The sequence below is a fragment of the Lichenostomus cassidix genome, chromosome Z (assembly GCF_008360975.1).
Source record: "Lichenostomus cassidix isolate B80296 chromosome Z, HeHo_3.0, whole genome shotgun sequence".
In the NCBI taxonomy this organism is placed as follows: Eukaryota; Metazoa; Chordata; class Aves; order Passeriformes; family Meliphagidae; genus Lichenostomus; species Lichenostomus cassidix.
Genome location: NC_139511.1, coordinates 30,282,056 through 30,387,305, shown reverse-complemented (window position 1 = coordinate 30,387,305; position 105,250 = coordinate 30,282,056). Strand labels below are relative to the sequence as shown.

General features: G+C 39.0%; 4 protein-coding genes across 7 annotated transcripts; 2 read left to right on the top strand and 2 right to left on the bottom strand.

Moving 5' to 3' along the window:
* Nucleotides 1-1,293: 1,293 nt before the first annotated feature.
* On the bottom strand, nucleotides 1,294-3,676 carry ATP5ME (ATP synthase membrane subunit e). Its single transcript, XM_085043855.1, has 4 exons — nucleotides 3,516-3,676; nucleotides 3,310-3,364; nucleotides 2,937-3,035; nucleotides 1,294-1,433 (listed from the first exon to the last, which is right to left on the bottom strand). Exons 1-4 carry the CDS (start codon nucleotides 3,549-3,551, stop codon nucleotides 1,408-1,410), a joined length of 216 nt encoding a protein of 71 aa, XP_084899981.1. The 5' UTR covers nucleotides 3,552-3,676; the 3' UTR covers nucleotides 1,294-1,407.
* Nucleotides 3,677-5,023: 1,347 nt separating this feature from the next.
* On the bottom strand, nucleotides 5,024-16,981 carry TMEM175 (transmembrane protein 175). Of its 2 annotated transcripts, XM_085043853.1 has the most exons (10): nucleotides 16,788-16,981; nucleotides 16,440-16,478; nucleotides 15,262-15,359; nucleotides 14,155-14,206; nucleotides 13,261-13,296; nucleotides 11,768-11,851; nucleotides 10,941-11,105; nucleotides 9,583-9,661; nucleotides 7,790-7,931; nucleotides 5,024-7,161 (listed from the first exon to the last, which is right to left on the bottom strand). In XM_085043853.1, the coding sequence occupies exons 1-10, from the start codon at nucleotides 16,929-16,931 to the stop codon at nucleotides 6,498-6,500; spliced, it is 1,503 nt and encodes a 500-aa protein (XP_084899979.1). In that variant the 5' UTR covers nucleotides 16,932-16,981; the 3' UTR covers nucleotides 5,024-6,497. The 2 variants fall into 2 exon arrangements, with proteins under 2 accessions (XP_084899979.1, XP_084899980.1); XM_085043854.1 differs by lacking the exons at nucleotides 16,440-16,478; nucleotides 16,788-16,981 and adding an exon at nucleotides 16,216-16,417.
* A 5,278-nt stretch (nucleotides 16,982-22,259) lies between these two features.
* Nucleotides 22,260-37,646, top strand: LOC146424630 (S-adenosylmethionine synthase-like). 2 transcript variants are annotated; one of them, XM_085042708.1, is made up of 9 exons: nucleotides 22,260-22,430; nucleotides 25,519-25,596; nucleotides 27,151-27,273; nucleotides 28,333-28,445; nucleotides 29,053-29,196; nucleotides 30,345-30,563; nucleotides 31,977-32,159; nucleotides 34,751-34,884; nucleotides 36,097-37,646. In XM_085042708.1, the coding sequence occupies exons 1-9, from the start codon at nucleotides 22,373-22,375 to the stop codon at nucleotides 36,197-36,199; spliced, it is 1,155 nt and encodes a 384-aa protein (XP_084898834.1). In that variant the 5' UTR covers nucleotides 22,260-22,372; the 3' UTR covers nucleotides 36,200-37,646. The 2 variants fall into 2 exon arrangements, with proteins under 2 accessions (XP_084898834.1, XP_084898832.1); XM_085042706.1 differs by lacking the exon at nucleotides 22,260-22,430 and adding an exon at nucleotides 23,026-23,103.
* A 3,063-nt stretch (nucleotides 37,647-40,709) lies between these two features.
* GAK (cyclin G associated kinase) lies at nucleotides 40,710-103,522 on the top strand. 2 transcript variants are annotated; one of them, XM_085043313.1, is made up of 28 exons: nucleotides 40,710-41,432; nucleotides 47,628-47,689; nucleotides 48,901-48,960; nucleotides 50,897-51,011; nucleotides 51,437-51,579; nucleotides 53,572-53,697; nucleotides 54,826-54,915; nucleotides 56,459-56,594; nucleotides 57,174-57,286; nucleotides 57,846-57,957; nucleotides 60,160-60,283; nucleotides 67,970-68,019; nucleotides 68,106-68,254; nucleotides 71,922-72,044; nucleotides 73,607-73,740; nucleotides 74,707-74,901; nucleotides 75,475-75,592; nucleotides 77,968-78,047; nucleotides 78,392-78,585; nucleotides 80,421-80,579; nucleotides 81,337-81,804; nucleotides 83,778-83,948; nucleotides 90,362-90,493; nucleotides 90,815-90,934; nucleotides 93,516-93,728; nucleotides 95,115-95,263; nucleotides 96,402-96,578; nucleotides 98,045-103,522. In XM_085043313.1, exons 1-28 carry the CDS (start codon nucleotides 41,291-41,293, stop codon nucleotides 98,144-98,146), a joined length of 3,957 nt encoding a protein of 1,318 aa, XP_084899439.1. In that variant the 5' UTR covers nucleotides 40,710-41,290; the 3' UTR covers nucleotides 98,147-103,522. The 2 variants fall into 2 exon arrangements, with proteins under 2 accessions (XP_084899439.1, XP_084899438.1); XM_085043312.1 differs by having other exon boundaries at nucleotides 40,711-41,432; nucleotides 81,334-81,804.
* The last annotated feature ends 1,728 nt before the right edge of the window (nucleotides 103,523-105,250 follow it).

Below are 105,250 nucleotides of genomic sequence, written 5' to 3'. Positions count from 1 at the left end.
AATTACGGTCAACAGCTCATTGTTCATGCAGAGAGCAGTGACCAGTGGTCTCTCTCAGGGGTCAGTATTGGGGCTGTTGCTGTTCAACATCTTGCCAGTGACATGGACAGTGGGACTGAGGGCACTCTCAGCAAGTTTGCCACTGACACCAAGCTGTGTCGGGCAGTCAACATGCTAGAGGGAAGGGATGCCATCCAGAGGGACCTGGACAGGCTGGAGAGGTGGGACTGTGCAAACCCCATGAAGTTCAACAAGGCCAAGTGCAAAGTCCTGCACTTGGGTCAGGACAATCCCAGACACACCTACAGGTTGGGTGGAGAAGTGATTGAGAGCAGCCCTGCTGAGCACTTGGGGGTGATGGTTGGTGAAAAACCCAACATCACCCAGCAATGTGCACTCACAGCCCAGAAGGCCAATGGAATCCTAGGCTGCATCCCAAGCAGCATGGCCAGCAGGGCCAGGGAAGGGATTCTGGCCCTCTGCTCCAGCAGGACTCCACCCGGAGTGCTGGGAACAGTTCCAGTGCCCCCAACATAAGAAGGACATGGAACTGTTGGAGCAAGTCCAGAGGAGGCCATGACGTTGGTATGAGGACTGGAACACTTCCCCTGCAGACAGACTGAGGAAGTTGGGTCTGCTCATCCTGGAGAAGGCTGTGTGGAGACCTCATAGCAGCCTCCCAGTATCTGAAAGGTCCTACAGGGAAACTGGAGACAGACACTTTGTCAGGAACTGTAGTGAAAGGACAAGGAGTAATGGGTACAAACTCCATTTTTATGTTGTAAGATGGGAAATGTAGGTTAGACATTGGAAAGAAATTATTTTACTGTGAAGGTGGTGAAATACTAGAACAGGTTGCCCAGGGAGATTGTGGATGCCCCAACCCAGGCACTATTCAAAGCCAGGCTGGACAAGGTCTTGAGCAACCTGATCTAGTGCGAGGTGTCCCTGCCCATGGTAGGGGAATGTTGGGGCTAGATGATCTTGAAGGTCCCTTGCAACCCCTTAACATTCTGTGGTTTTATGAAACTCCCCAGTCAAGCCATTTAAATAACAGATTCAGACAGTCAGTGCCTCTCCAGTCTCCCCCACCTGCCTGTGTATATCAAATTGTACATATTTTCTGATCGTCATCATTACCTGTGGGTAATGAGTGTAGTGACTGGCTATTGCTGAGGGAATACAATGGGGTGTTTCAGTTGCAACAATAGCTAGATTGTGACAGATGCTTCCTGTCACATTCTCAAAGTATTTAGGCTGCTGTTCAGTGCAATTCACTCAAAAAATACCAACTGAAGTGTAGTAAGTACTTTATTGGTAGAACACCACACAGAATTCAAAAACCACTGGACAGCTCAAAGCCTAGCCATGTATTTCCATGTGTGAAATTCAGCCGAAATCTGTTGTTTATTTCAGTATGGAATCTTCACTTGCTAGAATGGAAGAAAACACAAACATAGTTAGGACTACTAGCCACTCCCATGCAGAACTAAAATACACAAAGCATTAGTGGAATCAAAGACTACCTTTACGTAGTTTCTTTCTAGCCAGTTTTTATGATCCCTATTTCTGTATATCCAATAGAATTGTAATTCATAGCTTGGAGGTAAAGGCAACCTTTTAAGTTTACTCAGTAGTAAAAGACAGTCTTCTGAACTGACAAGCCAAATAAGCCCCAAAAATTAACCACTACAGGTATGTACATCTTTAAGAAACAATCTTTAGCGACTGCACTGCACATTATGGAAGTTTAACAATTGCTTTTCTGAAAAAAACACACCAAGACTGTTGTTGGGAACAACAGACCTGTCACCTTTGTGCCACTTTTAAATATTGTAAAGGAATTCTAAAGGAGAAATTTCCTTACTAAGTGGACTGGAAATAGTACAGCACAACATCACCCTTCAAAAATACAGAAGGCTTCCTCTAACTAGACAACACCTAAAAGATTCATTTATTTAGTCCATGACCAATGGAGATAATGTATTTAAGATGGCAAAATAGCTTTATCTTTAGTATGTGATACAAATCATATTTGATTTTCTCTGTGTGTAGTTAATGTAATTTTAGTGTTTTTATTCAGCATTAGTTTTGTTTAGGGCAATACAATTGTAACTATTTCCCATGGAAAGAGTTACTGAGTGTGTATATGCACCAAGAACAGCTTGAGCTGTTAATCCATTTTCCTAAAATTCTTCTTAGTTTTAAATCTACCTAAAATACCTAAGTGAATCAAAGCTAAAGAGCACATTCCTCTGTCTGGTGGCGGGGAAGGAATCCTCTGTTAGAACAGTACAGGGGACACAAGAAATAATCCTAAGGGCAAGGGAAACAATGCTGCAGCAGGAATAGTATAGGTGGAAGGGAATGAGAAAAAAAGCAGTAGTATTAGTTGCATGTGATGCCCTCCAGCATACTCTCTTCATGCAAGAGATACAACAAATGAAGGTGACCTCTAACCCTACAAGATACAAAAAATCAAGCTGACCTCTAACAACACACCTGTGACACCACTTAAAAGTCTCAAGTTGCCTATGGCTTCTAGTTTAGATAGTCACATCTGTGAGGTTTTTACGCTGCATGGAGAAAAGGGACTGCACATTCAGACGAGTAAGGGACATCCGGCTACACTTAGTATATGGAATCAGTTATTCCTCACAGAATAACCAGTGGCTATTAGCAATTTGTTCTCTCAGTGGAAACCGAGCCATTTAACAAATCATGACTGTCTCAAAAGCATTAACTATTGCTCTGAGGAGCTTTTTAAAACGCAGGTATCATTACACAGCAGCACTATGTACTCTTCACATGGCCCTAACCACTGCCTCCAGGGATGAGCTGCAGGCCTCAATTTCTCCTAAGAGCACTGCGGTGAACAGCAGTCCTGCAGCCAAACACCTGCAAGACAGTATGTGATGAATAAACTTAAGAACTACCTTCCGCGAGCTCTTTTGCAATCCGCTCCAGTTCTTCACGTTTCTTTTTCTCCTCCGCCTCTATTCTTCTCTCTTCTTCAGCAATCGGCTTCAGGTAGTCTGCCATTAACACAACCCCTTTAAAACACAGCTTCCCGAACCCCTGTCGGAAAGCTCCGCGCCTGCGGGCTCGCTCAAAAAGGAGGAAAACCCAGTTCTGCTGGCACAAAAGCACATTTCGTACGGATCTGTGGCTTCACACCAGCAGGGCCGTCCTGGCAGCACGGTGGCGGCCGGAGGGGGGAAATGGCGGCCAGGCCATCTCAAGGTGCCCTTGCGGGGCGGCTGCGGGGAGCGGGGAGCGGGGAGCGGCCGCCCGGGACGCCGCACTCACCGTATCGCTTCTTGCCGTAGATCATCCCCACGAGCAGCGCCGAGTACCGCGTGAACTGCAGGAGGCAGAGACAAGGACGCGCCGTTCGCTCAGCGCACAGGCACAGCCGGCCCCACCGCCCCCCGCCCCGGCCCGCCGAGCCCGCCGGCCCGGCCGGCCCTCCAGGCACCACCGGCAGCCCCAGGCGATCGCCCCGCCGCGCTCACCTTGATCAGCGGGGACACCTGCACCGGCGGGATCATCCTGGCGGCAGCAGCGGCGGCGGCACTGAGCGCGGCGGCAGGAAGGGGCGGGGAGCAGCCCTGACACAGAAACCGATTTCCTGTGCTGTTGTGCTTGCCGAGGTTGGCGATCACGTCACTGCGGGAGCCGCGGCGGCGCAGGCCGTGCTGCGTGTGCCACGGGGAGGGGCTGAGGGCCGTGAGAGCATGCCGCCCGTCAGAACCAGCCAGGGGAATCGCATCGGTGTGCAGCAAGGCTTATGATCGGACACAGTCCCAATGCAGGAAATTAATTTTAAATTGAAGGAAAAAACTTTTTTTTTTTTTTTTAACTAATAAGGGTAATTGGACATTAAAACGGGTTACGTCGTTTGAAAACAGATACTATAAATATTTTTTCACTGTCAGGGGGGTCAGGTATTGGCATAGCTTGCCCAGAGAGGTGGTGGAGTCACCATCCCTGGAAGTGTTTGAGAGGCATGTGTATGTGGTGCTGTGTATGATGTGCTTTAGGGGTTACAGTGGCAGTGTCGGGTGGATGGCTGGACTGGATGGTTTAAAGGTCTCTTCCAACATTAATGATTTCATCATGCTGTAACCTACTGAGTGGTTATGGTGTACCTGTGCAGATGCTCAGGGTGACTGGACACAGACCTCGGTAACCATTCTACCCAACCCTACTTTAAACTGGAGGCTTGGTGTGGATGGTCTTCAGAAGCCCTTTTCAATGACATCCACTCTGTGATTCTGGGATTATAATAATTGTTGTATTTCACTTTAGTATTCATAGATACAAAAGCCTGTGGTCATTAGTAATTCTGTAAAGAACACCTAGTTGCAGTTACACTTGGGAATGAGCTTGAGAATGATACACTTCAAATTAATGCAGATTGTTTCTCAAGAACTTAAAATTATGCTAAACCAGCTCTGCTTATACAGTCTCACATCATGTTTGCCGTCAGGTTTAGTCTCTGAGATACTACCAAATTTAGGTTGAATACCTCTATCTTGACTACAAGCAAAAATAAAATTGTTTTGCTGCAGAACAAATTGCTTATTTTTAAGAGGAATAAAGAAATACATTTTAAAAGTGCATTATTGCGCCAATACAGTGCCTCACAGTATTTATACATTGCTTTATACAAAGTAACCTTGTACACACTGGAATGAAATTCCTTGGTGAGATTCAGTTTTTGGGTTTCATTTTCTTAAGGTACCAGCAGAAGTAGAATCAACATTTCTTTACATCACATTAAAAGCATTTTGGTGTTTTATAAGAAGTCACAAAATTGCTGAGGTTGGAAGGGGACCTTGATGATTTTGAAGGAAAAACCCAATTTAACATAATTTTAATTACAGACATAGAACTTAAGGTTCACCTGTAGAGAAGAAATAAATGGCTTGAAGCTTTGTTTTTTCACTGACTGAAATTTATTACAAATACACATATTCACTACTTACGACGTGCCTGCTACACATTAGAAACAAAACCATACAGAATGAAAAGTGTTTTTATTAAGTATCAGAAAAAACATATACACAACACAATGCAAGTAATTTAACCACAAATAGGTATAAATCCCCTTGAATAGCTGAACATACTCTCCACAAGAAGTATGTAATATTCACAATTACACATAGGTATCAAGGTGCTTCAAAACAAAAGCACAAGTGCTTTCAAGACTGATCTCAACAGAAACAAGATACTTCCATTTGTTTTCACCTATAATTTATACAGGCATACTTTGCCACAGTATTTTTTTTATGATGAACAACAAAATTCCCCAAATGCCTTTATTTATGGCATTAAAGTTGTCAGGCACTAAGACAATTCAAGATACAAATTAATTGCTCTGCCAAAAAGAAATGTATCGGCTTCCAGGGCAGCCAGAGATTAGATGACTTGAAAAGCATAAAGTTTATCCAAGTGCACACAAGAGTAAAAAAAAAAGGCAACATATGATGTACAGGAACTTACAGGAACAGGATTTGTTTCTTCTGCTGTCTTCCTGAGATGCAGCAATCTGTGGGACACCTTAGTTATCCAGTACACAGGAAAAAGCTCAACTCCCTTATCAGGTGTGGAACTCTCATACATGGCAGTCTCATACTCTCTTTGAAAATGGCATCATGCCTTCAGAGCAACAGAAGAATGTTCCATTCACACGCATGAAAACAGACACAAAAAGCCTGAGAAACCCAAACACTTCAGATGAGCAGCTGCTGCAGCACAGAAAAAAACCTTACCTCTAGTCCCACAGCTCTCTTCCCCAGAAAATATCAATGCTAGTTGAAACATGGATGCAAAGCCACATGAATCCTCATCTGTTACATATATTCTTTCTTTCAAAAGAACAGACATGCCAACTCGTGTTCAGGTGGCCTGGAAGATTGCTCTCACAATTGCAACTGCCATCTAAACTCACACACAGAAGCATTCACAGGTAGATTTCTGAATGCTATCCCCAGTTTCTGATTATACAGAACAGACAGTGTAACCATTGAAAAAAAAATTTTTAAGAAAAGGACACCAGAAACTTGTATGAACAAATGTTTTACTATGACACACCATCCAGAAATCCAGAGGTCTCCATATCATTCACGCCACACATTCTCTTACACAGAAGCACAACCAACTTCTATGTCTGGTTGGCTGCCATTTTTCTGGGCATCTGTGCACTTCTTAATCAATCATCGTTGCAGTTACACGTCAAGCAGCATTTTTTTCCTATAGGGCAACCCTAAAAAAAGGGGAACATGCTTTTCTTTGTATCCTCTATTTACCCAATATTTTCAATAGCAGATTTTGGAGAAAGGGTCTCGAGCATGACCAGGGTAAAACACAAATATGCCCCAGTTATGGTCGATACAGGCTTTGGTTTAGGTCGATATAATCCACACAAGAATATAATGTGAATCAGAGGAACTGAAGGTAATCTTGTAACTTCACATGCACTGTGCGGAAAATTAAGACAGTGCTTCATTTGGAGACAAACATGCCTCCTCTTCTTCTAACAATACAACCTTCCGCCTGGAGAGAGACATCACAGACTTTATGGCAGTTAAAGAAATTCTAACAAAAATGCGCAAGGCAAGGAAAGCAAATGGGATTACAATCTGCATAAGATGGAAAACTGCTGTGCTAAATTCACTTAACAAGCAAGTTACAAAGAAGGCCCCAAGGCTTACACAAGGGTAGAGAGCCAGCTTGGCAAACATGAAGGCATGCTCCTTGCCACCGTATCTAGCAAAGGGATGCAAAGTTTCCTCTTCATTGAGAAGGGCTGTAGTCCATATTGCAAACTGAAATATGCTGGCAAAGAAAGTGATAACACAGCTGACCTGAATGGCTTCTATTTCATTATGAGACTTTTCTGCAAATTCACTGGTCAGCTGGTAAGCCAGTGGAAGCCCACCAATGAAAGCCAAGGAAAGTATGTTAAGCAGTCCCATTAATCGGGTAGCTTTTGTTACATAAAGGAAAAGTGAGTGATGGACAAACCACAGGAGACCGATTGTAACAAACGAGCCAAAGTAAGCAAGGTAGTTTGGCCCATATTCACTTAAAGCTTCAAGAAGACTGCCATGGAACTTTTCCTCAACTTCTCTGGGATCGGGAACATTGTCTTCACTGTGGAGAAAAAAATTACTTTACTTTGCATATTACTATTATAAAAACACATCTGGAGCAACACTGAACTATGCTGCTTTACTTTGACCAAGTAGCGAACAATAGGCATCCACTCTGTACTTCCATAATTTATAACTTAGAAATAGTGTTTCAAATAACAGCTCTGCAAAGTAATTATATATAAAAGGAAATCTGAATGTAAACTGGCATTTCAATGGGTTAATAAAGTTGCCACAGTGACAAAACAGCTTTTACTGATAAAAACCTTTCATCTGAAAACATAATTAAGGAAAAAAAAGAAGCTTTTTCTTCAAGACTTCACATCCCAACATTACACACATTGATGTAACAATGTGTGTAACACACATGAATTACAACATTACACACACATTAACCATGTATTACACACATTGATGATCATTACTGCTATAACGTGCGTGTTAGAAGTATCTTTGGTTTGTGCTGTGTCTTTCCAGAAAATCATACCTTAAAGCAACCACTGCAGGTTTTAGAAGTCAAAGACAACATCTGGTTAATTTTATTTCCTCAAATATTACATATAAACTAAAGTTGTATTAATATAATACCGTCAATAAAATGAAGCATAAGAACCAGCACAATGCCTTACCATATATCCAAAATGAGCAGGGTTGCTACAATAGCATAGACTCCGTCACTGAATGCTTCTACCCGTTCCTTACTCAGAGGCTCACTGAGGTAAAAAGTGAAGGTTTCTAAGCTATGAGGTTCCTCCTCTTCACCTCTCTGACCTGGAAACAAATCCAGAGCCTTAATAATGAAAGAAGAAAGAAGCATAAAATAAGGTAGTTCAACAACCTATGGTGACCTCCCTTTCTCCCCATCAGCCAAAGTTTTTTGGTAGAAAGAAGGGTGCCAGTCGTCCATACAGGTCAGTCACTCTACTTTTTCTGGTGTATGTGCCTCTCCTTGAAGTTCCTATTTCTTTCAAGACAAGGGCTTCAGGAACAAAAAAAAAAAAAAAAAGCTGTGTCCTTTAAACCATATGGCAAACCATTTCCACCAAGTGAAAAGTGACTCAAAGCTGTAATTGAACAAAACAAATCAGATGCTGTGCCTCAAGAAGCCCTAATAGCTGTAGGGCATCTGTGACAGCACAGAGAACTTATACCACATGGCAGAAAACAAACCCTCTGGAGCATGGAGAGCGAACTGGGATATCAAATGACCTGATTTAAAATAATTCAAGCCTTTGGTCAAAAGGTGTAGCTTTTATAGGAAATGTCAAACACGTATCTCAAGACTGGACTCAGAATTGCCTAGCTAGCCAAAATACAGGAGTACAGACTGTGCAAGGTTAAGGTTCTGCAGGAATGCAAAACAAGTGTAATCACAAGAAATTCAATAAAGGAGTGATTTATGTCAGCCATCTGACAGGGTGAGACATACAGACATGACCTGACCACAAACCACAGTGGCCCCATCACAATAAGCATGGACAATATTTGTACGTGTTTATTCTCAGGCTTTGAGAGTCTGTCTTCATCCTTTCAAAGCACTTCTGCCTCCCTATTATTGCTACCACATGGGGGAGTCAGAAGTATGCTCCCATTTGCACTGTGAACAGACAGCCTGTCTGAACAGCAGCAATAGCAGCACAAAGGTGTTATTCTTCTCACCCAGCTCAGGAATGTCAGTTCCAAAGACATTATCTGTTCAGTGTTTTTGTGGTCCCTCTCAGAGGGACACTGCACCTTTCAGCTGAGTAGGTTCCATGATATCCCCTCCTCCTTTACTTTTGGCAATAGTGCAGCTCAGATTGTTGCTATGGTTGTGCCATTGTTAGTTGTGACACAAGGAGGGCAGAAAGTACATGAGGGAAGGAAGCATGAATTTAGGCCAACTTAAGACATACATGAAGGCACCTCTTTAGACCACAGCAGTTAGATTAATGAGATGTAATACCCCGAAGAGTTAACTACTGTGAGAAAGTTTGATTTACAGGTGGAGCACTTGCCGGTTTGAAAATGTGTGATTATTCAGCATTGCAGGGAAGAAAGTGATACAGGCATAGAGCTTGCTTTCTTCCTATGCTCTTCCAACCCAATGTTCCCTTCTGAGGAGGGAAAACGGATAGATGGCCTGTTGCCGTCATGCCTGTAGCTGTGTGCGTCTGCATGCTCGTGCATAATCAGGACAAACCAGAGAGGTTTTGCACTGGAAAATGATCTTTAAATGTGTTATGCCCTACACAAATCTCATCACAATTATGGGAAACTAGGGACAAGGCAGACACTGTTTAGAAGTACATCAATAAACTCTAAAAGCACTATGTTCCAAAACTGAAAATGAAAGCAGAACTAAAATTACTTCATTGCAGGCTGTTTGGATAACATGTTGACAACGTAATCTGAGCATATTCCTAAGAATTTTGTTACTCACCAACAACTTTGGTTTTACACCATGTGATTAATCGAGTGAGATGTGGAAAAACGATTACAAGTCCAAGAAGTACATAAGACTATAGGAGAAGAAGAAGAAGAAGAGTTTAAACATAGTTGTCAAAAAACAAATTAAATTTGAACTTTAATATGAAACTGTTAATCTCAGATCTAATCACATTGAGAAAAACAAATCTTGACTTTCAAAAAGAAAAAGGCTCATCTGAAATGCACATGCACCTCCTGAATACTGCATGTGGAACCAAATATTGCTTTTTTATAGCTAATTTAATACCACAAATGAAGCAAGCTAAAAAAGCAGGGAAATAATTCTGTTAACAAAAAATGCAGGAATAACTGCTTTGGAAGTTGACGGATTATCCCACATGATTCTTACAGGTCCTTCCAATTCATGATATTCTATGATTCTACTATTTGTGTCACAAAAATGCATTGGTGGGTCCAAAGCGGTTCACAGGCTTTGCACAGGAATAAGCACAGGGGCGACTTGAAGACTAGTTTCACTGTTGCTAATATTAAAAACAAACAAAAAACCTACAGTGAATGGAGTGAGGGAGAAGAGAAAAACATATTTTCAGATACAACTAGGCCTTTTCACCTTTGGACTCATAATTGCCCCTTTCATCAACAGTAACCTGATTTCTCACAAACTCGGGGATTATTTAAATACTGCTAATCCCTTTGGAATCTTTCTCAAAATTCAGTTAAATCCATATTTTCCTAATGAACAAGAGGAATTGAAGCTCAAGATACATTCAAAAACTAGATTTAAATTCTGAGCAGAGGTTCCATATAAAAGTTAAAGCTCTTAATAAGTAGGAAAAACTCACTGCCATTAAACAAAGATGGAAGAGAAAAAGGTAAGAGCAGGCCTTAGCCAAAACTATTTGTTTTGAGATGCAGGTTTGCCAACTAGTCTCCTTACTCTCTTTGCTCTTACACCATAAGTTAGTGCAGGAATGGCATTCACATCTCTTCAGTTTGTGCAATGTGGTGTTTATTTCACATAACCTCCCATATTATCTCAACTACTTCTGATGCGTACGATACTAAGGTAGAGTTTAGAAGAACTGCTTAAAATAAAAAGTTGGGCATAGCAAGTAATATTGTAGCAGAATATTCTTTTTAAAGTGTACAAACTCGTGGATCGAGTTACAGGTTGATATGTGTAATTGAATACAGTTAATGCAAAACAGCAGTCATGATTACAACACCACAGAACTGGCAACTGAGAAAATCTGCATATTTAACATGGACATCCTTATTTTCACACACAGTCCTAAAGGCAACTGATACAAACTGCTGCATCAAAGTTTTCAGTTAACTGGGAGAACTTACCAAAGGAATAAAGAAAAAAGAAAAGATAGCTGCAAAAAAGCATAACACTGGTCCTCTTAGGATAATCTTTAAGATATGACGTTTATAGAAATTCTGATTTTCAGACTCCTGTATCTGTTGATTCAGTAAGTGTGGGTGATAGAATCCATACGCTACTATCACAGCCTGCAAGGAGAAGAGCATTACTGTACTTATATAAGTATATGCACCATTTCAAATATAAGACATAGAATTATAAATCAATAATAGTTCCAAATAATTCCAAAAAAATAATTCCAAAACACTTTCAAACTTATTCTTCACTCCCATATGGAAGACTGGTCCTTGAAACTCTGAGATTTCACAATACCCTGCGTGCTAAGATTTTAAGTCTCCTCTGCAGGGCTTGTCATGACCATGGATCCTTGCTGAAGAGGAAGGAAGACCTCTGTAATAAGGAACATAAAGCAACCAAGCACTGCAACAGGTGGAAGAGTGATGCTGGACTGAGGGTCAAAGACTGTGTTCTCTCACCCACTGCTGCATGCCTTGGAAAGATCTCATGAAGAAATTCAATTGTTCTTTCCCCGAGGCATTTTTAGAAAGAGTGGGAAAAGAATTCTGTGAACTTTGAGATCAGCTGATTCAGTTGCATAAAACAGCTCTACAGGACAGAGAACTTTCACCTTACCTACAGGTATTACATTATCATTATGGGCACAACTTTGAAAAAGAATGCCTTACAAATAACACATTTAGCAATTTGTGCTCCTTACTAAAAATTTAACTTCAGTTCTACACAAGAAAGTTTATTTAAAAGTGAAAATGTAAATGGATAGCTCCAATACCTGTATAAGGCCAATGACAACAGCACAGACACTGAACAGGAAGATGCCAAAAGGTACCCCTGGAAAGGAGGCCATTAAGGAAAACTAGAAAAAAATGCAACAAGATCAAATATTGAATTAAGAGGCAATACAGGAATAACAGCAGAGAAATGGAAGCACTCTTCATTCAATATTGAAACTCATAAATCTAAATAATATTATTTTGCATTTCATAGTAATTCCATTACATGCAATTTCTACCATTTCATCATAATTCCATTACATGCAATTTCTAGCCACAAACACATGCAGGTGTCCCAACCAAAAAAACCTGAAGAGATGGTTTTCCTCTGATGTTGAAAGTCATAAATCTTAACCACTCTGACACTGTGCCTCCATAATAATTACAGACTGGCTTGTACCTAAGCGTAAAGTTTAACTGGTTTTGGTTGACATGATGTCATAGCTGTGAAAATTCTTGATATTAGGATACCTTTTTCAGTCCTTTATTTTGCCTAGCTCCACAGCTCCCTGTTATATTAATTTCTGAAGCTTCTTTAGGGGACAATAAAGAAAAAAAAGAAAAGCAGGGTGTAGTGTTAAGGTAACACTGACAGGTTTCAAAAAAATATTTCAGCTTCAAGGCAAAATAAAAAGAATGTTCTCTTGCTGATAAAGATGATTTTATTGACCACAGCCTTATTTTTTGCAGACTAAATATAAGACATATATATCCACAGAGAAACAGGTACCTGTCTTACACATAAAACAGTCAAGATGCACTTCAGGCAACTGTTTTGCTCTGTTAGTACTCAGTTGCAAATATTCTTTTAAGGTCATCTGGCCAAAAATTGTGCAGATTTTAAACATGAACCATCAGCTACCAGACTCAACCTTGCAGAGCAAGTCAGAAGTGATGCCACAAACTTGGTCTAAATCACAAAAGGCAAATGTCATGCCATAGAAGGAGGAGTTTGAAACACAGTTTTATTTATCTTACCAAAACTCTCATCAGACAACTTGGACCTTTTTTACTACCATTGCTTTCTTTAAAGGAAATCATGGGAAATTTCTTACCATGAGGGTGCTGAAACATTGGCACAAGTTGCCCTGTCCCTGGAGACATACAAGGTGAGGAGCATGGATAAAGCTTTGAGTAACTTCATCCAGTTGAAGATGTTCCTGATCTTTGCAGGGGCTTTGGCTCTATGACCTTTAACAACCCCTTCCAACCCAAAGTATTCTATGATTCTCAGATACTAAGATTTTCCATGACTGTAATTTTTGTTCTACAATACCCATTTTATGCCAGGTCTAAAACATGCAGTATTTGAAGGTTATAAAATAGCTTCATGAATTTTAAAGAAGCAACACATAACTATGTTAATGGATTCAGGGTTTATACTACTACAACACTTTACTGGGTTTTCAAATACTTTGGTAAAGTCTTTCCAAATAAATAAAGAATAAAACCCACTGTAATTTATACATACAGATTTTAGCAAATTACTTACTGTATATGGCAAGAAGGTTATGATCATCATACAAGCCTAAAATAGAAAAAAAGCATATTGAAACAATATGTATTTTCTGGACACATCTTCAATGAGGGCATTGCTTGCTTTGTATTTTACAAAGAGATAAATGCTTGTATTGCATCATGAAAAATAACTACATTTCTTAAGTTGCTGAGCTTTGACTACAACAAATGGCTAGTTTTGTAAACATCTTCCATGTTCTCTATCCAAATTGTATTGTCTTATTTTAGAAAACACTACAGTTTTGTTACCAATACCACAGATACAATTTTGCTACAGCTTCTGAGAGACTTCTTTCTAAAGTAGCAATGCTGAATGTACCACACCTTCTAAATAAGTGTTTCTGGTTTGCCAGAACATTAATATCTGATTGCAAATATGTCATATCTAAACAATAAAAAAAAAAAAACAACCGGACAAAGAAAAGCATAAAGAAATGTATTGCTTTGAAAGCTACATTAGGTAAGAATCACACGTCTTAGGCTATTTCTCTAAAAGAATTTTCTCTAGTGTTATCTCATGGAGTTCCAACAGTACTTTTATGAACAAAATTAAATTAATTGTGTGGTTGCATACTTTCAGAGAACAGAGTTTAAAACAACATATTAAAGTACTCAGTGTCCTCAAGTGAACTCCAGACTAACCTGCTGCAGAGCTCCTTCTGGCTTATAGTAAAACATTTGTAAGTTAAAAGCAAGTTACTTATCAATCAGCCACCTTGGAACTAAAGATCTTTGTATTTTCCTGACTTGGAAATACATCAGATTTATGCTACTTAAAGTAGGAACTTCTGTATTTTCACAGACACACTTAAAAAGAAGTGACCTGTATTTGCTGTATTAAACATCCTGGATGTCTGACAAGACTCACCAGATTTAGAAGAGCCAGGACATCATCTATATGCTCTATAACCTGAAACAACCTGGCAAGGCAAGGCAAGGTTATCACAAACAAGCCAACTCACAAAATATATTTTACAACACTATATATAAATTGCACATTCATGATAGTATAGGGAAACCCTATTTCCTTTGCTTCAGAATTAATGTAAGTATTCCAGGTGCTTCCAAAGCTCATGTAGCTCAAATATGGAAGTAATTTGTTAAAAAAATCTGAAAAGCGAGATATAATCAAGTTCAACCATGGAGCAGTTATTAAGAATCTAGTTTCTATTTGAATAGCAGAGTATTTTCAACATTTTAAGGATTGAAATATTTTCTCCTGAAGAGGCAGCACAAAAATAAAAGGCTTTCCTTGCAAATGTCCCCAGACTTTGCTAACAAAACTCTTCATCCACAAAACTGTCACTTAAAATCAATAGCACCAATCACCCTCCACAAAACCCTGAACTATTCAAGACTTTACCTCAGCATCTGCTATACAAGTGAAAAAAGGCACTGTGATAAAGGCACTGTGAGGTATCAGCTTCAAATATTGAACTACAGGTTGCACACCTTTATTGGAATGCAGTCAATCCACTTGCATAGTGACATCTGTAAATTTCAAAATTCAAACAAAAATGGCCCTGGTTCCAGTATAACAGCTGCATGCCAGTTTCTTTTTAACCACCAGGATATGGCAGGTGGAGGTACCCACAGCTCTATGAATACATAATCTGAAGACAGAGAGATGAGTCTTAGGCCAGCTGTACCATATAAGTTCCTTTGTTGTGGAACATGCAATGACAAAGTCATTTTTTTTCAGCATAACTAGAAGTCTAATTCCATCTAGACTTTGAAGTAAAATGAAAAGTAACTCTAAAAGATATATAATGCTTGTTTTTCTCTGTATCACTATAGCAGTGGTGTAAGAGTAGCTACTCACTACTATGGATAGCATTTCTTCACAATGATTTTTTAATATTATTCAACAAAAGACAATTCAGAAGTATGGCAGCGAGCCAGAAATGTATCAGACATATGGTCATCTCCTGCACTTTCTAAGTTTTAACTTCAGATTGGAACACCATGTTCCTACCTTACATGAGCTGCCCATGCCACTGTGACAATTAAAAAGGTCATCAAGTAGACTGCAATTTTTGCTAGTAGAAGTTGCTGAACACTTTCACCTAATTTCTGAAACAGGAAGTGACATCCAGAGAAACAAAAATTAAATGTTATGAAATTATTACCAGTATCTGCAAAAAAGAAAGGATGTACAGTAACATAATCTATTTTTTGAAAATGCCTCCCAAGAATGCAGTTCCCATCCAACAATCTTTCTCGTACATTGCAGAGGAACCAGCTAATTAGGAACTTAAAAAGGCTGAACTAAGGCATGTGACGTACCAACAGATCTCTTCAATCTGTTGAAGTGCTTCCCAATGCTCTGTTCACCTTGTGATACATTTATGTCTTATCCCATCACTGTTACGATAATAATGCATTTCAGAGCATGGACCACAATATGCCTCTTTTATTTTCACAGCACTGACATCTGCAGTAGAAGCATCACACAGGTTTTCACGTGATGATTGTTATCAAGGAGAAAATAGAGGGCTTAACCTCAGCAAATTTCACTACAATGGCTTAAATAGGCTCAGGTAGTATATTTGCTGTGTTACAGATCTTATCTGAGCTCCCTAAACTGAGATTTAGGTCTGTTTTTAAAAGTAGGAAAATAAATAATGATAAAATAAAAACTGTAAACAAAACCTGTAAACTTTCCCAGATTTGGTTCCTAAAATTCCTGTCTTTTTTCAGAATTAATTTGTTTTCTGCAGTCTTCTTTTTCAACATTTGCCTATTCAAACTATATTTATTATGAACCAGACTTTAAAACTAGCGTTCAGATTGCGCTATATAAGCGGCTTTTATAAGTGATGGTTTATTACCAAGAAAATCAGATGCTTTCTCAAAGATGTTTTGGTCAGCTGGGCAATTAATTTTTCATAGAGAAGTAACTAGATATAATCTATGGCCTACAACATACAGCTCATTCAGGCTTCATGTCACAACATCTGCAGATAACACAAATCTTCATCTTAAAGTTTTACTTAGAGTTCACCAGCTCCTTGCTCTATATGAAATTTCTGGTAGGTTTAATGTTAATGGTTTCAGCTTTTTAAAGCCTGTAACTCGAAATGACGGGCCTGATAAATGAGGATGTTACATCCACTTGAGAAGACGCAAGAAACAACAAAAGACACGTGATACCTGGTCAGGGTGTATTTTTGTGTGAGCCACCGGCAAAATCTGAAATGACAAAACGTTTATTAGCACATGGCGTTCTTTCCCTGGGGAGCAACCTGCAGGTGCCCGCGGCTGGCGTGGCCAGAGCAGCCCTGGAGCCACAGCTGCTGCCGGGCCGCAGCGCCCCGGCACCGCTCCGGGCCGGCCGCCCACATGTCGCGACAGCGGGGCGGCGCGGGAAGAGCCGCAGCGGCGGTGGCACCCCGCGGGAGCGCCGAGCGGGCCGGCCACGCACGGGGCCACCCCGAAACCCGGGACCGGCCGCGGCTGCCCCAGGCTCGTCCCTCCCTCCCGCCGCCGCCGGGCGCTCACCATCACGGTGGCGATGATGGAGAGCAGCGCGTCGCTGTAGGCCAGCAGCCGGTGCGATGTCTGCGTGCTGCCGCCGCTGCCCGGCTCCAGCCCCAGCCCCAGCCCCAGCCCCAGCGCCGGGCCGCGCTCCCGCGGAGCCGCCATGGCCCCGCTGCGCTCGGCGGGGGCGGTGCTTGCCTCGCCTCAGAGGGGCGGGAGCCGCCCGCTGCCCCTGGGAGGCGGAGGAACAGCGCTGCTCTCGGGAACAACGGGTCCCGTGGCCGTGAGGGGTGGGCATGCGGGGCGTCTGCCGGCTGAGGCAGCAATCCCACCTTTGGAAGGCCTTCCAGTCCACCTTTCCGTTTTCTATAACAGCATCCTGAATGTGGTGGCACTGACGGTGCTTTTTACACGTGGTCAGGAAACATCACCACAAGGGGCAAAGGAAAACGTGACTCTTACAGAAGCAATCGATACTCCTCAAAGAGATTTCCTTTCTAAAGAGGGCAGAGTATGTCAGCAGTTGAGGGAGGTGATCCTGTTCCTTTACTGAGCCGTGGTGCGTGCTGTGTCCACATCTGAGCTCAGTGCAATAGAGAGGTCCAGTGGAGGTTTACAAAGATGATTGTGGGACCTGGAGCATCTCCCTTATGAGGTGAGGCTGAGGGAGCGGGGCCTGTTCAGCCTTGAGAAGAGATGACTGAAAGGAGAACCTCAGGAATGTCTATAAATATCTAACGGGCTGGTGCCAAGAAGATGGATATAGGCACTTCTCTGTGGTGCCAAGCAGTAAGATAAGAGCCAGCAAACAGAAGCACCTGAGTATGAGGAAGAACCTCTTTACTGTATGGGTGCTCACAAACAAGAGCAGTTTGCCCTGAGAGGTTGTTGGGTCTCTCTCAGTGAAGCTGCTCGAGAACCACCTGGATGTTATCCTGTGCCATGTGCTCTAGAATAACTCTGCTAGAACAGGGAGGTTGGACCAGATCACCCACAGTGATTCATTCCAAGCTCAGCCATTTTGTGATTCTGTAACCTTGTGAAATAAAGAAGACTTTTGGAATTGTAGGCCAGTTAGTCTCACCTTCATGCCTGGTGAAATCCCCATGGAAACTATGTTAAGGCATATGGAAAATAAGGAGGTGGTTGGTGACAGCCAGTGTGGCTTCATTAAGGGCAAATCGTGCCTGACAAATGTGGTGGCCTTCTACAATGGGGTTATGGAGGTGATGGGTGAGGGAAGAGCTGACATCATCCAGCTGGACTTATGCAAAGAATTTGCACCCAATGGCTTGGGCTGGAAAGGACATTAAAGATTGACTGTTCCAACCCCTCTGCCATGGGCAGGGACACCTTTCACTAGACCAGATTGCTCAAAGCCCCATCCAACCTGGCCTTGAAAACTTCAGGGATGAGGCTTCTACAGCTTCTCTGGCCAGCCTGTGTCACTGCCTCACCTCCTTTATATGAAGAATTTCTTCCTAATAGCTAACCTGAATGTAGCCCCCTTCAGCTTAAGGCCATTTCCTCTTGACCTGTTATTGCATGCCCTTGCCAAAAGTCTCCATCTTTCTTGTAGCCTCCCTTCAGGTACTGGAAGGCTGCCTTCTCTTTTCCAGGCTGAGCCATCCCAATTTTCATAGCCTTTCCTCATAGGAGAGGTGCTCCATCTCTCTTACCATCTTGGTGGCCCTTCTCTGAACTTGCTCCAACAGTTTCATGTCCGTCCTGTGCTGGGACCCCAGAGGTGGATGCAGTGTTCCACTTGGGTCTCACTAGAGCAGAGCAGAGGAGAGGGGCAGAATTGACTCCCTCACCCTGCTGGCCACACTGCTTTAGATGCAGCCCAGGATACAACTGGCTTTCTGGGAGGTGAGTGCATGTGGCCTGGTCATGTCAAGCTTCTCATTCACCACAGTTGTCTCGATCCAGGTGCAGCACCTTGTTAAACCTGACAAGATTCCCATGGGCCCACTTCTCCAGCATGTCCACATCCCTCTGGATGACTTCCCATCCTTCAGATGTGTCAACCACATCACTAAGGTTGGTGTGATCTGAAAATTTGCTGAGAATGCACACAATGCCTTCATCTGTGTCACTAATGAAGATATTGAATAACAGTCGTCCCAGTATGGACCCCTGAGGGACGTCACTTGGTACTGGTGTCCACCAGGACTCTCAGCCATTGACCACTACCCTCTGGATGGTCAATGGCTCAGAGTCCTGGTGGACATCCACGACAACTTCTGATACTATATTTGTACATCTTGGGAAAGGATGTATTTGTGTGAGAACCCTTTGTGTTCATGTATTTGCAGATAACATCACTGGAGATACAAGTAATGACTCAAATATTTGTGCATGTATTTTTGTTAGAATTGTGTCTTTAATTATCCAGGTCCTGTCACATGTTACTGTTGTTATGACATGATGATTTACAACAACTGGTAAAACAGACCCATGAAAATGAGATTACTGTCCATTATAATACAGAAGAAATACATTGTGTCTTGCAAGGGGTGAAGAAGGGTGGAGAGCATCAGTGGTGGGACAGCCTTTTCAGATGGTCACTCGCTGCTATGGAAATTTTCAGTAAACTCTTTCACCCTTTTGCTCTTTTAGTATTGACTCTGTTTTACTTTAGTAATATCCAGGTATGTAAAAACATGGGTAATGATCCATCAGCTATAACTAAGGTCTGGGTGGATGAAAATGAAAGGTGTGCAGGAGAGGGATAAGGAATTGCCCTGTAGGGATTCCCCAAAAAGTTGCTTATGTGCAGGTGTGATGGAGGCACTGAGTTGAAAGTGTGACTGAAACCATGGGGCAAATAATGTAGGAATGAGGCCTAATGCCATGAGACATGCTGGGAGATATGCAGTGAAGGGATTATGTGGTGTGATGGCCATCTGATGGGAGTGATAAGTTACCAGGCAGAGGCTGGATGACCCTTATTGCTGGATAATATCAGTTATCACTGCAATTAGGGGTGGAAGAGGGAGTGATACTACTGATTCTGTTCCATCTTGCTCAAACCTCACAACCTGTCTTGTTGTAGCTCTTCATGTCCCTTATTTATGTGTAAAGTGGCCGCCCTCCCACACCTTTAAGACAGCTGTAACAGGATAGGTGACTACAGTCTTGCCTCCATTTCTCCCAAAAGTGGAAATGAGCATTTGAAATCCTCTACTTTGCAGACCAGTCTATGGCCTAGCTCTTCTCCCCAGAGCAAGGACACCTCTTTAGTAAGATTTGTGCCTCCAACTGTATTGAAGCATACCGTGGAACACTTGTACGTAGCACTATACATTACATTTTTTTGGTCTACGGCCTTTATCACTAACAATCTAACAGGAATCTACTGCCTGTTTGTTGTGGTTTAGAAATGGTACTTGCAACTCAGTTCCCCCACCTAGACTCTTACAAACCACACGCTGCTTGCTCAGCTTCCCCTCCCCTTTCCCCTCTGGGGATGGAATTGAGAATTGAAAGCACAAATGGTGAAAACTGGGTTGAGACAAGAGCAACTTGCTGGAAACCGCAATGAGATATGATAGTGAGCAGTAAAAGCAACAATATTAAAAACAAAAGTATATAAAAAAGAGGGTAATTTGCATGCAAAAATGCTTATCATGGTCTCGGGACAATGAACAATGTCTGACAGGTTCCCCACACACTTTTGGTTACACCAGAAACGGATGCCCTTCTTCCTGGAAGTGAGAGAGTCCCTTTTCCCCATTGCTGGCAGTGATGTAAGTTTCTTGGCCATGCCCCCTCCTGCTGATCTGGGTTGGAACCAGGAAACTTTTGTTTCTATGAACCATACTATTGGTTCATCTGTGTTCATGAAAGCTCAACTGGACTTACAGCACTGAGTTAATGAACAACACTCTTTGGGAATCTGGGATTGCTAATGTGCCTGGATTTCTGGTGTAATCCACAGTGTCTCTGCATCTGGGATGTCACTGAACATGAGCAGACTTACAGTGCATAATTGCTTATCTTCAGAAATGAAGCCAAACTGCACGCAGACCCCTGATCTCTCAGGACCAGCTGGAATGCCAGGGCCATATTTCTGTATTCTTAAGACAGTACTCAAAAAGATTGATTTTTCTTTGTATGTACTTCTTTTTCCTTTTATATTCAAGGTTGGAGTTGGAGTATACTCTACTGAGGAGTATATGTTGAATGAGAATGTCATATAAGATATAATCACAAAATACGTAAGGTTGTAAGGGACCACTTGAGGGTACCTAGTCCAACCTCTCTGCTCAAGCAGGTTCCCCTACAGTATGTTATTCAGAATTGTGTCCATATGGCTTATGAATATCTCCAGAGGAGACTCTACAATCTCCCTGGACAACCTGTTCCAGTGCTCAGTCACCTCCACAGTAAAGAAGTTCTTGCTCATGTTCAAGTGGAGCTTCCTGTGCATCAGTTTCTGCCCATTGCCTCTTGTCCTGTTGCTCAATAACCCTGAGAAGAGCCTGGCTGCATCCCCTTGACACCCTCCCTTCAGATGTTTCTATGCAGTGGTAAGATCCCCTCGCAGTCTTTACTTCTCCAGGCTGAACATTTTCAGAAATGACAAATGATTTAGAGAAGCTGAGCTCAACACAATGCATAGCAGCAGTGTAGAGCTCCTCAACAGGGCAAGGGTTTTTAAGACTAGACACATCTGGTCTTCAAATAACACATTGTTATTCCTAGGTCGCTTTTTGACACTGCTGTATTCAGGTGCTCTGGTGTGTTGTTGCTCTGTCTTCCGGAACAAGCCAAAGAGAAACAGTGCTTCCAAACAGGCAGCATGTCTTTGCTTAGTTTGGATACTTGAGTCTAGCTGCTTCCTGCTAGTGTCTCTCCATCGAGACAAAAAGTATGAGAAAAGGGGTTTTTTAATGGATTGTGAGAACCTAACCATTAACAAATTGAAAATTTATTGAAATAGGGTATAGCTTTCAGAATTCAAGGTAACTTGTATGAACCCACTTTCTTCACCCCTGTTTCTACAGAGTTTGCTGTTTTGTTGCTCTACAGTTCCTGACTTAGCCATAGTATTGTGGAAGAAGAACACAGTGTTCACCACCTGGAGCTGTTGCAAACATTTGTTCTCACATAAAGAGAGATACATTTCTGCACAGTCCACTACTGCAGCTGAGTACAAAGTTTGGATATTGTGCCTTGGTGAAAACATCATTTGCTCCTACAAATTGAAATAAAATCTGTGTTCTGAGTTACTATCTTGAAGTGCTCTTTAGTTTGCGCTTAGGACAATGATTAAGACTGGAGGCTTAGGGAAGTGTGCAAAAGCACTGAACTGGATTAGGTACATTCACATTTCACATAATGATACACCTCTGCACAGTTTAGGAGTTTACTCACACTAAAGTCTTAGGAACGAAGTCTCTGTGGCAGTAAATCATAAAGGCCATATGAATCCATCTTACCTATTGAAGGAACCTGGGGAACAAACAGGGAGGAGCAATGACATCAGCTGTTTGCATAAAGAAGTTAACCTTTCCACTTCCCCTTCTGCATGTGCTTCTTCTGTAGTCCAGTTGTATTGGTTCTTTCCCACTTTCAGGCCTGCTAAAGATAACCAAAACATGTCAAAAGAGAAACGATTTCTTTTTACCTCAGAATCTGTTGCTGAAGGACATTCTGGTAAGTAAAAATGCTGATTGTATACTTTCTTTTATTGATACTCACATGGAAAAGTACTATCTGATGAAAGTTCAGTCATATCTCCCCCAATGGAGAAATTATTTTGAATAATAATTAATTTGAATAATTATTTTGAATAGAGTTTGGATTAGTGTCTTTGTTTGCTTGGCTAGGACTTGCCTCACTTGTTTAGTTTGCAATATAATCTGGTTAGGTAGCTTTAAACTTTTGCTTGAGTAAAGCATGGATAGGTCTACAGGTAGATGTGGAGCTGCCATGTATACTAGAATTGTAATTTCATTTTTTATTCTGTAATGAAAAAGTAGGCTTTGTGCACATGTGTATTGTAGCTGATTTTTGAAGTTTGATTCTCTGAAATATTTTGAATATTAAACATTAATTTGCATCAGAGCTGCTACAATTGTGCATATGTCTATTTGTCACATTGTTTTGCTAACACAAGTTTCCAACAAGCATAGGATGTATAAAGCCATTGTATTTTCCAGATCTTGAACTGTAAGACAATGCTTCAGCTCTAACTGCTCACTAAATTCAGCTATTTTTTATACAGCTTTGTTTACACAATTATTTATCTAGAAGCTATGTTAATTGAGGCACTGAAGGAAGTTTGGACCTCCAAGACATGTGATAATGACTCAGATTTACAGTAAAGGTAGTACATTGAAATGGAGCATTTTATTGTTAAGAATAAAACTAATGTTACCTCTTACTTTTTCCATACTAAAAGAAAGGAAAAAAAAAGAATGAGAAACAAAAGGTGGTGTCAAGCACTAAAGATTTGCATTGAGATTTTCTTGGGTATCCACAGTCTTACTCATTAGATGGGAATGGTACAGTGTGAGACCAGTTATACTAGCAGGTCTGCCCTGCCCCTAATGAACAGCCCAACAGCTCTGAGCCCACTGCAGCATGTGGCACCATTTCTTAAACCACCTGGAGTTTGCTGTAAAACAGTGCACTGTGGGTTGTAACATTGCACACAGGCAATAAAACGTATCAGTTGTTAAGGTTATGCTACTCCTGCTTGAGCCTTGCACCTTTTGATGTGAATCAGTATCTTAATCTTCGGAACTCAGTGCAGCCTGGGATATCAAACTAGCCAGGTGACATGGCATTTCTTATTTTTTTCTTGCTTGCACAGATGACTTCTGGGTCTGAAAGTAAGTCCTCTTAGATCAGAGGTCAATTTTTATCAGTGAAGGTGAAACATAATTTGTGGAACAGACCAGGATTCTTAACCTTTGAGCAGCTGTGCTTGCAAGAAATTTCAGAAAGATAGTGCTTAAGCTGGGAAATAGTGCAGCACAAATAGCTGAAGACAGGCTTTACAGTTATTAAGATGGCAATCTTTTGTTTTGCTTTTTTCCAAGCCTCTAAATTGTTGGACTTATTTTGCAACTGATTAAGAAATGCAGTTAAATGCTTAGCTTTAGCTTGTTTAAGGAAAATGCAAGGAATAGAATGTAAAAAGTACAGAAACTGCTGATTCATGTTGTGAAAATTATGCCAGTGAAGTAGAAACCTGTGCACTTCCATAAGAAAATCTTATGAAGACATTGAGATCACTGTAGCCTATGTGAATAAAAGGGGCACATGTATATTTAGTACTCTTGCTTTGCTTTTGGTTATAGTTTGTATTTGAGTGTGGTAATGTTGATGGCACAATGGTTCATCTATTCAAAGCTACATGCTAGCATTTTTCAGTTTTCCTTGTTTTTAGATTGTAATGAAAGATAATTACAGTTCTCATACTAAAATTCAATTTGTACTTAAACCCTGCATTGAATTACAGATCTTTTGGGGTATAGAATAATTCTACTCTTGCCTTATTATTTCATTCTGATGTTTGTGTGCTTCTAGACCAGGTTACGTGTAAAAGTAAATAAGCAGCTTAAGGTAGACATTCAGTTATGCTTCTTCATTAATTTTCTTTGTGGGCCCTCAAGAGATGTTATTTTCAATTGGCAATTATGTGTATAATTACATAGACCATTATAAACTACTTGGGCACCTGGCTCACTAATATAGATGATTTTGTAGATCCAGCTGTGTATCTGTGTGACTGAACATATTTTGGATGGCTTTTTTTGGTAATGATGGTGGGTGAAAATTAATTCATGTTCTTTTTGTTGGTTCTGCAGATATACTACCTCTCACAGATATTGTTTTGAATTAATAACATGGATTGCTTTCACCTAGTTCAGTTATCCTGATGAGACAATCCAAATTTTTCCCCTAAATTGTTCATTAACTTTTAACAAACCAAATGCATTTGACATGCTCAGTTCTTATTTGGACAATAGGTCATAGGTGCTAAAGATGGTCTAGGTAAAACCTTTTTTCCGTTGCTTTTTTCCCAAAACAGAAAGACCAGCACTTCAGATATATAACTGTAAAAACTTGTGAGGGGCCAATGCATGACCCTGAGAAAATGTTTGCAGAAACTTTTCTGAACTTGAATGAGCTAGATAGCGGTGCATATTTGCAGGTACATCGTACTTCAATATGATGTACCCTTTTTTAAGGATAGCAATGCCTCCTGTCATCCAAAAAAATTGACTTATGAGATTTCAGAGGTTCACACTGCAGGTACTGAAGGGATAAACACTTCCAGAAGTGGAGACCTCTAACTGTTATAAGATGTGGATCAAAGCAGATAACCCACACAGAAAATGCAATACAAAGTTTAAAATAAAAGAGAAGAATGCAAAGCTGCTATAGAAAGGTCTTAGCTTTAATACTTCTTCCAAAATTACTACATGAGTATTCTATTATCCTGAAATTATCTTGATTATTTCAGATGCCTTTGCATGCATTTTTCATTGCCCCCTTTCCAGGGAGGTTGCTGGCCTGTGCAGGTGACAGTAAAATGTTAGTTAGAACTGACTTGAGGGGAGGAGTGAAAACAAGCTAAGACTTACCTTTTAGGTATGTGAGTTGATAAAATTGCTTCTTGGCAGATGCCCTAGATCCAGAAATTTCTTGCCCATAGGAAATTAAGTTTTATTAAGAAATCCAATTTTTTTAATCACAAAAAAGAAATGTCTGTCTTATTTTTATCTTCCAGATAAGCTGTGTGATCAGATAAGTGATGCTGTTTTAGATGCTCATCTCAGCATTGATCCAGATGCCAAGGTTGCCTGTGGTAAGTACCATACAGATGGAAAACCAGATGAATGAAGTATAACATGTAATCAATTTTGATATAATGTCTTTTGTTCTGAAATTCCTCCAATAGCTGGCTGCCAGTCAAGACAGTCAGTAAGAGGTCAGCTGTGGCACTCTGATTCAGAGGAAAAGGAAAAGCATGAAAAAAGCTGTAAAAAATGAACCGAAGAAAGGAAATACCTTGTACTCCAGTGCAAATTAAAAATTATGAAATGCAAGAAGTACACCAGGAGAAGCTAGTGGTATCAGGGAAAACTGGGGTTAGCAGAGTGGATGATAATCAGAAATCTAAGAAAATCAGGGGAAAAGAGAAGTGCAGAAAGATATATATCAAAGTTCATGTCTTCACAGAGTGATTAGGGCAATGCCCTTTGTTCACAGGAAGATAAGTTCATTTGAATGTGATTCTTATCAAAGTGGCTTGCTTTTGTGTGTGATTTTCCATTAGGACTATGCATGGATTTTGTCACTAGCAATATCACCAACAGAGGCTATGAACGTTATCAGATTGGAGTGAGTGGGTTGGCACAGAAAAATGGACACAGAAAAGGAATGTACCTAAAGAGATTTCCAAATGCAGTAATTTTGTTTCTAGAACATGCCACCAAAGCCATGGTTACAGCACAGAGGACTAGCTGCATCTCATAAACCCACTGATCTAATATTTTTCGTCTGAAAAATCTCATGTGATCCTTGATGCACAGATGTGAGCAGTGAGATATGAGGGGAGAGTTTAGCATATGTGTTAGGCTTGAGGAAGCATGTATTTCAATATTGCATGCAGTTATGCTTCCAAAACTACTGAAAAGTTGAAGATGGTAACAGAGGAATGCTGCAAAAATGTCAAGGAAAGATGTGTGATAAGAGATGTGAGAAACACCAACAATTTGTCCTACCAAGAAGGAATTTTGAGGTGTGACATGATTACAGACGTAATAGATCATATTGTTGTACCAATTTTTTTTTGTGATTGTCTGCTATATGTTTTATGCAAAACAGAAAGTTTAGAGACTAGATGGACTCTTGAAACAAACAAACAAAAATATTAAATTATTCTGCACAAAATTTTGAATGAAATTGCATAGCTTCTTGCTCCAGGATCTTGCAGAAGCTAAAAGTTTTTGTGGTTGCCAAGGACAACTGGGTGAATTACTGTAATAAAAATATATGAAAGGCTAGTGATACCATCTGTTAATAAATCATGTTCCTTTGGCTTCAGGAAAACCCTGAACTGAAATTCTTGTATTTGGAGAAACAATCCTACATACTTGATCTGCTCTTACAGACATTTGCTTCTAGCTGATGTGAAGTAGGATAATTGGCCATGATAGACCCCTAGCACATGCAGGCTTCTAAATGTTCGTATCAGCTCAAGAGTGGTTGCACGAAGACCCATATGTGTGCTAAGGCTTTACACTGAGTTTCCCCAGTGATCAGTCCTTTGGTCATAGCACCATCTTCAGCATCTCTCTGTTTAACTGTAAAATATTATAACTGAGATTCTGACATTTTACTGACATATTTTCTCCAGAGTGTGTGGCAAAAACTGGAATGATTTTGCTCTGTGGAGAGATCACATCCCAGGCCATAGTGGACTATCAACAAATTGTGAGAGAGACACTTAAGAGAATAGGATATGATGACTCTTCCAAAGGTGAGTGAGGTGAGTGGTGCTGATAATACTGATTATGGTTTCAAGCCCCGTATGGGCCATTCACTTAGGAATTGGACTTTATGATCCTTGTGGGTCCTTTCCAATTCAGAACGTTCTGCGATTCTCTCTGATTCTCTCATGAGATCCTACGTGTGTTCATTCACAGGTCTGTTCTGCATGTGGCCAGAGTCATGTTTTTATGGTCTTCTGAAGAATAAAAGGAAGTGTGTATCCAGGGCAGGGAGAAGACTCACAGCTGTTGTAGTTGATACGTATTTCTCATTGCCTAGTATTGAAGGAGCTATTTTGAGGTGGCATACTTGTAAAAGACTTATTCTTGAAAGTGTGAGGTACCTCTTGCTTCTGTGTTGCAGAAAAGCTAGTGTTTGGATAAATGTCAGAAGGTGGTTGCACCTGTAGGTTTGTACAATGAAAGCTTTAACACTGATGTTCCTTGTCCTTGGCGTACATAAGCCTGTGACACTGGAAGTTCACACGGAGAGAATTCCTTATGTATTCTTAACATATATCCTGAAGGAGCTTTCTTTCAGCAGTTGTACCACTTACATGACTTCAGTCTTCATACCTTCAGTCTTCCCTTTTCATGCATGATACATACTTTTATTTCTCTAATTCAATTGAATCTTTGAACATACTACAATAAAAACTGAATACAAGTTTCTGGTACCATTTTCTACACTCCTCTTGCAGGTTTAATAACCAAATGATTTGAACCCTAGCCAAAATAAGCAGTGTCATAATAAGCAATGTCATAATAAGCATAACTAGTGGGGGAGCTTGTAAGATTTCTGCTATCCTGTCAGTTTCAAGAATTCAGGTTTGACCTAGTAGCACTAGCCTATCCACATCCTGAAACTGTTAAATAAATGTGCTGATTGTCTGCTTCTGTTAGCAATAAAAAATATAGTATAGGAAGCTTACATGCTTAGAATTTTAAAACATTTAGCCAAGATAACTAGATAACCCTTAAAAACTTCTCTAGCAATTTGTGAACTCTCAGGAATGTATGAGCTAATTTTACAAAACTCCTTTCACTAGGACTGGACTATAAGACTTGCACAGTTTTAGTGGCCCTAGAACAACAATGTAAAGAAATCAAGCATGCTATCTCCCATGGCAAGACTGATGAGGACATTGGAGCAGGGGATCAGGTAATTCCAGACAATTACTCAGTTGTAGTTTAAGCACAAGCATCTATAATTACACTGGACCAGATATTTTCCTTAAAAGCTGTTGAGCAAATTGCAAGAATCATCAGCTGAGCACTGTGCACTCTGTTAATGACCATAACTGTGAAAACATCACAGCCTTTACCAGTTTCAGGGAAAGTGGCTTTCCCATATTCAGTGGCCTTAACAGGACAGAGCTACAATCAAGGTTTTTGTCAGTTGGTTAGTTTCTGATCTTTCAAGTCCTTTAGCCTGGCAACAATTTCTGTGTCATTTGTGGGGAGAAGACTGAGCAGTCTTGATGAGCTTTATGTTTATGAAGCCTTTGCAGTGGGTTCTTATGGATGTGTAAGGCAGAGACATATTTGGGAACCACCCCTGTTGTAGCTGTGACTCTTGCAAATAAATGTTATTTCAGACTGGTTATATGTCAAGAGTAAAAGTTCTGCATGTTACTGCTGTCCCTTGCTATGCTTGGGTGATTTCAAAGTACTGTGAGGCAAAGACAGGGGCAGAAATGGAAAGAGAACATGGAAATTAGTGTCTTATTTGCCCATTTTTCAATGCAATTCCCCTATTTTCAATGCAGGGTTTGATGTTTGGCTATGCCACTGATGAAACTGAGGAATGCATGCCCTTAACTGTCCTCCTAGCACACAAACTGACTGCAAGCATAAGGGCTCTGGAAAGGAATGGAACGTGGCCCTGGGTTAGACCAGATGGGAAAACACAGGTTTGTAACAGATGTGTCAGCTGTAAGGGTGAGAAACAATAGAAAGCATTTACCCTGTCTGCTACTACATTAGACTTTATGTTTGTCACAAATGGTGCTGTCATTCTCATGTTCCAAGGTGTTATGAGTTTCATAAGGTGCATGTGTATATAGCACATATGGTTTGTTTTAACTGCTCTATCAGTGTCTCAGCAGGTCTCTTGAAAACAGTAGTTGTATTTTCCTTGTTTTCCCCTGGAGATAAGGAGCATTAACAAATTGCCAACAATCAGATTTGGGTTTTTTTCTGAATAAATATCAGCTACTGAATGCTGTGTTGCAGAGCTCAGTGGATGAGTCACTGAGCCTACTGTTAGAGTGATGCACTTTGGCTGTCTCGAAGACAGTAAGTTCTCTGTTTTCTGGGCTATGAAACCTTCAGGATAGGAAAGGAAAAACATACATGTGGCATTTCCAGTACAGCAAAATGTTTTAATCTTAATTTCTGTTGTTTAGTGTGGATCAACTGCACTGAGTTATACTGCTGCTGTTGTTGCAGTACAACATGGATTATGTCCTTGCCTCTTGTCAGGAGTGTATAGAACATGTGAACAGGCTGATTTCTTTACCATGTATCTATTCAAGCCTATTTGAAGAGTAAGAAAGTAGAGAGACCTCTTTAGTCTGTAAGAAAACAGATACTAAGAATGGAGCAATGGCAGCTTATACATATGTATGTGCATAAAAGCTGTGTAGAAGGGAGCAAAGGATACAGCCTATTATATGATCTACAGTTGTTCATTTTTGCAGGGTTCTCCAAAATTTATTTTGGTTTTACTTTGCTAATCCACAATTTGAAGTTATGTTAATATAGCAAACCAGATTGATTTTAGCATCAACTGCTAAAATGATAGGATTTTGTAGCTGTCTTGTTATTTTGTTTCTCTGAGGCAATACATGTAGTTAAGCCTTTTGGTAGTGGTACTTCAGTATTTTCTTTTTTTCTTACAGTGAATTGAAGTATTGACAGCTCCATAATTTTTCTTCCCATTTCCCTTAATCTGTTTATTTTTAGCTGCAGAAAATGACTATAAGGTTCATTTCCAGCTTTCAGACCGGTGCTTTTGGCCCCGAGGGTTCATCGTCCTCTTATTTTTTTTCCTCACTAGGTCACAATGGAATATAAGGAGTGTAATGGTGCACTGGAGCCCATCCGAGTACACACACTTGTGATTTCAGTAAATCATGCGCCAGATGTGCCGCTACAAAAAATACGGAATGAGCTGATGGAGAAAGTTGTTAAGAAAGTCATTCCAGAGAGGTATCTTGATGAGCGCACCATTTATCATCTCCTTCCGAGTGAAAAGTTTGTAGAAGGTGGTCCTAAGGTATGGTACTTTGAAAAACTACAGCCTATGCAGACTTGGATTCCACTTTACCCCATGCTTGTAAATGTTCTCTTAAACAATAGTGCAATGGACTAGTATAATTTTAACCAAATAGTCTTTGCATCTTTGCTTCAGTCATTTCTACTGGAGCTTTCCTACTGGATAGCTGTCCTCTAAACTGAAGCTATACCTGCTTGGACAGTCACATATAAGGATTCTTGGATCTTTGTCTTGCTTCCAGAAAGTATTTTAAATTAGCAAAAGCCAATTCTTATTTTACGTGCTAAAATGGCTGGCTGGAAGTATCTCTTCACTTCCACAAGAAAAATCAAAACCAGAAATAACAATCAGTCTGATATTTACATTGAAACTATTCATAAAGTGAACAAATATAAAGGGAAACTTAACATATTAAGTATCAATAGTCATTATAATTTGACATGTGTTCTGTTTTCCAGGTGTGGGCACTAGATAAGAAAGCCATTGCTATGAAATTGTAAAAAGTTATGTTACACAAAACACTCTAGTTTGTGTAAAGAGCTCATAAGGATTAAAACTACAAGGTGTGCTTTTGATCACATTGGTATGATGTAGGGATACCACTTTCATTGAGAAATAAATGTTGGCTTTGCTCCCACATTACTTATTTGAAGATTTAAAAATAGTGGGTTAATGCCACTTATCCTCTTTCAGGATGGAATTTCTCAGCACTCTTCAGTTCTTTTATCAGCATGTGGTTGCCAGCTTTACTAATCTGACAGAAAGTCAGTAATTCTCTCCTGGCTGAGTAAGCTGGATCAGCTCATAAAGTTGCAGGAGGCAGACAAAAGTCTATGCAAGAGTTTGGGACCATTATCAGGGGCACAGGAAGGAAGGAAGAAGAAAGAAATGTAGTATCACTTGTGTCACTACCAAACTATTAATGTGAACTGAGCTAGAATTTCTCAGTGCTCTTGTGCTGACAACACTGAGCTGCAGTTCCATGCAGCCCCTGATTCCTATTTAATGTGTGCATCTAAGTGAAGCTTGTTAACCTTTTAGGTCATGTTTGATCTGTTTTTGTCTCTCTAAATTCTTGGCCTTCATCAAAGTGTTGCTGAGTGAAGACTTTGACCAGTAATGCATAGACAGCATTTCACAAATGCTGAGTTGAAGCGAGCATTCTTTTTGCCATGTTTACAGTTGTGATTAATTGTTAAAGGTTTTCAAAAGTGACTGCAGCACAGACGGCTTAGTACATTTCTGAAAAGTACTCCAGCCACGCAGAGAACTCTTTCATTAAACAGTTGCTTGGGAATGTGTACACTGTGAACAGAATCATATGTATGACAAATAAATAAGAAAGCTGTACTCAATAACATAATATGGGATTGGATTGTGTCTCGTGAGTATATTTAGTTATTTGTCCTTCAGACTGATGCTGGACTGACTGGCCGGAAGATCATTGTTGATACATATGGAGGCTGGGGAGCCCATGGTGGAGGTGCATTCTCTGGAAAAGATCCTTCCAAAGTTGATCGTTCTGCAGCATATGCAGCTCGCTGGGTTGCAAAATCTCTGGTGAAAGCTGGTCTCTGTAAAAGAGTATTAATCCAGGTAAGAGCAACCATAAATGTAATAGACCAAATTCTGCAACAGAAATTCTGTCTCGGGGCACACACTACCATCACAGCCTTGCTCCAGTTTCAGAAAATCACTTCTCATATTAGAATGGAGCTCCAGGAATTTTTAAGGAGCCTTATGAGGGAAGACAAAGACACGGGCCAGGATGGTACTGAAACAAGGAGTGTGAACTCAATAATGTTCTTTCTCCTACTCTCTTGTCATCCCAGGTCTAGGTACTTATTTGCATCATCCTTGTGTTTTAGGTGCTCTGCACACACCTGCATGGCCAGCACCCCAGCTTGGGCTGCACAGCACATTACAGTTATGGGAGCACTTTCTAGATGCAGTTGTGCAACTGGCAACTTGCAATATGGTCATATTGGTTATAACTAATTTCTTTTAAGCTGCATTTGAAACTACCTTAATTTGTTCCTAGTATTCTCCTATGGTGTAGAGTGTAACTAAAAGCAAAATTCAATTGTTTTAGAGTTTAAAACAAGAAAACTGTTCATTAGGCTTACATACTCAGAAAAAAAATGCACTTCCTTCCTTGTACATGAATTTTTTTGACTACTAAGACAAAGTAGTAGAAAGAGGTATTTTACTGACACCTTGCAAGTTTCACCATTAAATGTGAACCCAGTGTGACTGTTCAACAGTGAGGTTTGCCTAGGCAGTTTGCAATACTAGCTTGTATAAGTACTTGTTCTGAGTAGCTGCTACGTCCCAAGTAATTACATAATATTTACCAAGTAAGTAAAATGTAGCAGCAATCTGGCTGATGTTTTGCTGCAGAGGTGTGTTTGAAGCCTTTTCCTTTCTCTATGGAGCAGAGGAGAAGCCCACTGAATGTGGTTATGATCAATGACATAGTATCCAGACGTCCCAATTAGCAACAAGGCTGCTTGCTTCAGATGTTGTGCATGTGTTTGACAGCTGATAGTTTGCAGTTAGTCAAGAAAACGGGAGATTGCAAATAAACCAAGCACAAATAAGTTTTGGTTAGCAAATTGTTGATAATTTTTTTTTTCTGATGGGAAGAAGACATACTTCTGATTTCTTGGTTTGCATATTGCGAGTGTCGTTTTTGAAAGTTTAACTCATTTTTGTGTTAATTTTTGAGTTAGTTAGTTAGTTAGTTAGATGGGAATGTTGTTATTCCAGTAATTCTCAAAGATCCGCCTTAAATACCTGGACCTGTCTCTAGACAAGGCAAGGCTGATCTTTTTAACAGCAAATTATGGAGATCTCAGATACTAACAATGAAGATAAGACGGGAAGATAAGAGACCAGAAAAGCCAATATCCTTTGAAGTCTTTGAAGGCTGGATTAAAGATTAACAAAAGGAAAAATGTACCAAGTGAAAATGCAAAAGTGATTTCAGCCCATTAACGTTGGTGTGCTACACTGAGACCTTGCCGGCCTTCACTGAGGCTGACAATTGAGCTGGCTCTCCCATGGATATTGTTTCCATGCTAACCATCTCACAATGGAAGGAAAAAATGGATAATAGAGGTAACTGCAGTCTAGGTAGCTGTGTATTAACACAATATTATTTAGTGTTATATAGAATTGTCAGCTTCTTGGTTAATGGCAAACAGACATCATAATCTCATAATTAGGTAAGGGGAAGGTAGTCATAACAGTTTCTAAAAAAAACCCCAGTTCTTGGTCATTAAGATGCATATAGACAGAACTGAGCCACTGGACTATTCTTGAAATCTGTAGAAAGCAGACACAATGAGGAAGACCAGTGAAAGGCACAGAATGGTTTGCACTAGTTGGTGACATTCAGTCAAAACATATTTTCATCCAAATAAACCACAATGGAAGAAAATAAAATGTATATTAGTGTGCACTGCAGCAGGGCTGTATTTTGGAAAGTGGACTGAATGATAAAAGAAAATGCATTTCTGGGGAACCTGTCAGTGCTGTGCTATGCAGTATTGCAATTCTTGGCTGACAGAAAGGAGATGTAGGACTGTACTTCCAGACTTACTTTGTCTGCTTCCGCTAGTTGTGTTTGAAAAGTACATGGCAGTATTGCATGAAGTTCCAGGGAGTGCATTGAAATAACTCATTCTGGGTGAGAAAGTCTGTAGTGCTTTAGGAACATGGAGCTTTTCCTCATCTTGTCCTAGATGATATTTTCTTTACTTCAGAGAAGAAAAAGCCCAAAACCAAAACATAAATATTTGTAGAATTCAGTCTCCAGTCTCAAAGGCATGAAATCCTTGTGTCTGAAGGATGAAGAATACCAGTAGCGGAGGATGACAAAAAGTACGTTGTTTGCTTTAAAGGAATGTCACCTATATCTGATATTTGACCAGGCTGAACATTCTCTGAGGACAACATAATTTTCTGACATAAAAGACACATAGCAAAAAGATATCTCCTAACTTTTTTAATAGAAACAGGATGTTAATAAACTCTACCCTGATACATATGATATATGATATATATAATACATATGATATATATGATATATATGATATATATGATATATATGATATATATGATAAGCTTTTCTCTTAAGCAAGAAGCAGAAAGGACTGTATTAACTGTATGCTTGTGTTCTACAGCTATCATATGCTATTGGTCTCAGTCATCCTCTTGCCATCTCAGTGTTTCATTATGGAACATCAGACAGATCTGAAGAAGAACTGCTTGAAATTGTCCAGAAAAACTTTGATCTACGCCTTGGGGCTATTATAAGGTTTGTGTGATACTAGTATTTATTGCATGGAATTGTTTTTAATGTCCTCTTTAACAGTTTAATTATCTAGCTTATCACCTTAAGAAAGTCACCTTCATCGTAAATCTCTAATTGACATAATTTCTGCTCTTCCCTCATATGTGCACCGGTACAACATACAAGAGCCAATTGATAAATCTGATCACAAAATGCACTGAATAAGTAAGACCTGCCTAAATTACATCATGTATATCTACCAGTAACTCCGGTTAGTGAACTTCCTTGCAATTCATTAGCCAGGTGGTATTGTGCTTGGTGAAGCAGAATTAAAGTTTAACATTATACATGGCTAGGCTTTTCAGTCTGTTTACAGGGCGTGTAAGGCTACAAATCTCTGCCTTATCTGAAGGGCAACAGAAATACTGGCTCCTTCTGAAAGAATTATAGGGCTAAGTATGGTCTCTGTGGCTTTGATATTCATGTGGCAACAACTTATGACATAGCTCCCAGAAAACGGAAAGACATAGCTCCCAGAAGATGGGTGCTCTCGTGTTGTGTCATCTGCCTAAGCAGATGAAAATATTTCAGGTCTTCATTGAAATTAAGAGAAACTTCTATGTAGATACCTGTAGCTAACCATTTAGCACAGCTGCAATCCACTATATTACACAGGCTAAAGGCAATAAGCATGACTTGCACCTTCATTAATATTTATCCAGTCATCATCATGTCATGTTAAGCTCTATTCTAAATGGTGACTTTGTGCCTCTACATAAGCAGCTAAACTTCCACAGTTACTTAGGTTACTAGATCATCATCTTTGCCAGCTTCTTTTGAGATAAATGTCTTTCTGCCAGAAAAGCATTAGAAAATATTCTGTATAACACTTGAAATAACAGAAAACACACTGATGCTTGCCCAGGTATAGCCCACTATGTTAAAAAAGTTTTAAACATTTTTTCTGTTTAAAATGCTTCTGGACTGTAATGTTTATAAAGACTAACTGTATACTTACTGCATCTCTTAGGCCTTGGAGGAAACCCGACTATTTCTAGACACTTAAAAATTAAAATGATAAGCTCACTATTTTTTCTTCTGTAAATCTGTGTGGGGAAGGAAACAACACCTAGGTTTTATTGTCTTCTGGGGATGATACTTATTATCTCTCTGATGTGTCTAGATCATAATATACATTGGAGTAAGGTATAAGACTGTTCTTTTCTTTTTATTTAGGGAGCTGGATTTGAAGAGGCCAATCTATCAAAAAACAGCATGCTATGGGCATTTTGGAAGAGAAGAATTTACATGGGAGATACCCAAAAAGCTTGTGTTTTAAGCTTTCCAAATATTTCATTTTATTGATAAGTGGTTTAATAATCAGATAAAATTTCAAGCAGTTGAAGAACAGAGTAAATTGACTCTTTTTCAAACAACATTCTGCAGTTAATAGGTATTGTGAAAATTATTTGCATCTGATTTCTAACTTTCATGGTGTCCTTACACTTTTAATGCATGCAGCTCTATCTAAGATAGTATTCAGCTTTGTCTTTGGTAACATGAGAATAATTTAGGCCTTTGACTGTGATCAGACATTAAGATGGTTGTGGATATTGATGCCGTTCCTATTCTGCCATGGAAGTCCATTATTGCTTACCCAATTAACTTTGTACTGAAGTGGATGAAGTTGGTGGGGTAATTTCAAGAGCTACCTGTGAGAGGAGAGCAGAAACAGCACAAATTGCCATAATTATTTGGATCAGAACTTCCATGACTATAGCTTTAGTTAAGGTGCTTCAAATTACATTAAAAAAAAATAGTAAAAATACCCATTTCTGAATGTTGGTCATTGTAACCCTAAAAATACCGAGCTATGAGGTAGTGTTATTTGTTTGCTTTTAACTTTATAGTTTTGTAGACATATCTGTGGAATCTGATGAACTTCTATGTTGTAATTCTTGTATTAATTTACAGTTATTCTCTCAAACTTGAATTTTCCATGTCTGGAATTGGTTTTAATAAATTTATATAAATTTTCAATAAAGTTTAATTTGGCCACTTCTGAAATGTAAAACAATGTGAAAAACACTCAGAGGACATGACTTTCCTTTTACTTTTCTGTCTGAATGCATAAAATGGAGAGAGAGCATTCAAAATAATTTAGCTTCTCTTCAAGGACTAGAGAGGATGAAAATGCTTGAATATCGAAAAAAGCAATTCTGGCAAGCAAATTTATCATTAAATTGGTAACTGAGACAGAATGTTGGAATGCTAAAACTACTCTAATACCAGGGAATTTTAACAGACAACTAAACAATATGGCTACCTCACCCCTGTCAACAGAAAGATAAAGGCTCCAGTGGAAAGTCTAACCAAATACAAGTAGCTGATTATATTATTAGTCTCAAGCTAGTTTTAAAAGCTTTTTCCTTTCAAGCAAAGACTGATCAATCCACTGCACCTTTGATAGACCAGAGCTGAAGTGAGGTCACTGTATAGCTGTACAGTGTCATGGTACAGTTAACCAATCTAGCACAGTAGTGCTGCAGTCAGTCCTTATGACCTATATATGAGACACATTTTTCTTCCATAAAAAAACGAAACTAATTTCTGCAATTCTTTTGTGGCCATTTTCTTCAGATTTTAGAAAAGAAAATAACTGGAGAGAAGTGCCAGCTTGGCTCTAAAAGTGCCGTTGGTATATTTCCGATCTCAGAAGGCATGGAGGGTCTCTTCATGCAGCTTGAAGATATTAAATTAAGAACGGTCAAGCCTCTTCTGTCTGCTTTGTGACTCATTCTTTTGGATTACATCACAAGAGCAGTTGCACTAAAAAGTACACACATTGAAGTATTTAATCTTCCTTCTGAGATGTACTTCTGAAATAGACTTTCAGCTGTGCTGAACCTAATGAAACCTATCTAGGGCTCTGGACACATTATTATGTGTGCCATTTTTCTAGTTATATTTTGATTAAATGTTATGTAGAGAATGCAAAGTGGAATGCTAATTCATTACTATTTAATTAATTTAATCCCTAAGAAGCTGAAGGCAATTAATGGAATGAAAATGAAAGCGCTATCTTTACTACATGCTAATAGACAAAATAAACTTTTCATTTAATAATTCCCCAGTTTATGATTCTGCCCTGCCTTGACCTTATGGCAGAAGAGGAGATCCCTTCTTTACCACCTTCCCCCCCAAGGGTTTTGGCCAGAATGATTCATGGCATATTCTGAGCTAAGCTGTAGAAGAAAGAGGACTAGATGAGAGTTAAAATGAGAAGGCTGGAGCAGAACTTTTTAATCAGGAGCTCAAGTATCCCACTGCAGTCCAGTGTGGTCATCAGAACTGGGATGTAAACTAGTAACAGATGGCACAACCTTGTTTTCCTCTGCTTTTCAACAGGAACTGTGCCAGCATATAAATGGATAAGCCTTACTGCCTTTAGCAACTTTAAAAAAATCCATAGGCCTTTGAAGCTGCATAAATAAAAACAATACATTACTGTTTTTCTGACCAAGTTCTTATAAAAGCTAGAACATTTTACCATACTTTTGCCTCAGCAATAAATGAAAAGGTCAGCCCCCACCATTGCAGAACCTTCTAGACAGCTGTGCACATTTCAAACTGCATCTCCCAGTGATCTGCTTGACCTCTCCAATATCGTCCTGGATATTGAAACCTGTGACCAGCAAAGGTCTTTCTCGTGAGAACATTTTCCTGTGCTTTATAAACAAAGATAAAGTTTGGATGTTTTTGCAAACAGGGTCTCAAGATTTGGGCAGTTCAAGCCTGGCCAATTAGGCCTAGGGAGAGGTTTTTGACTGACCAATCTGGGTGACCTGTGAAAAGTCTATATATATGGAAATCAAAATAATAAAGTCTCTCTTTTCTTGCCTGAGAACCTGGGTTTCTACTTCTCTGCTAGCGGCTCAACAGCGACAGAAACCCACAGGTCAGTCAAATCTTACCCAGGTATTCTTTTAAAATTTTTTAGTCCAGAAAAGCTGCATTTATATCAAGGCTTTCCTGTCTTACCTGCAGCACTTGCAGTGCCAAATCCATCCCGAGTTTTTCAGATATACCGTTCCTGTTGCTTATCCTACATTTTTCCTCACACTTCCTTCATGTGTAACAGGTAGTTACTGCTCCTGTAATCTTTCTGAAGACAAGGTCCCACTGTAAACTATGACTGACCTATCTGAGCAATTTCAAGCAGCAATTAGTTGAGATTTTAGTATCAAACCTTCCACTTGGTGCCTACCTGCATATAATTTTTGGAGTGGAATTTTGATTAGTTGTTCCAAGAGCCATTCTCAACAGTCAAATCTCTTGCATAAGTAGTAAACCTGTAAAGTTTTAAATACAATCAGTTTTCATGGTTGGAATGTTATTTGCTTATTTTTATACATTAAAAATGTACACATTGATAGAGAATCAAGATTCTCAGACAAATAATTTAATGGCATTTCAATCAGGCATGCTGCTGCTGAAGGAAATAGTCTTACTGCCTTGTCATCCTCAGCTGTTTCTTCTGGCTTTGGGACATCTCTTCTGTGTTGAGATAAATGTGAGGCTTAACAGTGAAACAGTCAGGGAATTTCAGCATGGCATTAAAGCTGATTAGTAAAAAACCCCCAAAACCCCAAACATCCAAAAGAGGTAATTTCAGCCCAGGTCACTCAGTCTGCTACTGAAATTACATCAGAAACCTCAGTCTTCATTTAAGCAGAAGTAATATGTAGTGGTTGCCTCATATTCCATCTATGACAGTCTTCCACTTGGGAATAAGAAAGCTACTAAAATAAAACCTAGACCTTCAAAAACAGGAGGATTGCTTCTGTGGTTCCTTATAGAAGTCCCTGCCCTTTTCCCACTGGCCTTTTATGAATGAGTCTTTGAAGGGGAAGATGCAGGTGAATGATACAAGGAACCGTGAGTGGAACAGTATGGTGCAGCAAGCCTAACTAGCAGTGTTTGTTTGTAAAAAAATAATTCCATAATTCACCTGAACAAAAATAATCAGAAAAGTCAGAAACTAAAACAGGACTGAAGGTAAGGTCCTCCTGCTCCTGCAGGTAGGAATTCCCTGTAAAGAAGTAATGGTGGTATGATTTATTGTAACAAAAGAAGTTTTCTTACACGGAGAATTGAAAGAGAAAAATACCAGCTGACCTCTGCTACAGATACAAGCAAGTTCTCTATTATAATCTTTGATAACTTAATTTTTTAAACATTAAACATATAAAAACATGGGATCCCCATATAAATCTACTGGCCTTTAAGACCACACTTCTTGACTGACAAACCGTTACAGAACGATGAGGGAATTGCAAGAAGCCATGCCCCTGCAATTTGCACAGTGCATGAGGGACAGCAAGTTCTTAGTTTATGGAAGTTGAGAAATACAACTTGAAAAAAATTTAACCAGGCATCGGTGCAGGAGAAAGTAGCCATGGCCACCTGAAATCTTACAGAATTTAGGGATGTCTGGGATCATCTCAAAGTGATGCCTGCTGGCGGGGTGCAGACAGTAAAGACTGACCTTCGGAAAGAGAATCCTGACTATCGCTATTATTTCTGAAACAAAAGGTTTGGAGACAAGCCTTGCTTCGAGTGATGCGCTGTTCCAGGTCGTACGGCCTTATTCCGAAAATGGGCTGACCGGCACGGCATTTGCCAAACACACGGAAGAGTCAGCCTCACCCCTACAGACACAGGCTGACGCTCAGTGCGGGTACGGCTGTTCGCTGTGCGTGACACACGGAAAGGGCTCCACCACCACGCCCTGCCGAGCGTCCGGGCTGGCAGCGGGACGCCCGCCAGGACAGCGGCTGGCCCGTCTGGGTTGTGACAGGGGAAAAGCGACAGACGTGGAATAATATCCCGAGGGCAGACGGACAGGGAAAGAACAGCAGCAGCGCTCTGTGGGAAAAGCGCAGGTGCTGCCCAAGCGCCAGCTGTGCCGGCGGACAGGACAGCGTTTATCTCTTGCCGACTGCCAACCTGAGTGTTAACACGGGAAACGACCGCTACCCAGGGAATGGCGTCCCTTGCGGGGTGAAAACGCCGCGGGCAGGGAAGGCGAGCTCCGCCGGGGGAGCCGGTGAGGGAACGGAGCAGGAGCGAAGCCGGGGCGGCAAGCCACCGGTGAGGGAACGAGCCCGCAGCCGGAGCCGGAGCTCCTCCCGCGGGGCGGGGCCGCGCCCGGCCTGTGGCACCGGGAGCGCGTAAATGACGCAGCGTTCCCGGAAGCCGCCCGGAGCTGAGGGAAGGGCGGCTGAGGAGGCAGCCGGGCTCTCGCCGCGGCTGTCGGTAGCTCGGCGGAGCCCTCCGACTCCATCCCACCCTATTTCTACCTCTCTCCGTCCCATTCTATTCCATTCCTACGCGCCCGGCCGCCGCCGGGCAGTGCCTGCCGGGGGCAATGTCGCTCTTCCAGTCCGCCCTGGACTTCCTGGCGGGCCCCGGCTCCCTGGGAGCCGCCAGCCGCGACCAGAACGATTTCGTGGGGCAGACGGTGGAGATGGGCGACATGAAGCTGCGCATCAAGCGGGTCATCGCCGAGGGTGAGAGCGGGCGGCAGGGCCGGGCCGTGTGGGGCGGACCCCGGGGCTGGGATGGGCTTCCCCGCGGGCCTCCCGCTCGCCTGCTCCCGTCTGCTATTCCTAGACCGGGAGGGTTTCCTCCTTGGCAGGCCGCGCCCGGCTGGGGGCGGGCGGGCGGCGGCCGGGGCGGCTGCTCGGCCTCGGGAAGGGCTGGCGGTGTCCGGGCGCTGCTCCTCGGCCGGGGTCACAGGCACGGCGGGACGGTGCTCCCCAGGCCCGGGGCTCGGAGCAGTGCTTGGTCTTACTGTCCCGCCTGAGGAATAGCCACCGAGAGCCGCTGTGTAGAGTGGCCGCTTCTTCGCTTGCTTCGTGGTTTAAAATGCTTTGACCACATAACAGAACTCAAAGGAGTTTCTGATCTAAAAATTCTTTATATTCTACCAAGGACCTTTAGAATGGAAATTCTGGATTGCAATTTTTTTTGTTGTTTTGGCTTTTTTTAAAAAATGACAGTGTACAATATTATGTCAAGCATGCAAGATTGCCTCTGTTGTTTTGGGTTGTTTGGAAGACTAAGGAAGGCAGGAAATGTGTTTGCTTTAAACAACCGTGTGAGGAGGCTGATCTTACTGTGCACATAGACTTTGCTAGACTACAAGGAGTTCAGTATCTGTGCAGTTTTCAGTTTCAGTGAAGTTTTGGGTAGGTAGTCTGCCACACTACTTGTTTTAGACTGTTTTAGAATAGGCACCATGTTTGATGGACGCAAATTACTTAGATATTAGCAGAAATTTGGATTGTCTTGTGCTTGTGGTCAGAGAAAATACTTTGTTTCCTCAAACAGAAGAACCATTGAAGGCTAGTCTCAGAAGATTAAAATGTGAACTTTTCCATACTTCTGCAGTGAAAGATTTCATCACCTTCATGGAAATGGTTGATGGTTTTAGATTAAATACCTCAAAGCTCTATTTAGAACTCCTTTTCATTATTGGAGTTTCTTTCAGTAGTTTCTTCTTGTAATTTTCTGGTACTAAGTTTTCTGTTGAAATCCAGGTGATTGGCATAGAAGAAAAACCTGGTTCTTTAAGATTAACTACTTCAAACCACGTAACAAGCTACTTGCAAAATTTTTGTGCTATAAAACAACAGCAAAATAGTCTTCACTGCTTTATCTTCTTAGGGGCAAATAATTTGTCACTTGAATGCTTAAGTACTTTTGGCATATGATCTTAGAGGAAACCTGGCAGTTTCTCGTGTAGTAACTTACATTTAAAACAGTACTAAAAGTCAAGTCCTCCTATTCTGCCTTCAGCCTTTACTTACAGCTTCTTTACAGTCAGAGTGGTGACCAAAATCTAAGCACTCAGTATGATGGGAATGTTAAAAGAACTGTGTGCTGCTCTGATGCTGTAACAGTCTTGCCGGCAGTGACCACAGCAGTTTCCAAAGGACAAAGGAAAGTTAGAGCAGGCAGCACTTTTGAGGCGTATGTGCTATTTGGTTCTGGAACGGGTATTTTAATACTTTACTTTGACAGCAGGCTGCTGTTTCCCAGGATCTGACACAGGCATTGTAAAGTGTCAGGGGAAAGATTGCAGGTTTGATGGCCTAAAAGCAAACGGAGACATGCTATAACTATGTACAGTTAATGACAATTTCTGTCTAACCAGTTTGTGTTCCATGTTTGTTTCAGTGTTATGGTTTTATTTAATGTTTTTTTTTTTTTTCTGTATTTCCCTAACTGAAATACAGTTGGGCTAGCTGCTTGCTTTTTTCTGGAAAGTATAATTTTTTTCTGGAAAGTATAATTTTGTAGCCAGCATTGTTGCTCTAAAAGAACTCTTGCAGTATATTGAGTATAAAGGTAAAATGGACATGAAATGTAGAAGTCCCAGCCTCTCCTGCTATCTTCAGACTTGAATTTGTCTGTAGCATATTTTTCTGTTGCTCAAGTTGCATTTATCTTTCAGCTCTGGATGTGTTATGGTACCTTCTGATACATGGGTCCACAACTGTGGCTTACATGTATTCCCTTCCTCGTTTAAAAATACAGAATCTGTTCTTCTAGATCAGTTCTTTCATGCTGAATTCCCTACTGGAAAGTCAGGGGCTGCTTTCTGAATTTGGATTTCAAATCCTTGGTGAGCTGCTTGTCATCTGCCAATGCAGAGAGAAAGCCTTTTCTGTGGGTTTGTACGTTCAGCTTTATTTGTAGTTGGTGTGAACAGAGCCTGCGGTTTAGCATTGCATGGTATCGTGTGGCAGCACAGGTTCAGTTGTTCCCATAGCCCACAGCTCCTTCCAGCTCTGTAGTGTGCTGGACGCCAGTGCTGGTGCAAATCCGTGTTTGGCTGTGCTCTAAGCTGAGGCTTGTTGCAGAGGTCGCTTACATATGAGTGTTTCACACCCTGGGTGTTTCACAGAAGAGTCATGCTGGGGTAGGACTGGTCTGACTGAAAATATGGTGTTCTACTGCAGGGGGATGGCAGCAACCTGTGGGGGATGAGCTGGTGATGGTCTCTAGTGCTGATACTACCTCTAAATGCAAGAACAGAATAAGTGTGTCACAGGCTGGACTGAGCACTCCTAGAATATGGTATCCTGGGTTTTTCTGCTTGGACATTTCAGTAGCTCACTGCAGATAAGATTTTAGAGGACCTCGACTGGGGCCTTTATATATAATCCCTACTTGCCCTTGGTGTGGTGGTGGTGTCAGGTGTTGCAGCTCTCTTGGATCCTCCAGTTAAATGCACAAACAGACCCCCGCCAATTTTACTGAAGTAAAATAGTCACAGATTTCCTGCCTAATTAGTAAATATTGTTGCTTGGCTTGCATGCAAGGCTGAACAATTTAGAATAAACCAGGTGTTTGGTTGTGTGAAAAACGAGGAGCAAGCAAGTTCTGTAGCACGTTTAACAACCGTTCTTCATGTGTAATGATTTCTTATGCTTCCTTTGAGCAACAAAAACTGACAAAAGAGCACACAACAAGAAAACATGATGAGAAAAAGAATGCATTATTCAAACTGTTTGATCTGAGTCTAAAACTTTTATCGTCATGAAAAAATCATTCCTCAGTCAGAAAGATAGCAGTAGGCTACAGACTTTAATTTTTTTTTTTTGGAGTTTAAAGAAAGATGTCGTGACTTGAAGCCATATAGGTGACTTGTTACAAGCTGCTTTCTGACGAGGTGAAACTTCTGCAATTAAGACAGCTTTTTTTTTTTTAAAATACTTTAGGCTTCAGATCTTCCTCAGTATTTTGAGTATGAAGAGGCAGTATTACAGTTTGCCAAGCTTACAATTTTATGGTCTCTGCAACTACTGGATTCATAGGACAGTGATAACCCAATTAAGTACAGGTTTTGGGCTTGGTTTAATTTGTAAAACTCTAGCAGCAGAGACACAATGAGTGCTTAATACCAAGTTTCTGTGAATATTGTTAGTTTTATTTGCTGATGGGGGGGAAAAAAAAATGGTTTCTAAAGAACAACTAAAGCAATTGACCTAGTAGCTTTCCAGTTTGCATTCTCTTTACTGTAAATGTAGAAAACCTTTTCAACACAGAGCAGAACATTTCTATTTTTTAAAGCTGTTGTTTCTTGGCCAAAGCAGTTTGTGCTTACAGACGAGCTCTGAAAATTTCAAGATATTCTACCTCTCTACTTCTCAAGGGCATGGGAAAATGTACAGATCTTTAAGTTTGGGCCATCCTTCATTTTTGAAGCGGTTTCACCTTGTCACTAGGACTTTGCAACGGACGCAAATACATGACTGGACTTCAAAAAATATGCTTGTGAATCAATGCTTGGCAACAATAATGCAGCATCTTTTCTGTTTTGATGCTCCTGATAGAAAAGCTGTCAGGTAAGATGCACTGAAACTTACAGTCCAGGCAAGAATTAGGACATTTCAATCAAGTTATAGTTGAAACATAAACTACTGAAAGTTGATATGGAAATAAATTTGGTCAGTATTTGGGAGGGGAATAGACAAGTCATATCAGATAATTACAAACAGGAAGCTACTCACACCCTCACTTTCTCGTGACTAGTTAAGTGTATAGTGAAACAGTGAGTGAATTGCAGTAGCAAGCAGTGTTAGGTTGTGGTTGATGTCCCTATTTTGATGCTTCTCTAGCTGTCGTACTGTAGTGGCTTGTCTGAAAAAATAATCTGTGAAGATGCAAAAAACAGGGACAGGATAAGAAAGAACAATTTAAAATCCAACTTGATGTATAAGTGCAGTGAAGTTTTTCAGTATTATGTGGTGCCTAGGTTTGACTTGAGGGAGAATCCAAATTCCTTGGTTGGAAAAGCAAGGGTGTTCAAATCCTTGTATGAGAATGATGAAGTACTGACAGGAGCACTGCCTGAGGGCTGTGGTGGTGTGAGGATGAGTGCAGGGTGCTCAGTAGTAAACCAAATGAGACAGGGCTCGTTCCTGATTTTAATGTGGTGGTGTGGTACTCTGTAATGAGCTGTGATGTGTGAGAGCTTGTTTCTATAGAAAAGGAATAAACCCAGTTTTCTGCTACTGTAAGTTTCATGGCAGTAAATACTACCTGAGACAAATTTGGAGGGCTTGGGCTGTGTTCTGAGAATGGGGCTTCAAAGTGCCTCAGCTGGGCAAAACCTCTCTCTCTGGGCAATAGCTGGGATGGGTGTATGTATCTCTGCACTTGGTGATCTGTATGGGGGAATACTAAGGTCATTTTGCTGGTACAGAAAGCTTCAGGAAACTGTCTTAAAACCATCTACAAACATGTACATGAGTGGAAAAAATGAGTGAAAACGCCTCAAATCTCATTACATTCTTTAGACACCCCTAGGAGTTGTTCTACTCTTAATTGCCATTTTACCATTTGCCTCAGTTAGGTCTGATGTACAGGTGTTCGTTTGTATAGGATTGTTGAAAGTGCTTTTTTAAGTTATTTTTTCTGAATTTTTTCAAAATATATTGGTCAGAGGCTTGGAGTAAACTGTTACGGCAGAGGAGGAGTTTTGCCAGTAAACTTGTCTCTACTGAGGGTATATTAAAACTGCTACAATATGCTACTTCTTCAAGGGAGCCAGCATCAAACCGTAAATGAAACTGCTTTTAAGAGTGAAGCAATAGGACTAGTTTCGCCTTTTGTGTAAGAATTGTTTTCAGCAATAACAGATAGTTAAAAAAAGAGTTGATTAGAAGTACCTTCCCAATGTGCTCTAACTCCTTTGGTATCCCAGAAAATCTGTGAATTTAAACATGGTATCTTCTGTAGTGCTGCAGCTGTGAACCAAACACTATATGGAATGAGCCATGTTCTTGGAGCTGAGCTGTGTTCAGGCGAAAGAGTGAAATGACAGAATGGGAAACTGAAGCTGATGTATTGAGAAGGGTGTAGCTGTAAAGGGTCAGCCTGATTCTCTATAAAGCAGATGCAATGAAGTAGAAGTTAACTAGGCATAATACCACTGGCCTTTTCTCTGGAGATCTGCAAAGATTGATGAACTTTATTCTGTTTAGCATTTCAGTACTTGATAAGAAGGTGCAATCACTGAAGTAAAACTTCAGTATATTTTAAGCTAGTTATGTACTCTCCAACTTCTGCTGTCTCCATGAAGTTTGCAGAGTGTTCTTGAGCAAAGGGAAGTTTGAGAAAATAGATAGCTTGACAAAAGGACTAGGAAGGAAAATATTTAATGGAATAACACATTGCCATTTAGTAACAACATTACCTTTATTGGAATGTGTACTTAAGTGCTTGAAAATGCTTTCTGTTCTTAATATGAAGCCTGAAGGTTGACAATTACCTTAAAAATAGGAGGTGTATATTTAACACTTATCCTTCGTGGTTATTGCTGTTTTTTGTAGGAAGTGGTAACAGTGTAATAACAAAGTTTAATTGAAAAATAAAAAGTTTAATTGAAATTATCAGATAATATTGGCTGTACTGAATTTTGGTTTTATAACGACCTTTTTAAAAAATCTGCAGATACAGACTTGACAAAATGCAGTAACGTGACAAAGTCAATGTGCTCTTGGCATATGTGTAAGAAAGGAATAGAATATGTGGACTCTTGTATGTAGGTAACCAGCATTCTTGACAAGGTGCTGAAAAACACTTATGCTTGTTACATTCAGAAATGTATCTAAATTCTGATTCTGTTAGACTAAAACATGTGTATCTGAATATTGAAATTAAAACTGACTAAATGTTCCTTCTTCTTGTAGGGGGTTTTGCTTTTGTGTATGAAGCTCAAGATCTTGGAAGTGGCAAGGATTATGCTTTAAAGGTAATATTAATTTGCTTCACTGTAGGTTTATAAGGTCTGTCTTCTGGCATGATATTTTAGCATGACAGTAAATTCTTGATATATGCCACTGAACAAGTAGCTTGGAAAAATCGAGAACAATAGTGATGTTTGTAGCACACTATTTAGAATGGTATTCCACTTAGAACTCTGCACTTCATAATTAGATGACAAAGATGGGAATTGACTTTTTAGGTGCCACTGGTCTTTGTTTTTTTATTTGGTCTAGAAATTCATTAGCCAGTCCAAAACATTCTGTTGCATGGGGAAAAAAGAATATTTTGGAGTTACTTGAAGTGGAGTACAAGAATATTTTTCACTTGTCAGAAGCAGATTTATCCTACCTTCTTACTTTAAGAGTAAGCTTCCTTAGAGTTAAAAATAATGGTCTACACTTTGACTCCTCGTTTAAACATCCAGCTGGTACTTTTTAGAGACACTTCTCTAGATTCTTGTTTCCTAGAGGCTTCTGGCAGTCAGCTGTAAATGGGGTAGTTGTGTGAGGGTGGGAGAGGTAAGATGGCATTATACTGCCAGTAATAACTTTGTCTAGATTTTTCCATTTCATGCCACATCCTGCAGTACAAACCATGTGACCAAAGCCATATACTGTATATGTTGAAAAGGTCCTCAAGAAGTAGCCCCATTTACTATACTATCTTTGTTCTGGTACTTTTGTAGCAAATGCTCAGGATGATTGTAGTGAGATGTTGATTGCAAATCCAGGCAGTACTGGAAACCGTAATGCTTAATTTTGCTGCTGATTACACAAGTGCCATTGAAAAAGCTGGGCTACATAATTTGGTGGAGTTTTGTCTGGAGTGAGTTGAAGGTTGTTGCTGAATTTCAGGCAGAAGGTGAATCTTTCGTTGTTAGCCTACAATGCTGCAGCCAGGAGACTTTAGTGTTTTATGCTTCAGAACCATCAGAATAGTTAAATTTAAAAGTGCCAGAAGTTATAACTGCTCAATTATTACTAAACCTGAATTGTCCAGGTAACTGGAAAGCTGGGTGTTACTTATGGCAAAATGTCAAAATGTACAATAAGCCAGCTGTGTTTACTGCCCCATTACAGTTCCTTAGGTTTTTTTACTATAACTTATCCTTTATAGTCTGTGAAAAAAATCTGTGGACTGTTATTCTCTAAGTTTTAGTAACTCTACCTTCTCAATTATTTTGGGTTTTTTTGACAGCGATTGTTGTCTAATGAAGAGGAAAAGAACAAAGCCATCATTCAGGAAGTTTGTTTTATGGTATCCTTTTCTGTAACATATTTAACTGCCTGATATTTCTGGGAAACAAAGGACTGCTGTACAGATTTTGTTCTTTTCATGCCATACATTGCTTAAGAGGACTGATATTTTGAAGGTCTGGCTTCATGGTTTGTCATAAATCTGGTATCAACATCCAGAAAATTCAGTTCTTCAAAAATTGCTGTAATACAGTATATGCAGATAACTTTTGTAGCTAGTGTAGACTTTGCCATGTACTTCTAGAAAGAACTGAAATTCTTATTTGGGCTTTTTTGCAGTCCTGTGAATGTAGTCAAGAGACCTTTTGACTGTTTGGATGATACTTAGATCTTAAATAGAATTCCCTCACATACTCTGGATTTATTGGTCTTTGCTTTTACTCTTGATGTTTGTTAATTTCTGCTTTGAATGCATCTGGCTTTAAGAAGTAATGCTGAATATTAAGGAAGAAATTTCAGTAGACTACATGCATAAGAATCACGAAGCACATGTTTCTCAATGTCCTTGCTGTCCTTTTTGTCCTCAGGGTTGTCAGATAGTAGGGTATAATGTAATCTCAGAGTGTTTTCAATCCTTAATTTTAGTAAATTTGATATTTTTCTCCCCGGCCTGGCTCCTATTAAACCCTCAGTTTGTTTCAAGAGTCAGTGATTAAAAGTGGTATGCTGTTGTGCTGCACTCTGAGTACTCAGCTTCATTTTAAATTAGCAGGCAAACCTACTCAAGCTACTCAAACACATCCTTTTATGATTGCTGATAAGTTTGGCAAAATCTTAGCCTAAACACCATATACTAAAATACGCTTCCAAGAGCAGAATACCATAGCACTATACATTTTCTATCTAGTCTGACTTTATCTTTCCAAAAGTGAAGAGTTCAATACTCTTTGGATATTTTTCACAGCTTGGAGTCCTTAAAGCATGTGTACAACATGATCAATTGTTAATTGTTGCCAACTTTTTGAGATAAAACTGTGAAACGCTGTTAATTCCTGGAGCTCTGAATAAAAGGTTATGAGGAGATGTGTAGGATCAGATTCACATTGAGAGTAAGAGCAAAGAGCAATAAATCCAGTGTATGTGAGGGAATTCTATTTAAGATCTAAGTATCATCCATATAGTCAAAAGGTTTCTTGACTACATTCGTAGGACTGCAAAAAAGTCCAAATAAGAATTTGCATCCAACTTGCCCCTTTTAAATAGTTTCGTTCTATTTAAGATGCCTTTGCTTTTTCTCTTCAGACTTGGTGAATGCATCCTGTAAATAGTTTGTGTTTGTCTCATATGCATGAGTGTCAGTGTATGCACAGACAGGCATAATGCAACATTACTTCCACTGGCAGGAGCAGAGATCACTTACACTGTACTCCACTTCACATAGTTCAAAACTAATACCTTGAATTTTTGAACTGGAAGTGAAACATCATGAAGGTTTTAGCATGAAAAATTATTACTAATGATGGGAAAATAAATTCCTTGCCCTTTTAGACCTCCAGTTGTTTTGAACTTAATTTCAATTACTTAAAATTGAAGTATGGCATCCTTAATACTTAGGAAAGATAAGTGAGGAGACAAAAGCCCTTTTTTGATCAGCCATCTAGAGAAGCAGTTGATAATTAGATGTCTCTGCTACTCATGCTAGTCTCATGCAGTCATTGTTAAAAGGCAAAAAGAATTAGACATGTTACTGAGTCCAGTTTCCTTAGAGACTTAATCACAAGGATTTTTTAATATTTTATTTTGACTTTTTATTACTTTACCTTAGGTTGCTTTCTCAGATTTTTTACAGCTGAAGCATGGATTTCCCTGTGTTGCTTAGGGTATTGTTTGCAGCATTTATGCTTTCTGTGATTTTAAGCTAACATTTCAAATGAACTACTGGATGCAGTAGTATCAATGAATTTAGCAGTCATCTTCCTTCAACGTGTTATCTCCAGAAAAAACTTTCAGGTCATCCCAACATTGTCCAGTTTTGCTCTGCAGCATCTATAGGAAAAGAAGAATCAGACACAGGACAAGGAGAGTTTCTGCTGCTTACAGAGCTGTGTAAAGGTAAACTTTATTTCTTTTCCCAGAAGTGCACATTGCTTCTGGCAGCTGTTTTGCACAGGTTGCTTGTTAACTTATGAGCTTTGAATGACTGTAGAAGATAGCATGGTTCAGTGGAGCTAGAGTTCAACTTTGTCTTTTATAGGATAAAGATCATGGTTTTCTGACTACAGTTTAACCTTGTCTTAAATATGAGATAATCATTATGTATTTTTTGTTTGAGACTAGTCAGAGAAAGGAGGAGTAGGAGTAATTCCTTAGAGCGCTCTTTCTTTCGTCACTGCAGTCAGTGTAGATTTGCCATTTTGAGAATATCTATTTAATGCAACTCAAGACTAATCTTTCCTGACAATGGTCTATTTGTGTCAAGATTTCAGAATTTGCAGTGTTCTCTGTGTGCTTATGTGAATTTCTCTGATTTCCTGCAGGACAGCTGGTGGAGTTCTTAAAGAAAGTAGAATCCAAAGGACCCATCTCTTGTGACACAGTTTTGAAGATCTTTTATCAGACCTGCAGAGCAGTGCAGCATATGCATAAGCAAAAGCCTCCTATTATCCATAGAGACTTAAAGGTGTGTTACAATATTTAAAAAAAGGCTGAACTTGTAAACAGCAAAGGAGCCTGTTGGGCTGGATCAGTGTTAAAAATTACTCTTGAGCATAGTGCTTAGATCTAGCGCCTTGCAACAGCTGCTGAGTGTTGGGGAATGCCATCACTGAAATACTTCCATCTCTTCAAACAGCGTCTTTTGCTTGTGCTTGTGGTTAGAAAGTGCTTGGACTCTATCTGAAACAAGCTGACAGAAAAGTAGTATATCATGTTTTGCTGATTAAGTATTTTGGTTTTGATGAAATAGCCACTTACAACTTGTGAATTGCAGTTCTGGGGTAAGCAGGTGTCTAAATAGAAGAGGTAAAGCTTTGAAGAAGAAAGTTGAATTACCTGGATTACATTGCTGTTATGTAGTAAGATGCTTGTTTTAGATCTGATAACTTGCATTGCACTTCAGGGCTTATTTTTAATTTGAATTTTAAAATTTGGTAGGCATAATTCATGTTAGATTTTGTTTCTTAGGGCTTTTTTCTTTGTTTTATTAGCCTTTACATGAAGCCTATAAGGTTATGCTGTAGAAAGTGTTCCACCCTTAGGAGCTTTGGAGATTTGAAAGGACTTACTGGAGTCTGAACTTTGCATTTTGAAGACAGGGATTCACCTTTACATGTTCATTATACCTTAGATAAAGAAGTGCTAATCATCAGTGAAATTCTTCTGTACTACAAATATATTTGAATTTTCATAAGCAAAAAAAATTGAGACGATTCTTATTCCTGAAACAATGTCTGAATTTCACATATGTCTGTACACAGCTTGATGTGGTTTCATTTGAATATAAAAGTAGGAACATTTGTTCCTTCTTAAGTAAGCATGTACTCAATTACTTTGGGCAAGGAAAGTAAGACCACTCTTTAGAAGTAGATGTGTTAAGTGTTTTCAACACTCTTGATGAAGGATTTGATGTTAATTAGTGTAGCCCATAAATATAAACCTGGCCCCCAGCTGTTAGAAAGGTGCATCTCTTTTCTGAACAAAAAAAACCCTATTTACAAATAAATACACGATTTGTTTCATTGCCAGCTGCATAGTGTTGTGCTGTAGTACAATAACTGCTTTTTCTTCTCAAGGAATGTATGTTCCTGACAGAGATAAAACATGGGAAAAGATAGGAATTTGGTTTTGTTGGTCTCATGTTGCAGGGGCTGCAAAGCAAGATTAAATGATTGCTGTGCTGGAAGGGGCAGAGGCCTTACTACAGCCAAGAGCCAAATAGGGACCATTTAACTGTGCTACCCTTCTTAGCAGGCTAAGCTAAGGTCAGCAGCATAGAAAACTGTCAAAGTTTTGAGCCAATTATATTTTTCAGCCCTTTTGTGATTATGGCTCTAAGTACATCTGCCCAATACTTTTATTCTTTCCCTAAGTTTCTTCCACAATTAACAATACAGGAAGGCTGGAATTGATGAAGTAGAAGAAGGCAGGGATCATGAACTTTTCAGGCAGCACATGGTCCTCAAATAGCTGTGTTCTGTCTCTGCACAGGGTCACAGCTGCCTCTTTATGGGTGTCTCCTAGGAGCCTGTTTCTCTGGTAGTACCTTGCTGTTTTCTGTCTATAGCCGTCCTAACCTCCACTCCACAGCAGTTAAGCTAACAGTGTTCAGTTTTATACACGGAAAACATATGGATTCTAAGACGCTGCTTCTGCAAGTTCTGATCTGAAAAACTGGCTTTTCTTAGGCTCTAATGACATTTTTTATTCCCCTTGGGCTTAATTTCTTGCTCTCCTGAATGTTTCCTGCTCATGGTGTGTTTGGAGCTTCCTTTTAAAACTTAGCTATGTTGGTACCTTACAAAAGTACAGTACTTTGCTTTCCTGTAAACAATATTTTGGGCTAAAGTGATTAACGTATATATATATGCACAAGTAAGATGATGTATAAAAGCATGCATGTTAGTCTACAGGGCAAATAAAAAGCTTTAATTTATTATTCTACATCTTTTTGAAGGTGGAAAACTTGCTTATTAGTAACCAGGGGACGATAAAACTTTGTGACTTTGGTAGTGCTACAACAATAGCTCACTACCCTGACTACAACTGGTCTGCACAGAAGAGGGCACTGGTTGAAGAAGAGGTGAGATAGTTTTAATATGATAAAATTTAGTATCAACAGTGGATTCAGTTAACTGTTACTATTATTCTGGTATTAATTCATGAGACTTCTAAGACAACTGAAGATTGTTTCAGTTAGAGTGTTACTTACAAAGTTTGATTTGGCCAGAGGTCAAAAGCTAACAGCAGTTTCAATCATAGCTGGTGTTCTGTAGTTACATATAGAAACAGTGCTTCAGTATGGTCAGTGTCCATTCTGCAATCTGATGTGAAAGTAGAAGTGATTACTAGATCTTCTGATTGTGCTCTTGACAGGAAGTCAGAAATTACTCATGCCGGACTGATTTCCATGTTCTGATCTGTTTTTCTCAGTTGAATGATAGATAAAGGAGAGGCAAGTCTGCTCAGCAAAATTGGAATGGGCAGTACTGCAGTGCCTTGGACTACAGTGGCCACATCTAGCATGCAACGTGCTTTTGCAAAGTGCATTTGTATTCAGTTTGGAGTTGAGAGTAATGCTGGTAAATCTAATGCAGTATATCCACAGGAGAAATACATATTCTCCTGTTCATGTTAAGTTCACATGTGCAACTTCTTGATATCACAAGTCTCTTGTAAACTTCCCCTGTTTTGCAGTCTGGCATTCTTGGAAAGCACTCCACTGGTTTCTGGTGAAATAATAATGCGGTACCCCTGTCTTGTATAGTCTATGTAAAAAGATGTTAGAAAAGGTCACTTCAGAGATCCTTATGACCAGGATTTCTCTTTGGATGTATCTGCACTGTCATTAAGTGTGCTGAAAAAGTGAGAATGACACACTGGAGTGTGAATTATTGGCTTATTGTTGAATTTTGGTATTGGCGTTCTTATCCATTTTTACCTCATATAGAACAGTCACTTTGTGCTTTGCTGTTTGGGAGGACTCTTGACTATCACAATGTTATTTGACTGATACTGTCTTCATCTGACCTTATGTCAAAGCTGTTGACTATTGTAGGATTCAACTGATTGCTTTTTCCTTGACAAGTGTTTCTGAAATTAATTTTTAAAATGAGAGTACTATCCATTCTACGTGGAGAGCTGTTTCCTTTGTTGAATGTTATTAAATCTCATTGTTCAAGATTGTTTCAATAAATTCTGTCTTCTCCAGATCACACGGAATACAACACCAATGTACAGGACACCAGAAATGATAGACTTGTATTCAAATTTTCCGATTGGTGAAAAGCAGGACATTTGGGTAAGAAGTTTTTTTTTTTTTTCTTGCTGCATCATAGTTGCTCATGTCATAGTGAAACTGATTTTGCCGGCTTCATGATAGTTGGTTTATTAAGTAGCTAATGCACTGAAATAAATTTAGGATGCTGTATTGTATAAAAATAAACATTATGGATTCTGTATCTAAATGTTAAAAGAAAGAGAGCTACAGTTCAAGGTTCTCTCCCAGATCAAGCTTGACTTCCATTTGAGAGGTGATGCTGAACTTTGCTGACATTCAGTATGGAGCATGCAGTCATAAATCTAGAATACTTAGAGTCCTTAGATTCAAATTCTTGTGTTTCATGCTCTGCCACGCAGATAATCCTGGGACTGTTCCTGAGTTCAGAGTGGTTATGTCAAGGTATGGCATGTAGTTAAAATACTGACAGATAGCAAGGATGAGAACAATGCCGAGATCACTCATGCTTTATGTAGAAAGGGTGATATGCTGTTCACTAAAAAATCTGTAACGAGAATTAAAGGTAAAAATTAAATCCTCAGTTGTGCCTTTTCCAGTTGCATAATATTGCAGTACTCAGATACTCTCCAACAGTGTAGTACTCAGGGACTTAGTTTATGGGATGCTTTTTAGAGAGGCAGGTGTCAGGCTGTTTAGTTCTTACCTGTATGGGCAGTGTGTCAAAAGACAAATTTAGAAAATATAATGCAGTTGCTTTAAAAGTTTTTATATGGAATCTTGGAACTCTAAGTTTATGAAATTAGGTACAAGATATTGTGGAAACTCTTGTTCAGCTTCTACAGCTATTGGTGATGTTCTTGTGGCATTCAAAGAAACACCAAATAAAACACATTTTTCTGACCACTTGGTCACTTCATGTGCATGAAATACTGTCAGTCTGAGTCAGGATTACATCCAGTTAACCACAGAACTAGAAATGTGTTTACTAAAAGCCTCACTCAAAAGGGCAATTGCAGTTAATTTTTTTGTTTAAAATAACTCTGTATATTAGCATTAGCATGATGATTATCTCCTTTTGTGTCTTGAACATCTATTTCATTTACCATGCCTGATTTGGAACATGTTGTTCCATATTTTTTCCTTTATGCTTTGTGTTCAATAAAAATATGCAAAGTATTTGACAGTAGAATATGGCCCTGTCTCTGGAAGCATAAATGATTGTTAGTTTGTGGTTAGGATAAACAAAGCAATTTTCCAAAGAAAGCAGGTAGAGTGATTAACACCCATGAGTCTGTGTGCTTGTCACTGTGTGAGCTTACGAACAAAGGAAGTAATGTCTGTCTTAGAACAGCAGCACAGATGAAAGATTAGATATTAGAAAAGATTTCTTCACTGAAAGGGTTATTGGACATTGGAAGAGACTGTCCAGGGCAGTGGTTGAGTCACCATCCCTGGAGGTATTTAAAAGATATGATACTGAGGGATGTGGTTTAGTGGTGGGCTTGGCAGTGCTGAATTAACATTTGAGCTTGAGGATTGTTAATGTCTTTACCAGCTTCAATGACCCCATGATTCTATGCTGTGTTTCTGTTTATCTGTGTAGGCTCTGGGCTGTATCCTGTACTTGCTGTGCTTTAGGCAACACCCATTTGAAGATGGAGCTAAACTTCGCATAGTCAATGGGAAATATGTCATCCCACAAAATGACACCCGCTATTCTGTGTTTCATGATCTCATTCGTAAGTTTACATGCTATTTAATTTGCTATCTATATGGATACGTGTTGTTATTGATGGTTGTTTTACTGGTTGAATGTTGAATGTTACTGACGTGTGATGGTAAAAAAGGTAAACTGCAGCAACTTATTTTATTAATAATCTATTGTAAAAAAAAAAGTTGCTTTTTTATTTCTGTTACCTGTCTTGCTTAGTATGTGAATTAGTCCATAGGAACAACTAGTGTTTTGATTTGGTTTCTTTGAAATTGGTTAAATTCTATTTTCTTTAGGTTTCAATTAGATTACTGGAAATGTTAATTACTGTTCCAGAAATGTATCCAATTCCAACAGAATTAGACATAGTTACTGCTGATGTTCTTTATTAACTGATCATAAAGTATGTTCTTTGAAATATTGTTGACCCTAAATAGTGGTTTTTTTCTCATTGATACTATTATGAAAATTATATTTAGATACTGATTTAGCAGTTTCTCCATTCTGTTCATATGTTTGCTTATAGCATTGGAATGTATTGAAGAAATTATCAGCTGGGAGAAAAGCTTTGGAGGGTTTGTTACATTGCCTGAATCTCCTTTTCTAGGCTCTACTTTGAAGGTGAACCCAGAGGAGAGGCTATCAATCACTGAAGTTGTGAACCAACTGCAGGAGATTGCAGCAGCTAGGAATGTCAATCCTAAATCCCCCATCACAGAGGTAAAAAAGTCTCATAGGGAGTATTATTGATTAGGCTTCCTTTCTGTCCTCTGCAGTGTGTGTGCATTTAGTAACAGATTTCAGAGCAGGTCTCCTGTTCCTTAGTATTTTGAAAATTTTGCACTAATTTATTTTCAAGTTCAATTGAATTGATCAGTATCACTTGTAGGATCTTTGAAAATATGCTTTTTAAAGCCCAGAGACGTTAAAAGAAGTTCAGTATTTCATACTGCTTTTTGAAAATCTTTTCATCCTCTTCATTTATTCTTTAGTATGCTAGCAGTCTGTTTGACATGCTGTATTTTATTACAATTACCTTGCACAAAAGAATTTTGTACATGAAGGCTCTGCTTGCACTAACTGAAAACCCTGTTACGCATCTCCAGTTTAATGCTTAATTTGCACAACACTGCAGGTAAGTCAATTAGTGTATCTTGACTTCCTGGCTTTGTCCTGGGGTTCAGTTTGCTTGTTCTCTCCACGTAGCAGTAATTTGCCAAGCATAGCAAGATGGCTGAATTAGCAAGAAAATACTCATCATGAGTATTATTCTCCTCAGCTCCTGGAACAAAATGGAGGCTATGGAAACAATGCTCAGCCTCGGACATCTGTGACCTCTGTTTCACAGAGCTCCAAGCCTGCAGGGCAGCTCAACAATTTGTACAATGCAGGTATGTTCAAAAAGAGATGTCATTTTAGTGTAAAGACAATGGCATATCTTCTATGGGGAAAATAAGTCATTTGGGGGTTTTAGCTATTTTACACTAGTACTGGCTATTTGGCATTTACATCATTGCTTCTAACCTTGTATTTTTTTTTTGCAAGGTATGATTTTATGTTGGTACATGCAAATACGAATTTCTCAAGTTCATTGCTGTGCAAGATGAAAATTATGTTTCCTATGGAAAATTATTTAAAGTGCGCTATTGACCTGTAGAGGCAGGAGTGTTGGCATAAGTGAACTAAAACTTGATGAAAGTGTGGATATGAGAAGCAATAATGTTCTAAAAAATAAGAGCTGTAGAGGAAGAGTCTTCAGGTTATGAGAAACAGGTGAAAACAGCTTATTTTAAACCCCAAAATTTGATTCAATGAGGCAGCAATATTTGCAAGTGCATTGTCTAAAGAGCAGCATTTAAGTGGCCTCTGAATTTAAACTGTTAAAAATCTTGGGCTGCTGTATTTTAATTGAAACATTACCTTGTGGCAGAAGGTACTGAAGTCTGGACATATCCTGAGTTTTTGTTCAACACTGGGTCTCTGAGGTAAAAAAGTGAGAGTTGCCTTTGCTTTTTAAGAGGAACTATTTAACATCAGATGTGTTACAGCGTAAAAAGATAGCAGCCATTTCTGGCATGTTGGTATCACTGTGCTAAAATGGGCTTCATGAGTGACAGATAAGAGAGCTTAATAAAGAAATGCAGAAGTAATTGTATGGGTTTTGGCTGTGGACCATAAGTAATGTTGCATAATGGTTGGAAGCTGCTGACCTCACATGTGTTTATTTTAGACTGCAAAAAGCCTGTATGAGGAAGAAATATGTCCATAAACATCTGGGTCCACCTCTTTCTCCTTTTCTCTCCTGCCCAAAAGACTTTTGACCCTCCCCATGATCTTTTGAAGTGCCTCTGACAGTGGTCATAGTCAAAAGCTATTTAGTTTTTCACGTCCAAAAGTTCCTTGTCTGACAGCCTCAAAGGAAAAAGGCAGCACTCTAAAATCAGTCTAGTGACTATCCAGTCAGCACTTTCAGAAGCAGCTATAGCTGGTATTGCCTTGAGCCTAGCTAATTATGGGAGCGTTGCACAGGCCAGACTTCTGGAGATGGTTGCACCATAGGACATCAGTGGTGAGGAGGAGGAGTTGGGGTTCCATCTGGGAAAACTAAGAGGTTGGACTAGCAGAGTTAAATGGAATCAACCAAAATGTGTCTCCAAAATGACACAGTTAAAAGCTGACATACGTATACTGTAGAAATGGATATTCCAGAATACATTCAGTTGAGAAAACTTAATATAGTAAAGAAAATAGGAAGCTTGATAGGCTACTTGGATCTAGTTTTTTACTATTATTCCTGCACCCATGTTAACTATTATATGTGAATATCAAGTGCTTCAATTAATGTAGAAGATACCAAGGGACTATTTCATATTATGTTCAGTTTTCCTTCCAGCTTGGTATTTCTTGCTTGATATTAATTATGATGAACTGTCAATGAGACAAGGGGTATTTATTGTCATGGGGAAGTGTTAAAATTGGATAACATTTATTGCACTAATATTATGTGTGTACCAATTTCTGTGGAAAAATCCAGCTTCCTAATGCAATTATAATCAAGTCTGTCTGGTTATCTGTTTTGTGCAAGAATGCCTACTGTTTGTTGTATACAATCATGTTAATATTGATACTGCGCTGTGATGTTGTGCTTTCTGGGATGTTGTGCTTAAAACTTAACCTTAACTGTGCCAACGACTTTTGAAGCCCTGCATTAAAATCTGTCTACTGGAAATGATTAAGCAGATCTGCCAGTGATAAGCTGCACTTTAAGAAACTGATACTAAAGAAAGGCAATGTTTTGCTGTATTGACAATATGAAACATATGCCTTACTTTGAGATTTTTTTACTTTGTTTTCTCATAAACACAGACAGCAAATTAAACAATATGTTAAGTAAATCACGAGTACCTTGTGACTGCAGGAAGTACTATTTTTTCCATAGGTCGTAGTAAGGAGAACTTTAGAACTGTGAGCCTTACAGCAAGATGTAGCCTGTTATGTGCATTCACTTCCAGCTTTATAGGAAACACACTTTAAGTCATATCCTGGAATGGGCTCCATAATAAAGTACAATTATTTTTATTCAACTACTCTAGGCCTGACCGTTGCGGAATGTGACCAGACTTATGGAGGGTTCTTTGATATTCTGAGGGGTGGAACAGAGCGATTTTTCACTAATATTAAGGATACATCTTCTAAAGTTATCCAGTCTGTGGCCAAGTGAGTAAAAAAAAAAAAAAATTAAGAATTGTGCTGGTAAGAGTTCTAAATGAAGACTCAAGAGTTTACTCCAGAAATGGTAAATTCAGCATATTTTTTCCAAGTTTGAGCTGTAATAGCTGGTAGCTAATCCCTGAGATTTTATGAATGATATTAATACTAAAATTACTTCAGCAGCTGTATACTAGAACTGAAAATGTTGTGGCAAAAGCCTGTCCATAGCTACTACTTGCCCTGCTGTATTTAAATACTAAAAACTTATGAGAGATGAGCAGATAGGGGCTGGAACGGCATGGAGTTATTAGGTAGGACCTTCATGAATAAGGGAGGAATTAATAAGATGGAGTGGTGAAAAGTACAAATCAAGGGAATGGATGTGAGGGGAAGAGGAAACTGCAGAGAAATAAGCTCTTCAGTTTAGTTTTCAGGTGGAATCCTATGCCTTCGAGACAGTGTGAGAGCATCTGCACTGTTTGTCTGCATTACATGGATGAATACTCTCAAGTTTAGATGTGTATGTTTTCAGATTTGTGTCATTATTTTTTCTGATCAGGTTGTCAATCCCATTTGAAATGTTTCTAATACTTCTTATCAATATTAATCAGTCTGTACAATTTATACATTATTTGCTCCTGATAAAATTCTATGCAGAGTTAAAGGGTTTTCTTAGCTCTAATAAGAGCAGGTAAGTCACTCCTGACTACCATGTCTGAACTAGAGCCTCCAAAAGAATACTGAATGCTGTTTCTCACTGTAGGCTTTGTGTCCCTTTAATTGGAGTATTGTGTTACAGCTTGTGAAGTCTTATTTCTTCCTGCATAAGTTTTTTTCAGAATTTGTGTGTAACTTGGGCATAGTACTTCTCTAAAGTGTTTATAATATTCTGGTAAGTTAGAGTTGTAGATACTGCACCTCTGTAGCCACTTCAAGTGTGTGTTTAGCTGTTTGCTCTTACACTTGGTCTGTTTAAACTTCCTATATATGGTTTAGAAAGGCCAGATCCTCTATTTTTTTAAAGGTTGCAAAAGCTGCACAGCTTTGGTTTGTCCTTAAGCTTTCTGTAGAAAGTAACTGGGACAGCAGCATCAATTTTCTCCCTGGGGAAACCACATGGACAAAGGACAGGGAGGTGTACAAGGGGAACAAGCTATTGCATGATGCAAAGCAGTTTTGACCAAGTTACAAGTCCTACTTTCCCATGGCTGTGTATTAGATCTCACTGTATTTTTATTGTATGCTACATGCATCTGAAGTACTCCTACACTTCACTTTCTTCTTCTCCTGGATTCACATGATATTCTCGGTATATCTCCAGCACTTCGTTGTGTTTGAAGCAGTTTTCTCTTCCTGCTCTTGCAAGGGGTTTCTTCCTTAAAGGCTACTGGAAATTCAGTTGCATTTTTTTAATTCGATCTTGTGCCATTTCCCCCTTCCTAGCAGTCGATTAGGACTGTCTAAAACTGTCTTTTTAATATGGAAAGGCTTGTGCTGTGTCCACACCTTATTTTTATTTCTCTTACCTTACAGATGTGTGTTACTTTTTGCTTTGTGTGATTTCCTTTGCTTCCATAGTAAGTGTAGTGGGCAAGGAATAAAACAGTAACTGTACATCCAACCACATCTGCAGAGCTCATCTAGCAACTCCTGAAGTACTGGACAGTGAGTACTTGCTGTCTGAAAAGATTCTGTTCAGTTCTCATGCTCTTCTCTGCAATTGTTTGTTTAGATTAAAGTGACTGCCCAAAATAAGTCTTGCATCTGTCTTAATTGTTGAGACTTAGTATGCCTCTTCTCAATTGCTAGTTAGTGTTCTGTGGCTGACCACAACAGCTTAGTGCATGGCTTGTGGAACTTACTAAATATTAGTCAATGGAAAACCACTACTTTTACCTCTTGTTTGTTTGGAATGCAGAAAGTCACATGTGGATGTTTACTATGTTGAAAATGTAATTGTTTGACCTCATACTGGTTTGTAGCTTTTAATGGGTGGTTATATTGTCATATCCAAATAAGATCAATTAGCCAGATCTTTTCAGGCTAATGAGGGATACACATTTGCATGGACTGTGGTGGATTGACAGAGGATTGTATCCTCTGTCAGTGTATCCTATGTCCCAAGATTGAATCTTATGAAGAGATCAGTCCCTCTCAGATGTTTTGGAGTCGGTTGGTGGAATAAGGGTTTATGTTTAGGTGTCTCTTGAACACCACCTTTGACATAACATATGAACCTGTCAAACTTCTAAGTTCCACTCTGTCATAACCAAATCTTGTTTTTGTGGAGCGCCCTCTGTCTCCATACAATTGTGGTTTTGTTTTCTTGTGTTCTCAGTGAATTCAGTAATTTTGCTGAGGAATGGAGAAAAAAGGGAAACCAGTAATTCTGCCATTGAGAATCAGTTACTTCAACACTTATTTTCAAGTGACTGAAAGAGAAACTCTCTCCATTTGTAATTTGCCAATATTATTAAATAGCCCTGAGTTGTGTAGTTTTCATTCCTTGTATTGTCTTTTATTTTGAATCCTTACTGTATTTAACAGTTCAGTGAAATGGCGAAACATGAATGAACATGACCAATACTTACTGTTTTGTAGGACCTAGGTAGGCTCAGGTCCTTTAGTGTTTAACACTGTTAGCCTTTAACATTCGGTGTGCTGCTGAAAGTTCCACCACTGGGCTTGTGCATTCTTAAACTGTGTTTTGATCAAGCTGAATTGTTAATTCTTTGTTTGCATCTACTGTAGGGCATGTCTGTTTCTGTCATGTTTGTTTTCTGCCTTCACAAACTTGTGTTGTGGATACAGCTGATACGATCCGTGATATGAGAATACCTTTTCTACTGTTGCATCCTTGACTGCCTTTCCAAAACTCTTCAACCAACATGAGAAGCAGACATTGCGGAAAAATTGAAATGTCTCTTCTTTGTCATGCATTTTCCTCATCCCACTTAAACATTTTTCATGTTGGAGTCTATCATTTCATTTGGTAGGCGCTCTCCTTCCTACTTATTATTGCTTTTCTGAATTATGGAGTTACTTCCTTTATCTGTAGACAGAATTCTCTCTCACTGAATCCAAACTGCAGTGTAAGATGTAAGTTTTTTGTAGTTGTGACAAAAAAGGTAATTTTTTTTCTTTTCTGTCTTTAGCTTGATTCTGATTGTGGTCTCTTGTTAGTCCTAATAAATAAAATTTGAAAACTGAAACATGCATTACAGGCTGCTAGGAACAGGAGAGTGAAGAGGGCCATCTTCATTGTCTTCCAGGCCACCTCAGTTGCAGGTGTCATTACCTCTGTTGCAGATTCAGGTCATGCAGATACAGCAGCTTATAGTTATATGAGAGAGAGCATAGAGCAACAGAGGTTCAGCCCTCTTGTTACAAACTGGCTTAAAAGCAAGTACCACGGTGGAGATGGAGAAGATATGCACTGCTTTGTGAAGGGGCACCATCTGCACAGACAGAACTTGGATCCAGCAGATGTGCCCATGTGTGCCTGAAAGCTCAGCCTGCAGCTGTGCAGTCTCAGCATATCTCTTTTAAGCTCATCAGTTTCACACTTGTGGAGCTTCTTGGCCAGTTTTTGTTCTTATTGAGGCCTGCCTCCGTTCAAGTTACAAATGCCCTGCCAAAAAACATAGCTAAATGTGTTAAGTGTCTGATCTTCACTGATATTGAATGCAGCAGGCAAAACTTGTCAGTCCTCCTTTGGTTTTATAAGAACAATTTCTTTTGCTGAAGAGATTATAGTATAGTCATCTAGGAACAATTTGGTGCCTTTTAGACTTGCTTTCTGTGATTTTAAGGTAATTTTGTGTCTTGTTTAGTGCTGAATTAATATTTTATTTCATGGATCTTTGCGTTTTGCTAGGTAGTTGAATAATTAATTCAGTTTTATGAAGCAAAACCAAGTGGGAACATATTGATGTAAATTTTAGTGCTGTTTTTCTTCCTGTCTATTAAAAAATAAACAAAATCTAAAGAATAGATTTTTTTTCCTAATTTTGTAAACGTAGAGAAGTCTGGAGGAAGATTGCTAACTGTTAGGGCAGTATTTAACTTAAGGTAATGGTTTATATGCTCACATTGTAGCCGTGCTGGTTAGTCTTTCTGTGTTTTTTCTCGTCTTCAGTTGTTAGTAAACGCAAGGTAACTATGCACTGTTGTAGAATTTTGTTCTGTATGTTAACTAGTTTACTTTGTGAATTTAGTTGCTAATTTTAGTGTCATTGTTTTTTATTTTGCTGGAGTGATCTGTTGTTCAATATTACTTACGGTCTTTAGGTGCAGCTGCTCTCTGGCAAGAATGGTAATGCCAACCATTACATAGTGACAAGTTTTTAACATGTAGTTAAAACTTCTTATTTTTGTTTTGATATTTTTCTGCAAAATGAGAATTCATCTCATTTGCTACATTTCATGGAACCATACAGTGGTTTGGATTGGGAGCAGCTTCTGGTTCTAACCTCTGAGCGATGGGCAGGGACACCTTCAATTGAACCAGACTCATATAAATCTGCCCTCTTTCAGTTTAAAGCCATTCACACGTATCTTACCATTACATGCTCTTGTAAAAAGTTCCTCTTCAGCTTTCTTGTAGGCACCCATTAGATACTGCAAGGACATAACTCCATACTTCCATACAGAGACTAGACTAGTGTAGTCCAGTCTCACTATGAAGTAGTCCCAGCTTTGAAATAGCCTGGTATCATCGGTAAAGTGACTAAATGTTGGTGTCATGTCATACTTTTTCAGGCTTGAAGCCCTCTATTTGTGTCTATGTTTGCATGCTTTTCTTCTCTCATCACCTGCCAGCAAAACTGCTATGTAAATAAAATTTCTGCTGCTAAGGATATGAAAGAAAAGACCCTAGACCTTATTGGTGATTTTTAGTTAGTTTTATCTTGAAATGGATAGGAATGCTTACCAATGTGAAGAATACGTATTTTTTTCACCTTCTTATTTAAAGAAATCTCAGTTACCATTCTGATGTAAAACACTCTGCTGAAAACAGAGTACCTTCTGTTCAGGTCTTAGTACTAAAAGAGCTGTGAAATCTTCAGAATCAAGTTCAATGAATTCAAGGACATAGTGGCGTGTTTGGGAGACTTGTGTTGATTTTGCAGTTAAGAAGATTCATTTTAATTAAGACTGTGCAAACATTCTCAAGTTTTTTCAGTGTAACAGTCACGTACTTGAGATTTTTCCTGCAAAATAGAAAGCTTGAGTTGGCTGTGTTGTGCTCTGTTGACATACTAAACTGCACCCTTACATCAATGTGTGTATGGTGAGGTCCATGCTCCTAATGTTGCTTTTTAATTTAGACAAGTGTAAAAACCAAAGCTGAATTGAGTGGTGTTGCTAGAAGTCAGTATCTGAGTCTTCCCATGGGAATGGGTGTGGGTACTGTTGGTTTTTTGCTTTTGCTAGCTCTGTGCCAATGTTACAAGTTGCTGCTTAACCTCTATGTTACAGCATTGAAGGGGTAATTGTCCTGTGTTCCAAAGCTGTATATTAGGTGGTCCTCTATTTTGATACAAAAAAAAAATTGATATTAGAATGATTACACGTTTTCTTGCTTGAAGCTGTTGGATGTAAGCAACAAAAAACATTTGACGCTTCTCAATTTTGTAAAGGACTACAATCATCACAAATTTTAGTAAGCAATAATTATTAGTTATGAATGTAAATTTCTGCCTTAATTGGTTTGACTGCAACTGTAGTACCACCTGAGCTTACATGAAGTATGTCCTTCCAAAAGGGCAAAAAATTTAGAAATCGTGGCCATTTTTGTGTCTCCTTATGCAAGGTTTCTCAAGGCTAAGGGTTTTTTGTTTTTTGGTTTTTTTTTTTAATGCTTTGTCTAGTGAGATTCAAACTTCCTTGTGGTTTCAGTTTGAGACAGTAAATCACTATAATTGCTAGTACACTGATTATGCCATTCTGTATATATACTATTTAATGGCCTTGCATTCTGAAGATTTTTTTTCCCTAATCTAAAATCCTCCTCACTGTCCTTGTATATTCAATAATCTTTTAATCAATCTCTCTAACCTCCATGATTACTAGCAAGCAGTAAAGAATCAAAACTTAATGTTCTTCCTTGGTTTCAAAATTTGAGTGCAGTATCCTAGGTCTGTTTTTCTAAGTAGTGTCTTGAAACTTTTTTGGGATGTAAGAATTTTGTTAGTGCCTCTGAATTCATTAAAGATGCATCATAGTTTTTGATGACATTCTGATATTCTGGAGTTAATAGGCTACTGAGATACTTAAGTCAGGGATGTCTAAATCAAATTCTGTAGGTGTATTTGTTCTTACTTTATCAATCCAGGAGCGCATACCTATGTAGTTATATTCAAGGCTGTTAGCCTGCACTGTGTCTCTTCAGTTTTTTTCTCTTACTTTTTCATTCTGCTACAAGCAGATACCCTAGAAACAAAAAAATAATAGTGATCTTAAATTGGTGAATAATCGACATAATGTGGATGATTAGGTGCGGGGAATAGGCCTAAATGCATTTAAAAAATTATCACTGGGAGATTATTTCTTGAAAAGGCTGGTCTTTTAAACTATGCACAGTTGTATGAGAGAGAGATGAGTAATGATTAATGCCTTGCTCGCTATGTGAGTTTTGGAAGTGATATTTTGGAAGAATGATTTAAATGAGGAAGGATATTGAGGTACCCTCTGTGTTACGGGCAGGTAGCTTGGGGTGCAGCTGCAGTGGGAGCTGCTGGTTAAGCTCTGGGTGGGAGCCTGAGGCAAAAGGTCAGGAACTGCTAACTCTTGGCGTGACAGAGCACAGGGATGTGTGACCCTGCCAGGTGACTGCACACTGAAGAGACAGCAGGAGCTGAGGACTCAGCAGGAAGACTCCGGACTTGGGCGCCCAGAGACTGTGAGGGTATAAAAGCCTGTGGTTTCTTTTGTTCAGAGTCGCTCCTGGGAGGCAGCAGCTCCAGCTGTTAATCTGTTGCTGCACCAGGATTAAATCACTTAAAGCAACCAGAGATCTGAGACTCTGCTATGGGAAGAGTCTGGTATGGGGTCTGACTGGTAAGGAAACCTGGTCGGACTGTGTGAGTGCGGTGTGTGTAGAGAGTCAAGCAGGGCACCCATCAGCTCACCAGCTGCAAAGGGGCTTCAGTCCTGGCAGTGACAAGTCTGGTGATGGTCTGTCTGACTGCCACAGTCCTCCTGAATGGCCAGACAGGAAAGTGCTCTTAACACTCGGTCTGTATGGAATTTGGATGTTGGGCAGCATGGCCATCTGTGTCAGATAGTAACATGTCAGAGTTACATAATTTAAACTTTGATATTTAAACTAGTCTTTTTTTTTAAGCATTGAGATACTCTCCATTAAAAATGTTAATGTGTCCTCATTAGGCTTTCAAACTGACAGCCTATAGTGAATTTTTATCGGTAAGAGCAGGGGCTAGAGGAGTGAGTTAAATATTAAAGGCATCTGTACAAAATCCCACAGATGGTTTGGTGCAACTGATTTAAATGAGTAACTGCTTAAACACAGTGTCTGTTCTGAAACTTGAAGTGTGAGGTAACGAGCTTTAGGTGGAAGAAATGAAACATTATTCATGGTTGTGAGTGCAGCCTGAGAGGTCTGACTTTTAGACTTGCGGCTTGAGTGGATATATCTCCTAGTATTAACACCAATGTGTTCTGTTTCAGTTATGCAAAAGGAGACTTGGATATATCATACATCACTTCCAGAATTGCTGGTATGACAGCTGTATCTTTCTTAAACATAATTTCTCATTGTTCTCAGTAGATGAGAATTTTCACTTGCTGTTTGTTCTGTCTTCAGTGATGTCCTTTCCAGCTGAAGGTGTAGAATCTGCCATCAAAAATAACATAGAAGATGTGCGGTTGTGTCTGGACTCTAAACATCCTGGCCATTATGCTGTGTACAATCTCTCTCCAAGAACATACAGGCCTTCAAGATTCCATAACAGGGTGTGTATAGTTTTTGTGTATTTCTCTAAAAGGCCTTGCAGCACAACATTTTCATTATACCATCAGCTTTTTATTGTAAAATAGGTTAAAGTAGGTTAATCAAAAAGATGACAAGAAAATAAGTATAAACACAAGGTCAGAGTATCCTGTTTCTTGCTTGTCTTTGCTAAATTCAAACCTAACTGGTAACTGACTAATCCTCAATCTTGCTGATTAAAGCCTGTTTTTTTCTAGGATAGCAATATCTTTGAAAACATGCCCATGTACCTTATGTGTTCCAAATTTAAGTGGAGAATACTTAAAGTAATTCAGATGTTACAAAAATTTCAATCTCTGCTGTATTCTACCATTTTCCTCTCTCAAGGACATAGTGACTGATTTGTATAACCTGTCCACTGGAGTGTCTCCTTGTCCCAATGCATACCATTTGACTACCATATGACTCAGCCATAGCTGACACATTGTTGCCACTGTCTTCAGTATTGTTGTAGCTTAGCTGAGCCTCCATTACTGTTTCTGGCAATTTCTCTGATGCTGGTATGAAGGCATTTGCCTAATTCAGCAACAAGGTATTGAGGACATCTTGTTAGGTTCTGAGATACTGGACTTCAGAGTCTGCTCTTAAATAAACCTCAACTGTACTGTAAGAGGCTCAGCAGTAGAGATTGTTACTGTGTTGTGAGTTGTCCAGCACTGGCCACAGAGACCTCATCTTAACAGTCTGTAGTGATCATGTCCCTTCAACACAATACTGTCTGCCAAGAAGAGAGTCTAGAACCATTATTTGTTACAGAATAATAAGGCCTTTTGGGCCTTATGCTGAACCATCCTTCACATTGCTTCACTTCTCAAAGTTAACTTAAGGCCAACTTAAGTTGGCTGAGCTGTATTTAATGTGTTCTTTCTAGTGCTATCACTTCCTTTTGTTTCCTTGTAAACAAGGTAAAGCATGTCACATCTGAAAGAAATCATTACTGCCTCTTTGGATGGATGCAGTCAGCTTCTTAGTCTGTGTCTGGTTCAGTATGAGGTTCAGGCAGAGGCTATTCAAGATGAAAGGTAAAAAAGCTTAATTATGCAGGAAACCTCCTGCATGATTATTTGTAGCAGGCTCCTCAAGGCAAAGTGTTCAGCAATTCTTTTTAGCACCAGATTGCTGGAAAATTTACTGAGACTGATGTAGTGAACTGATTTATTCCTCATTCAACGAAGTGATCAGTCCCTGTTTATGGAATGAATTTCTGTGACTGGTAATTTGCTTACCCTGGAGATGGTTTTTTGGTTATGCAAGTCTGAGTTGTCTATACACCTGATATTTCTGATGTGTTGGTATTAAGAATGGTAATAGGATCTTGTGAAGTCATAGTAAGTCATAACTTGTGGAAACTTTATATTTATTGCCTAGGAGTATTTAGGAAGGCAGAGATTTTACTTGGAAACAAACTCTTTAATTGTATTTGGGAACTTTTACCTGCCTATTCTTGAAATTGAGATGTCCAGCAATACTAACTAACTTCATTGTTCAGTGCTGAGTGTGAGCAGCCATGTAGGAACCTAAAGAAGCTTAGTGTTTCCTTAGTGCCTGCAAGAGGTTATTATCACAAGCCTTAAACTTAGAGGAGAACAGCTTCTAAAATTCTTAATTCTGACACTTTGCTCAGAAGATTTTAAGGAATTACATATTATTGATTTCTTGTTCTTTGCTATCTGTATGGAACTTCGACGTATTTCTTTAATCTTGGTTAAAATTAATGGTAGTTTTGAAGTAGTCTCTGTTTTAAGTCCTCCTTGGAATAGGTTCCTCTATGACTTTATGCATGATCCATCATTCTCCTAATTATCAGGACACTTTGAGCTTAAAACACAGCCAAAGAAACAGAAAGTAATATTGTTTTTATTACATCTTGTAAGAAAACTAGTGTTTGAATAAATAAAAAGGAAAAAAGTCAGTACATTTTGCTTTTCTTGAATACACATATTTTTCTAGGCTGTGGTCTGGTCTGAAGCTGCAGTGCTTCAGTATGATTCTTTTGCAGTGTTGTGATTTAATTCCAGCCAGCAACCAAGCCCTCCACGGCTGCTTGCTTATTCCTCCCTGGTAGGACTGGTGAGAGAATCAGAAGGTAAAAGTGAGAACTCGTGTATTGAAATAAAGGCAGTTTAATGGGTAAAGCAAAAACTTCATATGCAAACAAAGCAAAACAAAGAATTCATTCACCTTTTCCCGTGGGCAGGCAGGTGTACAGCCATCTCCAGGAATGCAGGGGTCCATTGTGCATAATGATTGGTTGGGAAGACAAATGCCATCACTCTGAATGTTTTGCCTTCTGTTCTTTTTGCCCCAGCTTTGAGTTAAGCATGATATCCTGTGGTATGGAATACTCCTTTAGTCAGCTGGAGTCAGTTGTCCTGGCTGTACTTCCTCCCAACTTCTTGTGCGTCCCAAGTCTGCTGGCTGGTGATGTGATGTGAGAGGCAGAAAAGATCTTGGCTCTGTGTAAGCCCTGCTCACCAAATAAAAAAAAAATCCCTGTGTTATCAGCACTGTTTCCCTCGCAAATACAAGACACAGCCTCATTTAGTTACTATGAAGAAAATTACTCCAGCTGAAATTGGCACATGCTACTATTGCAATATTTGAGATGTACCGAAGCCCTCATGGAATCCTGTGGTGAACAGGAATATAAAGGACTTTTTGCATTAGCTTTTCTTTTTTTACTGGTGCCTTTACATGAGCTTTCACTAACAAAAGGAATGTGTAATTTAAGTCTCTTGCAAAGTGGCGCTTTCTTAAATGGCTTCATTTTTTGATTAAAATAGTAGAGTACAATGTAAAGTTGTAGGACATCTTGTCAGACTGTTTATTTCAGCCTTTTTTCCTGTGCTTGGCACAAACACAAATTTTTGTGATAATCAGTTCAGGTAATTCATCTCAGAGTAACCTCTGAACTCTTTATCTATATAGGAAGACTTATTGCTGATAGGAAAACTTGGTCTTCAATATCTGGCAATTGCAGTTGGGAATAAAAACAAATAGAAAAAGCTTCATTTGTAACATGCGTCTTTGGTCCTGAACACATGTGTTCTTTAGGTGTTCCAAGTGCCCCAAGAATCAAGTTTCATGTATTACCTCCTTACTGGACACTTGATTTTAAGGATATAGACTCTTGGTGGTGAAGCTGATTTTTTTTTTTTTTTTGTTAGTGTTTTGAAGCTCTAATTATAAAAGGAATATTACTGAGCCATTCAAGCTCTTTGAAGAAATGACAGATATTAAAAGAAGACGAGTCTTTCTGCTGTTGGGTTTTTTGTTGTTTGGTTTTTGATTTTGGATTTTTTGCTGAAGTATATGTGCACAAAATTAAATTGAAGGCTGTTTTACTTTGTTCCTTGCTGTAAGAATATTCCAGATAGTAATCTGAGTTGTTGATGATTCTAATGCAGGAGATGTGTAGACAGGACTGAAGTTTTATTGCACTTCATCCTAAAAAAGTGGTGTTTACACTGTGTAAGACTACTTTTCTTGAGCATCTTGCCTTAATTTCCACATGAAGATGGCATTAAAGTGTAAAATTGCCTCTTAGACATTTGCATAACCTAAGCTGTGTGTATGTTACTGTATAATACTGTTTCTCACATCTGCTGTCTCTTGTCTCTCTCATTTCAGGTTTCTGAATGTGGCTGGCCAGCGAGACGAGCACCAAATCTTCAGAATCTCTATAGCATATGCAAGAACATGCATTTATGGCTGAAACAGGACCAGAAAAATGTTTGCATTGTGCATTGCCTTGTAAGAAATTGGTTTTAGTCTGAAATGCTTTGTTCCATAGAGCTTTAAATTATGAGCAGGGGTGTTAGTAACCATTCAGTTTGTGACTGGTACTGGCCTTCTTTACTGGGAGCCCAATAACTTCCTGTTGTGTTTGTAGGGACATTACTTACATCATTTTTTTCCTTAGGGAAATTAGTAGGGTAATGTAGCCCTTGCTTACTTGTGTTTAGAGTGGAAGGCAGTATGCATGCAGTATTAAGGCAAAGTAGCCTTTGGGAGAAGAAAAAATCTGCTCTACTGCTTCAGTATTTGCTCTGTTTCTTGCTTCCTGTGTGATAGATGGGTGTGCACTGTGTATCCCACTACTGTTCATTTAGAATGTAATCTGTAGCCACAGAATTTCAGAAACTGGCTGTGAGACTTCTGATTTACTTGCTTTTACTGACAGCAGATTGCTCTGTAACTGTCGCTATTCTCGTAAGTATTACCAACCTCAATATAACAAAAAAGCAGTAAAACTGGCTATAGAGCCACATCATGTCAAATGTCGTGGTGGGGAGGAATGAATTTAGAGAATTGTTACTCTGCTCAAGATTTGAAAGTGAGGTCACTCTTATGTTAGTGTAAGAGAATTGCAAGTGAAATTTTGACATTCTTATTTTACTGCACAGTAAAAAGAGAGGTATGACTCTGTGACAATGCTTGCAATGCTGCTGGAAAGCATTCAAAACCTGTCCATTGATACGGTATAGCTAGCAGTCAATAGGGAATATCATTATCAGAGTCAAAAAGGGGATTTGTTAATCTGACAAACCATACTGTGAGTTATGCAGTGTTTTGCAAGTAAGCAGTCAGTTAATGTCAGCTCCTGAAAACCAATATGATTTGCAGTGCTGCTGTGAGGTTAGGCATCTAATTCTATATTAATTTGATACTTCTAGTATCTCGGTGTCACATGATTGCTTGTCAGTTAGGTAAGATGTGATGAATTAGTATCAGGTTTTGTAACATCTTTCCCTTGAAGTGTTTTTTTCAAGGTATCTAACTCATTCCTTTTCCCCCTGTGTGAGGGAGACCTTTAGCTATGGCTGTGTGCCATATGTGATGTAAAAAGTGTACACTAGGATTACTAGAAATGAATGATAAAAATTCTGTTCAGTGTTGCTAGCAAACAAACCTGGGAGAGATTTGTTTGGCTGTCAGTCAAAAATAGCACTGATGTGGGCTTACAGATAGCAGCCAGAAAACAAGCCTAAAAAATGGGCATTAGTCAGTGCCCATTACCTCATTAGACAGTGAGGTAAAAGAACATCAGCTGAAATTTTCAAATAGTGTTAAGCTAAAGTAATTATTCACATTTGAACAAGAAGGTAATATGTACTATATTTTGTATTATGTGGAAATTAAATTAAAACCTTTCACATTCAGATACAAACTTGAAATAATGGCACTAGACCTTGAACATCATGCATGACAGTAAACAATGATAGGACACAGGATACATAATAGGATGTTCTTCAGTAACTTGGGTAATGCTTTTTCCACTAAGGTTACTAAAAAACTAAATTTTCTTTTCCTAGGATGGAAGAGCAGCATCTGCAGTTGTAGTTTGTTCCTTTCTGTGTTTCTGTCGTCTCTTCACTACTGCTGAAGCTGCTGTTTATATGTTCAGTATGAAACGCTGTCCCCCTGGCATTTGGCCTTCTCATAAAAGGTACTGTTAGGTACTGTTGAAGCAAGTAGTTACTCAGTTCTAAATAGTAGAAAGTTAAATTATTTCAGTAATGTCTGTGTTCAAACATCTGTTTTTCCAAGTATTTTGCTGTATCATGAGTAGAAAGTAGTTCTGTATTTTCTGAGCCTCTAAGTACCCACTGAAGTGGGTCAAGTACTACCTGTAGTGAACAGGTGTTAGGAATGAAAACAAGGATATGCAGAGCTTCTGAATACTTTCTCAATTATAAAATTCACTTCCACATGTGTGAGACTTAATGTTTCCTAGTTTATTATAGCAGGTTTTATTGTGTCAGAACACTGCAATTTCAGTTGGAATACAAGAATTTATTTCTGTCCATTGAGTAAAAAAGGCCTTATGTTTTTTAAAGGGGTGCATGTGGAGGTGGCTTGTGTATACTTTCACAAATGTTTTTAACTGATTATTTGATTTCGTTTGATAGATCTTGTAGCCATAAAGTCTGAATAGCAAGGGACACTGGTAGTAAGGGTGTTTCTACAAAAAGGATTAGATTTTGAAGGGTGAGAAGTAAAGTATTAGTATTAAATGACAGATTATCTTTTTGTACACATTTGCTTTGAGTATACTTAAGGGATTATCCACAAAATCATATATATTCATCAGGACAAATTTAAAGCCTTTATGAAGATCTGAGTGATCCATTATGTATAAGACACAAAATTCATAGTTCTAGTTTAGTGTTTTAAGGCGTTTTGAAATAGTGGCTAGTTTATTTTACAGGTCAATATATGTAAAGCTACAGACCCTTCTGTGTCATATTAGATTTGAAAATCTGTTTGCTGGAGGTGGTGTTAAGTGTTCCCAGTGTTTTACTGTTAACACTCATGAATGCTTAGAGGCTGGATAAGAACAGAATTAACTTATGTGTTCACCCATTTCTTAGAATTTTGTTCTCACTAAATAAATGCCTTCTGGTTTTGGCAGATACATTGAATACATGTGCGACATGATGGCTGAAGAGCCCATTATTCCTCACAGCAAGCCCATCCTGATCAGATCAATTGTCATGACTCCCGTTCCACTTTTCAGTAAGCAGCGTAATGGCTGCAGGCCTTTTTGTGAGGTTTATGTGGGAGATGAAAGAGTAACCACCACTTCCCAGGAATATGACAAAATGAAGTAAGTACAGCTTATGACTTGCTCTGAAACAGCAAATTATGTTTTTCTAGATTCTAGCAGTTATGTTTTTTCTAGATTGCTCTTTCCATTTTTGGCCGGGCTTGAAAAGTAAATCATGGGGAAGAGAATGTGGTTGTTACAGCAGCTTGGATCTGGTCTTGCAGAACAGTGGGGATGATGGTGGGGTGGCACAGGGGGCACTGTGCAGCAGTGGACAAGACCCCTTTCTCACTTCATGTGATGCAAGACTGGGAACGTTGGTCCCTGATGTACCTGTACTGAGCAGAGTGTCGTGTCTTGGTCATGGAAGCTGTAGGGATCCCCTAGGCATGGCAGCTGCAAGGTGACTGCTTATTAGCCCCTGTACAGCTCTGGTATCTGCACAAGAATTGCAAATAGTACTGACACTACTAGGTGTGGGTGATCACAGACAAGAAAAATGAGAGAATACTGTAGTCCTTCTAGCTTTCCAGCTACTGAAGGCCGTGGAGAAAGCAGACTAAATCTAAGGTAATACGCTATTTTACCTCTTTCTAAACTAAATTAACTCTGGCTATTTTTTTTTTCCTCTAGGGAGTTTAAAATTGAAGATGGGAAAGCGGTAATTCCGCTGGGTATAACAGTCCAAGGAGATGTTCTCATTGTGATCTATCATGCCAGGTCAACTCTAGGAGGGCGACTACAAGCCAAGGTAATGATAAATTTAAGAGCCTAAATGGAAGATTTGCTTTTTTTTTGTTGCAGTTTTGTATCCTACTAGTTATCTACTTAGTACTTTGCTTTGTTTATGAATCTTTGTTCGGAGAAATATTTGAGGTTTTCATTCACTTGTGAATTCAACCTTTTCAAGCCTTCTGAGTATGTCCTCTCTTAATGTTGTACATGCAGATGCTTTGGTAAGCATTTCTAGAATGTACTTCAGTATTGATAATTATTATATTTGTAAGGAGAGCCCCTAGTTAGTTTTTTGAGGCAGCAATTACTATCTGTTAAGTTGCACAAGCCAGAACTTGTTAATTCTGTGCACACAAACTGCAAACAAGGGAAAAATACCACTCAACAGAAAAGTGGGATTCCAGAGATTGCCTGTACAAAACAGGCTAGAAAAATCCCTGTGGTTTTATTCCCTATTTCTAAAGTCAGGTTCAGTTTTTATAGCTAATTTTCTTACTTGTCTTTGTTCTACTGAGGAGCATGCATGTTTCCTTTTTTAATTCAACTATGGATGCAAATGTATTGCAAGACCACAAAAACTTGGTAATGAGGCCTGTCTTCAAGTTTAAGAGAGCTGTGTTCTTTTTTTCTGCAGATAAAAACCATGAATTAAACTTGGAAATTCATATGAAAGATGAGTTGCATATCATTTATCTAAGGAGGGGTAGTGCAAAGTTTAGAATAACTTGGAACTTTGTGGAAAGTGGTCCAGACAGTTCTTCAACCAGTTTCTGTGCATGTGGGATATACATGTGTGTTCATACATAGTTACTGTTACTGAAATTGTTTTCACCATGTTTTTTTCCTACTTTGTGAGTAGGAAAGTAAGTATCAAATCTTGTCACACTGTAGAAGTTAGACTAGACCTTCCAGAACACCTCAAAACTAAAAACTCAGTGGACTGATTCCTTAATGCACAAAAAAATAGCTACTATATGGCTCAGTGTCCTCAGGAAAAAGGCATAAACTGATGAAATTCAGCCAAGCTTAGGCTAAACTCCTTGTACAATATCACTTTTAGTCATGATAGTTTCTTTGATGTGATTTCTCTGGCAATTGTTCACTGGTCAGAAAAGACTGGAATTTTTTCACCTGTCAGCTAAAATGCGGTACATTAACAGTATGTGTGATGATCTGGGTTTGGAGGTTTGATAGAACAATATTCAATGTGTCCTTAGTTTTATGTGCTGTAAATTGCCCCCTGAAGTTCTCTGCAGAACTCTTACAGAGATCATCCATCACATTTCAAGATTTCTCCTGTGTTTAGAGCTGGGCATTGTGAATATCTTCTACTTGTTCATAGCTAATTTGAGACAGGGTTTAATTTATCTTCTAGGAAAGGGGTGGTAGGGATGCAAGAATCAGAGAAACTCTCTCCGGTATGGCTGTGTCTCTTGTACTAAGGAGCCCAACACTGGACACAGGATTACAGATGATGATTTGCTGGTGCGGAATGGAGTGGAAGGATCACCCTCCCCTAAAACCTGTAGCAAAGCTTTTTATATTATTTGATTTATGGCTATGATAATCAGTAAATGCTCATTTACAAGGAGACCTTTCATAATTACATTTTATTCTATTTTCTGGACTATTACTGTGTGACTTCTTTGTAACAATTGGCAAGACTATTCCACAGATATTGTATCTAAGGGTAGGGAACAAATGCAGGCTACATTTATCCATGAGCTGTAACTTGGATTTGTGCAAGACCAGGAGCTACATGAATCTTCTTTAGTAGCATTTTATGGACACTTGCATTCCCATGAGGTGTGGGAAAGTAGTTTTTCTGTCAACTAGTTTTTAGTTGAGTGACTAAAATAGTTCAGAAAGGCCCTAAAATTGTGTGGAATGAATGGCTGACTTGAAGTTGCACAAAACCACACCTCTTTGCATGCCTTCTGAAGTGTCCTTTTAAATGTGCTATATTTAAAACTGTTTTAAATTGACTCCTTTATATGTGATGTATGTTTCTTGGTTAGTGTACTGCTCAATGGATTTTTCTGAGCATATGTTATTAAGAAAAGTAATGAAGGTTATGCAATTTTAGCATCCAGAACAGGATCTGGAAATACTAAAGACTTTGGTAGTTTGTTTTGTGGTTAGTGATGAGACATACGTGACTCAAGGTCTTTTGGTTTGTTAGTAGTAGTAATAGATGTGTTTTTGTTCTGTCTCAACTGCATTTAAATCTTTCAAGATAAAGTATACTTGCAATTAAATGGAAATTGTAGCAAAGCAAATACTTTCAAGCACTTTAATACAGATAATACTTTGCATTATGTTAAAGACAGAATACTGTTCACGCTGTTCATGTGGGTTTATGCAGTTTCCTGTATTTCTTGTTTTTAACAGATGGCTTCAATGAAGATGTTTCAGATTCAGTTCCATACAGGTTTTGTGCCCCGAAATGCCACTACAGTGAAATTTGCCAAGTATGTTGACACCTCTTTGTAGGAGACTGGAAGACATTTTCTTTGAAACTGCTTAACCTGCCAAACATCAACATATAAAGCAGGGGGAGGAAATATAGTCAATGTAGGAAGTAAATGATTGCAGTAAAATTCTTTTATTTACTCACCTTAAGGAAACTGAAACTTTTGTTCATGATACAAAAAAACTATGTACAAAGATACCACCTGTTCAAAATGGGAAAAGTAAACAAATACAGCATTTTTTGTGTTTTATACGAATTGTTTTGAAGTTTTGGTTTGGACTGCAGTAGGTCTAATTCAGTTAGCCATCACTATCAAGAATCTACTTGTCTCTGTCTTTACAGGTATGATCTGGATGCCTGTGACATACAAGAGAAATACCCTGATTTATTTCAAGTCAATCTGGAAGTAGAGGTAGAGCCCAGAGATAGGCCCAGCTGTGAACAGCCACCTTGGGATAACATGAATATAAAAGGACTGAATCCCAAGATCCTCTTCTCTACCCGAGAAGAACAACAAGAGATTTTATCAAAATTTGGTAAGGAATCCCTTGAAAAATTAGAGAATGTAGTCTAGAGAATGTGAAAAAGTTTTCAATGTACTTAGTGTTTGAGGCTCATGTTTAATTTTTAATAGTCCATTAATTAAAAGAAATGTAAAAAGTGGGTTTTGTAAATAGCAGTTAGAAATATGCATTGTATGAAGGAACTTAAGTTATCCTCCGGTAATGGATTGTTATTATCCCTGTCTTACTTTCACTGTGCTTACACGTGCATCCATTAGAGCTATGAATATGCCATTTGCAGGGAGGGACTTTTAGCAAATTGAATTGTAACAGCCAGTATTTGTAGGCACAATGTGTAGATTTATTTGGCTAAACTGGCATCAGAATAATTTCACTTAAAATTACGGGAGCATTCCTCACAAATGGTTTTAGGTAAGAATGTTTTTATCAACATTCTTATACATAGCCATGTAATGTTGTAATTAATTTCCTCAACTTTTCCTAATATGTTCCAGCAGATTTTTTGTTAATGCTACATGTTCAGTGTTTCATCTGTAGATGCCTGCATTAATTCCAGTTAATGCTATTCAGTGTTTTTCTTCTCTTGGTATCAGTAATTAGCTTCGACATTTTCATTCAAGCTCTTAAGCCTTCTCTGTGTTTCGAGGATAAGAAGCATGATGAAGATTACTATGGTGATTTTAGTGATACTTGAGATCTCACCCTATGCTGTTAATATGGGTACATATCAAGTACCTTTCTTTTGATGTAAGATAGTTGCTGCTCTTTTTCTTTTCAGGGATATGTGTTGTTTGTATTATGATTTAGGCTATTTTCTATTTAACTCAGCTTAATCCTGCTGTGAACAAAACTCTCAGCCCTCAAAAGCTACGGTGTTTCATTGATGGTGAGGATCTGTAAAAGTTACTCTTATTTTCTTAGGTGACTTCCATTTTCTGATTGATACGTGAAATGTAAGGGTTTCAAATTACAGTGAAACTGTTTCTTAAGATTGGTGGGAAGGGAATAAGACAAAAGCAAGTGCTGTTAACTGATTTTTAAAAACTTGCTATTAAAATTGAATTTACTCTTTCATTAGTCATGATCTTTCATATATGTTTTCTGAGATAATTTTTTCAGCATCCCTAAGCTAAAACTGAGAATGTCGAAGGAGTGTGAAAAAATCTCTACCAGTTGCGCATTTAAATTTAGACAAATAGATTTCTTCCAGGCATTCATCCAGTATTTTCAAACAGTGGATAAATATTGACTAATTAGGGACTCTTCTTAATTTGCTTTGAGATAACTTTGGTTTTGAGAGATGATAAAGCAGTAGGTAACTGTGCCCCACTCAGCCTTACACAAGTCACTTAACTGATTTCAGTAAAATAAGAAATATAAGAAGCACTTCATAGCAGCATACAGTGTATTAACCCCTTTGTAGTGTTTTTTATAACTCCATGTTCTTCACTGGCTTTGTATACTCTGGGTTTTTCTACAGCTGCATTTACTTTTTTTCCTGGTTTTCTGTCTCTTACTGCAGATACTGTTCATAGCTCTTGCATGTTTTTTGTTCATGAATGTTAATTACATTTTTCTACAAATGTAAATAGAATGTTTGAATGTTATGCTATGATTCTGATTTAATGTCCTGGTTTAAAACAGGGTCTTAACAATTTTTGCAGTTGAAACAAAGGTTAATAATGCTAATGTCAAAGACAGCAGGAGCAGGAATTTGCCTTTGCAGAGCAATTGATTGCAGACAATTGTTTTCCTACAGCAGTCAGTCTGAAAGCCAAGTATCAGCTGCCACATGGAGGATTGAGAAGTTTCTCTGTAAGGATTCTGGCTTAAATTCTGTTTTATAGGGAAACCAGAGTTGCCTAGACAGCCAGGTTCAACTGCACAATATGAAGCAGAGGCATCCCAGCTGGAGCAGTCTTCAGAAAGTGCACCTACTGATACAGAATCCCCGCACAGCAGCAGTACTGATGCAAATAACTTTTTTCACTCTCTGGACTGGAAAGGTACAGGTTGTAACTGCTTGGTTTATGTTTGTTTTGTATGCCTTTCAGTGAATGCTTCAGCCTTCTTATGCAGCAAAAGTCTCTAATTCACTACCCATGAAGAAAAGCTAAAGAGTGAGCTTTGCTGAATAACAAGAAGTTATTTTGCTTCTTTTGGATAAACACCAAGGAAGGGGGTTTGGTGTTGAGTATAACTTAAATGCTGAGCTAAATTTTTCTTTTTCTGTAAAAATCTTAACCTTAAAGGTCTGCAAAGAAGCTTTTCACTCCCACAGCCCCTCTTTGGCTGAGGAACAGAGGAAACAAAGTAGTCTAGTCAGTGGGGTCCAGATCAGTAAGCAGGACTAAGAAAAATGTAATTTTATAGCACATGTGTAACTCCCTTTTCTGAGTGCTGTTTTGTTGGCAAAAGCGTCAACAGCTGCTTATGCTTTCATTGAGTGGAGCAGCAATTACTGAGAAATCTTATAAGCTCTAAGTGGCACAATGATCTGAGGTTGATGTTGAAGTCAGTCTCATTTTGAAAAGGTCCTAATACCTACCATAATGGGGTGGCAAATAGGGTAGTCAGCTGTTGCTTTGATTGCCCTGTGCAGAGGTGGTAGGCAAATTAGTTCCTTTTTCATCAATTCTTATGTGAGTTTTTGTTTGTTAGGATTTAATTTCGTGTGGTGTCACCATGAAAGTCTCTCTTACTTGAATCAGAAGAATAATCCTGGTCATCTAAAGATGTTGTTTTTTTTTTCTCTCAAAGAAGGAAAAACGCCAGAAAGTGGAATAGAGGACAGTTCATCTAAAAATGATCGTGTTCAGCTATCTGATGACAGGGAAGAGAGTGAGCCTTCAGATGAGGAATTCCCTACATTTGCAGATGAAGGAAGTGCAGTAATTGTTGATGAAAAAGACTCTACTCCAGAAGGAGAGTTGTTTTTTGAAGCCAGTTTTGAAGCTCCATCTGCACCATTACAAAAACCTCTCCCTGAAGAGAATGTAGACTTGCTGGGACTAGACTCTGATATTTCAGCAGAACAGAAACAGCCTATCTCAGAAATAAACTCTTCACCAAGTAATGCAGACTTGCTGAACAATCTGTTCGTGAGTAGTGTGTCACAGGTTTCAGAAGAGTCCACTGGAGATCTTCTTGGACAAGGAACAGATTTTTTTTTCAGCAGTCAGCATCCAACTGCTACTCAGGGTACGTCTTCAGCAGCAGCCATGTCTTCAGGTATGTGAGTTTAATATCACTTGTCACTTTGTGTCACCTGGGCAACACATGAAAACTGCTGCTTGCATTGTGCTTAGAAAAGGAGTACCATGTTTCAAGAGTATGGTGAAGACATGTCAGTCCATAGTAAGACTATGGATAGAATAGGTGTTGTTTTTGCATGAAGTTGAGAAATACCTGTACTTTATCCAGGTATTCGGTAATGTTGCCAGCATCCTGTAAACTTTAAACTCTGTTAACAGAAAAGTATCAAATTTTGAATTTAAAGGAAATTCAGTATCTTAAAGAATTCTTAACTTTCTCATATGAATGTTACATGCTAGATCCTTTCCTAAATCCATAACTTTCCTTACTAAGGCATAGAATTGTCATAACTTACTGCTTTCTTGAACTTTATGTAAAGCAATGCCATTACATGTACTGAGCTGTGCTGCTTAGGTCAAAAGTCTGCGTGGGATTTTTAAGTGTTAATCACATAAGCTGAGCAGCTGGAAATCCTGTAGATTATTCTTCAAACCAGTAGGATAATGATACTGCTAAAAGGTGTTTTCTTGCTGGTTTTACTGATATTGTTAGCAGGTCAGTATCCTTAAAGGGAATGCTACATGGTGCTACTTGGTATTTAAACAAGGTGTCTTAGTTCAGAGGTTCTGTTCCTCTTAGCAGTGGATACTGATCTCTTCGCCACATTACTGAAGTTTTGGGAATAACAATTCTCTGCCTGAAATTAACGGTAAGATTTCTGGGAATATTAGTTGCATAAACTGGGAAACTTTACAAGGTTTTGTTTGTTTGCACGAAGATAATTCAGGAGACTAAAAGCTTTCATCTATAGACAAGTGAAAAGTATTTTTTATAGAACATTTAGATGATTTAAAATGCTTGCTTATTTTAAGGCAGTTCACTGTTGAACTTTGTTACTTTGGTCAGTGAAGAATCTGGATTTCTAAAGAAGGGAAACATTATTACTTTATCTATCTTTAACCATGTCTACGGCATGAAACACCTGAGCAGTAGTCACATATCTCATTCTTGTAGTCATTCTCATTCAATGTATTTCATTGAATTGTATTAAGAGAAAGATAATTGCAGGAGTGAGAATAATTGGCCACTGTTATATTTTGGCTTGCACAACAAACTTATGCTTGAGATTTTGTTTACATGTGATGCTACAGTAAATTTACTTGAAATGTTACTGAGTCCTGTACATTAAGGTCATTACCTGAGGATGTGCTGGGGTATTATAGCAAGATTATTCCTTCTCTTCAGCTTCTGAGTGAATCTGGCAGGACTCCCCGGGCTCTTGAGGGCTTTTGACCCTAGAGGGCAGCAGAAACAGGAAGATCTAAAGCTGTGATTCCAGCTGACTGTCACATGTTACTCCATGCTGATTATAAATACTCTTCCAGTTAGTTTTTTCTTCACTGGGATCACTAGAGACCTGCTGAAGTCTTACTTCTATTGGTTTTCATTCTTGGGTTGACGTGCTTTCTGCCCCGGAATCGCCAATGCCTTCAAGTCTAAATGGTAGTGTGAATGTTTTACTTGATATTCTTTTCAATAGAATAATAGTCCATTTTTGTCAAATTTGGTGCAAGTTTGGTGTTATAGAGCATTTAACAAATGTAGTTCTTCTGTGCGTGTGCAGATGGTCACTCAAACTTACGATGGGTCTTTAAATGAATGAAATTAACAATATCATTGAATTGTATGCAGTCTTGCTAGGAATTTGTGTTTGAAGACATAGCTGTTCATATTATGTATGGCTGAGAGCCTTTTTTTATCAATGTGAAAGTTCATTTGTCTAGAGGAGGGAACAGGTGGTTACTCTGCTACAAAAAATTCTCAGAAGGCTGTTGCAGTTACTAATATGACCTTTGCTTTTTGTCTGTGCCCCTAGAGGACTAAGGCTTTTTCAGCTTCATTTGTTCTACAATTTGTCATAAGATTTTTCTTTTCTGCCTCTTTTTCAGCTGATCCATTTGACCCATTCACAATGTCATCAAGTTCAGAGAATCAAACCCTGTCTGGTCCAGATCTCTTTGGGGACTTCCTTAATCCAACCTCAACATCTACAGCTAATACAGTTCCTTCCACTCAAAGTTCATTTCCACCTTCTTCCAGCTCAGATTTCTTAAATTTAGGTAAGTGTGCTTCTGGTGTCTGTTTCTCAACAGTTTCCTCTCCTCTGTGTGTTTGTCTTTCAGCTTAGTCAAGGTGGATTAGCGTCTTAATACATCCACTTGTTGTGTTTGCTGTTTTAATTAGCTCTGTATTCTGGAAGTGCAGATGCAAATGCACCAAGAAGAAAGCGTTTCCTGTATAATGTCATGCTATCATTTGTGATGTGAGAAGGTTTCTAGTATTGCTAACCATATGTTAGGAGATGGAGTTTCCTCTCAATGATCTTAAAACTGAGGGATACACAAACTTACTTTATAGATGATAGGATGCTATGTTGACTGTATTCAGATTTTAAAGATTTTCTGGAAACCTTGGAAAAATGAAATGAGCAGTCAAGTTATAATATAGCCAGTTCTTTAAGTGCAAACTGAGGCTAGCTTGCACCTTCTTGACCTGAATGCATTGTAAGTTCTAAGTATATTACTTTCTAAGTAATATACTTAGAAAGTATGTTATGTAATACTCTAATCTTATTTGTTTCACTTCTCTGATGTATTCTTGGCGAAGCCTATTCCTCATGCATTTATTTTAAAATCTCTTAATCTTTAAACAAAAAACTTTGTGATATGTTCAGACTTCCCATCATTCTTTAAAAGAGAAACAGGCATCTGCAAAAATGGTGGAGTAGCAGAGCCACTAGTGGTACAGCTTTTTAAAATCTGACTTTGAAAAGAAAGTGTGGGTTCTTTCCACAGGAATATGAGTTGTGGTCAGTCTGTAAGCTCTTCTCTGCTGCTCTCTTGTTCCCCTCTTTCTGTACAGGTCCTTCCCACAGGATACAGTCTTTTAAGAATATGAGTCTCCACAGGATACAGTCTTTTAAGAATATGAGTCTCTATAGGGTACTGTCCTTTAGGAAGAGATCGTTACATGGACATGATTCTTCCTGGTGCTGCAGCTCCTGCCAGGAACCTACTGCTGTGCAAGCTGCTCTCCCTGGGCTGTGGCTTCATCCAGGATATGTCCACCCTTGTGTAGGGTCCTCCACAGGCTGCAGTGTGAATATTTGTTCTAAGGTAGTCTTTCCCACGTGCTGTGAGGGAATCTGTCCTCTGGCATCTGGACCACTTCCTCCCATTCCTTCTCCACTGACCTTGATGTCTGCAGGGCTGTTTCTCTCATGCCTCTCTCCCTTCTCTTACAAAAGCTGGGCAGCATTTCTTGCCTTTTCTAACATGTTTCCCCAAAGATGCCACCATCTAGTTTGAGAGGCTCAGCTGTGCCTTGGCCTTGTGGTGAGTCTGTTGGAGCTGGCTCTGTCCAACACAGAAGTCCAGGCCTCTCCTCACACAGACTCCTACTTAAAATGTGCAGGTAGCTAGGAAGGGTGGTATCACATACCTTAGCCTGAATACAGAGTGATTTCTTCCCAGGGCTTGTTGCATGCGCCTTTAACCTACCCCCCCTTGTTTAGCAGTTGCTCTAGTTGACCCTGCCTCTGAGTGTTAGTCACAGGTAAACTGGAGAGAAAAAATGCAGTATTTGTCTGACTGACAGGAGGGCTTCCTCTTTGAAATAAAAGGCTACTCAGCTGATTGCCCCCTCTGCTATTATATTAATCATTATGTTCTAGGTGTGGTTGATTCTGCTGAAAGGATTCCACTTGCTGCCTCCTTCACAATATTTTTATTGTGTCCTGTAGATAGTAATAGCTGTATGTTTCAGTTGTATACTTGTATAGCAGCCAGTTTTATGCTGCTATTGCTGTCACTGCATGAGGTTACCAAACATGATAATTTTTTTTGCTCAGTAGAAGGTTTGATCAATACTGATCTGTGGAGCATTATCTCCACCAGATTCTGCAGCTGGGATGGGTGACCCTGGATGTACAGACAGACTGGGGAATGAGAGGCTGGAGAGCAGCTCCATGGAAAGGGACCTGGGGTTTTTGGTCGATGGCAAGTTGAATTTGAGCCAGCAGTGCCCTGGCAGCCAGGAGGGCCAACCCTGTCCTGGGGTGCATCAGGCACAGCATGGCCAGCTGGTCAAGGGGTGGGGATTTTCCTGCCCTGCCCTGCACTGGGGCACCAGCCTGACGACAGTTCCAGAAGTGCTTGGAAAACACTCTCAGGCACATGGTGTGATTCTTGGTGCTGTCCTGTGCAGAGCCAGGAGCTGGACTCCATGATCTTTGTGGTTGCCTTGCAACTCAGCATATTTTACGATCTCAGCAAAAATCTAATTCTCTTGAGAGGCAGGGGCCTCTGGAGATTCTCTAGCTGACGTGCTCAGAGCAGGCTCAAGTAAAACAGGCTCTTCAGGACCTTGTCCTTCCTGAATTTTAGTACTTCCAGGGATGTAGACTCTACAGCTGGGCAGCTGTAGCAGTGTTGGAGAGACCTTAGAGGAAAAAAAAGTATTTTTAGTGGAGTTCGCTGTGTTTTGGTTTGTGCCCATTGCCTCTGATGCTTCCACTAGGCAACACAGACAAGAGTCCGTCTCAGTCTTTTTTTGTTTCTTAACATTAAGGGTTTTTACACATTTATAAGATTGTTGCCAGTTCTTTTCTCCCAGTTAAATAGTACCAGAACGATTGCATCAGAGAGGAGACAGAAAACCCTTTTTATGTATTAAATTTAAGTTGGAAAAATAAAAAAAATTAGTATTTCTCTTCAGTAAATGTTTATCTGCAACCATAAGGAGACCACCATCAATGTTCAGCTGTTAATAACATTTGAGCAAGTACAAAATAAAAAGGAATATTTTTCCATATGACATCAATGCTTATTGTTTTGTGCCTACTCCACCTGATTTTGCTTGATAGCTTGCACCCTGGTAAGTGCATTAGGATACCTGCTATTTCAATGTCATTTCTGGAGCTTTCTGTCAACGTAGAAAAAGTTACTTAAAATGTACCTATTTTCTCTTCAGCCTGCTGTTTTGCAGTGATTTCCCAATATTTCTCTATTGATATGCAGTCTTTAAAAACTGTATGGAAGTGGAGGAACTGGAGTAACATTTCATACTCCTTTATCTTTCCAATGGGAGCTTTTATCTGTTTTTAGCTGAAATGATGTATGTGTTTGAACCTTTATCATTCTATCCAGTTATGGGTATCAATTTCATCAAGTAAGTTAGGAATATTAATAGTTATATTGCTTTTAATGTGAATTTGTGAATTCTGAAGGGATAGGATCACTAGTAACTGGAGAAGAAAGGACAAATAAGAACATGTTCTCAAATGACATATTTGGAAGAATTGAGCAGAAGAAAGTGGAAACATGAGGTCATTAAAGTGAGAAAAAAATTAAACTAAAAATAAATTAGTAGTAATGTCAGTGACCATTCAAAATAATCTGTGGTAGTGAGATTTGATGAATCTACTGTTGGAGCAGTAGTAAGTGTCTAGAATCAAATTTTAGTGATGGATAAGCTTTTTTAGTAGTTAGTAATAAATGATTACTAAACTGCTACAGATACCAGGAGTAAAGCTGTTCCAGGGAAACCAAGTTCAAGATTTAGAATTTTAACCGTGTATTTCTCAAATGTTGCCTTGAAATTTAAAATCATAGGAGTTTTAAAATGAAAGATAGTTATTATATAATATCCGGTCTCTTAAGGCATTCTGTCCTGCAATAGGAAAATATGCTGTTGCTGATAAACAGCTGTGTATTAACTAGGTAACTTCATTTTCTTTTGGATTTTTCAAGCAGCAGATAATCTTTAAAGCAGGTTGAGTCAGAAATGTATTTCCTGCAAAGACAGCAGGAGGATTGGAAGGTGATCAAAAGAAACCTGAGTGATCAGTTTAGTTTTCTCCTGAGTAGAAGTTAGTTTCGGTGAACTTGTGTTCTCAGACAGGCTTTAGACAAGGTTGAAAGAACCTTGCATCATACTAAACCAGCCTCTTGGTTCACAGAAAATCCTGTTGTCTGTGATTAAAGGATTTCCTGTAGACATGACAAGTTAAATAAAGAAAACCTTATGTGAAGTTGTGTGTAGGATATAGTAGAATGCAGCAGGTCTCTTATTTTGGGAAGCTGGAAAGTGTGATCTGATTACCACCAAATTATTCTTGCATCTTAGCTTGGTTTGAGCAGTGTTAGTAGAGAACACAGTTCTTTGCCCTGACCTCCAGTGGTTCACTGCTGTATGGCTAAAGATTATCAATATGCATATTAAAAAACTTAAGAGACAACCAGGTATGGATCTGCGTGCCTATGATGTTAATTGTTTCTATTTTTGGAATATTGGGCTCCAGTTCATGTTTAACCATTTCTTTATGTATTCTGCTCCTTTATATTAATGTGTCTGTATGAACTCTAGTGTGCCAGTTATAAAAATGGGGATTCAGTATGTGGCCTCAATACCTCTTTAGAATATGTAAAAGTCAGAGTATCATGTTAATAACACTATTTCTTGATGTTAAAATCTGACATAATGCCCAGGTTGTAGAACTAAAAAGAAGATAGCACAAGAATAAACAGTTTCAGGAGGAATAGGTTATCTGTTCAGTATATTGTACATTGCATTGTTTCAGATTTTTGTGATAAGTGTAGTGGATGTATATGAGCTTCTGCTATTAATAGTGAATTTACTGCAGTTCGTAGCAGTAGGCTACTTCCTGCTTAGTTCAGGGTGGGTGAGGTGATGAACTTGATTGCTCTTAAGCCAACTCTTATAAAACAGCTGATTCCCATAGTATGTTCTTAATCCTCCAAGTGCATTAAACTGTACTTTAATTTATTCTTACTTCTCTCAACTTGTTTTCATAATAGTTAATTTAATATGTTGTTAATTTTCTTATTCCCCTGTAAAGACTTTTAGTAGTAGAAATTGTAGGGCAAAATTAATTTCTAGTCTAAAAATAAATATTAATTCGAGGCCTCCTTATCTTTTGAGAGTAGCATATGATACAATGAGCTCTAAAGTGGCAAATAAGTGTGTTAACAGCCAGTGACACTGCTGTGTAGCAGACATCTGGGGTCCTGAGTATTGAAGCAAATAGGTGCAGTTTGCCCATGGTTTCTGAGGCAGGGAGATGAAGCTTGGGTCTGGATAAAGGGCTGGAAATTGTGCATACTTCTTGTGTTTTATTCTGATACTTCCCTTCATGTGCAGCAGAGAATACTGCTGGAATACAGGCGTTCAGCAGATATTTGTTGCACAGTATTTGCTGTGCTTGCTTTGCAGCTGTAAGATCTAATTATAAACAGTATTACTAGATTGAGGTACTAGAGGGGTATTTAATTAGCTTTTAATTATTTCCTTAATTAAGAGAATTTGATATCAATATTCAGAATGTAAAGTTGAGGAGGTGAGAGAAGTGAGAGAGGCCATGATGTAGTAGTTGAAACATTCAAAGCCTCAAAATGTCACTGCTTTTGTAAGGATGGCTGGGTAAACTTTCTAAACCCTATGTCTATGAAATGCCTTAGAGCACCACTAAATGTATTGGTTTTACTGAAATACCACCTCTCCCTCTGGCACTGACTGGTCCCATAGCATTAAAGTTGGGGTTACGTTCAAAAGCTGTCCTGCTTCCCTGTGAGTCTCCACAAGCTGTGCTCAAGGAGAATGCTCAGAGCTGGCGTGCAGCTTTGAGTCTTCCATACATAGCATATCTCATTCTGAGGATGGCTCACCTCATAGTGCATGTGAGTGAGTAACTGGGAAGTCATTTGCAAGTGTCAGGGATGGCAGTTATACCTTTAGGTGGGATGTGACATTTTCCAGGAGTTAGCGGAAACACCCTTGCATGTTTTTAAATGTGACTTTTTTGTTTAGATGGCATGGTTATTTTATTTTTCATATAGAAATTTTTTCTTTTATCCATGGAGCTAGAGAGTCTTAACCTTTTCCCAGAAAAAATTACTCTTCCTGTATCCTGCTTCTCAGTTGTATGCACTCATTCATGTGTTATGCCTAAAAGGGTGTATTAATTGTCCAAGAAGCACATTTGTCACAAGAGGCCTGGGTTAGGCAACCCTGCAGTTTGACCTGGCTTCACATGTGTAGCACCGAGACTGCTGAGTGATAAAGAGCACCATTCATGCAGCACTGAGTGATAAAGAGCACCATTCATGGAGCACTGCTGCTTTCTTCTTACCTGCTGTGTTGTCAGGAACAGAGCATGCCATAGATCCATACCTGAGCTGGTCCTTTAGGTCAGGAGACCTAAGCTGTTAAATTCATGGCATTGTCTGTGCATGAAAATATCTTACCTAGGAAGTGTGTGGGATGTTTTAAAATAGAAGTGAAGCAATTCCAGTGGTAAAAACCTTCTGAGACCTGTTTAAGACTGCACAATTATTACTGAGAAATTCAGGCAAGCTGTGTAGCTGACAATATGGTCCACATTCTGTTGGTATTGGCAAAATGTGTATTATGATGGCTTTCTTAAACAGGAAAATGTTTCTTTTTTCTTCTGTAGGTAGTTTGACACCAGAGCTACCTAAAATATCATCTTCTACAAGCCACCCAGATCTTTTAAGTGGATGGGATTCTTGGGCAGATTCCTCAACCACCAATGCAGCGTCACCACAGCTGAAGCCTGTTTGTGAAGGTACAATGAAATTAAATCTTTTCATGAGAGGAATACTCCAGACTTGGTCAGTTTAATCACCTGAAAATGCTAAACATGTCTTCATGCATTTGTACTTTGCTTCTTAGAAGCTTCTTTAGTAAGGCACTTGTGTGGTTTTTCAGATTTAGGTTCAAGACACAGGAATTAAATAGTTTCAATTCTGTATAGTAATGGTGCTTCTTGTCATGGTAAAAGATGCTGTGAAGCAGAGAATGCTGGGGAGGTTTGCATGAGGTGGAATTATTCTTTCTCTCAATTTTCAAACAGACCAGGTATGTGATGTATCTTCTTATTATACAGGCCAAGCTTTTACCACTGGAAGCCAGTCCAGTGCCTCTTCAGGTCTGTCTTTCAGCCAGGTGAAATCTCAGAACTTTGATCCTTTTGCTGATCTTGCCAGTCTGGGATCTGGTCTTCCAGGTAAGATCTTACTTTTGATAGACAATACCTGGTGCCTCTACTGTTTGGTTTGCTTCTTGTACCAATAAATGTTACTGATAGCCTATAAAGGACAGTGTTTCTGTTTAATTGTTAACAACCAGCCTGAGGTGTTTGCTGAGAGCTGGTAAGAAACAAAAGATTGAATCTTACAGATACTGTGTGAAACATCCAGAATAACATTTCAGAAGATAACCACCGCTGTGATGTAGAAACAGTACAAATAATCAATGCTTCAGAATCTAGTTGAGATGGTGAGAGAAACCAGGAGTTGCTGAATAAGTAACTGAGCATGAGATTTCTTACCTAGTATCAATTAATATTGTTTTTGAAGGATTTAGAATGGAAGCTGTATTAAATTAGTTAAATGTGTTAGTTCCAAAGTGGCAGCTGTTTTCCTTTTAATTCAGTACTTCCCTTTGATTTCAGTAGACCTTCATAGCTCTGCTACTCACATATACCATGTTTGTAAGATAAGCACAAATGAAGCCCATATATGCACAACAGTACCAAAAGCATTATTGAACATCTGTCAGTTTGCAGTGGAGGGCACAAGGAGTTATGGAAGATAAGACACATTGCAGAGTAACACTTATTCCAGGGTGTTTTATTGGCTTGCAATTCAGGAATTAGCCCTGCAGCATTCTCAAAAGAGCTAGAAAAACGAAGGGCAGTGAAAAGAGCTGAGGTCCTTGCATTTCAGGACACACACTGCCATAACAAATGTGACCAGCTGCCCAGAGTACAAGGAACGATTCAGAACAGCTTAGCGTTGCTGAATTGCAGAAACGTATTTTTCACGTAAGTTGGAGCTGACGAAGGTTTTACCCTGTTGCCTTGGCAGTTAGCATTGTGTATTGAACTGAGTGCCAGTGCAATTCTTATGGAAACATTAGATAACACGCAGTGTTTGACTTCTTGATTTTGTTTGTGTGTAATCACTGCAAAATTCTGGTGTTGAAGCAGTACCAATGAGGCTGCTTTGCAGGAAACAATTTTCACAAATTTTCTAGCTTAATAGTTCACCAATAGTTCAATAGTTAAATTTACAGATAGTGTGACAGTAAAAAAGTTGATTTATCTTTGACTTGAAGATGCGCATATCGCACATGCTGCATCCAATGAAAGAAAGCAAACTAATTTTAGCGGGACTTAGGTCAATTCATTACTCTTTCAGTTAACTTTCAATAGGAAAAATGGGTGCATTAAAAAGCAGCCCTGTGTCACTGTCCCAGTTCATGTTTTCAGGCTTGAAATGAATTTTCAAGGCATCACAAGAACTTGAATTCAGTCTGTGTTGTATTTTTCATAGCAGTTTTTTGGCTTCCACATACAAGACATTGTTCTGGAAGAAAATTTCTGAGAGTGCAAGATGCTTAAATAGGAATGCTATATAAACACAAAAGAAAACAGTAACAAAGTAGTTAGTAGCAGTGTATTTGGGTAGTAGTAGGATATCAACAGTGTACTGTGCTGGTTGGTGTTATCACACTCTTCTTTAGGAATGGTCATGCATCAGAAAGTAGGAGTGCGGTGTTGAAAAGTTTCTGTGAACAGTGAGGCATTGAGTTGTCCTACAGGAAGAATTTGTTGGCCTTGAAAACTGGAATAATGAATGTAGAATACTTTGAAATAATAAGAAAGATAATTTTTCAGTATGCAGGGTTATTTACTCTGACTAGTAACAATTTTTTATTCTGTAAATTTCCCAAGTTGTCGATGACTGAAGACTGAGTTGACTACAGTTGAGTGATTTCATGAAAAAACAATGCATTCCTAGATTTCTTTAGGTGCTGGATTGCAATACTGGATTTTATCAGGTGTGGTATTTTAAGATACAGTATGGTATCTTGTATATGACCCTGTGCAAGTTCGAACTATGAGCAGCCTCTATAAAAGAGAGGTGTCAGAAGAGCTGAAGTGTGAAGAGCCATTTTTAAAAGAGCAAACCAAGTTTACATTGCTGTGCATACCCAGACGAGCTTGGCCTGTACCACAGCAGGGTGCTTACAGTATCTCCTGCAGGCTGCAGTGCTTTTCTTACTCATGTGCAATATTCCCTGTGAATGCTGTAGTAGAATAATCTTCTCATCTTCCTCAAACAGTAGTACAAGGAATCACTAGAGACTTTGAAAGCATTCACCTGAAAATGTTCTCAGTCTGTTACCTTTTCTCGATTACCTAAATCACATAATTAGTGATTTATTGTGCACTACATAATAGCAGAAGTATAATCAAGTGGGAATTAGAACTAGCGTCACTTCGTTATCTCCTGGCCTGACACATGCCTGACCCTTCAGACAAGAGTGCATGCTTCTGCTAAAACAGTCAGTTGAGACCTTGAGTTATAAGAGAAGACTTGCAGTAATGCCTCCAGCTCTTGCCAAGTCACTTGTTAATGAGACTCTTAACTTCATTTTACCCCCACTTTCCTGTTATGTTTTCTCTTGTATGGTGGTATCACTGTGAGTTATGTGGTTATAAGTCAAGACCAAACCGTCTTAGTTGTGTTAAACAGGTGACAGGCACTGAACTGAACAACTAACTTAGTGTTTATTGTTAGGTTCATCCACTGGTGGAGTTTTGGGTAGTGGATTTAATCAGAAGACTGCTCCATCTCAGAAGCTGGGAAATCAGTGGCAGAAATCCCACAAACCACAAACTACTTCATGGCAGCCCCCAACTAAGTCCAACACAGCAGCTAAGCCAAACTACACAGTAAACTTGAGTGTTATTGGAGGACGAGAAGAAAGAGGAGTCAGAGCCCCAAGCTTTGGTAAGTTTCCTGAATGCATATGACTTCTGACATCCCATGTGAAGTTAGTCAGGTGTGCTGTTACCTGCAGAAGCTCTTCCACCTTCATAGTTTTGTTTACGTTTAGGTTGTCTCTAGTAGAAAACAGAAAAAGACTTGGCAAATCTGGTATCCTGCTTTTCCAAAGCTATCCCAGTACATAGAAGACAAGCTGACGATGGCATAAGTATATGCAAGTTTGGGCATAAAGTCTCAAGGCTATATTCACTCACCCACATGGGTACTGGTTTTGTAGCACTGAGTTTAGAAAGGTAAATCTGATCCTTCTGGGGAGAGGTGGTTGATAATGTTGTTTCATGTTAGTCTGTGATACGCAGGTAAAGTGATGCAGTGTTTTTCCTGGCTGAAGAAGAGTAGCTAGTCTTGAGAGAGACTGAGGTTAAAATTACTGAAAATTCTTGTGTTTGAAAGAGATAGGGGGACAGGACCAGATGAAATCGTACAGTCCTTTAAGATGTTCCAACTCAATAGGCAAACCTAGAATTACAGGAATAGACTTGGCTTCTTCTATATGAACTTTCTGGGCAAATTTTATTTTCTGGCGTATTGGTATTAGGATTATGCCTCCCTTAAATTGGAATATTAGTGAACAGCTGGTACTTTAAATTGAAATTATTCTGTTGATCCATGTCTGGAAAAAGGTGGCAGGATCGAGAGGCAGTGGGCATAGGCTGCAGCATGGGAAAGTCTGTAGAACAAGGCAAAAAATCAATTGACATGATGAAATGCTGTAACAGGATGTTGTAATTCCTCTTCCTTAAAAACAGATGGACCTCAGCTGGACAAAGACCTAACAAATGTACCTAGTTGTCCCTGCTTTGAGTGGAGATTGGACTAAATAACATTCAGAGGCCTCTTCAGAGCTCAGTTATTCTACAGTTCTCTGAATGTTGGTTCTGTAATAAATATTCATGTTATTTTATCCCTTCATTATTCTCTGTAAATTTGAACATACTTAGATGTTGACTACATGTCTTCAACTAGAGTACTGAGTATATGGTTACTTGAAAAACAGCTGCATAGCACTCAGAACTAACTTAAAATGGAAAATGGAACAATTTCCAAAATCATGGATAGATGTGTGCTCTCTCAAATCTACTCAATTTTTTAAAAAATGAGGACATGCAAGTATTTAGTCAGAGGTTATCATGTGAGGTTGTCTGCTCTGCTGGAGTGAAAGTTTAATGATCCCTTTTACTTCTCTTAGTCTTGTGGCATTTGTTGACACTGAAGGATATTTATCATGGTAGTGATACATCATCCAGGTTTATCTAAGTGCAATGTATTTCCCCTGTTAACGTATTGTCCTGTGTAGCTTTTCATTTAATGTTTTTTCTCCTTTCATAGGTCAAAAGCCAAAAGTTTCAGAAAATGACTTTGAGGATCTCTTGTCTAATCAAGGATTTTCAGCGAAATCTGATAAAAAGGGACCAAAGACAATTGCTGAGATGAGAAAACAAGAGATGGCTAAAGATATGGACCCCTTGAAACTCAAGGTTGGTTTAACAGTGGTTTTGATTTAACTTAAAATCTGATCTTATGCTTAGAACTGCTGATAACAGAGCAGAAGGATACAATGACTAAGAGAAACTAATGGTCATGGTTTAGAAAAGATGGATTTAGCTGATAATACAAAAATATGTTTTAAAAATGAGGCATGTGAGAATAGCTGTCTTCAGGGTGACCATGTATTTTCATTTACTGGTTTACGAGTGCTGCTGCTGTCCTAAGAAATTACTAGAAGGTGCAATTCTGGAGATAGGCTATATAACTAGTTTGGGAAGTGTTCCTTGCTATTCAGGTTTTTTTTTTTTGACGCATTAGTCACTGATAACTTCACTTATTAATATACTTTCAGTTTGGTAGTCTTTATGGTGGTTTAAAAATGTTTGTAAAAGGACTTTAAAGGGATGCTGAAATTTGTTTTCACTCTGCCTGAAGCAAGAGTGTGTAGCTTGCAGGGTACCTTTTAACACAAATAGTTAGCAATGGAAATAAGTAGGTATTTAGTTACCATCCTCACTGGTGATAAAAGGGTAGAGGTGTTCATACTGTGTAAGTGTTCAGTGAAAACACTGTATCCCTCTATCATGGTTTGAACTTAAGTCTGAAAAGTTACTTTACTTTAGCTTTGAGGATATCTAAAGAACACTTCAGTTTGTGCACCTCTGCAGGTTGCTTGAGTAAATATAAAGAGACAAGATCTTTTGTACGGAGCTTGTACAAAAGAAGTTTTAAATTATATTTACACTTTTGTACAAAATAAAGTAATAATTTCAGTGGCTGTGCCCTGACAGGGACAAGATTAATTTAATACCTAATTGTAACAGATGTTTTAATTACTCCTGTCAATTCTCTTGCCATTAATTATACAGGGGTTTGTAACGTGTAACTCTCAGTAATTTCTCTTGCAATTACTGAATTTCTGCAATAAATTAGTAATAGTGAGTTCCCTAGTGGTAGATGCAAAATATTTCTTTTTGGGTGGCTAACACAATTGAATTTGGGGAGCGCAGTAGGACAACTGTACTTGAGGCTTGATTGTGTAGTCTTGCAAAGAGTGAAGACTATGTTTCTAGAGGCTGAGCATTCATACAGTGCTACATTCAGTTCTATATATTCTGATTTTCCCAGATTCTTGAATGGATTGAAGGAAAGGAGAGAAATATCAGAGCATTAATATCCACTCTTCATACAGTGCTTTGGGAAGGGGAAAATAAGTGGAAACCAGTTAGCATGGCAGATTTAGTTACTCCTGAACAAGTAAAGAAGTACTACAGGAGAGCAGTGCTTGTGGTTCATCCTGATAAGGTGAGTGTGTTCCTCTGACCTTCTTTATTTCAGAAGGAATACAAAGTGCTTTTACCACACCATACTGGTAACTGGCAAATGCTTTGCTTCTCAATCAGCACCCTAGATGCTCTTCACTTTGCTTTCATTGTCTTCTGAATGTGGTGTTATACTGCATTCAGGTAGTGTATGATTATTGTTGTTATCCTGACACAGCACAGAATTCAACAGAGAAGTGTTAACAAATGAAAGATCTCGTGAAGGTTGTACTGAGCGCCAAAGTCAGTTATGCTAGGTTCTGACTGACAGCTGGCAGATTTAATGCTGATGATTAGTGGAATGTTTCATTTCTGTGAATTAATCTTTTAGAATTAATATGGTGCGAAAAACCTGCTGAACCTCATTTACTAAACTGTTTTTACTTGAAAATGTAAACTTACTAGAATGAACAAATTATCAGATGAAGAATACTTAATATTACATTGCAGTTGTCCTTTCAAAAATATTTATTGCATCCCAATGTGTCTAGGTAGCTTTTGGTTCTGAGCTATTGCATTAGATATAAAGATAAGCATTGGATATACCTGGTCTGAATTTTCAGGTTTGCATTTACTGCTGGTTTACTGAGCAGTAGTCTAAATCATATATTGTCTTGTGTCCATAACAAAAAAAAACAAGACAGTCTTTTTGTGTTTTTATTTAATCCCTTCTGTCCTTCAGTGTTCTTGGCCATGTGATTTCTTCCACCGTTGTGGTTTTTTAGGTGTTCTCTGTAAGCCCCTTAATACATCAGTGTCAGAACGCAGCTCTCTTCAAGGCACATTCATCTTCATTGTTCTTTTATTCTGCTACTTACTCATTAAATCACTCTCTAAAAGGGTCAATAAAGTACTGCATCTGGCAAAAGCAAAGCAGGAGGGTTCTGTGGGCCCAGAGTCAGGGCTGCTGTGAAACAGGCAGGGAATCAGGACCATAACTGTCTTTGAGTATGGAAGCAAACACACAGGAAGTGCTATGTCAGTCATGTTGAATCTTATCATTTACCACCAGCAAAAGATTTTTCTCCAGGGAATCCCATCCAAAAGAAGTTGTCTTAAATAGGACTCAGAGTTTATCCTTGTACACTACCACAAGATCTCTCAGGGAAGCAATTCCAAAAATTACTTAATTTGATTATTAAGTAATAATAACTGAAACTATTTATGAATAAAACAGGTTTGAAAACTGTTTCTAGCTAAGTTTCAATTATTTGTGAATTATACTGAAAATTTGAACGTAATGTAAGGAAAGCAAGGATTTGGATTTGTTTAAAATACTCATGGCAAGGTTTGGATAAGGTTGGAGAGAGTTCTGTGTCTGTAAAATTATTTTCACAAAGTAGTCTATAGCTGTTGAATAAGACAGCAGATATGAAAGGGATAGTATCTTTTCTAAGTGACCTAATTTCTGATATTTTTATGCTTATGGTACACTCTCTTTGTTTCCAGGCCACGGGACAACCTTATGAGCAATATGCCAAAATGATCTTCATGGAATTGAATGATGCGTGGTCAGAGTTTGAAAACCAGGGATCAAAGTCCCTTTTCTGAAACTTCACCTTTCACAGAACTGCTTCCAGAAACTGAAGCTGGCCATTATGACTTTTTTGCGCCTAAGATTTATGAAGCGCTTTTCCATGATTTCAGCACAGTTTCTAGTCATGCACTTAAATGTGGGGATGTATTTTGTAAGATGTAGAGTACAAAGCATTACATAGATGCATTAAGGAAAAAGCTGCTGAGTACCTGTAGAAATCATAGTTTGGGAGTAAAGGTTTCTCTTCAGTTTTGTATAAGAAAAATAGAATTTTAATGAAGCTAAATAATTCCTGATAGGCTAGTATTAGTTATAAATCATTCCAACTTAATTTGTCTTTGCTGAACCTCTGCCTTCCCAAATTTGTCTGTTACTTTGAGTAGTTTTGTGATTAAATTTTGTTGTTTTGTGCCTGTTGCCTTCTTTGAAGTGCTTTAGTTAGCAGCAGTGAATTTGCTTGGCTTATCTCAAACCTAAGGATGTATATTTTCATCTGTATTTTGTATAATCAATCTGATAATCATTCTGTAAATAATGTTTTCTGATAATATCTTTGTTCCTTACAATAGAGTAACAGTTTATGGGAAAGTCAGAGAGGGTTGTTCTTGATTTTTTTTTTTTTTTTTTTTTTTTAACATATCATGAATCTAAAAAGAAATTTTGACTTTAAAGTCTGCATGTTCCTGCTGTTTTGTTATTTATTATTTACCTTTGGAAGGCAGTACTCTGACCTGTGCTTATTTTCGTAGTCCTTTGAATGGTGTCTCTTGCTTCTGATTTCAGTGGAACATTCCTTTCATTGCATTTCAGATAATCTGATAGAAACTATGTTACTCTGAAACTTGAAGTGTAAGCACAAACCTTTTATTGTGCTTTGATTTTTCCGAGTATTAAATCACTGATTATCATCTGGAGAGCATTTGAAGTGCTTTAACACATTTTGCTGCATGTTTGAACTTCTGTATTTTTGAGATACGCATGGCATCAGTGTATGTGAAAACATGGCGTATCTTGGTAGGCTGTTGAATTTCTGCTCACCCATTTCCGTGCACTGCTTAGTGCAAGATGAGTAGAGACACAACTTGGAAACGAAACTTGCCATGTTTTCTCATCCCTATTCAGAAGGCACTTTTTCACTAGTGCTGGGGTAGATGATGCAAATGACCAATGACTGTTATATTCTGTGTAATAACAAAATGCAATTTTCATATCAAGTTGAAAATGCTGAAAATTATTGCTGGGGTATTAAATCTTCAGCAGCAGTCTCTTGATACAGTGCAGTAGGGCATTCAAGGGGATATTTTGATCACTTGCCTTTTTGTACATTTTGCATTCTTAACTGAGAGGGAAGCTGTATTATTAGCAGAGGTAACTGTTCAGCTGAGCAACATCTGAACAGGAAACATGAGATTCTAATGCCGCCAGAACCATCAGTGTTGGATGAGATTTTCCACTGCTGCACCAGCCCGAGCTGGGTTAGAGACTGCTGAACACTTACAATGTCTAGTCTCTAGCTCTGATACAACACAGTTACTTACTAACCTCTGATCAAAGGTGTTGTTTGTGTATATTTGCATATATATTCAGCTGCTGTGATTTTTTAAATTTTCTTTTTTTTAAGATGAAGCTATGATCAGTTATGGATCAGGAAGGTTATATATTATTCATAGCTGCTGTTGTATTTCAGTTACTGCTTTGAAGCTGTCTCGAATCTCAGTAGCTTTCTTCATAAAAGTATGTGACATACTGTCTGATTTAAAGTAGTTGATCTTTTTTCCTTTGGACACTTCGTTAATGCTTTGTGTATGTGTTCTGCATCCATGGAGATTAAAGGCTTCTGCTGGTGGGATAGGTTTGTGGGAGACTGGCATGGCTCTTTACAGTTGTAGGGCAAAAGCTATCTAGTAATAGGTTTAAAAAGACAGAGATATATAATGACTTTGACTGTAGTCCTATATACATATAAGAGATAAAGCATTTCTTAGGGAGCTGCTTAGAGTAAGGAAGGAGTGCTTTAAAAACCCACGTTCATTCAGCACATACAGGCAACTAAATTTTGAGGCATGCATTTTTTAATTGCTCTTTTCTTGAAATATGTGTTTAAAAAATTAAAACATGAAAATTGGGAGGGAAATATCTTTCTCTGCTTCGTACATTTGGTAGCATTTTCTGGATGATGTCTACATTAATCTTTTTTTAATTTCTCTACGCTTGCTTGCAAAATTTTCTTGAAACATCAGAGAGGAACCTTAGGTGTGATTTCAAGTAAGCAGGGAAAATATGAGTGCAAATATTTTACCTGGAACTGAAGATCTCTTGAAATAAGCTTGCTCTTTTTAAAGTTTTGGAAAATCAAGAAATTTGGCTATGGATTCTTTCAAGAGCCATTAGATAATTACTGAGTCTTCAGACAGAACTGCTCAGCTTATTTTATGACTTAGTCAGCTCTGGTTCTCAGTGGGGGAACTGGCTGATTTCTCTATCTCCTTTCTACATTATTGAATTTTGCTGGTAAGAATCTGGGGGAGGCTTAGTTTGATAAACCATTAAATCTTGGCAATGTAACTATTTCGGGTAAGGTGTTTTGGTTTTATTTTTTGTAACTGTGGCATTTTTCTGTGTTACATACAAGAATGTGCAAACAATGGGGATTTCACTAAGGTTCTGTAAGCAAACTGTAATTTGGAAATTAAAAAAAGTTCAAGTAGTGAATGTGAACATAATAAACTGAAGTTTTGTTTTCTGTGAAAAAGAAAGCAGCATGAGGACTACTAAAGGTGTTTCGTAGTGTAAGGCTTATGTATTAGTTACAAGAACGTGCGAAGAGGGAAGTTGAAGTACATTTCATATGAATGTGTATTGAGCCTTAACACTGCTTCTATAGAAGAGAGTCATTTGGAAGAAAAAGTCCAGCAGTTCTGTATGAATTCATCTTAAAACAGTAATAAAAAATTGTAGAAAATCTGGGAATGAGGGCTTTTCAACCTTTAGCAGGCTTTGCACTTGGTCGGTAATTATCTGTGTGCCCCGTGGACTAGGAGTGCACTCAAATGATTACACACACATTTCACTGTAGCTGTATTCTTAGTGTCCACAAACTGAAAAGCTTTTAGAACAAGCTTCAGAAAAAAAGATTAATCAGAGACTTGGCTGGATTCTCTCTTTGCTTAAAATGTGTGTTTTTCATTCACTTTGTTTATTGCACAGATAAGTTTTGACATGTTGAAGCTGTGCCCTGAAAGCTGGACTTTATTTGCTTCTGCTGGCTGCAAAGCTTGAAGCTGAGGTTAACTGGGTGTTGCCAGCAGGTTGATATTGTGCCTACCAGGCTTTGTGTGTGGCACTTGTTCTCTTATGAAGCACCTCCTTGACTCTTGCAGCAGCTCATGGTGCCTGCTGGCCCATGTTGGTTGTTCCTCTGTCTGGTAACACCACCTGACTAATGTCATGCAGTGTTTGCAGCCTACCAGGGCTCACTGTCCAAAAGTGTGTAGGCTGACATGGTTATTGCAAGAACAAAGGAAAACAGCACAAGCTAGATTAAAGGAAGAGTAGAGAAGAACACCAGGCCTCTAAAGTACATCTGAAATACTGTTTTCTAATTCTCTCTCCACTGACCTATTGCTACCTACCTCTGCTAAAAACAGGTCTAGACTAATAGAACCTGGTTTGCAGCCTGCTTTTCCAGCCCTTTTAGAATGGTGCTGACTGACTGTAGCAGTTAGGAGTACCAAGTCCTTAGCTTTTTTTTTTTTTTCCCCAGAAGTTTCTATAAATCACAAAATAAAAATAATTGGGCAGGTTTCCACTAGTTACCTTTTAGTTAAATTGCTTGTGTTACATTGCTTGTAGATCTGTGGAGTCCAGCAACATAACTTACAGAACAGATCTGTGTAAAGAGTTGGTGTTCAGAGTCTGCATGGCTGGAGTCTGCCTAATAGAGATAAGTGGTGTATTTTAACTGTGTTGAAGGAAATCAGTTGGTGTCTTCAACTTCAGGCATGCCTGTTTTGTGTTTCCTAGTGCTGTCAGAGTTCCTTAGGAGCAGGAAAAAGCATTAGTGGTTAGTTAGACATAAAGCCTAGAAGGAAAATTTCCTTGGCATTGTCATTTGGGTCAAGTTCAGCTATTTTGTTAATCAATGGTAGTTTATTCAGCAAGTACAGAACAGAAAACCTCCAACAGTGCTGATGAAATACATTTTCTTAGAACAGTGGCAGAGTCCTTGGTATTGTACTTGAGAGTAGCTAGTGCTCATGAAAACTGCCTTGTTTACCTCCATTTCCTTGATAATTCTGGATAGTTCCTCTGATTTTTGTCTTGCCAAGCACAGAGCAACAGTTCTTTGTGAAAGCTACATGCACAAGATTAATATTTTGCACAAACCAAAGCAGAGTTTGAGCGTAACAGAAATCTCATCAGGCCTTTGGGGCTGCTGGGTTCTGTGGACCATTCCAGCTCCCAAGGTCAGACTGCAGTTTCCCTAGCAGTGGCAGTGTGTTTGCATACTTGCTGGCTGCTGCATTCTCTGCTGCTCGCAGAAGTGTTTCAAGGATAGCATAAATGTGGAAACCCTTGTTGCTCCTCAGCTGTGTCCTTAATTGTCTAACAGTTGCAATGTAACGGCTGCTTTGTAAATAAGTTCAAATTAATCTTGTGTGAGTTGATGTTTTCTTGCAGGTGACTGACCTGCGACAGCTGTAAAAGGAATGTATCATTTCCCACCCTTTGAGCCTGTCCCTGGTGCAGAGCAGCTCTCGTACACAGAAGCCCAATGACGAGGAGCTGAGCTCTGGTTCTGACCTTGATCAATCTTGCAGTGCTTGCTTACTCTCTTTGGGTGAGCTCATCATGGACTGCAGTTTAGACTGTGTTAAGTTTCCAACGTATGCTTCAAAAATACAAATTCAGTAATTTTTATGAAGGATACATATTGTCATAGAAGCTTTTATTACCAAAAGGGGATTAAAAGGCATCGTGAGAACTCCCAAAACTCTTTAGTGGAATGTACTGTATATTTGCAATGTAGATTTCTAGAAGTGATTGTCATCTCTCATCAGGCCTTGGCTTACTCTGAGGTCCTTATTGTATTTACCTGTAGTTGTGATTGTACTTTCAATACCTGTGTTTTTGTTTCTGGTTTGGAGTGTGTGTAAGGACAGAACAGATACTCAAGTTCTGGTTTTGCCATCTTTCAGGAAATGCAGTGTACTGTGTAATTTTGCTACTGGTGAAATGAAACTTATACCTATATGTATATAAGGTAAAACAATCAAATTGAGCCTTGTTTAAAAGTAGATTTAATGTTTGGTACCATGTCCTTGAACAGAATATTTTGCTTTGAAATGTATTACAATTTAACTAGTGATCAATTAAAACAAACAAAATAACTTTGTATGTTTCCTTCTTTCCTAAGGGAGAAATGGCCTGAACACCCAAAGCATTTCCACTTCCTCTTCCAGAACAATATGTAAATGTTAGAGAAATGGTTCTTATTAGTATGTTCAGGTTGACATACTGTTGACATAGCACCTGTTTAGGAGCTAAGTGGCTCTTCAGAAATGTCTCTTCTGTTGGAGAGACGTTTCTGCAGTGTGCCCTGGGGTTTGGCAGCTGCATTTTCCAAGTGCCTGCATTGGGTTATGGGCTTCTTGAACAGGGTCTGGTGCAGTGCTCTTGCATTGCCCAAGGGAAGCTCTGGCCTAAGTGTGTAGCAGTAATCAAAAGGAAGAGAGCAGGAGTGCATGGACACGACTGAGGCAGGAGAGAGGAATGGGCAGGCTGTAGAGGTGGAGGAGAGACACATGCAGCAATGAAGGACTGCAGATGGCAGTAATCTGAGGGAATGTGGCATGGCAAGGGCTGAGCTGCTGCTGGAAGTGTACTGACACGGTGCCCAGAAGCATCTTTTGACTCTACACTCTGAAACTAGGATGGGCAAGCAGGATCCTAGGTGGGAACTAGGTGGGAACAAGCCACTCGGTGACATGGAGAAAGTTTATGTTAAAGTTAAAAGCACAGAACTATAGGATTACCATTGGGGATCCCCAAGGAGAAGAGTGAAAAACAGGGACGTGATAAGAGAATGGACAGCATGACCAAAGAAGGATGGGTGGAAATGCATGGGACACGAAAGAGAAGCACTAGCAAGCAAACCAAATTCTCTCATTAGGGAAAGGCCATTGCTACTCAATAATGTTTTTCATATTCTGCTTACTGCTTTGAATAATCTGATGGGTTTACAAGAAGTGATGATAGATTATTCCGTGACAAGATACTAAAAGACCTTTCTTCATGTACAGAACATACTGCCACTTTGGCAGCTAATCAGCTTATTACTAACATGCAACGATGCTGAAAAATGTGTTGATACCTACTTCTGGTCCTTCACCACTGCAGCCAAGAAGGATATTGGTAGTCAAGTGCATCTTCCTTTGCCATATGCAAGGTTCTGGCTACTCTAGCATGTATTTAGAAAGGCTTGAGTTGGGAGAACACAGCAGATAGAAATCCTGAAGAGTCAACCTAGCAAGCATCAGTAATTACACCAGATAGGCAGAACGCATTACAAAGAAATATGGCCATAAATTCAGTATCAAGCAGAGCAAACAAAACAGTGGATGGGGGAGTTAAAAAAGGCAGGAGAAACACTGTGTACTGGGTTGTGAAGAGCAGCCTCTAGCAATCAAAACTTTCCAAGTCTGTACTTGCAGATACCTGATCTGGTTACTGTAGCATTGGAGAGGATTTGATTTATTTGCCCTGCCTCAGCACTGCCTCTCATGCAATGGTGAGAGGAGAACTAGCAGATTTTTGGGAAAAAAACACTGAAGAAGGGAAAATGGAATGTGTAGGTAGGTGAAGACCTGAACTAGGTGGATCCCTTTTACAAACCTATAAGGAACTCCTCATCTCCTTTAATCTGTAAAGCTCCTGGACTGCTTTGGGTCCTAATCAAAGATCAGGGCACAAAATAATGGCTGTGAACTTTTCTGGTATATAATGCTGCTGACAGACCCAAGAATTAAGTAGTTATCTGTGTGTGGGTGCTAGGGAGCTCACATTTATTAAAGCCAGTATTAATTGGTGAACTGCAACTCTTGCTTCTGTGTGCATGG

Coding starts and splice junctions, on each gene's coding strand:
- ATP5ME (XM_085043855.1), bottom strand. CDS start 3,551: ATGATCCCGCCGGTGCAGGTGTCCCCGCTGATCAAG. Junction 3,365..3,515: donor AGGTGTCCCCGCTGATCAAG/GTGAGCGCGGCG, acceptor TGCCTCCTGCAG/TTCACGCGGTACTCGGCGCT. Junction 1,434..2,936: donor TGCAAAAGAGCTCGCGGAAG/GTAGTTCTTAAG, acceptor CTTCCATTCTAG/CAAGTGAAGATTCCATACTG.
- TMEM175 (XM_085043853.1), bottom strand. CDS start 16,931: ATGGCGGCTCCGCGGGAGCGCGGCCCGGCGCTGGGGCTGGGGCTGGGG. Junction 16,479..16,787: donor CCATCATCGCCACCGTGATG/GTGAGCGCCCGG, acceptor TTGTCATTTCAG/ATTTTGCCGGTGGCTCACAC. Junction 15,360..16,439: donor CAAAAATACACCCTGACCAG/GTATCACGTGTC, acceptor TTCCTGTTTCAG/AAATTAGGTGAAAGTGTTCA.
- LOC146424630 (XM_085042708.1), top strand. CDS start 22,373: ATGTCAAAAGAGAAACGATTTCTTTTTACCTCAGAATCTGTTGCTGAA. Junction 27,274..28,332: donor ATATGATGACTCTTCCAAAG/GTGAGTGAGGTG, acceptor TCCTTTCACTAG/GACTGGACTATAAGACTTGC. Junction 28,446..29,052: donor ACATTGGAGCAGGGGATCAG/GTAATTCCAGAC, acceptor TTTTCAATGCAG/GGTTTGATGTTTGGCTATGC.
- GAK (XM_085043312.1), top strand. CDS start 41,291: ATGTCGCTCTTCCAGTCCGCCCTGGACTTCCTGGCGGGCCCCGGCTCC. Junction 51,580..53,571: donor TTATCCATAGAGACTTAAAG/GTGTGTTACAAT, acceptor ATCTTTTTGAAG/GTGGAAAACTTGCTTATTAG. Junction 54,916..56,458: donor GTGAAAAGCAGGACATTTGG/GTAAGAAGTTTT, acceptor TTATCTGTGTAG/GCTCTGGGCTGTATCCTGTA.